At 39.9% G+C, this 144,179-nt stretch overlaps 4 protein-coding genes across 9 annotated transcripts; 3 read left to right on the forward strand and 1 right to left on the reverse strand.

Moving 5' to 3' along the window:
• Window positions 1-1,236: 1,236 nt before the first annotated feature.
• Window positions 1,237-20,227, forward strand: LOC124259829 (SUN domain-containing protein 1-like). 4 transcript variants are annotated; one of them, XM_046694025.1, is made up of 20 exons: window positions 1,557-1,659; window positions 3,795-3,827; window positions 5,744-5,981; window positions 6,320-6,532; window positions 7,057-8,088; window positions 8,128-8,391; window positions 9,989-10,015; window positions 10,179-10,349; window positions 10,767-10,863; window positions 11,192-11,256; window positions 11,523-11,611; window positions 12,907-13,098; window positions 13,434-13,511; window positions 13,627-13,670; window positions 13,916-14,111; window positions 14,546-14,770; window positions 15,153-15,353; window positions 15,525-15,692; window positions 15,951-16,043; window positions 16,442-20,227. In XM_046694025.1, exons 3-20 carry the CDS (start codon window positions 5,915-5,917, stop codon window positions 16,559-16,561), a joined length of 3,342 nt encoding a protein of 1,113 aa, XP_046549981.1. In that variant the 5' UTR covers window positions 1,557-1,659; window positions 3,795-3,827; window positions 5,744-5,914; the 3' UTR covers window positions 16,562-20,227. The 4 variants fall into 4 exon arrangements, with proteins under 4 accessions (XP_046549980.1, XP_046549981.1, XP_046549982.1 ...); XM_046694026.1 differs by having other exon boundaries at window positions 7,057-8,081; window positions 8,121-8,391; XM_046694024.1 differs by having other exon boundaries at window positions 1,237-1,659; window positions 7,057-8,391.
• Window positions 20,228-21,159: 932 nt separating this feature from the next.
• Window positions 21,160-27,716, reverse strand: LOC124259833 (meiotic recombination protein DMC1/LIM15 homolog). 2 transcript variants are annotated; one of them, XM_046694038.1, is made up of 14 exons: window positions 27,641-27,716; window positions 26,904-26,966; window positions 26,176-26,220; window positions 25,490-25,540; window positions 25,251-25,346; window positions 24,895-24,977; window positions 24,705-24,799; window positions 23,974-24,046; window positions 23,762-23,853; window positions 23,316-23,389; window positions 22,672-22,786; window positions 22,305-22,365; window positions 21,766-21,882; window positions 21,160-21,570 (listed from the first exon to the last, which is right to left on the reverse strand). In XM_046694038.1, exons 2-14 carry the CDS (start codon window positions 26,952-26,954, stop codon window positions 21,501-21,503), a joined length of 1,023 nt encoding a protein of 340 aa, XP_046549994.1. In that variant the 5' UTR covers window positions 26,955-26,966; window positions 27,641-27,716; the 3' UTR covers window positions 21,160-21,500. The 2 variants fall into 2 exon arrangements, with proteins under 2 accessions (XP_046549994.1, XP_046549995.1); XM_046694039.1 differs by having other exon boundaries at window positions 27,645-27,697.
• A 204-nt stretch (window positions 27,717-27,920) lies between these two features.
• LOC124259834 (NHP2-like protein 1) lies at window positions 27,921-35,074 on the forward strand. 2 transcript variants are annotated; one of them, XM_046694041.1, is made up of 5 exons: window positions 27,921-28,064; window positions 28,858-28,975; window positions 31,603-31,706; window positions 34,166-34,199; window positions 34,773-35,074. In XM_046694041.1, exons 1-5 carry the CDS (start codon window positions 28,062-28,064, stop codon window positions 34,895-34,897), a joined length of 384 nt encoding a protein of 127 aa, XP_046549997.1. In that variant the 5' UTR covers window positions 27,921-28,061; the 3' UTR covers window positions 34,898-35,074. The 2 variants fall into 2 exon arrangements, with proteins under 2 accessions (XP_046549997.1, XP_046549996.1); XM_046694040.1 differs by lacking the exon at window positions 27,921-28,064 and having other exon boundaries at window positions 28,846-28,975.
• Window positions 35,075-47,671: 12,597 nt separating this feature from the next.
• On the forward strand, window positions 47,672-87,233 carry LOC124259860 (sodium/calcium exchanger 2-like). The gene is made up of 11 exons (XM_046694075.1): window positions 47,672-47,778; window positions 51,949-52,742; window positions 73,584-73,636; window positions 74,601-74,768; window positions 77,948-78,132; window positions 80,052-80,281; window positions 81,077-81,309; window positions 81,974-82,082; window positions 83,673-83,851; window positions 84,855-85,184; window positions 86,814-87,233. Exons 2-11 carry the CDS (start codon window positions 52,055-52,057, stop codon window positions 87,051-87,053), a joined length of 2,415 nt encoding a protein of 804 aa, XP_046550031.1. The 5' UTR covers window positions 47,672-47,778; window positions 51,949-52,054; the 3' UTR covers window positions 87,054-87,233.
• The last annotated feature ends 56,946 nt before the right edge of the window (window positions 87,234-144,179 follow it).

Consider the following 144,179-nt stretch of genomic DNA (forward strand, 5'->3'; position numbering starts at 1 on the left):
TAGTAGAGTCTATAAAGTAGGGATGCCACAATACATAGATACATCGATGCATCAATACTTTTCCTAAGACGATACAATTATCGATACATTCGAAACTGTATCGATATTTAGTTTTGAAAGTATTGGTTTAAATATGTTTATGTATCGTTTACATTTTGAAATTGTATCATGTTTTTTAATGTTATGAGAGTTATAAATGATTATTTTTCATGCACAAAGATGGGAAATTAGAACTTTTTAATCTCTGAGAATAAAAAATGTTGATCTTTTCATGGACAATTATAAAATATGAAATATTAATGTTCAAAATGTAACTAAGTTTACACAATAATGCCGCGAAAATAGGTATCGTGATACGTATCGAATCTTGACATGGGTATCGTGATATGTATAGATTCATGAAACTTATGTATCATGACATCCCTACTATAAAGCCAAGTACATTTGGGCTAGTTTAGCTTGTTTAGTGTCATACAAACATAATTTACCATGAATTTCTGGGAGGACATTCTTCACACTTTTTATAGTCCGTTTGGCTCAAAATCGGACCGATGAATTGCAAACTAACTCGAAAACAACTAAACATAGAATACTCAATAAAACACTGATCATAATCATAACATCAGACCAACTCTGTGATTTTTTTGCAGAATTTATGACCTGAAAATATAAAAGTTGTTTAACAAACTATCATTAAAAATTTGACACAGTTCACTATTTGTTATTTAGAGGAGGACTGCAAAGGGAGGAACAGCCAGGTGTACGGAGCACGAGCACATGTGCACAAGTGCCGACAAAGTCATTGATTGCATTCATTAACCTGTGCTGTTCTCTCTTTGCCATCCTTTTTGCACACCTGGCTGTTTTCTCTTTGCACCCCTCCCTTCGTGAGAACTAATAAATAGTGAACTGTGTCAAGATTTTAATGATAGTTTGTTAAACAACTTTTTATTTTTAGGACATACATTCTGAAAAATCAACATAAGCACAGAGTTGGTCTGATGTTTTGATTATGATCAGTGCTTCATTGAAACCATGTTTTAGTAGTTTTGTTTTGATTATGATCAGTGCTTCATTGAGAACAAATATTTCCTTTTTATTCACATTGTTATTTTTAATCATGAATAAAAGTTGTTATTAAAGCAATTCATAGTGATTTTCTGTGTATTTGCTCTATAAATCAAGCACTATTGTCATAAGTAGTTTTTTGATATAGGTCATTGCAATAACCCACAACATGCAATATTTACATGAAAATATAACCAATATTTTCAGCAATATTTTCAGTGGTACTTTTGGCAGTAAACATTTTAAATGAATCTTCAGTTTTCTTTGATAGGCATTTTAGAAGTTGAGGTGATGAAGAATGATGATAATTTTATGGATATGCAACTTCTTTATTCTGTGAAAAGCGACATTTCGACTTAGATTCTAATGGCGTAGTCTGATACAGTGATACAGTGACATGATACAGTGATACAGTGACATGATTCATTTGTGAGAAGGTTTTCAGTTCTCCTACAATAAATAAGAATGTAATATCAGCATTGACACAGGAACAGAGCTGGATGGAACAATGGGAACAGCTGCTTCAGTTCACAGAGGATCGTGATTCTCCTTGCCTGACTCCATGCTCATGTTATCACTGATCGGCCAAAGGTTAGATGACCATGAGCTGGAAACTTGCTGACTGCAGCTTAAAACAACTTACACCCACTCTGGTTGGGCAACTAATTACATAAACATGATAAAAGTACATATTGTTCCATGGAACAGTCGTGTCTGCTGCTCTCTTCTGACTCCGCCATGGTGATAATGCGACTAATGATTGTAAAGTTTTACGGGGCATTGAGCTTCCGCCTTGCTTATTAACCATGTAAACTGTTATCATGATTATAATAATGAGTATGATCATGATGATGAAAGCCAGCTACTAATCATGCAAATTAATGACTTCCATTATCAGTCAACATTTTCAGAGGTCAGTTTGATCTGGAGCCATGTATGCAGATGAGATAAAGCATTTTGAATATAATTGTTATTGCTTTTGTTGGATAGAACAAAGACCTTACATTTCAGTTCTAGGCCATGCAAGGAAGGTTACATTAACATGGTCAGCTTGACATTGTGGAGGATGTAGAGATTAACCACTGGCTAACGTGTCACTGTGATAACTGACCACTTCCAGTACACATGGTGCTGATTTTTCAAAATTAGTATGGTCTGTTATTACTTATGTCTAAACACAATATGATCTTATGTTCTTGTAATATTAATCCATCTAGATGTACATCGTTGCTGTAAGAATTGTCATGCTGAATCAAATCACTCTCACTCATTATCTAATTATGTTGGTCATGAAATGGTAATCTTTAAAATTTTAAAGTCATATGTAGAATATATAATGCATATGGTATTATGTTTATGAGAATCATGAAGATACCATAACTTTAACAGGAGGAATATTGTTATAGTCCTGTCAGTTGTTTAATGTTTTAAATTAACACAATTCATGTAGTCTTGAACATGACTGTCGTAGACTCTGTGTTAAAATTAACCATTTTAATGGGCTTCAAATCATTTGTACAGATTCAAATACTTTTTGTCTCCTTTGATTTTGAACAATAATCATGATAATTACTGCTTATGCAAACACAATGTTAAGTGTTTAACATCCAGAGTAGAGATGTCACCTACATTAAGAAGAAAGTAAGTGTCCATCGTAGACTATCAATAGGGAAAGTGAACGGCAGTACTGAAGTCACCACACCCTGTTCCTAGTCCTTACCCTCACTGTTGATGTAATATCCTCCCAGTTGACGCCCTGTTCGGTGCTAGATCTGTCACTTGTAGTGTGAATGTTGTCAACTGGTGGTGTACAGTGTGGCCGTGTTTCCTTCCTCTGGTGCTGCACTGGGAGGCTGCTCACCCATCAAGTGTCCGGTTCCTGTTCCCCTGCACTTCATTTGATTCACACAACTACTGTAACACTGTGCCCACTTGGACTATACTCCTTATTCTGCCATGTTGTGCTTTACTGGCTTATAATTCTTTGATCTATCTGGACTGGTCTGTACCAGGTTTATTAGCGATGATCAGGTTGTTTGTTGTAATATTGTGTAATCTGAGAAAATTTAAACGAAATTTGCTCTCACAATTGAAGGTTTTTTAAACATGGCTTCTGTTTGTGATTGAAAATCTCTACATTTGTTTTTTAGGTTTTACAGTTTGAAAATTGATGGATATGGGAAATTTTTATTTCCTTCATTTGTGATTAAAATTCTCCAAATTTGTTTTTTAGCTTTTGAATTTTGAAAATTGAATATGTGAATTTTTACTTCACTCATTATCATGATTATACCATGTCATATTTTTTTTACATCATTCAACATGTTCAATATCCAAGACTTGAGTGTTATTTAAAAGTATTAAACTGCTGTTGGGCAGGAAATATATGGAAACAGGAAATATTATGTTCTTTTTAATTTTATCTTTTGTAATTATGAAAGAGGACCCATGATATGATGGATTACGAAAGAAAGGAAACCACTTCAGGAAGTTTGACCCGAACATGATGAAAGTTGTACAGACCATCCTTCTGGTGCATTGATGTATCTGTACAATGTGTTAGTGTTGTCCAACACTCCTATGAATGTGGTATTCAGAATTCAGAAAGGCGGAATCCACACCGTTCACAAGGGTGTAAACCTGCGCTAGTTGTGTTGTCATAGTAATCATGGTAATACATGGAACACTGCTCTGTGTAGACTATAATGTGTGTGCTTGTTTTCCAGAAACCCGAAGACTGACTACACATATGCTCACAGGTAAGGAACAGCAGGATATTTTGTGACAAGTTGACATTTATTTTGAGGTACTTCGAGATTGAGTTAAAATTTATCATCGCATTATTTCAAAACGACTATTCGAGTACAAATATGATCATGGCAGTGTTGGTAGTCCTGAATGTCTAAATCACAGAAGTTGTTTCCTGCCTCACCGCCAGTAACTGTAGTAATAACACACTGTGAATAATGTTTATGGTTATGATTTATTCATGATATATATATGTATTTGTATTATCATTGAAAAATAAGGTACATTAAATCATCATTAGTGTAGGTTCTTTCACAATAGTGTAGCATGACTTGTTCTCAAATTGTATAAGGCTAGTGATCCAGCGAGGTTGAGGTGTCGGGATCAAGCCCACCTGTGACCGGGTGTAAAAACCTTGGAGTCAACTTTGTGTGCAGACTCTTTCAGTGTTGTCACAACCCCTAGTGTACAGTACACAACCCTGTGCATTTAAAAGAACCCACAAATCCGTTGGTATTTGACCAGATGGTGGCCACATGAATACGTGCAAACACCTAGTTGCGGGCACAGCAACGTGCAGTGAACATGGACAAAGTGCAGTGACTATGTGTCCCAGTCAACCCAGCTGTGAATGGGTACCTCGTTAGGATGAGAAAGCCACAATAACTTGGTGCGTCTAGTGGCTGCAAGAGTTGTATACTCCCCAGGGAGTTGAGATTGATAATGCGATGTGCCGTTGAGATTGACATCCAATGATCGAGGGGAAAAATACCAGCGCCTTGAGCATGCATTAGTGCGTGGATATGTGCGTTATATAAATATCCTATAATAAAATAAAATAATAATAATAATAACAATGATGAAATTGATGAATATTTGTTGACTGCCTTCATCATAAGGGAGGACAACAATATATAGATCAACAGCCTTTTCATTACAGAGAGACTGATGTTCATCCATATATAGTTATCCTTACTTACTGCTCCAGCTTCTAAATTCCTCTCAAAAAGTAATACCTTCATGTTTGTGTCGTTGTTGGTTGGAAGACAGTTGTAAACATGGTAAAGAAAACAATTGTCTTGAACACTTCATCATGCTATGGATTATATGAAAAAGAAAATTGAATCTTCAACTATCCAACTGATGTTGAGACTACTGTTATTAGACTCAATTTAGATTCATAACATGTAATTTTAGGGCCTTAGTATGTCGAAAACAGGATCTGCATATGCAATCAGTGTCACTCACAATCGAACACTGCAGCTCCCAATATATGACAATACTGGTACCTTAATCACAGTATATTTGCCAATACACAGCCCAAGTTATAAATGTAGTTCATTGTCCCCCGACGCAACTTGGAACTGGGGACTATGTATTCAGCGGCGTATGTCTGTACGTACGTACATCCCAATTCTTGAAGTGTTGTATCCAATGTCTTCAAATTTGGTGACAGCCTACATTGGGGGATTACACAGACACCAGTCTATTTAAGTGACCTTGACCTTATTTTAAAGGTCACCACTTTGACCACTTTTCAAACTCTTGTTAACGAGATATCTCATGAACTGTTGTACCCAATGTCTTCAAATTTGGTGACAGCCTACATTGGGGGATTACGCAGACACCAGTTTATTTGGGTGACCTTGACCTTTGACCGCTTTTCAAACTTATGTAAACACAATATCTCATAAAACATTGCACCCAATGTTTACAGTTATGTTGACAGCCTACATTGGGTGATTATGCAGACACCAGTCATTTCAAGCATCTTGTATGTGACCAAGAAATAAAATGTAGTAAATATAGATATTCCGTTCTTTAGCGGCAGGGGACATTGCCTTGTCAGTGGCAAACACTTGTTGTATGTATAATTAACAGAAAAATGTTCAGGATGATAGGTAGATATATTGTTCTTTCTCTTCAGTGGAAGCCATTATCCGAAGTATTTTAGTGAACCGGACATAATCCCCAACATGTCCCGGCAGCGGATCAGCAGCCATGCCAGCGGCTATGTGCTCTCCCAGAGCGGGATGGAGACTCCGCCCCCCTACCATCGACAGGAGAGGAGGGTCAGGAGAGAGATCATCAGGAGGAGATGTCAGGATACCGAGAAGATGTCGCTTACAGTGAAGGAAGAAGTAGATCAAGCTCCTATTCAAGAGGTGAGTTTCTGTGTATTTGTGCACTTCTGTGGAACTTCACCAAAACATTTTGCTGTTTAGTTCTTACTGAATTAATAATGAGATTTTCATTTCTGCCTGCAAAAACAACTTTGTTTCATTCCATAACCCATGGCACAATCGGTTACATGGAGAATAGTATTTTGAAAATGAAATGTCCTGTTCCTTTGTGTCATGTCCTCGCTTTAGGAATAAAGACTTTGATGAAAATCTCATTGTTACTGTATCAAGGTAAATGTTGTGTCTCATACTCAGGATATGGGCTATAATCAATGATGTAGACTCAGGGTTAACAAACAATTCCCGGGTTTTTTGTCAAGTGACCTACACAAGGGACGGAATGGTGTTGAGATCTGGAAGTCGGCTTTCGGGTGTGGATTCCTATCTGGAGCGCAACGACAACCACGCAATATCATCATCAACTTCACAATCATCAGCGCGGTCACTTGCTAGGTCTTTGAATAGTGATTTCAAAGTAACAGAGAGATCAGAACAGCTGCAGCAGCATTCCACACCTCTCAGTCACTTATATGGTAAGACCTGGTAGCCAGTGGTAGTCCGCGGGGTGACATGTATGGTCATTGATTGCATTTAAAAAGAGGAAGAGATATATACCTTGACAACAATCAAATTGATGATGTATATGGTTTGTTGAGTTAATGGAAATAGATGTTGTGTAATTGTGGTTTGGTGTGATGCAGATGATTTAACAATGACCTTATGTTACTAATAATCTTTTAGAAAAATCACAGTATAATTCCTTTTGGATTTTGTTTGTTTTTATCAGATTTCTGATTTTTATTCATTGCACATGTTGCATGCACAGTTTCAGTAATGCTGGACTTCTTCTGACAATTAACAAATAAGTCACAGCTTCTAGCTTTAATCACTTGCAAGGGATCATATGTTTCATCAATAATTTTTGCCTTGTTGCATTTCCTTTGTATTTCCTTTGAAGTTTTGAAATTTGTTTGATTTTTAAGTTTTGAGTTAAATGTTTACATGTTTATTGAATGTTCATTTTCAAACTTTTTTTGTGTTGTTTCTGATCACATAGATAAAAACTCTAGAGAATCAACAGATGACACCTCCCTCAGCCTGTCTGGGATATACAGTCCCAGATGGACAAAAACTGTTGTGACAACAGAGACAATAGAATACATAGATTCTGACGGGAGGAAAAGGGTGAGGCCAGCCAACTCAAGGCAAGATGGGGGAGAGGAGGTGGACTCGGCCAACACTTCAGGGTGGTTTTCTGGAGTGAGGAACTTGATTGGAGGATCTCAAGCTGAGGAAACCATTACAGAAAAGGAAAAGTTAATTGAATCTCAAAGAGAGGAACCAGATGTGACTGACAAGGATCTTGATGAGCAGACAGGCAAAAGGGGTTGGTTTGGGATGTTCCAGTCTAGGACAACAGAGACCACAACAGAGGAAGAAGAACTGAAGAGACAAGCTCTTGCTGAATCTGATTCTGATCTTCAGGGAAACAAGGGCTGGTTTGGGATGTTCCGGTCTTCAGAGACAGTTACAGAGGAAGAAGAATCAAGGAAACAAGCTCCTGTGGAATCTGATTCTGATCTTAAGGGACACAACAAGAAGGGGTGGTTTGGGATGTTTCAGACGTCTGAGACAACAGAAGATGAGGAGCTAAGGAAGCAAGCTCTTGCTGCTGAATCAGATGTTGAGGAATCTGACTCTGAGGAACATCCAAGTTTGAAGAACAGATTCAGGAATCTTCTATCCAAGACCACTAAGGAAAAATGGCAGACTGAATCAGTGAAAGAGAGTGATATGGGTGAGGTAGGGGATGATGGATCTAAGAGAGGGTGGTTTGGTTGGAGGAGAAGAACAGCCCTTTCTGAAAACACAGAAGTGGAAGAATCAGAGCCACATCATCAGGGTTCAAACTCAGGCTGGTTTGGATGGTTTGGGTCAAGGGTGGAAAATACACAGGATAATCAAAATGGAGAAGATGGTGTTGGCCAGCACTCAGGATGGTTTGGATGGAATAGGATATTAGAATCGACCAGTACAACAGAAGTACAGGATAAGACTGAGGACAACAGTGTTGCAGATGATGGCTCAGGATCACGATCAAGCTTGTTTGGTTGGAAATCACAATCAGCTACAACTGACCTTCAACAACCAGGAAATGATGATGTTGACAGCAGTTCAAAATCAAGACTCTTCTCATGGCTGAGCAGATCTGATGAGGAAAAGCTAAAAGAAGACCAAACTGAGAAGGAAAGTGATGAAAGTAAAAGGTCAGGCTGGTTTGGCTGGCTTCGTGGTTCATCTGCAGAAGAGACAGACATTCCTGAAGGCTCAAACAGAAAAGATGGATTGAGAAAAGCCAGGAGAAGATCAAAGGGTCAAAGAGTTACATTTAGTAAGAATCCTAAGCATTTTCTGTAGCTAGAGTCTTCAATTTCCAAGGACCCCGGATCTGCTTCAGCTAGCTGCTTGAGTCTAGAGGGTGTGAATCCTAGAATTCCTGCTTGTAGTACTAATACTTCTGACTCTTCATTAAACTGCTCAGTGGACTTACATTGCTTGAGCATAGACAGCTTCTGTTGGTGTTGGAAATCCTGCTACTATTCTATTGCCTCTTCTAACCTCTTCTTTAGATGGATTCCCCAATAACAGCATGGATCAGGTTCTGACAAGATGGTGAATGTATGGAACCTGAAACTACATGGATCAAAAGACTTCTGTCTTGTGCTGTTCTTATATTGCTGTTTTGTTAAGCATCTGGCTTATGTGTTTATCCTTTTTGCTATTTTCTCTCATTGTATTGACCTTTCTTCCTGCATGTTTGGATGCTTATCATGATTATATTTACTCATCTGCATGTTCCCCAGTTTCTGCTTACTGTGGATTGATGCTATGTGCCACAAAACTGTTATTATAATGTAATCATACTATTACAACTTACAGTACAGTGGAAAACTCATAGCCAGTCCGGACTTTAACCAAAGTAAAATGTTCGATAATGACTTGGCGGCATTGCACATGGCATAGCCCTTGATGGAGCCTTGAAATTACCATTAGTAATAACACTGTCTCAAAGAATGGACACTCAGTTTTGCAGCCTTTCCTTAAATATTAAGTTGTCACTATCATTATCTATTCGAGTCCCAATGGCTCCAAGGAATTGCTACGTGACTGAAACCTTGGTAACCAATAAATGTATGACTTAGTGACAATTTCAAATCATTATTGAAAATTCTGTTTGCATTCAGTGATGGACATTTATTGGAGTATATATGTGATACTTGCTTCAAGGAAACATTGCAAGTTTTAGTCCATGCCATTCATGTATGCATATATTCAGGCCTACCAAAGAGAACGTTCCCACTGCAGAAAAGTGAAATGCCGAAAAGCCCACCTTGTTGAATCATGGAAATAGCAACATAAACATAACCATAATACACTACTGAAACAGTAAAAACAGCAACGAAAGACTATGAATTTTTTTTATATCAGCGAACTTTGACCTTTACTGCGCATGCACGTTACGATCTGAGCTTCTTTAAAATTTCCGAGCAACCGTGAATCGCCTCGCGTAGAGAAAGTATTGAATATGTCGAATTAATTGCTGTCAATCATTTCATACGAATGGAAAGTAAACTCAACAAGTGTGCACACAAGTATGATGATGATAAATGCCAAATAACACAACAGAAATACTTGAAAAAGGGAATGTAACTTTTGTCCAAGCTGGAATATGTCAACATGCGGTGGAGGCTTCCTCTTCCATGTGCGCAGACGCAAATTCGAAGTTGCAGACTCTTCGTTTTATGATCCAGTTTTAGCAATTTAAAGTGCCCTTTTACTGTTTCAGTGGCGAGGTATTATGTTTATGTTGCTATTTCCACGATTAATGTGGACATTTGTTTTCTGCACAGTGGGAAAGTTTTATTTGGTAGGCCTGATATTGTACAGTTCTCAAATAGAAATAATTCTTTATGTTTTTCTAATTTTAGGTCTGGATTCTGAAGAGGATACCGAAGGTATATAAACATTAAGCTGATATGATTAATTCCACTTTTACTCAGACATTTTTTCATAAATAATGTTAATACAATGTGTGTTTTCTCTCATGCTTGTCATCAGTTTGGAATTGTACATTTGCATTGTATGCAGGAACAGTGACTGTGGTGCTGTTATTGCTAGGTGATGTTCCAGTCAAGCCCAAGAGGTCATCCACCTCTACACTGACCAGTGGAAGCTGGTCATCACGAAGCAGTGGAAGCGGTCGCTCCTCTCAACTGTCAGATGGCAAATCACGGACATGGATGCAGCTACTTTTAACAGCAATAACCACAGTTTCATCATTTGTGTCAGGTAAAAATGAATATAGTGCAGTTTAGGTTACCTTGGGTTTCTTAAAACCCAATCTTAAAGTACAATACCGTTTGCGATTGGAAACTACTGAACAATGTGACCCAGTCTTGGAGATTGTTGCTATGTCTACACTACTTTGATCAAGCTAACCATAACCATGACTCTTCTGAAAGTTTTTTGGTTGAGTGAAGAAAATCACACTACTAAAATGTTTAGAAAGTAATGGGTTCAAATGCATCCTCTGGGTCTCAATTTTTATGAAACCATGTGATTATTTAATATAATGAGAAATATTATTTCTGCTATCAGATTATCAATTTGTAGAAGGATATTCCTGGTCAGTTATCTCTTGCGATAACACTGATGGTGTTAATTTGATTTAAGCAGTTGTGAATCTAGTCTTGAATGTATTTTCAGGTTTGTTCAGTCCTGTCACAAACAGTTATGCATATCGTCAAACAAAGATCACAATATGGAGATGGCTCCGGATAGCAGACATGTGGGTGGTATCAAGGTAAAAACAGACCTAAGGGTACATAAAGATTCTAGTGTACTTAATTGTAACTGTCATGTGGTAGAATTAATTTTGTCCACTGCGAAAGTCTGACTTCTCTGTTGTTCCACAAACTGAATATGGTTATATTGCCAGTTCTAGATTTCTTTTTGTTGTTGTGAGGTTCACTCGTCATGCTGAAGATCGTTCACTCGTCATGCTGAAGATCCGGGTTCGATTCCCCACATGGGTACAATGTGTGAAGCCCATTTCTGGTGTCCCCGTCCTGATATTTCCGGAATAATGCTAAAAACTAAAGCCACTAACTCGCTCACACTCTTTGTTGCAGGAGTATTGGAGGTTGCTGCTGCCTCTGTCTACCTCTGTTGTTGTTACTGCCACTGCTATTGGGATGTAAGTAGTGGGGATATGTAATTTATGCTGGTCTATCTGCAGCAATGTAAATAATTGTCATATTTGTTCCGCAAAATTAAAATTTATATTTAATGAAATGACACCCTTTAATGAGAATTAATGATGAATAGCAATGTCAGAATTGTAATGATTACAGACCATTCTATAGTTTTCTTTATCAATATATCTTAAAAATATAGTGTATGTTTCTACTATTAATGTTTTGCCATATTTACATGATGCATGTGAACAATTCCTTGTGGCAGATATGTACGGAGGGGAACTGCTTGAACAAGCCAAATCATCAATCAAGTCTTTCAACCTGCTGCAAGTGAACAATACGTATACACGGCCGGTGAGTACACACTGACAATACAAACAATACATACACATGGCTAGTGTATACACACTGACAATACCAACACATGGCCCCGAGTACACACTGACAATGCCAACAATACATACACATGGCTAGTGAATACACGATGACAATACCAACACATGGCCCCGAGTACACACTGACAATGCCAACAATACATACACATGGCTAGTGATTACACACTGACAATACCAACAATACATACACATGGCTAGTGAATACACACTGACAATACCAACAATACATACACATGGCTAGTGAATACACACTGACAATGCCAACAATACATACACATGGCCCCGAGTACACACTGACAATACCAACACATGGCCCCGAGTACACACTGACAATACCAACACATGGCCCCTAGTACACACTGACAATGCCAACAATACATACACATGGCTAGTGAATACACACTGACAATGCCAACAATACATACACATGGCTAGTGAATACACACTGACAATGCCAACAATACATACACATGGCTAGTGAATACACACTGACAATACCAACAATACATACACATGGCTAGTGAATACACACTGACAATGCCAACAATACATACACATGGCCCCGAGTACACACTGACAATACCAACAATACATACACATGGCTAGTGAATACACACTGACAATACCAACACATGGCCCCGAGTACACACTGACAATACCAACAATACATACACATGGCTAGTGAATACACACTGACAATACCAACACATGGCCCCGAGTACACACTGACAATGCCAACAATACATACACATGGCTAGTGAATACACACTGACAATACCAACAATACATACACATGGCTAGTGAATACACACTGACAATACCAACACATACCCCGGGGTACACACTGACAATGCCAACAATACATACACATGGCTAGTGAATACACACTGACAATACCAACAATACATACACATGGCTAGTGAATACACACTGACAATACCAACACATACCCGGGTACACACTGACAATGCCAACAATACATACACATGGCTAGTGAATACACACTGACAATACCAACAATACATACACATGGCTAGTGAATACACACTGACAATACCAACACATACCCCGAGTACACACTGACAATGCCAACAATACATACACATGGCTAGTGAATACACACTGACAATACCAACACATGGCCCCGAGTACTCACAAACAATACATGAACATGTCTGGTGCATACACATTGACAATATCAGATATGGACAATTGTTAATGTCAGTGTTAAGTGTTAGCATTTCATCGTTTCAGTTGCCTTATGTGGATCCGAGTACAATTAACATCAAAATTCAGCAGTTTTTTGAGGAGCACAGACACAAATATGAGACGAACCAGCTGACGGCAGCTGATGTGGAGAGGATAGCACAGGGTCTGATTGCTAAGGAACTGGAGGAGATGAAGCTGGCTTTGCTGCAGAACATCAACCAAGTAAAGGCTGACCAGGTGAGTGTCATCAAGGCCTGGATACACACACATGTCGTGTTTCTAGAATAACGTGTTGTTAGAACAGTTTGAATAATGTCAGTAGGTGGCTTGTAAACTAGATTCTTGATTTCATACTCTCTCACGTACTCAGAATAATTCCTTATTCATATAAGTTAATGCTTTTAGAATATATATTTTTAATCATGATGATTTATTCATTATTTATATTCAATTATGATTATGTTTTCTTCCACCAATTCTCTTGTATGTGTAGATACACAGAAAGTCATACTGAACCTTGAGAAGCCTGTTCGTTGTGAGTGATAATACATGTATTGATCAATGTATTGCAGGAGTCGTCACAAACTAACCAGCGAACATCATTTTCTGGTATGGATAAGAAACTTGGGGACTTCATGAAGAAGTATGAGGTAAGTTATCAGTTTTGTTTAAGATAGTACCATTCGCCATTTTGGACGGTGGATTTTCTTTCTAGAAGTGGCCTTTTTCTTGGAATATGCTGTATAATGTTATTTCCGTTTTCAGTCTCTGGAGGCCGCCATAGCTGCACTCCAGTCATCAGGGAATGTGTAAGTACATGACGTCATATTAACAATCTCCTTTACAACTGTTCACCAAGATAAAAAGTGCTAACAGAGTACCTAAACTTGCAGTTTCATGTTCTGCCTACATCCAGTTGAAAATCTGTTTCTAAGTCTGTGTTATTGCTTTTACTGGACACCCTATAACTTGAATAATAACAATACAAAGGCTGGAATAATGCTGATTGTGGCTGAACCATAAGCAAATAACAATGTTTCATGTGATCTTACAGGAAGGTAGATGGTCTGAAGCAGGACTATGACGAGCAAATTAGGCTCTTACAGCAGCAGATCAAAGCTCTAGGGGATGACTTCTCCAAACTCCACCTCTCACATCTGGAACTCCTGGCCAGTGTACGCAACTGTTGTCGGAATGACAGCTTTTATGCTCTTGCTGTGAGGCAACATGTGAAGGACATCTTTGCACAGGTGAGACCCTTTCATCTATAAGCATATGAACACTATGTACAATGAGTTGTGGAAGTCTCTTTAGAATGTTTTTGGGTTATATGAAGTAATTATGAAAGTTTTAGAACTGAAGATCATGATTTAATGTTTTGACATTTTTGTGGCATGTGCCACAAAGCAATGTTGACAGACACTAAGAATGGGAGTATCCCTAAAATCAGTTCGTGGAAATAGAACATGCTTTCATCTACTCTAGGTTGGTGGCTTATCAGCATGAGATATTGTCATCAGTCTCCCAACAGTTTTGTGATTAGTACCGGTACTTGACAAATGCAAGTGATTTGATCAATAGATCTGTCATATGGTAGGCATGGAAATTACAACATTGTAGAGCTAAGATGGTTTTGTAGAACAAAGCTAACTCATCTTTTCTGCTGTCTTCTGTGCCTCATTAGATGATGGCTGGAGGAGCAGGAGGGTCTGACAGTGATGATGGCTATGGTGCGTTCCTTCAATGGCTGCAGAGAAACTATGCCAGGAAGGAAGATATGGATATGGAGCTGGCCAAAGTGTCAGAGGATATCACACAGAGGATACTGGCCATTACCAAGGAACAGGCCTCCAATGTGTACATCCAGTCTGGCACACAGCAAGGTCCTGCTGGTGCTATCAGTGAAGATGTAAGTCTCTGAACATGCAGTGCAAGAATTTGACCAGCTTGAATAATTACAACAAATAATAGTATTTAGTATTAGTTAAAATGCTCAGAAGTTATTGTACTTCCAACAGTATACCGGTATGTGAAAGTATGACTGGACAGAACCCAGTCAAGTCATGGCTAATATTGTCTGCAATATGCCCATTTTTTCCAACATGTTTTTGACAACATGGCAGTATGTTTTTTCTTTACTACATCATTCAGTAAAAAACATTTGAGGATGCTTGTATGTGTCAATTGTCTGTTATGTATCATGTTGTTTGACAATATGTGAATGTGTAACATGGAAGTAAATCAAATTATTGGTGTCAGTGAAAGAATATAAATGTTATTGGTATCTTCAGTACATTCGATGGATAGTTGATGATGCATTGCTGAAGTTCAGTGCTGATCAAGTTGGAATGGCTGACTATGCATTGGAGTCAGCTGGTGGGAGTGTTGTCAGTGTCCGGTGCTCGGAGACCTACTACAGGAAGACTGCTCTTGTCAGTGTGTTTGGTATCCCATTGTGGTACACCACAAACTCTGCACGTACAGTTATTCAGGTATGTTAACCACTTTGTCAGGAATGTCGTAAAGGCCAGTTACTCTTCTCGCATCTTGAGAATAGTTGAGAACTCTTTAAACTTACATTTGGATATTGGTTAGTAGATATCATAGTCTTGTCACAGTAATGTATTCTGTTCATTGTGCATTTTCTGTTCTGCTTGTTACAGCCTGATGTTCATCCTGGTCAGTGTTGGGCGTTCAAGGGTGCAAGGGGCTTCTTGGTGATACAGCTGGCATTCCCCATCAAACCTTCGGGTTTCACCCTGGAGCATATCCCCAAGGCTCTCTCTCCCACAGGCAACATTGACAGTGCCCCAAGAGATTTTGCTGTATATGTAAGCATTACTTTTGTATAGATGCTCTTTTTTTCTTTCTGTCTAAAGACCTCCATTGAGAGTATAGGTTTATAAGACACTACACTGAGAATAGCCTGTTTAGTATTATAATTATGATGATGGAGGATCCTTTTCAGTCTTTTAGATGTATCAGGCTTATATCTTTTCAAGGCACATATTAATGATAAATGTTGTGCTTAAGAAAATAGCTGTTTATCAAAAGAGACAGTTGCTAATTTTCATGTATATTCATTCAAGGGTTTGAGCAGTGAGACTGACAAAGTGGGTGTGTCCCTTGGAAACTACACCTACAGTGACAGTGGGAAGCCTATTCAGTACTTTCCTCTTCAGGTATGTTTCAGAAATATAAACTTGAGCACAGATATTGTAGGATTATTTTTGTGGACTAATTTCCCTGTTTTCATGAACTGATCCATGTTGCAGAAATAGAGGGAAAAGGAAATTTAAAGTGTCATATGCTCATCTTTAAGACATTATGGTTGTTCCTCCAAACCATATCCATATATAATGTTGGATCTTAAATGTGTCATTGTATCTGATTGGTCAACTGCTATCAAACATTTCTTCCACTTGATACATTCTGACACTATGCCATGAATGGTCACTGTTGTCTTTAGTAAAATATTATTTAGTCCTCTCTTAGGTATCTTATATAAAAGTTATTTTCTTTCAGTAAGGATGAAGTCAGATGGTTTCTTTCTTGACAGATTTTTTTTCTTCAATTTCAGGCTACCACAGGAGAGTTTTTCTCATTTGTTGAACTGAAAATACTTGGAAACCATGGCAACCCAGAGTATACATGTTTATACAGATTTCGAGTCCATGGATTGCCATACAAAGAATCCTGATTCACCAGGCAGTGTGTTCAATGATATGCAAGTGCTAAGAGGGACAGATCCACATATAAATAGACACTGAAGTTTCCATTAAATATACTGACCGATGGAAGTGAGGCAAAAAAACACACCACAGAACAAGATGGCTTCCTGTTTGTGATGAACTATTTTGACGTGCTATAACAGTGTCATGTAGTGAAAGAACAATTCTGTCCAGTGAACTCATTGACTCCGAGCCTATATTGAAAAATGATATTTACCAACAGTGCATTTATTATATTGTCAAGGGTAACAATTTTAGAACATTTGTCCATATGTACAGTGTTTCTATTTAAATTATATGTTATAATGTATTTTAGAAGGTGCTGGATGTTGTGTAACAGCGTTTGTCAGCACTAACATCATCACATAGTCATCTGTAGTCACTAACTGCCTGGACCAACTTGTACAAAGCAATTTTTGCACTACGACTATTGAAAGCCTATACTTAAGGATTTGAGTTATGATCATTGTAGCGCTAAGATGGTTTTGTGTAAGTGGTCCCTGTATTGTATTGTATTTGATATATATATAATATTGATGTGTACCAAGGCCTACAGTAGAAGCAATACATCAAATCTTGTGCCAATGCTGTGGTACAACACAGATGCTTTACATGCGTGAAAGGTTGTCTAGAGTTATTTATAATAAGAATGAATACAGTTTTGATTTTGTAGTGTACCTATTGTCAAGCATTACTTAACATTTATGTGCAAAATAAGAAAGTTTAATAAGATTACTTCAGGACTAGTATGAAAAAACATTTCCCAAAATTCTGTTTTTACAAAGATTCTCTAAACTGTAGTGAGTATGCCACCTTAATATAGCCTTCAGTGTATTTTACATTTAAGATATATATAACCCCATATATCTTGACTAGAATAATTTCCCTACAGTGTCTTCATTTTGAAAAACTTTCAAACCATGTAGTCAGTACAGTGAGCTGAAATTAAATAAGTCACATTCCTCACCAGTTGGGTAAGAGTAGAAACTTATATGGCAACACTTGAACATGTTTCCAGTGTTTTCACTGAAGGTGATCCATGTTTCCACCTTTTAACATTTATCTTGTCCTTAAACATAGCAATGGCTAACTGTCATAATTATAATAATTCAGTTTCATCATTTTCTTCTCAGATGAGAAGACATTTGAATTTCCAATGTACATAATTGTGCACTGTTAGGTTGTGTGGTAGAATATGTAAGAATGTACTGCAAGAATGAAAGTGTGTCATTGTGAAATGTGTTTCCAGTTTGAGTAATATTCTTACCAATATTTGAGGGTTAAATCTCATCAAACTGTATTGGTGCTATTGACTGGTTGTGAGGAAAATGTAGTCATGACAACAAAATTGTAATCACCTCATTTTATGTTACCAGTTAAAAGTAACATAGGTGCCATTATTCTTCAAGAATCTATTCAGCGCCAAAGGTGCCCTAGGGCAATGTTGCATTATATACAAGACTGGGTACTTCCCTCTCAATGGTAATTTTTGTTTTTCATATTTAACTAGTCTATATATGACAAACTGGATCACAACCACCTCTCTGTAATTGCCATCTGATCTGCCCGTGCCATTTCATGCAAAAAATGAAACTTCAGAGTGGTATCAGGGACACTGATACCAGTATTGTTCTTGCTTTTTTTAGAAAGAATATTCAAAACGTTATAATTTCATCATCAATCATGAATTTGATAATCATAACCTTGTATGAATGAGTTGAGTTTTGTGGATAGATATTTGATATCTTCACCATATTGTAACATCAATATTCAGAAAAGGCAGCAACCAGTGTGTAAATACTTTTCCTGTAAATACATTATATTAGTTAGCTGTTCGCTGATCGTTGTATATATATAAATACGTCAGGTAGATGCCATTAGTTATCTGCTTCAAACAGTAAAGTAGGCCTTTACTTTGTGATCTCTTAACTTTATTCAATTAATTTTATAAAGTTTTATTCAGATTGTGATTCATTTATGTGCTGTTTACTACTTCTTGTCTTTCTTTATCACCTGAGTTGAGTCTTTAACTTTGAGTGGGCATTAACTGATGTAGCTAATCTATTTACAACTACCGGTACTTGGTAGGGATACTGTCAGTAGTTCAATGATTTTCCAAGGGAAGAAATATCTTCTAAACTGCATCAGTTGTTTTAGTTTTTGTTGTTGTTTGGACCTCACAAAGAAAGTATCATTCATGATGCAACCCTGTGTTGATGTAGACACTTTTTAATCAACCATTGTATTATTCCATATAAATACAATGGGCAGCATTTTTAGGACTAATGTGTCTATCCCAAAAATGGCTCTATCCAGTTAAATTGATAAATTTGAAAGTTTTTATCAAAATAGGATTTCAGTACATCCATTATGAATGTTTTAATGGAATATCAAGCGAGTTGTTATACTATTTATGCTGACTATTTATCACTAGCACAGTTAGGTGCCCTATTTACTCTTACCTACAGATAGGCCAAAACCAATATTTGACCGATCTTTGAAAAGCAATCTTGTTATGTTAGTGTCATTCATAAAAAAGACATGTTTTCTTATGTGTATGTCTGTTTTATTTATGTGACTTTTAGCTATATCATTTAATACACAAGGGCTAAGCCCTGCTTAGTTGTTATCATATATATCCATATATTGCTGTCATTATCGGTTGTTAGTTTGTTTAGATTATATATAATTCCATGGCTGTAACAGTTCAATTCAACACAATTGTTATCACTATGGCAAGTGTGGTTGACTTCTTGGCAACAGTTTTCTACAACAATGAAAAGTGGCCCAGTGATTCATTTTCATGCATTTCATGCTTTAAAAGCATGTCCTGAAATATCAGCTGATTTTGATACGAATTGATACAGACTTAGTTTATACACACATCTGGAATTGTATGATGAAACTGACATTTTGAGAAAATCAAAACAATCAAATGTCTGAACTTGGCTATCTGTATCATTTTATTCATTTTGTTCATTATATTGTTATCATATGGACTATTATCAACTGAGCTTACTAGAGCAAACATAATTTTACTAGACTTGAGATTTAGGACTTGTGACTGAAGTCACAGACTGAGACAGTAGATAAGTGATTGCTTCTGCAGGTTTATGGTCATCACAAGGTGACCCTGTAACCTTTGATATTCCATCAATACTCATCAGAAACCCATTTTTATGTGTATACATTATTTTTGTTACTACCAACTGCATTTCATCACTTCTTCAAATGTAATGCAGGATTGATATAAAGAAGACATTTCTAATAGAAAACTTGTGTTTACCAAGATGTCAGAAAGTTTGATAGGGTCATGCCAGGAATGTTACTTGAATACCAACATGTTTATCAGCTAAGAAAAGCACACGTTGCAGTTTTGATACTGTACAAGGTAGATGTCTAAATATATTTGTGTTATTTCCTTTTGCTATTTGCTGTCGGTGAGATCTGTGTGTTTAAATGAAATTGATAAGTTAGAGTTAATATGTCAGATATTTGTACAGTCCAGGTAAGAAAAGTAAGTAGCTAGAGTTACAACACTTTTGAGTAGATGTGAAATTTCCACATAGTAAGTGAGTTTGTCTATTCTCTTGCCATCTGTGTCATTGCAATAAAATCATTTCCATCCTGAAAAATAGAATTGTTTTTATGTCTGAAGCCAAAGGTGTCCAGTTTGTAATATACTTTTCATTTATAAGATTGGTACACAGTTTGTGATCCCAGTGAAATATAAATTCAGGTCTTCAGATTGACTTGTATTTTGGACATTGACAGTAACATGTATCATGAGTCATTTTGTGTTTACCCAACAGTTGACCTCACACATGCACAGTTCAGTGCAACTTTGAAACAGAAAAGTCTGTACCTCCAGCAACGATAATAACAAAGTTATAAGCTGTTTGGGTTTCATTACATCCCTTCCAGTTTTGACAACAACCAGCGCAGTATATTGTTGAAACACTCAGCTCCTTGATATTCAGCCTCAGGAATGAACTGCCAAGGGATCATTTATATAAAGTTACATCCTATTTCAATCAGAAAAGCTCAAGATATTGTGTATACACTTGGTTTTGTATGTCTACTTCCTGAGTGACCTTGACCTCCATCAAATCCCATGACCAGATGAGTAGAACTGGCCTATGTTAATCCTATGTAGATGATTCACAGAACTGACTATAGAAATGACAAAAAGAGCAATATGTGATAAGTCCAATAATTATATGTACATAATTAAACAGTTTATTTGTTGGTTTTAACTAGAGTAACATTCTGTATGTAGAAATTTAAATGAATGATATCCTTTATGGAGCAAAACTGGGAAATACTTAGGGATCATTCATAATTTATGGGGGTGGGGTGGGTTTTTAATGATGATTTTAAGGGGGTCACCCATTTTGTTCTTGGGAGCTGGGGGGGAAGCAATTTCGTACACATACTATAGGGGGGGGGAGCAATTTTGTACATCAAAATATGTTAAAAATTATGCTTAGAAATTATGGGAAGGGGAGTGTGGGTAACTGATTTTGTACATGACATGCAGGGTGGTCACTTATTTGTACATAAATTTTAGGGGGAGTCATTAACATTGTACTTCTCTATATATATCATCATCACCCCCCTAGCCATAAATTATGAACGGTCCCTAAGTATTTCCCAGTATTGTTCCATAAAGGATATCATTCATTAGAACTAGCAGAACAATTGAAACTATTACCCTGGGCCATTTGATTGATGAAGGGCATTTCATAAAACTTTGTCCTTTGGGGAAAAGTTATGAGATTACACATGCTCAGCATGAACATCATGGTAAAATGTGTTTGAGTTCTAACCACAATATTAGCAGTCACATTCATACATACAGGATGTGATGAAGGGATAATGTATTCATTTCACTGTAAAAAGACCAGACTATTCTTTGGAATCAATGATTCCTCCACCACTGATGGCAAATGTTGCTTCATTCTCTGGCAAATCAGGACTGGAAGAAAAACAAGATCGAAGTTTCATCATCAGTCATGTTATGATCCAGAAATTAATTGTGGATGGATGCAGTCAGAATATCACAGCAATTAGTCATTCAACTGGTATAGTGATCCAAACACCTGTGTGACATCAGTAAAGATATTAACAAACTGATGAAAGATAAATAACAGGTAATCCTATATATTTTTACCTGTCATATATTTTGGCTATCCTGTTTTCTGCTCTTCCTTTTCTTAGACTTATCCTGACTGTGGAAGCATGAGCAAGAATGTGGCCACCAATTGGTTTCTTTGGGTCAGCTTGAAACCTGGGGTAGTGTCATGGACAGATTGGCTATTGAAGCTGATGACTGATTGGTTTAATGACTTGACAATAACTGATTGAGTGAAAAATATCATTTGATATTTCATACATTCAATCGGTCATCAAAGCTGTTCACAAATAATCAGCTTTTATGTTTAATTAATCAGTGACTCATTTCAAAATACATGTATATGTCTTTAATAAATCATGGAAGTTTGCAATAGATGTATTTTCTGCAAAGTACCAATCTCAATGTTTGATTGAATTGATCAATTTCAGCATACAAATGATCCATGAAGAAAACTGCAACCAGGTCATAACACCAATGTCTTAATAAACTAAACTGTGGACTTTCTATTGAATTTGTGATTATAAACAAGAATATTTTGATTTCAGTTCAGAGTTTATCTTCTTCTAAGAACTTACGACATGCCAGCTCCAGGATCTGATGTCATTTGATTCGTAACAAAAACTGCCACGTTATACTCTGAAAAGGGAAATTCTATTAAAACATGCTACACCACAGCAAAACATTGAAGCAGGTGTTTTGTAGACAGTTACAATGTTGTAATGTACTTGATAGCATTAAGTGAGTGAGTTTAGTTTTATGCCTCTTTTAGCAATATGTCAGCAATATCATAGCAGGGGACACCAGAAAGATGGCATTATGGAAATTATTACAACTAAAATGTACAATTACCACTCCCTCCTCCTCTTTCTCACTCACTCAAATGCCAAACTGTGTCTAAATATGTCTTTAATTAGATGTCATACTGTAGAAAGCAACTCTCACCTTCTGCTATCTTCTGCAACCGAGACAGGAGTTGAGCCAGCTTCTGCTGTCTGTCAGCTAGTTCTCCTCTACCACTGAAATCTACTCTGAACAGTGCCATTATAGAATCCACTATCTGCAAGTTTCAATAGTAACCAGTAGTTGCAAAAATAAGTAACAACAAAAGAAGATATACTGTTGTGCAACACATGGTATCAGAATCCCCCTATGCTTCACAATGATTGGTCCAAAAACAAAACAAACAGTTGTGAATATCTAATCACTTTTAACAGCATAACAGACTATTTCAACAGTGAACCCTGTTAGTTCTCAAGCTAAGAACTGTTAACAGAAACCAGTCTTTTTGCATCCTTTAAAGTAAATTTTAAAGTCATTATTGATAAGGGTCAGCTAATCTTACCAAACCTAAAAATATTTACTTAACGTAGTAATCAGACTAGTAGATAAAGTTGCAGATGTAAGCTTAAACATTATTTTTAGTAGATGTTTATCACTAGGACTAATAATATAGCTGACAATATTAGTTAAAACTGAAATATATTTTACTAAAAGTCTTTCACACCCAGTATCAAATTGTTCCCATGTCAAAGATATCCTTCAGAAATGTAGAAATGTATGGTTTTCAATAATAACAATTCACCAACCAGCAGTTTGAATACACCAGGCTCTTCATAGAATTTGGCTGCAACAAAGTCCAGGAGCTCATACTGGTGTTCACCTGGAAAAGCAAAGGCATTTTTTCATGAGGAATATTGTTGGACTCAAATATTTGTGCTGGACATTTTATACAACACTTAATGTATTAACATTTAAAGAAGCAAAGTATGAGTTACAAGTCCTGTACATATTCACAATCACATGTGATACCGGTAATATATTCTGATATTGCCTTACCAAATGCAATGTTTATTTCTGAAATTATGTCTTGTGGAAAGATTAATAGGTTTAGTATAATATATTGAAAATTATATTTCAATCCAGTAATGAATTGTGTAGATCTACAAATGTTATCACAATATTCAGATAATGATGATATGTTACTTTATATGAAATAAAAGTTGAACATGTTCACATATTCATTAATACTTACTTGTATATGCTCTTGCATACAACACATTATCCAGCACAGCACTCTGGTCAAGATTAAATCTGTCAGCAATGTCCCGTAATCTGTCAGGTCGACTGTTGTCATAAAGGATTTCAAAATTTCAAACAATTAAACATACTTGATATTGACCAAATTGAAACATTTCTTAAATATACAAGATAACAATTAATAATCGATCGTAAGTGAAAGGATACAAAGTATTTTCTGTGTCAATGAACACAACCTTTCCTCCACAATAACCATTGGCTCCTGGTAGCTGAGATGTCACTGAAAACAAATAAGAATACTGATCAACGCCTGAGACTGAATTGAATCTCATTAAAGAGGAGGAAGGGATCAGAGGGAGAAAGTTTGAAAATACTATACTTTATCAGAATTATTCTGCTTTTGTTAGAAAACAGAGTGCAAGTACAATTTTAGGCATTTAAGTTTGTGACCTTAGCCACTACACATTTTCTGAAGCGAAAGCCTAGTAACAATTTTGTGTGGTCTGGTGAGCACATCTGGTCCATAATCATGATAACACTAAAGTAATGGAAATCATTCTCTGAGCCATCTTCAGGCTAGTAGGGGCGTTGGGGTAGCCTAATGGTTAAAACGTTCGCTCGTCAAACTGAAGACCCGGGTTCGATTCCCCACATGGGTACAATGTGTGAAGCCCATTTCTGGTGTCCCCTGCCGTGATGTTGCTGAAATATTGCTAAAAGCGGTGTAAAACCATACTCACTCACTCACTCACTCAGGCTAGTAGAATCAAAAGTATGTATGTGGTACGCACATTATTAGGGTGTCTTTACATGTTATCACAAGCCAACATTTCAGACTGAGTTATACAGCTGAATAAGGTCTGCCTGATAGAAATAGCAATGAATCAATACTTTGCTGCAGCCCGACATACAAATTTCCCAAACGAAACATCCCTCACCGCACAATGTATGAGAAATCTGTGTCTTCCCTGTTCTGAATTCTCCAAAGGCTTCTGTGATGGCCATACTTTCTACTCCTCCTCCTAGCAGTTTACTGTTCAAAACAAAACCAAAGAGTGATTACTATAAATCTCTACTTCAATAATTCATGTCTGTGAAAAAATTGTAACTAAATATCAGTCAACATACTCTAACTCTTGACTTCCAGTTGAAACCTTGAAAACTTGTTTTCGCTTGTCAGCATACTGTAAAGCTGTGAGAAATCCTGGGTCCTGTAAAATAGAAGATATATACCGGTACCCAGTGGAAAATCCTGCTCGGAATTTCAGAAAACAATTAATTGATTTACAAAACTGTTAATAAAAATACATTCTTGATAACAGTTTTTACAAAATCTGTTAAAACACATTTTTCAGTTTTATTCATCAGTTAATGTAACCTTTCTGCTTGAGATATTTATCAAGACTACAGCTTTAGCCTTCAAAGTAGGTAATCCATACCCCAGCAAAAAAGGCAATACAGTGACACTCAAGAATAATGTTTACCACAAGTTTTGCTGATGCTTCTTTGATCTTTTCCATCTTTGCTTCTGATATACCTTTGATGGTACACAGCTTCTTTCTTGTCGTCATTTGAACTCCCTGAAAAAAAATATGATATATAGGAAAGCAATTAACATAATAATTGGTCAACTGATCTGAGACAGCTTTGTATTCAGAATTCAATATATTGAGTAAAACATTCAAGATTTCATGTTATTGAAGAAAATAATAGTTGTTCTTACCTTGATAGTGCATATCCCTGCTTGTTTCAGTTTCTTGATATCAGCAACATTCTAAAGATGAAACATTACATTTTTTCTTTGAGGTTCACGACAGAAGAGTGAGTTGAGAAATATAATACACATTATCTGTATATCCTGCTAAATGCATTGTCTTTCTATTTATGTCAACAACTACTACATACACATTTGTCAAAACATTTAGGACATTTTTGACAATCAGTAAATGTTCCAAAAAACCTGAAGTGATCTAAAACCATGCAAATGTTCAAAAGCTGTATGAATCCAAACTAATTCAAAACAGTTATTATTCAATATGTAATGTATTCATTACAGTTATACTTAAATATAATTTAGAATATAAACATTAATCAGTTGGTGCCAAAACCTTTTGAGTCCATTTGCCCAAACATGGTTCTTAAGCATCATTTCCAGAAAATGTGTTATCACAAGGAAATTATTTGCTGATGTTACTAGACTAAACATAATTTTACTGAACTTTTACTGGTTAGAGTTGTGCCAAGCAAACTAAGATTTCTTGGCTTTAAAGTTTGTGTTTGCTTAATCAGTCAGGTATCATCAAGTTTGATGAAGGTGCTTCGACCCTGTATAAGTCGATCCTTGCTCCATACTTCATTGTCTGTTTAAACTGAATATATCTGCAAAAGGTAGGAATTTTAAACACTTACAATGCCATGATTCTGCAGCTGATCAATATCAAGAAATATTGATTCCTGAAACAAGATCATCAAGCTTTGAGAGTATGTACATGATCAACTCCATTCATAAAATGGATAATGCCAGCATAATGACGTTACATTGTCAAAAGTGATATCTATGGGTTGAATTACCACGTAAAGAAATTCAAGCAAAAAGCAAGTTTGGCAGAGTGAATGAATAAGGAGCCTGCATCTACTGGTCTTAAAATATGAAAATGTTTACCTTTCCTTTCTGGTTCTGAGGTGGAGTTGATGTACAGGGAACTAACCCATAGATTTGACTGACTGAGTTTTTGTTTTACGCCGCTTTTAGCAATATTCCAGCAACATCACAGCGGGGGACACCAGAAATGGGCTTCACACATTGTACCCATGTGGGGATTCGAACCCGGGTCCTCAGCGTGACGAGCCAACGCTTTAACCACTAGGCTACCCCACCGCCCCACTAACCCATAGAGAAGACTGGAGTCAATTTGCAACTTTGGCATAACATAGCATAAAGATGGCATAATATTGTCTGGAGGATTGATCAAGTTAACTTCTAGTCAATGATATATTGAGACAACTAATAAACTAAAGAAACTAACTGTTTCCACAAGTAGCAAGTTCCCTATCAAATACATTGCTCATACTAAGTGCCAAGAAAAGAAATGTCTTGTATTTGTTACTAAAACAATTTGTTCATCCTAGATACCAACCTCCTCATCTGAGGCAATTTCTTCCTCCACTACTTGATCTTCAGTTTCCATCCTCCGGCAGATCTATAACACAGAAAACATAGAAAGAAAGTCAGTTAGTCTATCAATCATAATCACAGCCTGTGCCCAAAACTGGGAAGCATTAGAGTGAAGCTGGCTCTTTAGCATCATTTTCAGTAGATGTGTTATTATATGGATTATTAGTAGCAGCACTACTAAACTCTGGCTTTGGACTTGTTCCTAATATAGATCTAAAGCTGTAGACTGCAATCAGTAATAATCACCCTTCCAACATTAATGAATTTGTGCAGGAATATGTCAGCAATAGACCATATTCACATTACCAAATGTCCAAGGGAATGACATCCTTTTTTTCACTATTTAACATGCAAGGCTAACAGGCCTGTTGACAGTGTTAGAAAGGACTGGATATGTTAAAACATTGACTACACAATCTCGTTGATTTAGGAAATTAGCATTTAGTTCTGTTTAAAGTTATGATCTGGTCATACGAATTCGAATTAGACCTTGTTCTTGCAAAAGTTACATATTTTGTTTTTATATAAGAAAAGCAAATGAAGATAAGTGACAGAAAAACATAAATGATACTCGGCTCGTCAAATATCTACATATACAATCGATAAGAATAAATGCTAATTATGTGTACTGAATTGCATATTTAACAATGTAATTTTTTCTTTTTCATGTTCTTTCTTATGTTAAATTGTCACACTCACGTTCAAAAGAAATAGTTTTAATACACCGAAAGCAAGTTAGCTCTGCAAGTTCAGGTTGACACTTTCGGAAAACGTCGTCTGCTCTGTTTTGATCACGTGATTGCCTGAAGACAGGTGCGCGTTTACAGATCACCGAAAAACAGCTTTATCAAGAAATTGTCTTCTGGTATAGTTTATATGTTTTATTATGAGAAAAAATCTCTGTTGCAGGGGAAATATTTTTAGAAATCTGTTCTGAATATGTATTCACAAATAAATATCTGCGTAACTACTATTTGTTAGATCCTGTTTTCTTACGCATGCGCAGAAATTGGTGTTTTCAGAAAGCACGTGGTGATCGACAATCCTCCGTGAAGCGAATAACGCCGAGAGGAGTTGATTTTTGTTGTATTTGTTTGAAACGTAATCTATTGTGTTTAAGATGGTAAGTATTGTTCAAGAGCTTAATCATCTGTAAATGACTTCATGGTGTTGCATGATTTTGAAGTCTGCTTGCTTAGAACCTCCGATTTCGCGCAAACAATATCTCGTATTTCGTGCTGAGGGTGTATCGAATAGACGAAGGATTGTACATAGTAACTGTTAATATGAATTTTATCTTCTTGAAATAATGAAAAATTTAACTTATAAGGTCAACAATTTGCCGAGGCATTGTCTAGGAATTCAGATTAACTCGGAGGTTATTATAGTGTCTGTTGTTTGTGCTAAAGGGGTCGTCGGGTACTACAGATATACAGAAACGTACCCTGGCCATAATGAGAATACAGAAACGTACCCTAGGACGATTCCATTCCCATTCTTGATCGGAACTGTCATGCTGTTGTATTAGATACATTTGATTGCGTTATGGAAGTAATGAGAATACACAGTAACGGATATTTCGTGATGCATATGAATACCACTCGCAATCAGTTGAAGAGGAACAACTACATACGGTTTCGGGTTTGGATTGCGGAATATGGACTCGTCCGCCTTTTAGGGTACCGGGTACGTTTCTGTATTTTGACTTTGTTTAGGGTACATATCTGTATTCAGAAACGTACCTGTGGTACGTATCTGTAGTACCTGTGCCGACAATGACCCCTTCAGCGTTGTTTGTCTCTTTGACTACAATGCATATTGTTTGAAACTGGAATATTGGAGTATGGTATTCACAATGACAATAACATTCAATGCATCTAAGGTTTTTTATCCTATGGTGACCAATGGTGTTTCAGGCAGATGAAGTTAACCCCAAGGCGTATCCCCTGGCTGATGCCAAGCTGACTGAGTCTATCTTGGACTTAATCCAACAGGCAGCTAACTACAAGCAGTTGAAGAAGGGGGCCAATGAAGGTATGCTTCTACGATTTACGGGGCGGTGGGGTAGCCTAATGGTTATGCGTCTGCTCGTCAAGCTGAAGACCCGTGTTTGATTCCCTACTTGGGTACAATGCGTGAAGCCCATTTCTGGTGTCCCCTGTCGCGATATTGCTGGAATATTGTAAACAGGTCGGGGAGAACCTGAAAACGAGCTATAATATACTGAACAGCAAAAGAAACGCAAGTTTCCGAAAAATGAAATTTCATGAAGGTAAGCGTTGATGTTTATGGAACGTTCATGGTAAAGTGACGTCATGATCCCCGATGAGATGATGTCATGCAATTTGACGTCCATACGAAACACTGGCACAAACACAACCACAGTGCAGCAAAGCCATAATTTTAGCACGTGCATCGGCGGTTCTGGATGGAAAGCATGCATTGCACTCTGAGGTATCCTTTATAAAGGTTTGTGTCAAAAAACCGTTCAGCATTGACGCTAGGAGGTGTACACGCCACACAAACGATGCCTAGACTAACGACTGAGCAGAGGGGAATGGCCATTGGAAAGTTGCACGGAGGTAGCTCTGCAACCGCTGTAGCTAGACAATTGGGCTGTCATTTTACCACCATTACACGACTTGCTCAACGTCATCGGCAAACCGGGGTTGCTGCTGATAGTCCCTGTACCGGACGGCAACGAGTGACAATTCATACGCAAGATCGGTTCATCCGGGTCACTCATCTAAGGAACGGAACTCAAGCAGCAACAGTAACAGCAGCCTTAGTTCTTGGGTCAAGGGGAGCAGTGTCCAGCGATACGATTAGGCGTCGTCTTCGGGCTGCTGGAATCCACTGCCGAAGGCCATATGTGGGGCCAGTTTTGGCACGTCAACAACGCCAATGACGATTGCAGCCCTCACACAGCAAGGGTGTCGATGGATTGTCTGGCTCAGAACAACATTAACATTTTGCCATGGCCGTCTCTTTCCCGGATATGGTTCCCATTGAACATTCTGGGACGAAAGTGGACGGAGGATTGGGGCAGGTAGACAGCCACTCAGGCCTCAGGCATCCTTTCAGACTCTAGTGAACTCAATGAGGCCACGTTGCATGGCCTGTGTGCAAGCTCAAGGTGGCTATACGCGCTACTAAAGAGACTGTCACTTTTCGCGTCCAGGGGTATCTCCATTAGACGGACTGTGATCAATTTGAACTTATTGCAATTCAATGTCAACAGCAACCTTTAGCTGTTAAATTGACAGTGTTTTCTATAGAATAAATGATTAGACATGATTTTGGTTGTCTTCTATTCAAAACCTTGACAAAAAGCCAGATTTGCGTTTCTTTTGCTGTTCACTATAGTTAGATCGAGCTATAATAGTTCAAACGAGCTTTATGCCTATAGGTCGATCGAGCTATAATAGCACATAGATGGAAGAGGCCCTATAAGAACAACTTTCCGCACCGCGGTCATGGCATTGCTCCACTCGACTGGAATCATCTGACCTATATTTGAAGCTACTTGCACCACAAACCCAAGCGTTTGTGATATATGAGCTGCTAGACTACCTAACCCTATGGACACTTGGGAGACAATATAACACACCTGAAAATATACCCCAAAACTTGGGAGTCCCACTTCGCGAACAGCTGAACTGGACGATTGCATGACTTCCGGTTTGGAAATAGTACTCGTTACACATGTAATTTTTGTTTTCCACTACCGTTAGACGAATAAACAAAAAAACTATGCAAGCCCAGTGTGGGACACATTTATCCGTCGCGCGAATTCTGTATCTGTTGCGTATTTATCAATAAATAAGGTCTATCCTTGTTTTGTATCGCATTTGGATGTGTTGTGAAATTGTTTGTGTATTTAGTCGTATGTTCATTGCAACTCCTCGGAAGTACTTGTCATTGGTCACATTCACTCATTCCATGCAATATGTTACCCTGGATTGGTTATCACCATAATGTGGAATGCACTTACATAAGGGTACATTCTTGCATTTTACCCATTCACAATGGAATCCGAAGCCAAGGCAGTAGTGTTCAACAAATTGAGTTCAGATAGTACTTATATTGAAGGACAACACATTCACAACATGTTCATAAATGTATTGAATGTGTATTCTTTCAATAAGTACTATCTGCACTGTGTGTTATTATTTCAGATTCATTGACTCTTGAAATTTACATTCGCAGACCTGTGAAGATCTGGGTCAGAAATGGTCTTTGGTAACCCATGCTTGTTGTAAGAGGCGACTAACGGGATTGAGTGGTCAGGCTTGATGGCATAGTTGACACATGTCATTGGTTCCCAGTTGTGTAAATCTATGCTCGTGATGTTGAGGGGCGGTGGGGTAGCCTAGTGGTTGAAGCGTTGGCTCGTCGCGCCGAAGACCCGGGTTCGAATCCCCACATGGGTACAATGTGTGAAGCCCATTTCTGGTGTCCCCCGCCGTGATGTTGTTGGAATATTGCTAAAAGCGTCGTAAAACGAAAACTCAGTCAGTCGTGATGTTGATCACTGGATTATCTGGTCCAGACTTGATTATTTACAGACTGACGCCATAGAGCTGGAATATTGCTGAGTGTGGCGTAAAACTTGAAACTTAACTCACTCACTACATTCACAAATTTCGCTTTGTTTCCAGCCACTAAAACACTGAATCGTGGGATATCCGAGTTCATTGTGATGGCTGCCGATGCTGAACCTCTGGAGATTCTCCTCCACCTGCCCCTGCTCTGTGAAGACAAGGTGGGTCAGGTTTTATGTGACATAATAATGCATGTCTACTGTGCACCAACATGGTATAGAGAAAATATCTATTGCATTTTGAGAGGTGCACAGTAAGATTCGTTGTATCAAAGTTTTGACACAAAATTTAAGGTTCCTGACATTAAAATAACTGTAAAATCTTAAGGTTCAATAAACTTCTACATTTCATGACTTTATAGGACCCAACATACTGTAAATCACAATTTTTTTGCATCACAATATTTTTGCAAGTACCGACCAACAGAGGGGTTTTGCGTCATGATATTTTTGCGACTTGCCTAATTCTCAAAACTAGATTGCAACTGAAATTTCTACCTAATGTAAATCCAATCACATATTAAAGGGTGCTGCTAATCTTGAACTGTGCTTCTGTGTGTATGCAGTCAGTGATGTTTTCCTAAAAGCAACACACCCATCATAGGCCAGATGAGCTTAGAACAGTTCAAATGGATTATATTAATTGGAATGCCTCTATTAAATTGTTTAAGAGGTGACTAATGGGATCAAGTGGTCATGTCATCGGTTCCCAAGTGTGTAGATCGATGCTCATGCTGTTGATCACTGGATTGTCTGGTCCAGACTTGATTATTTACAGACCGCCACCATATATGGCTGGAATATTGCTGAGTGCGGCGTAAAACTAAACTCACTCACTATTAAATTGTTGACAATGACATAACCAAAGCTGTTGATCTCAAAACTGGTGAATAATAAACTGCGTCAAATTTTTGCAAGCTCAAGTCATTCACAATTTTTGCAAAAATATAATGCTCACAAACATTTCGTGATTTACAGTACCTCATATATAAGTGGGGCTGGAATATTGCTGAATGTGGCCTAAAGCTAAACTCGCTCACTCACTAATCTGAGGCATTAGGATATTGTTATTCCGTCTAACGGATCCAAGTTTTACATTCCACCACATTGTTTTCCTTTTCTCAAGGTGAGCGAAAGGTCGTGGGTTCGATCCCCGACCGCGTCATACCAAAAGACGTTAAAATATGGTACTTGTTGGTCCCTGTCTGGCGCTCGGCATTAATGGGTACAACAAGGACTGGTCGGCTCGGAGTCAGTATAATGTGTCTGAGTGGGGTATTCATGCTTCACTGCGGCGTGGTATCTCAGTGGGCTAGCACTATAAAACCAGCTTCAGTCTGGGCTAGTACAAGCAGCCGCACATACACATACACACGCATGCACGTCGTCATATGAGCAAAATATTCTCAAGTACGACGTTAAACCCAATTTCACCTCACCTCCTTTTCTCAAGAGGGTGGTCAGTAGCCAAATTGTTAAAATGTTAGCTTGTCTCTCTGGATATGGAGTTTGATTCCCCACATGGGTACAGTGTGTGAACCTATTTCTGATGTCCCCTGCTGTGATGTTGGAATGTTGCTAAAACCTTACTCGCCAGCTCTTTATTCAAGTCTTAAAGCAATGTTCTTCTTAGCCTTTATAAAAAGTGGGCTCATGGGTCGTGTCAAATTGTTAAGATACTTAAAAGTACCTAAAAGTTATTTGTTTGAATTCACCAACGCTTTCTATCCATGCCATTTTCGTTGTGGAATGTTTCTTCAGTGTTGATTCTGCTTTAACAGAAATGATAAACTACAATGAACTGCTGAAAATGCATGGTCATTGCACCGATTTGTAGACTTGGGACGTCACAACTTGGAACTGATATTCAGAGTACTGAATAAATTCCTTGCTTCAGCATGAGAAAGTAAAGCTAAATTTTAAAACTTATCCTATCTCACGACTGCACCTCTCTCTCTGTTGCTTCGAGTCTAAGTGGAACGACTGTAAAAAAATTCCCATAAGTCTCTCTTGTTCAATCGCCCGTGCACTCCAAGCTGCTCTCCCTATATCACAGCTTACCTACTCTACTAACTGTCCACATGACTACCTCTGAATCATCATTCTTTTTCTTGTTGCATGGCAGCGTGGATGTGCTGTTTTATAAGGGACATATTTTGTAACAGTTAAAGCTTACATAGTTCGAGTTTTGCAACATTTGACAAGTGAAAACAAACTCTTAATGCATTTAGAAGGTTTATCTTCATGAGTTGGCCAATCTAACCTGCCTTTACTTAGCTTTCGTGCATAGCCCAGAATGACAACCTTCCCGTTATCATAAAGAGATGCCCTACCTTTCTAATGGGGCCAATTGCGCAGATCGATGCTCATGCTGTTGATCACTGGATTGTCTGGTCCAGACTCGATTATTTACAGACTGCCGCCATATGGCTGGAATATTGCTGAGTGTGTCATAAAACTAAACTCACTCACTCACTCTAATGGGGCATGACATTCATTACATCTTATGATTTCTTTGTAACCTTTCTGAATTCAGTATTGCAATATAAGTGTTCATGTAGTCATATTGTCATATTTCACTCTGCATTACTGGTGGCTTATGATGATCTTTCCCGTTTCAGAATGTGCCATACGTTTTCTGCCGATCTAAGCAGGGTAGGTAGTCTGAGCTGAACATTTATTGCTAGAGTCCAGTGTATTATGTTTATTATGTTTAACCATCAACCATATCGCCTCCATGCACATAACATCACCAGCATTGTCTGTTAGGATTTACTGGACATTCTTCCTCATGTACTGTTAGTCATCACGCAGTGAAAATGCCTCCTCTTAAAGATTCTGGCATAGATCTGTGTTCCTTGCAAACAATAATGTATGTAAGCAAATAAAAGGACATGTTTGATCTGGACTAGATATTTTCTTGAGTGAAATAAACTGCATAATCAGAGATGCCTTTAAATTGCTCTTTGTTGGGTAGCATAGTGGTTAAAGCATTGGCTTGTCATGCCAAAGACCTGGGTTTGATTCCCCACATGGGTACTATGTCTGAAGCAAACTTGTGGTGTCCCCCCACCCTGATATTGCTGGAATAGTGCTAAAAGCCTACTCACTACATTACTTTTGGTGTTTGACTATAAGTAGAATATATATTTCGTTTGTTGATAGAAAGTATGGAACTGAAGATGGTTTGATCTGACTGAACATCTAACCTGTATTTCTGTTTTTCAGCCTTGGGTCGTGCGTGTGGTGTGTCTCGGCCAGTGATAGCATGCTCAGTGGTGGCCAAGGAGAGCTCAATGATCAGCACCCAGATCACCGAGGCCAAGCTTCGCATTGAGAAACTTCTTATCTGAACCCCATATTGCCTCAGGTTTATTTGTGCCAGAATCAGTCTGTGGTCTCTCCAGTGTGGGATACTGAACTGACGAAGGAGCATTTATTTTATACAAGCACTGTATATGGATACCAGTTTGGTTTTATCATTTTCTTGTAGATACTGTCATCATCATAATAAATACTGAAACAGTCAACAGCATTCATCCTTGTTTGTTAAAGGGGCTTTCTCACATTCTTTGAGAGGTTCTTCACTTTTTGTACCTACATTTTTTTATAGTAAAAGATAGATGTACTTGGTAGTCTGATACGGCCAGAAGCACTGCTGTAAGCTTTACATGAATTACTCAAAACAGGTTCAACCATATTAAGAATGACCAAACTGGTGAAAGATTGCATTTCCAGTCTAGTCCATTGAAGATACCTAAAAGAGGACTAAATAATATTTTACTGAAGACAACAGTGACCAATCATGGCACAGTGTCAGAATGTATGAAGCAGAAGAAATGTTTGATAGCAGTTGATCAATCAGATACAATGTCACCTTCAAGATCCAACATTATATATGGATATGGTTTGGAGGAACAACCATAATGTCTTAAAGATGAGCATATGACTCTTATGACTTTCCTTTTCCGTCTCTGATTAGAATTGATCCTCAGTAACCCATGCTTGTCATAGGAGGTGACTAAGGGGTCGGTTGGTCAGGTTTGCTGACTTGAATGACAGGTCATGGTATCCAAATTGCATAGATCGATGCTCATGTTGTTGATCACTGGATTGTCTGGTCCAGGCTTGGTTATTTTCAGACCACCGCCACATAACTGGAATATTGCTGAGTCAGGTGTAAAACTAAACTTACTCATTTTGGGGTTTGGGGTTAAATGTTCATGAATAAAGTTCGCCAGTATGTACCTAGTTGGGCCGGAGGTGGGCACATTTGCGTAGTATCCTTGGACAAGATACTTAGATCCACATTGTCTCAGTTCACCCAGCTGTAAAATGGGTACCAATGTGAGTGTTTACTAGTAGTTCATTGCGCCTAACTGGCACCAAGGCTGTATCATCCCCAGGGAGTTGAAAAAGTATGATAGTGTCCTATGACCAGGGATAGTAATGTACGTAGCGCCGTGAGCAGGCAATGTGCCTGGATATGTGCGCCATATACGCGGACTATTACAGTATGTGACTTTCATTTGCAATGAATCGTCACAAGACTTTTCCTCTATGGTTGGATATAGATATTATCCCCTCGACATCCTCACTTTTTTATCAATTAGTCCGACAGATTTATTCAATAAAGAGGCCTTGGGCCCATGATACATACTTTCCTGGTGACAACATAAAAAAATGAGTGAGAATATAGCTGCAGAGCAGACACAGGTATGCAAATTTGTAACATATCATATGGACAACAGAATGTATTTATAAACCGTTGGTTTCAAATGATGAGCCCTGCAGTGTACCAGTGACAACTGAAGGGCCAAGTGCTTTGGGTTAATAGTATTGGGTCACAATTTCCATACATTATATAAATACAGACATTTACTATGCAGGGTAGAGACATCACTGTGTACCAGCAATAACTGCAAGGCTAAGTGGTTATGGATTAATAGTATTGGGTCACAGTTTCCATACATTATATAAATACAGACATTTACTATGCAGGGTAGAGACATCACAGTGTACCAGCAATAACTGCAAGGCTAAGTGGTTATGGATTAATAGTATTGGGTCACAGTTTCCATACATTATATAAATACAGACATTTACTATGCAGGGTAGAGACATCACAGTGTACCAGCAATAACTGCAAGGCTAAGTGGTTATGGATTAATAGTATTGGGTCACAGTTTCCATACATTATATAAATACAGACATTTACTATGCAGGGTAGAGACATCACAGTGTACCAGCAATAACTGCAAGGCTAAGTGGTTATGGATTAATAGTATTGGGTCACAGTTTCCATACATTATATAAATACAGACATTTACTATGCAGGGTAGAGACATCACAGTGTACCAGCAATATCTGTAAGGCTAAGTACTTGTGGGTTATATAGTAGTGTTCGCTCTCAACTTCCATACTTTATATAAATACAAACATATACTATGCAAGATAGAAACATTGCGTGATGTCAGTAAATTCACCATATCTTGCGGCACATAATGAGATTCAACATAAGGTATAAGTGGGTATATATTTCATAGGTTTCACAGACAAACAGTATGTGAAACTCATCTTCAATAAAATATTTTTTCTTAAATTTACAAAATAAACAAACCCTATCCTTAAATTCTGTCTTATTGTATCTACCAGTTTCTATAGCAAGACCGTAATTTTGGCATCTGAATCTAGCCATTGAAGATCTTAAGTAATAAGGAATATCACCTGACAAATATGATTCTACGTTTAACAATGATTTGAACTGTCTATAGTAGTTACACTTGGAGGAAGTGCTTAAGCTTGAAATCCATAACTGTTGCAAATTATCTGATAATCTTTGTCTGAATAAAGAGATGAAAGATTTTATGCAACCAACCTGCTCGGAAACCCAGACAAAACCAAACCCAAATCTCAATAAGATATCTCGGATGTGTGTGACCCAAGTAGTACGGCCTACATTATCAAGGGACATAAGCATCTGATAACACTGGCTTTGTAACCTGCTAGGAGGTAGAGTAATGAGTAGACACCAGTATTTAACTGCTCTGGTCAGGTATACCAGCTGTAGAGGCAAACGCCCACATTCCCCCAATACCATATTATCTGATGTAGATATACCAACTCTAAGAATCCACTTACAGAATTTCAACTGTGCTCTTTCTACTTCTTTACTATAGTATATACCCTATGATTCTGAGCCATAACACACAATTGGCACGACCATACTATCAAATATCTTTAGTAATTCCTTACATGGCATACCTCCAACCCTCTTAGAATACCCGTAAATTGACATCATAGCTTTGTTTGCTTGTAGCGAAGACAAAATTGCACCTTGCTCCAAGATAATTTTGGTGTGAAAACAAGTCCTAAATATCTATACGAGGAAACAAATAAACACACCTCTCCCAACGCATTCTTGCATTATTTTTTCTAGTTTGTTTATAAAGATTATGAAGATCTGTGGACTCAGAATACAGCCTTGACGGGTGCCGATATTGCAACTAAAATACTCGGAAATACCATCCGACATTCTCATAGATGCACAAAGTTTTGAATACATTGACAAAATTATTTGGATAAACTTGCCACTAATACCAACTTCGGAAAGACTGTTCAGAAGTACATCATGTCTTATTGAATCAAACGCTTTGGAGAAATCAACAAAAAGACAATAAAACCTACAACCTTTCCTTGATGAATATTTCAGACATATAGAATATAAAGCAAACATGTTATCAGTGGTTGAATAATTTTCCCTAAATCCTGCCTGCACTTCACTTATACAGTTTTGGTCATCACACCACTGTTTTAATCTAGAATTAGAATCAGTTAGTTCATACCTAGTAACTAAATCAACAATTATGGCAGTAGGGATACTGTTGAACCCCTTTGTCCTGTCCGCTATTGTGCTTCACTTCTGGCCGTATCTGGTTTACAAATTCCGCTCAAGAACACCCCAAAGAAGTACATGTTAATGTACTTGGCGGGCCAGGCCAATGTCTGTATGCACTCTCGTCGGAGATCTTGTATTTTGCAGTTCAAAATTTCTGTCGATTATACCATCGAATGGAACAAAGATCCAACATTTGGCCATTAACAATAACCAAATACGTTCATCTTTCATGTGAGATAGCACCCCACATTGGGTGATCCAGGTGTGTGCGTGTGTGTGAGTGTGTGTTTCGATGTCTCTGTTTCTAATAATTGCTTGTGATGTAATTAGTTATTGTAAATATCTTTGGAGAGGGGTTTTATAAGTTGAAGGAACTTGTCCCCGATCCTTTTCACATTGTGAATAAAATATGTTTAAACTTTAAATTAATACGCATTACACACCACGCAGTTACGCAGACAATACGTACACATGGAAACCTAGCTGTGGCTGTTCACTGAAGTAACCTCTCGGAGGTAAGTTTTCAGAACTCATTTGCACCAGTTATTTAAGATCCCCTCAACGCGCACACACTTTGGCTTCTGTGTGCCTGAGTGAGTATAGATTTACGCCGCACTCAGCAATATTCCAGCTATATGAATCCAGTCTGGACCAGACAATCCAGTCATCAACAGCATGAACATCGATCTACGCAATTGTGATACGATGGCATGTGTCAATCAATTCAGCGAGCCTGACCACCCGATCCCGATAGTTGCCTCTTACGAAAAGCATGGCTTACTGAAGATCAATTTTAACCCTGATCTTCACGGGTTGGCTTCTGTGAGAACGTGCATTACATGCCGTTCATACATGATATTAAGTTTCGTTGTGATTAGATGTTGCGTTCAGATAAAAAACCCACAGTATTGTAAATTATATGTAAATTCAAATAATAAGTTCCCATATTTTGTTCACTAGTAGTGGTAATCGCGACGCACATCAGATCGCGTGGTTAGTAAGGTACTAATATAACTATTGTGTGGTCCTGGAGATTAAGGGGAGGCGGTGGGGTAGCCTAGTGGTCAAAGCGTTGGCTCGTCACGCCGAAGACCCGGGTTCGAATCCCCACATGGGTACAATGTGTGAAGCCCATTTCTGGTGCCCCCCGCCGTGATGTTGCTGGAATATCGCTAAAAGCGGCGTAAAACTAAACTCAGTCAGTCAGTCCTGGAGATTGATGTCAGATGATTTGTTGAGATTGTCGCTGGCAGCAGATGAATAAAGCGTTCGTAAAATATCAAGTGCTGTAATGGCCAGATTCGGACAAGATGGTTGGTTGGTTTTATAGTTTTAGGGCGACGTGGGCCAATAAGAGGCCTATTTGCGCCCCACACATTGACTTGATTTAATAAACAATCATACGTAATTTCATTGCCAAAAGGAATCGTTTAGCTAAGATAAAAGAAACGACAACACTATTAATTTGGATAGATGTATACATATATGGAATAACCTCTGCTTCGTGTTACGGATTTAAAACCTTAAGTAATCACTTCCATTTCTGAAACATGAAATACTCATTCAATAAAAAAGCAGTAGGTTCAGATGACAGAGTGTTAAAATGATTTAAAACCACAGAACTAAATCTGTCTAAGCCATTCGAGAGCCTGTCTAGATTACATCATATTTTCCAGATGACGAGACAAAATCTAAAACTGCCCGTTGCACAGACCCATACATGATATTGGGGCCCAAAACTGTTTCTAATGAGAATACATCATCAACCTCAAGTACAGCACTTTCTTAGATTTTGTCTTATGTTGTTATGCCCAGGGCATGTAATTAGATAATGTTCGATGTTTTCAGGCGTCTCCAAATTGCAATGGCCACATTTAGAAGAGACCGTCTTATCTATAATACTCCTGTAGGCATTTAGCCCACAGTGTCCAAGTCTTAGACGTGAAAGAATAAGCTCATCACACCTTTACGACGACGAATTTTATGACCAGATTTTAGTGATGGTCTAAGTTTGTACATATGTCGGCCGGTAGTACCTGTATCCCACAACTGTTGCCAACTCCTTGTAACAGATTTCGATAAAACATTTTCATAATCTTTAGGGATTGGTTGAAATTTAAATAAATCAACTTCAGGAAACTGTAACCCGGATTTGGCCAAATTATCTGCAATCTCATTCCCATGTATTCCAACATGTGCTGGGACCCACACAATGTCGCATGCAATGTACTTCATGTTTAAAGATGTATCCAACTTTAATATCTCACGCACAATGTCATCTCTAGATCCATTTGCACCAGCTTCTATAGCTTTGATTGCTGCCATAGAATCTGTAAAGATAATTGCTTCATGGTCATGTTCATCTACCCATCTCAATGCTTGCAAAATGGACAAAAGTTCAGCTGCAAAACAGAAAGATAATCAGGGAATCTGAACACCTTAGCGATCGATAAATTGGGTATACAAAAGCCCCAGCAGTACGATTATTGGATGGTTCTTTCGATGCATCAGTGTATATATGTGTGAAATTAGAATAATTTTCAGACAGAAAGTCTTGAGTTATCACTTTTATTATGTTTTGGTCCATTCTCTTATTCACGATTAAATTCAGTTCAGAATTCAATCCAGGCTTCAGCAGAACCCACGGAGGTGACAAGCGGAGCAGAAGGATCAACTGGGTTACAGTTGTAAATACCATGTTGATCAGCTAATCTCTGAATATTCAAGCCAAAGGGTAATTTGCCATGAGTCCAGTCACACATGACATATTCCACACAGTCATTAACAATCTCAGTGACTGCATGGTGTTTGTTCTTGGTTTTCATTTTCAAAAATATTTCAAAGATACCTGTTGTCTTCGAAGGTGAAGGGCATTTCTGAACACTCAACTTGAAGAGCTGAGGTTGAGTTGTACAATATGCACCAGTGCATATTCTCAAAGCTTTAGACTGAATTCTATCAAGCTTATTAAGATCACATTTAGCCGCCGACATATACACCTGACAACCATAGTCAAGTCTGGACAAGATAAGGGCCTTGTACAGCAATAACATAGTTGACTTATCAGCGCCCCACTTTGTTTTTGAAATACACTTTAATAGATTGATGATCTTGTTACATGTGTTATACAAATGTGTGATGTGATGAGACCATGTTAATCTTTGATCAAAATACACACCAAGAAATTTGAACACTGACACCATTTCCAGTTTATGGTGTCCAAGAGTTAAACTGATATCATGAGGGATCTTACGTCTTGTGATCATCATTGCCACTGATTTTGATTTTGAAATCTTAAACCCCCATTTTGAACACCATGTACTGACTTTACTTAAGCTGTTTTGTATAGATTCTATGACAAACTGAAAATTACCAAAGCGTCTCCAAAACGATCCGTCATCAGCAAACTGTGCTGCATTTATGTTTAGAGGCAGGTCCTCGAAAATGTCATTGATCATAATATTAAATAAAACTGGACTTATTACACTTCCTTGTGGGGTACCATTTTCAGTCCGACACAGATCGTGATTTCTGAGCGGCGGTTACAGTAGCTGCATAAGATGGAGTTAGGAGTGGACTTGACTATACGAGTTGCTTCAGCATAAGACAGTTTACTCTCTACTCGTACCCTTTGCACAGATACTGCCTCCTTTGTATTTCTCACATCCCTTGTAGGCAGCACTGTGGCTACCACCACAATTGCAACACTTCGATACTGTTTCCGAACAATTTTCTACTTTGTGCTCACCACTGCACCTGGGACATACAGGCTTTTACTTTTTACATCGGGTTGAAACATGGCCAAATTTCTGGCAATTGTAGCATCTAATAGCTGGTGGGATATACAGACGCACTCGAAAGGACTGATAATACATCCTAACACGTTCAGGCAAATGTGGGGTTGAGAAAGTAAGAAGAATGGAAGTAGTAAGTTCCTTTCTTTTCCAACGCAAAAGTCTTTGGGCACTTTTAACCTTTTGACTTTTCAATTGCTCAACTATCTCATCCTCATTTACATCTGTGTCAACATTGTAAATAACTCCCTTAGATTCACTAAGACTCTTTGGGACAGAACTCTTGACACGAACGTCACAGACACACGCTACATTCAGTGCAAGGTTAAGTTGCTCAGCAGACCTGCAGTGTATCACTAAATCTCCCTTTTCCAGTTTTTTCATATACTCCACATCGCCAATGTTTTTATGGATATCCCGAGCCAAAGCAATTGGACTCAAGTTTGTCAAACGTAATCTTGGGTCAACAGAAGTAAGAATGACAACAAATTTGATAGGTAATGACGAAGTCGTATCACTTACAACTCGGTCATCCTCATGTTTTCGTTTCAAACGTTTGGAAATCATTGACACGTATTTCTCTGCAAATTCAGCATCTGTCGAGGTTTCCTCAAATGAGGTAACGTAAATATTATCATCCCCATCCCCATCAGTGTCGCTCTCCATACCCAAATAGTCCTATGACCAAGTCGAATTGAAAAATTTCACGCAGACACAATGCGCGAAAACCGAGGCCACGTGGTGCGGTAAGTCACCGCGAGCCAACAAAACACACAATTATGGCAAAATAAGCCAATATTTGACCCTCGATAGCCTACAATCACTTACCTTAATGATAATACAGAAATATAAGCCAAACGTAGAACTGAATATGAAATTATAGACCCAACACAGGCCCTTACAGCGGAGCGGCTGACAAGCACGTCCGACCCTGTCAACAGCCTAAGGCGGTCCGATTCGGACAAGAAGTCTCATATATAGTTACCTACCCCTACCCCCACAACATTGTTCGAGAGGTTTTAGGTTGCGACTTTCAAGAAGGCTGGGTGTACCTACGACACGAGGGTGATTCGCGCACACACAGAGAAAAGAAAAAATATTTAGCGATAATATCATAGATCAGCGGTGAACGATACAGTAAGCTGTGGTTAACTCAAGACGAGCCAGTAGATTTAGGTTACCACCTCCGTGGTGTAGTGGTTAGAGCGTCCGCCCGGAGAGCGGAAGGTCGCGGGTTCGATCCCCGACCGCGTCATACCAAAAGACGTTAAAATATGGTACTTGTTGGGCCCTGCCTGGCGCTCGGCATTAATGGGTACAACAAGGACTGGTCGGCTCGGAGTCAGTATAATGTGTCTGAGTGGGGTATTCATGCTTCATTGCGGCATGGTATCTCAGTGAGCTAGCACTATAAAACCAGCTTAAGTCTGGGCTAGTACAAGCAGCCGCACATACACATACACACGCATGCACGTCGTCATATGAGCGAAATATTCTCCAGCACGACGTTAAACCCAATTTCACCTCACCTCAGTAGATTTAGGTCCGCATAATACACTTCCACTAAAATAAGCAGTAAGTGGTAGGGAAAATAACAACAGGTCGTTAGATACGGAGTGTATGGTATATCGATTTGTAATGGTACTTCTTTGAGCACATATCATATAATGGCTGTGTGCGAAGATAATACCTTTAATAATAATGATAACAAGTACATTTATAATGCGCTGAATTCCATTCACAAGGTGAATGCTCACAGCGCTAACAATCTGGTTATTATTACCCCGGATAACCCAAACAGCCTGTGACGCGCTAGGTTAATATTCACATGTCTTATCCCACCGGGTACCCATTTTCTGCTGGGTAAACAGAGGCAATTTTGAACAAACTCACTTGCCTCAGGCGAGACCACGTGTATCACATGTGCGTCGTTGTGGGGCAGGACTGAAGTCCCAGAATCTCTCAGGAATCAAACTGCCAAACACGGTCACCCATCCAAGGTCTCTCCGTGACCAACGTTGCTTAACTTCAACTGATTTGTGACCTCAGCTCAATGAACATGACTGCACACCACCTTTAGACTGACTGACTGTGTTTAGTTTTACGCCGCTTTTAGCAATATTCCAGCAATATCACGGCGGGGACACCAGAAATGGGCTTAACACATATATTGTGCCCATGAGGGGAATCGAAGAGATTCAGGTCCTCGGCGTGACGAGCCAACGCTTTAACCACTAGGCTGCCCCACCGCCCCCACCTTTAGAGGTCTTTCAATGCACATATATTGACATGTATCTTGGGAAGCTGCACTGGGTCGTGCAGACGGTGTTAATCCTAATTAGCCACAAACAAGAAGTGACCTGTGGAGAATCTACACTTGCTTTCATGATATGACATGGAAGGGAAGATACAATGGTTCAAGGACTGTGAGACAGACTAGCTTTGTGTCGACTAACACATATAATGAGTAAATCGATCTGGTATTAGTCGTATGGAATATAGGCTGGTAACCTGGTGGTTAAAGAGCCCCTCCGTCAAGCTGGTCCCAGGCTTGACTAGCTTCATTTAAAAATATGCTATTACACTAAGTGTGGAGGGAGTGTAAGTGAGTATAGTTTTACGCCGCTTTTAGCAATATTCCGGCAATATCACGGCGGGGGACACCAGAAATGGGCTTCACAGATTGTGGACGCTTGTGGACGCTTTAACCACTAGGCTACCCCACCACCCCAGTGTGGACGGAAGGGAAATTACAATGAACCAGTGGCTGTCAGAGACAGACTAGCTTTGTGTGGACTAACTAGTATAATATATTGGGTAAATCAATCGTTTACTAGTCGTATGGATATACTGTGGTAGCCCCCTGGTTAAAGAGTTACGTTCAAGTCCCGGTTTGACTCTACGCATCATTATGTGGAGCCCTTTACTGGTGTCCGGTCCTCTCTCATGGGTGTAGCATATTACCTGATTTTGATGCTATCTCTACATTTGGCCGTGGAAATAGGCTTTTGGAGACAACAGAAATGTGCTTGTCTCTCATGACGTCAATCACTGGATTGTCTTGTCCAGACTCAAGTATGTACAGATCACAGCCATACTGCTGGAACATTACTCAGTGGGGCGTTGAACAAGAAATAAAAGGTTAAGTGGTCATTTTCGGCACTTACGATATAAATAGTCACCGGTACGATCTTCATTTACTTTAATATGAATTCAAAGCTAAATAACATTAGTTGTTACAAATTTATAATTTAAAAATATTTAGACATTTAAGTCAACCTTTGTCATTCTTCATAATGATCGACTTAAACAACAAACAAAATTAAAACATAGTTACCTGTTTTTCCCCGGCATCTTATAGGTTGTAATATTTAATATGCAACAAGCACAGAAGAAAAGAATGAAAAATCCCCAACTAACAAACACAAAATAACATTACTATTATCAATATTTTTATACCTATGATATTACATCGGAATGCACTGGTACGTCGAATACTATCTGAAAATCCTCGTGCATATGTTTATCTTACTCGGAGTAAATAGAACAACACGCATGGTGATGTTGAATGAGGAATATAAAGAAATCAGTTAATCTTATGGGGCTTTGTGAATTCATCCGAATCAGCATCCAATTAACGATTAATAAATAATGCTAAAGGTTCCTGTGTGTGTGTTCTTATATAAATAGCTTGGGGACAAAGTGTGTGGATTAACGGGTTTATAAAGCCAAACTAGCCACTCGCTTCAATCAGTTATCCTTGGATAGTGAGTTTAGTTTTGAGTCGCTTTAAGAAATATTCCAGTCATATCACGGCGGGGCACGCCAAAAATGGGCTTCACACATTGTGAGGAATCGAACCCGGGTCTTCGGCGTGACGAGCGGACGCATATCCACTATAGAATACCTCACCGCCCATCTCCCGGATAGACTGAGCTTCGATCGAGAGAGATCGAGAGAGAGATCGAGAGAGAGAGAGAGAGAGAGAGAGAGAGAGAGAGAGAGAGAGAGAGAGAGAGAGAGAGAGAGAGAGAGAGAGAGAGAGAGAGAGAGAGAGAGAGAGAGAGAGAGAGAGAGAGCCCTCCAGTAATTATGCGTAGAGTGATTGACGTCGTGAGAGAGAAGCACATTTCTGTTGTCTCCAAAAGCCTATTTCCACGGCCACATGTAGAGATAGCATCAAAATAAGGTAATATGCTACATCCATGAGAGAGGACCGGACACCAGTAAAGGGCTCCACATAATGATGCGTAGAGTCAAACCAGAGACTTGAGCGTAACTCTTTAACCAGGGGGCTACCACAGTATATCCATACCACTAGTAAACGATTGATTTACCCATTATATTACTCCAAGGCCAAATGTAGAGATAACATCAAAGTCATGTAATATGATACACCCGGCCTTATCCCCCTTACTGCACATCTTGACGATGTTGAACACCAGTGCTTGTCACCGTCCATTAGACCATGTGGTTGATACTCATGCAGTTGGTCTATGGACACGTGGACACTGTTTCAACAGTCGGGTAAACCTTGTTTTTTAGTAACCTGATACATTCTGTGGCTAGTTCCATATCAACAAGAATCTCTGGAGGGATGGGAGGTGCCATACTAATTACTGGACACTTTAACTGCTGCTGAGAGATCCTAAAGACTTTTGTAGCATTTGGCCCAGAACTAATATTTCTAAAAGCGGCTTAATTACTCACTTATCATAATCATCCGGGGTAGAATAGGTCTTCAGCAACCCATGCTTGCCATAAAAGGCGACTATGCTTGTCGTAAGAGGCGACTAACGGGATCTGGTGGTCAGTTTCGCTGACTTGGTCGACACATGCCATCGGTTCCCAATTGCGCAGATCGATGCTCATGCTGTTCATCACTGGATTGTCTGGTCCAGACTCGATTATTTACAGACCGCCGCCATATAGCTGGGATATTGCTGAGTGCGGCGTTAAACTAAACTCACTCACTCACTTATCATAATCATCATTTTATTCATAATGTGGTGTTATCTTCATTAGATAACAACCCGAAGTCATCGAATCCCGGATTTGTTTAAACTCGACAAAAAATAGTGAATTCGAAATAAAACCCAAACAAACTTACCCCTAATGTATGTGAATACAAATTGTATCCATATGCAACGCTTTGCACATAATTTCACCCCAAAACGAAAACCATAGCATATGAACCGGTTTCCTTCAAATATTCTTCAGAATAATTCCTGAACATTATACCTCTGAACCATTCAATAAATATTTCATCTCATTCGTCGTACGTCAGCATGTGGAACGATCTAATTATACCCGCATCATGGAAACCGTGTTTGGAAAGCACCAGTTGTCGCCCTTGTAGATTACCTGTACGAATGTCTCGTCCACTGGCGGGTGTTTGCTAGCAACGCGCAAAACACGCTGCACTGGAGAGACAGGTAAAAACAGCCAGGGTAGAATCGCGTTACGTCGGCCCACTTTGCTAGCGACAAACATAAACACACTGGCTTCTGTCCCCAACGCTGGAGAGTGGAGGGTGAAACAGGTGAGTGATGGAATATTAAATCAATAATACAGATGAACACAATGGATAGACGGACGTGCTGCCACGGCAGCGTGATCTTGAGGATTATCTTAATCCCTGAAAAATATGTATCGCCATGGCTATGTATGTTTAAAGGTGTGATGTTGCAACTTCATTGTTAGGGCTACTGTTTTTGTCAGTAGAGAGTCTATTTCACTATACGTGTATATTTTGTTGCCAGGCCTTTTCACGTGGATGATTGTTTTATATATTCCAAAAAATAATATCTGATATGGCTTGAATGTTTATTCTTTTCAACCTTATTAAAAGATCTTACACCTTCAGCAAAATCTGTTTATTGTAGATAAGTACTATGGTATCAATTCAGCAATAGCCTTTCAGCAGCATATTGTACGTATTTGTATTAAATGTATAAATTTGTTATAACTTTGTACAACCTCTTGTACAGCCGTCGGTGGTTTATAAGGAATAAAATATATTTAATTGAATTAGGGATTTAGATTTTTAACGCGTATTTCAATACAGGTAGAGTGGTTTGTCATTCACATACTGATAGCGACTTAGATATTGCACGATATGATTAACACAGATATTTCGGGTTATATTTCCATGAAACTATATGAATATTCTGACGAGTGTCTATTTACTATTCTACAGGTTTACATTTACACAAACCGAAGTATGTTTCCTGCCAGATGTTATTTTTCATCTGCGGTCCTTTTTTATGTTGCATTTACACTACAAATATTTGTTTGAATATACTTGTCGTCGTACAACACTTTATACTTTCTATCTTAACATTTTCGATTGTATTTGATACATCTTTAAAATCCAAAAGTTGAAAACCCAACATGAAACAAAACCATTTAATTAAGATTGTGCATAAGTCCTTTAAATGTTTAAATAGTTATTTTATTTATGTTGCAATACACAATCTTTTGAATAGTTATTGTTAAACGGAAACGCTTACATGAAACTTTTAAGCGACCTTTCGAAACAAAGACATTTTATACGCTGATACCGGTTATCATACAAAAGATATACTCTGCGGCTCCTTAAACGAATATATATGAGTAAGTGGATATTTCTCTCATGATATTAACTTTCAGTCTCACTCCACGAATGTCGCCTGTTCATGAATAATTTTCGAACGGTAGCTTTCTATATTAACTGTGGCACAACGATCGGGTCAAATACAAACAAATTGGCCCCGCCTACGTACACAATATTTTGGTAGTAACGGGGTGGTGTTTTCTGATTTACGGTTAGGTGAGGGTTAGGGTTGGGATGTGTGCTAATGGGTCAACGGGAACAAACAGTATCGACGCATAAAAAAATATACCTGCGTGAACCGTGACGTCACAGCGGTGCTGATAAGAAGTTTTAGCGGTTTGCAACAACGCTTCTAAGTTGAAAATGATTGACTGGTTAAACTAGTGGTTGACAGAATGAACACTGATCCTAACAGAAGGGAAGAATATTAAAGTATGGTTTTAAGTCGCTTTTAGCAATATTCCAGCCATATCACGGCGGGGACACCAGAAATGGGCTTCACACATTGTACCCATGTAGGAAATCGAACCCGGGTCTTTAACGTGACGAGCGAACCCTAAACTACAAGGCTACACCACTGCCCCTGTCTATAATAAGGGATTGATATGCAAATATTCACAGTAGCCCAGATTGTTGCACAGTACTGTAACAAGCTGTACGAAATAAAAGATTCATGATAAAGTAGTATTGTAAATACAGAATAAATAAATAAATGTATGTGTGTGCTTGAGCGCATTAATACTGAATGAATATATAAGTATAAGTATATATGACAAGTTGTATATGAATACACGGAGAATTTTTGTCGTACACCCTGAACCCAACGTTGGCTCCGCCAATGCAAAACATTAACTTCAATGTGGTCTTTTAGTCATTTTCAAAGAGTGTGTGGGGATTGGGGTTCCGAATCCCCTGAACACTCCCAAACAACCCCCACCCCTACCCCCAGCCCCTCCTGGATCCGCCATTGAGACTGAGTCATCCTCAAATATTCATGGTGTCCCCCGTCGTGATATTGCTAGAATATTGCTAAAAGCGGCGTAAATCCAAACTCACTCACTCACTCACTTAAACATCCAGCTTACTAGATATCCACGTACGCTGGATAATCGAGCGTGTTTGAAGTCATGCCAGGACCTAAACGACGGCAAATGGTTGTTTGAGATTATTGCTTAACCCGCACCGTTGTGAGGTGCAGTGACATAGAGCTCTGAATTCATTGGCACGGATTCATTGTCACCCTGTCGTCATAAGCAATGTTTATTTGCCGGAGATCGACTCTATAGCCATAGCCACAGTACAGGTCGGGCGTAGAAGAAATAAATCTTGTAACAGAATTCACCGCTAATGGCGTTCCCTCTCGCCTCGCCTTGTTGCCGGGTCTTTGGTTAAGCGTCGGTGTTGGGTGAAGGTCACATGGCCGTGTTTCTGAACAACACGGTTGAATGACCTAACGTGGGATACTTCTGAATGGCCTGCGCGTCACAAGCCTTAACACTGACCTACATGTGAACAGATGACCTATTCTGTATGTGTCAGTCACAGTTCAGTGAAAGGTGTCTAATCTGTGTGGGGCGGTCTATCGGAAGGTTTCTACTTGGTATTCTGTCTATGTAGGTGTATGTCCGACTGAACAATGATGAACTGGATTTAAGTTTGTAAATATGACTTCATAATATGTCGTGAGTGAGTGAGCTTCACCCATTGTACCCATGTGAGGAATCGAACTCGGGTCTTCGGTGGAACGAGCGAACGCTTTAACCACTAGACTACCCTACCGCCACTATGTCTCCTGTACATGTTTCTTATCTGATCTGGGGCGGTGGGGTAGTCTAGTGGTTAAAGCGTTGGCTCGTTACGCAGAAGACCCAGGTTCGAATCCCCACATGGGTACAATGAGTGAAGCCCATTTCTGGTGTCCCCCGCCGTGATATTGCTGGAATATTGCTAAAAGCGGCGTAAAACCAAACTCAGTCAGTCAGTCAGTCTCATCTGATCTTCAGTAACCCATGCTTCTCGTAAGAGGCGACTCAGGAGATCGGATGGTCAGGTTCGCTGTCATCGTATCTTAATTGCGTAGATCGATGCTCATGCTGTTGATCACTGGATTGTTTGGTCCAGATTTGATTATCCACAGACCGCCGCCATATAGCTCTGATATTGCTGAGTGCGGCGTAAACCTAACCTCACTCACTGTGTGTCTGAATGATGTCAACTGGATATACCGGGTGTATATCTGACTGAAAGAAGTCATCAATTAGCCATGTTAATGATGAAGGCACCTACATTGGTTGTAAACAGATACCGTTCATCTTTATTCATACTTCTAAAAGCCATATTCCCTTGCGTAATGTCCAAATTAAACTAAGTGAGCGAGCGAGTGAGTGAGTATGGTTTTACGCAGTTTTTAGTAATATTCCAGCAACATCACGGCCGAGGACATCAGAAATTTGTACCCATGCGGGGAATCGAACCCGGGCCTTCGGCGTGACGAGCGAACGCTTTAACCACTAGGCTACCCCACCGCCCAAAATTAAACTAAGATTACATGTCTTTGTACCCAGACGTCTTGGGTTGATGCTCATAACATCAACCACTTGTTTATATGGTACATGCAGGATTATTTCCATTTGGTATAATTGCTGAGTGTGTATTGTATGACTTTTAGCTTGTACCATCGTGTCAAGTCCGTAACCGTTACGAAACACAGGCCATGAATTTACCTACTTGTAGGCCTACCTGTCTTTGTGCATGGACGGAACGTGGCATAGTCTCATATTACAAGTATAACGAAGTCTGTAGCAGCTGCTAAATGATACTCCATGTTACATGCATTACAAAATCGTTTATACAGCTGCATCAATAAATTCTCGTATTTCTGCGTACCTGAAGCTTTGAGAAACAGTAGAATCAGGTTGAAACAATATTTTGTTAAAGACAGCCGTTTCACGCCATCTATCCTTGATCAGAGATCATAAATGAAGAATTTCTGGTGTCCCCCGTCGTGATACTGCGAAAATATTGCTTAAAGCGGCGTAAAACTAAACTCACTCACTCATAAATGAAGAAAACAAGTCGAAGTTCCTTGTGTATGCGTGTTGTGTTTGCTTCTTCCAGATGAACACCAAGCAGACGTCATTTGAAAGAAGCAGACGACAGTTATTTGTGAAAGTAGCAGACGACAGTTCCTTGAGGAGGTAGCAGACGACACAACGCGTCCACCATGCCGAACACGACCACATGTAACGTGGAGAACTATCAATGCTCTGATATAGGGCTGTTGATGCCCTTCGTCAGTGAGTACACATGGCCTATAGCCGCACGAGCCACCATTTATTTCATTGGTCTCCTATGGAGCTTCATGGCAGTGTCTATAGTTGCTGACATATTCATGCGTTCTATAGAAACCATCACCAGCCGGACTAGACCGATTCGGATCCATTCTTCTACCTCACCAACTGGGTATATTGATGTCGAGGTTAAAGTATGGAATGACACTGTAGCCAATTTGACGCTGATGGCTCTGGGATCAAGTGCCCCTGAAATCTTACTATCCGTTATTGAAGTCAGCTTCAATGGCTTCAGATCTAAGGATCTTGGACCCAGTACCATCGTTGGATCCGCAGCATTCAATCTGTTTGTTATCACTGCCATGTGTATCGTAGCTGTTCCAGCAGCTGAGAAGAAGCTGATCAAGAACGTGAAGGTATTTGCAGTAACTAGCATTTTCAGCCTCTTTGCATATCTATGGCTATTGGTCATCCTCATAGGAATAACCCCTGATTACGTTGACCTATGGGAGGCCATTGTCACGCTGCTGTTCTTCCCCATCCTCGTGGTCGTCGCATACATCGCCGACAAAGACTACTGCGGTAAACCAGGCAAAGATGAAGAAGCGCCGTTTGGAATTGGTAAGTTCTGCCCAATTATCTCACTGATACCATATACTGGTACTAAATATTCAATTCTCGCACATCTTGTAGCCTTATTAATTATTCATTTCCACAGTATACCATATACATTGTTCCACTCATAAATGTTTAAAAAATATGTTCGTAGCTTCTTTATATATGTCACCTATAGCAGGGTAATGTAAATCCATACCAACCTAAAGAACAGTATATTGATGAATTAGGAGAAGCATATACACTGTGCTAAGTGATTTGAAAATAAATATCTTGTAACCTTGGTTACCGTATATGTGCGAGGAGTCTCTAATGCGTGTCAACAGCAGCAGCAGCAGCAGCAGCACCACCACCACCACCACCAAAACCAATACGACTACAAAACGTTAAGGAAATATTCAAGTTTGAACTGCTCATATTTTTAAAAAATCTTGTGACTTAGATGTACAGAATGAAGTTGAAGTCTATGCGATTATGCAAGATTATATACTCATTCCTTGCATAGTTCCTATTGGCTCAATGGCTATTTAATTCTTTATCAGATTAGTTTGTACTGCCTGGCTTGTCTTGCCTAGGTCGAATCCAGGAATTGGTAAGCACTTTTACATATATGCAAGCCTTAAAGGATCTCTCATGATCATAATACAAGAAGCGAGACACAGACATGGTTAATTTGGCATGTGCATTAAAATACTGAACAAAACAGTTTGAGATCAAAAATATTTTTTGGGAATATTTTTTTCAGTACTTTAAACTAGTACTTTTATAGTGCACGTGACAGCTGGTTTAATAGTTGACACTAGTTGTTAGCGTTTTCAGATCAGTTGATCTTTTGACAAACTATATTTACAAAGTATACATTTTGCATCCAGTTTGCATTACGAGAATTACTTTTATTATCTGATTATTTTTTCTGTTGCAATGTGGAACGATCCTTTCCCAATCTTTTCGATAAGGTTTAACTTTGTAGAACCACATATCATCATGTGTGTGACTGATATCAGAAACCGTATACCGATGGTATGCATGTACATATGCATGGTAACTACTGATACCATTATCATAATATTCAGCATTTTGCTTTGGCCCCCAGTCAGCAACATTCCACGTAACTGAAGGCGACCTGTGAATAATCGGGTCTGTACCAGACAATCCAGTGATTGATGTTAAGGGAAGCGATCCACGCCGTCAGGATACGCCGACACCAACAGGGCCTAGGTCCATAAAGAGGCTTTAGCCCTGTCCTAAGCCTATATTCAAGTATGGGAGTTACGATCGCTTTGTGGCACGGGGCCCTGATTCCTTAATTCGCCTCTTACTACAGGATAGGTTGTTGGGGACAAAGTCTAACTCGTGGTGCCAGCGGGTTCATATGTTAGTCGGACCTTACGACAAACAGTGGTTCATTGTTTGTTTGTTTGTTGTTTCACGCCGCATTCAGCAATATTACAGCTATATGGCGACGGTCGGTAAATAATCCAATCTGGATCAGACAATCCAGTGATCAACAGTATGAGCATCTAGTCTTATCTGACTTGAACCACGTTGTGATTGAAGTACTATAAACGTGCGAAATGATTTATTACGTTAGTTTTGTTTCTTAAATAAACGTTCTAACTGGCCATTGAATTCCTGGCTGGGAATCAACTGCACCAAATATAGCGCAACGTCATCATGGTGGTTTAAAGCAAGCTGTGTCGGTGAAAGCTGGATCTAGATGTTCATACCTTAATTAAATGGACGGACTGGTCAAATACAAATGTGTGTGATGAGCTTATTGGGCATTAAGTCGGGGGTTGATCATGGCCATCTAGTTTCTCCCGTGCTAATTCCGTTGAAATATTGAACATTTCCTCAACATTACAGCGTAATGAGATAATCGTTCATCGTTGGGTGTTTGAAGGTGGTTCTGCTTACTTACTGTATGTGATTGTCTGGTCCAGACTTATGGCGGGAAGATTGATGAGTATGTCGTTAAAGAACAAGTCAAACAGACAAACAAATTTCAAGGCAAAAGGAATAAGCATGGATCATGATATTTGGCTTTACTTGAGTAAGTGAGTGAGTGAGTTTGGTTTTACGCCGCTTTTAGCTATATTCCAGCAATATCACGGCGGGGGACACCAGAAATGAGCTTCACACATTGTACCCATGTGAGGAATCGAACCCGGGTCTTCGGCGTGAAGAGCGAACACTTTAACCATTGGGCTACCCCACTGCCCGGCTTTACTTGAAACCTAGTAAGTAAAAGTAGTAGTGAAACCTAGGTAAGTAAACCTCGGTTAAAAACTTTAAAAAGCACCCGCCACAAAATCTGTTATAATTTACAGGACGTAGAATAACGTACGTAAGTTGACTACATCACGTCAGCAAACAAATGGACAACAAACAAATTAAACTTTAGGAAAAAGGCATAAGGTTAATCCTCAGAGCACCATCAACTAGTCATATATTTTTCAGTCACTGGATAGGTCTGTTTCCGACTGGATTATTTACAGACCACTGAAATACTGATAAGTGATGTTATGGAGTAAACAAACAAACAAACAAACACACAAACATACAGAGACAGACGTTATGTCGTGTCAATTTGAATGACTCCATGGACCCACATATCTATAACAGAAATTCTTGTAATAATCTTCCATGTTGTGAGGCCTAACGAGCCTATTGTAAATGTTAATTCCACACACTGTGAATGCCAGACCGGTCTGGAACTTTGTATGGGAAATGGCCACAGTAATATACTGTTGTACATATTTGCAATCACAACAGGTAACACCGCCTGCAAAGGTAGGACAATCACCTGATGAATAATACAGGTATCTCCGGCTTCATTAACGGCTTCTTGACAATGTAGGCCGTCATTGATTTCTCCTGTCTGTGTGTGACGCCACCTCGGAAATATTTACACACGGTACACCCAAGAGTGCACTTCCCCGACGTTCCACACACTGAATGTACTGTTTGGGAGATAGCTGCAGGCTATTGCTCGTCTAGCACAGTCTGTGCTCATGTTAGTGAAAGGTATATCGAGGTCCTCTATACTGATCTTACTGAAGGACTGACTGACTGAGTTTGGTTTTACGCCGCTTTTAGCAATATTCTAGCAACATCACGGCGGGGGACACCAGAAATGGGCTTCACACATTGTACCCATGTGGGGATTCGAACCCGGGTCTTCGGCGTCTTACTGAAGGATATATTGGGGACTCTCTGCTGATGTTACTGAAGGATATATTGGGGGACTCACTGCTGATGTTACTGAAGGATAGATTGGGGGACTCTCTGCTGATGTTACTGAAGGATATATTGGGGACTCTCTGCTGATGTTACTGAAGGATATATTGGGGGACTCTCTGCTGATGTTACTGAAGGATATATTGGGGGACTCTCTGCTGATGTTACTGAAGGATATATTGGGGGACTCTCTGCTGATGTTACTGAAGGATATATTGGGGACTCTCTGCTGATGTTACTGAAGGATATATTGGGGACTCTCTGCTGATGTTACTGAAGGATATATTGGGGGACTCTCTGCTGATGTTACTGAAGGATATATTGGGGGACTCTCTGCTGATGTTACTGAAAGATATATTGGGGGACTCTCTGCTGATGTTACTGAAGGATATATTGGGGGACTCTCTGCTGATGTTACTGAAGGATATATTGGGGGACTCTCTGCTGATGTTACTGAAGGATATATTGGGGGACTCTCTGCTGATGTTACTGAAGGATATATTGGGGACTCTCTGCTGATGTTACTGAAGGATATATTGGGGGACTCTCTGCTGATGTTACTGAAGGATATATTGGGGACTCTCTGCTGATGTTACTGAAGGATATATTGGGGGACTCTCTGCTGATGTTACTGAAGGATATATTGGGGACTCTCTGCTGATGTTACTGAAGGATATATTGGGGGACTCTCTGCTGATGTTGCTGAAGGATATATTGGGGACTCTCTGCTGATGTTGCTGAAGGATATATTGGGGACTCCCTACTGATGTTACTGAAGGATATATTGGGGACTCTCTATGCTGATGTTACTGAAGGATATATTGGGGACTCTCTGCTGATGTTACTGAAGGATATATTGGGGACTCTCTGCTGATGTTCCTGAAGAATATATTGGGGACTCTCTCTGCTGATGTTGCTGAAGGATATATTGGGGACTCTCTGCTGATGTTACTGAAGGATATATTGGGGACTCTCTGCTGATGTTACTGAAGGATATATTGGGGGACTCTCTGCTGATGTTACTGAAGGATATATTGGGGGACTCTCTGCTGATGTTACTGAAGGATATATTGGGGGACTCTCTGCTGATGTTACTGAAGGATATATTGGGGACTCTGCTGACTTTATTGATGTTAGGATATATTGAGGTCCTCTACACTGACGTTAGTGAAAGATATATGGATGGGTCCTCTACACTGACGTTAGTGAAAGATGTATTGAGGTCCCTCTACACTGACGTTAGTGAAAGATATCTCGAGGTCCTCTACACTGACGTTAGTGAAATATATATGGAGGTGCTCTACACCGACGTTAGTGAAAGATATCCGAGGTCCTCTGTACTGACGTTAGTGAAAGATATATCAAGATTTTCTGTACTGACGTTAGTGAAAGATATATCAAGATCTCTCTGTACTGATGTTAGTGAAAGATATATGGAGGTCCTCTACACTGACGTTAGTGAAAGATATATCGACATCGTCTGTACTGACGTTAGTGAAAGATATATCGAGATCGTCTGTACTGACGTTAGTGAAAGATATATGGAGGTCCTCTACACTGACGTTAGTGAAAGATATATCGACATCGTCTGTACTGACGTTAGTGAAAGATATATCGACATCGTCTGTACTGACGTTAGTGAAAGATATATGGAGGTCCTCTACACTGACGTTAGTGAAAGATATATGGAGGTGCCCTATACTGACGTTAGTGAAAGATATATCGAGATCGCTCTGTACTGACGTTAGTGAAAGATATATCGAGATCGTCTGTACTGGTGTTAGTGAAAGATATATGGAGGTCCCTTTACACTGACGTTAGTGAAAGATATATGGAGGTCCCTCTACACTGACGTTAGTGAAAGATATATCGAGATCTTCTGTACTTTGACGTTAGTGAAGATATATCGAGATCTTCTGTACTGGTCTTAGTGAAAGATATATGGAGGTCCCTCTACACTGACGTTAGTGAAAGATATATGGAGGTGCCTCTACACTGACGTTAGTGAAAGATATATTTCGTTCTTCTGTACTGGTGTTAGTGAAAGATATATGGAGGTGCCCTCTACACTGACGTTAGTGAAAGATATATGGAGGTGCCCTGTACTGACGTTAGTGAAAGATATATGGAAATGCCCTACACTGACGTTAGTGAAAGATATATGGAGATGCCTCTGTACTGACGTTAGTGAAAGATATATGGAGGTGCCCTGTACTGACGTTAGTGAAAGATATATGGAGATGCTCTATACTGACGTTAGTGAAAGATATATGGAGATGCCTCTATACTGACGTTAGTGAAAGATATATGGAGGTGCCTCTACACTGACCGTTAGTGAAAAATATATGGAGGTGCCTCTATACTGACGTTAGTGAAAGATATATGAAGGTGCCCTACACTGACGTTAGTGAAAGATATATGGAGGTGCCTCTATACTGACGTTAGTGAAAGATATATGGAGGTGCCCTGTACTGACGTTAGTGAAAGATATATGGAGGTCCTCTACACTGACGTTAGTGAAAGATATATGGAGGTGCCCTGTACTGACGTTAGTGAAAGATATATGGAGGTCCTCTACACTGACGTTAGTGAAAGATATATGGAGGTCCTCTACACTGACGTTAGTGAAAGATATATGGAGGTGCCCTGTACTGACGTTAGTGAAAGATATATGGAGGTGCCCTGTATTGACGTTAGTGAAAGATATATGGAGATCCTCTATACTAATTGACGTTAGTGAAAGATATATGGAAATGCTCTGTACTGACGTTAGTGAAAGATATATGGAGGTGCCCTACACTGACGTTAGTGAAAGATATATGGAGGTGCTCTGTACTGACGTTAGTGAAAGATATATGGAGATGCTCTGTACTGACGTAGAGTGAAAGATATATGGAGGTGCCCTACACTGACGTTAGTGAAAGATATATGGAGATGCTCTCTGTCCTGACGTTAGTGAAAGATATATGGAAATGCCTCTATACTGACGTTAGTGAAAGATATATGGAGGTGCCCTGTACTCTGACCTTAGTGAAAGATATATGGAGATGCCCTGTACTGACGTTAGTGAAAGATATATGGAGATGCCCTGTACTGACGTTAGTGAAAGATATATGGAAATGCCTCTGTACTGACGTTAGTGAAAGATATATGGAGATGTCTGTACTGACGCTAGTGAAAGATATATTTGAGGTGCCCTACACTGACGTTAGTGAAAAGATATATGGAGGTGCCCTGTACTGACGTTAGTGAAAGATATATGGAGATGCCCTGTACTGACGTTAGTGAAAGATATATGGAGGTGCCCCTGTACTGACGTTAGTGAAAGATATATGGAGGTGCCCTGTACTGACCGTTAGTGAAAGATATATGGAGGTGCCCTGTACTGACGTTAGTGAAAGATATATGGAGGTGCCCTGTACTGACGTTAGTGAAAGATATATGGAGGTGCCCTGTACTGACGTTAGTGAAAGATATATGGAGGTGCCCTATACTGACGTTAGTGAAAGATATATGGAGGTGCCCTGTACTGACGTTAGTGAAAGATATATGGAGGTGCTCTACACTGACGTTAGTGAAAGATATATGGAGGTCCTCTACACTGACGTTAGTGAAAGATATATGGAGGTGCCCTACACTGACGTTAGTGAAAGATATATGGAGGTGCCCTGTACTGACGTTAGTGAAAGATATATGGAGGTGCCCTGTACTGACGTTAGTGAAAGATATATGGAGGTGCCTCTATACTGACGTTAGTGAAAGATATATGGAGGTGCTCTACACTGACGTTAGTGAAAGATATATGGAGGTGCCCCTGTACTGACGTTAGTGAAAGATATATGGAGGTGCTCTATACTGACGTTAGTGAAAGATATATGAAGGTGCCCTGTACTGACGTTAGTGAAAGATATATGGATATGCCCTACACTGACCGTTAGTAAAAAGATATATGGAGGTGCCCCCTACACTGACCGTTAGTGAAAGATATATGGAGATGCTCTATATACTGACGTTAGTGAAAGATATATGGAGGTGCCCTGTACTGACGTTAGTGAAAGATATATGGAGGTCCTCTACACTGACGTTAGTGAAAGATATATGGAGGTGCCCTGTACTGACGTTAGTGAAAGATATATGGAGGTCCTCTATACTGACGTTAGTGAAAGATATATGGAGGTCCTCTACACTGACGTTAGTGAAAGATATATGGAGGTGCCCTGTACTGACGTTAGTGAAAGATATATGGAGGTGCCCTGTACTGACGTTAGTGAAAGATATATGGAGGTGCTCTATACTGACGTTAGTGAAAGATATATGGAAATGCTCTGTACTGACGTTAGTGAAAGATATATGGAGATGCCCTGTACTGACGTTAGTGAAAGATATATGGAGGTGCCCTACACCTGACGTTAGTGAAAGATATATGGAGATGCGCCTGTACTGACGTTAGTGAAAGATATATGGAAATGCTCTATACTGACGTTAGTGAAAGATATATGGAGGTGCCCTACTCTGACCGTTAGTGAAAGATATATGGAGATGCCCTGTACTGACGTTAGTGAAAGATATATGGAGATGCTCTGTACTGACGTTAGTGAAAGATATATGGAGGTGCCTGTACTGACGTTAGTGAAAGATATAAGGAGATGCTCTGTACCTGACGCGTTAGTGAAAGATATATGGAGATGCCCTACACTGACCTTTAGTGAAAGATATATGGAGGTGCCCCTGTACTGACGTTAGTGAAAGATATATGGAGATGCTCTGAAAGTGGAGGTGCCTACACCGACGTTAGTGAAAGATATATGGAGGTGCCCTGTACTGACGTTAGTGAAAGATATATGGAGGTGCCCTGTACTGACGTTAGTGAAAGATATATGGAGGTGCCCTGTACTGACGTTAGTGAAAGATATATGGAGGTGCCCTGTACTGACGTTAGTGAAAGATATATGGAGGTGCCCTGTACTGACGTTAGTGAAAGATATATGGAGGTCCTCTATACTGACGTTAGTGAAAGATATATGGAGGTGCCCTGTACTGACGTTAGTGAAAGATATATGGAGGTGCTCTATACTGACGTTAGTGAAAGATATATGGAGGTGCTCTACACTGACGTTAGTGAAAGATATATGGAGGTGCCCTGTACTGACGTTAGTGAAAGATATATGGAGGTGCCCTGTACTGACGTTAGTGAAAGATATATGGAGGTGCCCTGTACTGACGTTAGTGAAAGATATATGGAGGTGCCTCTACACTGACGTTAGTGAAAGATATATGGAGGTGCTCTATACTGACGTTAGTGAAAGATATATGGAGGTGCTCTATACTGACGTTAGTGAAAGATATATGGAGGTCCTCTACACTGACGTTAGTGAAAGATATATGGAGGTGCCCTGTACTGACGTTAGTGAAAGATATATGGAGGTGCCCTACACTGACGTTAGTGAAAGATATATGGAGGTGCTCTACACTGACGTTAGTGAAAGATATATGGAGGTGCCCTATTACTGACGTTAGTGAAAGATATATGGAGGTGCCCTGTACTGACGTTAGTGAAAGATATATGGAGGTGCCCTGTACTGACGTTAGTGAAAGATATATGGAGGTGCCCTGTACTGACGTTAGTGAAAGATATATGGAGGTGCCCTGTACTGACGTTAGTGAAAGATATATGGAGGTGCCCTGTACTGACGTTAGTGAAAGATATATGGAGGTGCCTCTACACTGACGTTAGTGAAAGATATATGGAGGTGCCCTGTACTGACGTTAGTGAAAGATATATGTAGGTGCCCCCTGTACTGACGTTAGTGAAAGATATATGGAGGTGCCCTGTACTGACGTTAGTGAAAGATATATGGAGGTGCCCTGTACTGACGTTAGTGAAAGATATATGGAGGTGCCCTGTACTGACGTTAGTGAAAGATATATGGAGGTGCCCTGTACTGACGTTAGTGAAAGATATATGGAGGTGCCCTGTACTGACGTTAGTGAAAGATATATTGAGGTGCCCTGTACTGACGTTAGTGAAAGATATATGGAGGTGCCCTGTACTGACGTTAGTGAAAGATATATGGAGGTGCCCTGTACTGACGTTAGTGAAAGATATATGGAGGTGCCTCTATACTGACGTTATATGGAGGTGCCCTGAAAGATATATGGAGGTGCTCTACACTGACGTTAGTGAAAGATATATGGAGGTGCTCTATACTGACGTTAGTGAAAGATATATGGAGGTCCTCTACACTGACGTTAGTGAAAGATATATGGAGGTGCCCTGTACTGACGTTAGTGAAAGATATATGGAGGTCCTCTACACTGACGTTAGTGAAAGATATATGGAGGTGCTCTACACTGACGTTAGTGAAAGATATATGGAGGTCCTCTACACTGACGTTAGTGAAAGATATATGGAGGTGCCCTGTACTGACGTTAGTGAAAGATATATGGAGGTGCCCTGTACTGACGTTAGTGAAAGATATATGGAGGTGCCCTGTACTGACGTTAGTGAAAGATATATGGAGGTGCCCTATACACTGACGTTAGTGAAAGATATATGGAGGTGCCCTGTACTGACGTTAGTGAAAGATATATGGAGGTGCCCTGTACTGACGTTAGTGAAAGATATATGGAGGTCCTCTACACTGACGTTAGTGAAAGATATATGGAGGTCCTCTACACTGACGTTAGTGAAAGATATATCGACATCGTCTGTACTGACGTTAGTGAAAGATATATGGAGATCCTCTATACTGACGTTAGTGAAAGATATATGGAGGTCCTCTACACTGACGTTAGTGAAAGATATATGGAGATGCTCTATACCGACGTTAGTGAAAGATACATGGAGGTGCCCTACACTGACGTTAGTGAAAGATATATGGAGGTGCTCTATACTGACGTTAGTGAAAGATATATGGAGGTGCCCTACACTGACGTTAGTGAAAGATATATGGAAATGCCTCTACACTGACGTTAGTGAAAGATATATGGAGGTGCCCTGTACTGACGTTAGTGAAAGATATATGGAGGTGCCCCTGTACTGACGTTAGTGAAAGATATATGGAGGTGCCCTGTACTGACGTTAGTGAAAGATATATGGAGGTGCCCTACACTGACGTTAGTGAAAGATATATGGAGGTGCTCTATACTGACGTTAGTGAAAGATATATGGAGGTGCCCTGTACTGACGTTAGTGAAAGATATATGGAGGTGCTCTATACCGACGTTAGTGAAAGATATATGGAGGTGCCCTGTACTGACGTTAGTGAAAGATATATGGAGGTGCCCTGTACTGACGTTAGTGAAAGATATATGGAGGTGCCCTGTACTGACGTTAGTGAAAGATATATGGAGGTGCTCTATACTGACGTTAGTGAAAGATATATGGAGGTGCCCTGTACTGACGTTAGTGAAAGATATATGGAGGTGCCCTGTACTGACGTTAGTGAAAGATATATGGAGGTGCCCTACACTGACGTTAGTGAAAGATATATGGAGGTGCTCTGTACTGACGTTAGTGAAAGATATATCGAGATCTTCTGTGTTGACGTCATTGAAAGATATATGAAGGTACTCTATAGTGAGGTCCTCTATATAAGGCGCATATTCCACCATGAGTTATACAAACACATGTCCCTCGTCTTACTCAAGCTATCTGTATTGCAATACACCAAAGTGCTCTCAGTCTTGCGTATGTAAATTATTCACGGGACTTTTCCAATTAACAGGTAACCTTTAAACCTGCTCTGTGACATAAGGGCGTTGTCATGACGCCACGTGAAGTCGATCATTATGAAGACAGGTAGACTTAAATGTCAAAATATTTTTAAATTATAAATTTGTAACAATTAATATCATTTACTTTCCATACATTCGTAGGAATCAATACGCCAAGCGCTGTTCGACCCATACGTATACGATGTTAAGTAAAACGTATGCTTATTGTCACTTATATTAAAAGAAGATCATACCAATGACCATTTAAATCATGAGAGCCGGAAATGACCAGTTAGCCCTTACGGTAGTTGTGTTTGTTGTTTAACGCCTCACTCAGCAATATTCCAGCTATATGGCGGCGGTCTGTAAATAATCGAGTCTGAACAAGTCAATCTAGTGATTGACGTCATGAACATCGATCTACGCAATTGGGATAAGATGACATGTGAAGTCAGCGAGCCTGACAACCCGATCCCGTTAGTCGCCTCTTACGACAAGCATGGATTGATGAAGACCAATTTCAACACGGATCTTCACGGGTTTTTCTTGGGGCGATACCGTTTCTGAACTCGAATCCCCCCGGATGGACCTGTTATGACGTGGTATAAAGTCATAGTCGGTCTCAGTCAGTAAACTAATATCATTTTCAAATTGGGGGCACAGGTAGCGAAGTCGACTCCGCAGTTCCCTGTAACCATGGGCACGGAAAAAGTATATGAACGTGGTTCCAAATCCTGTTCGTCCCGATTTGCACGCCAGAACATTATTTGTATTAATAAAATATTTGTAATATTTCTACAATGATTTGCGATTTAAAATTACAGTGTTTTTCAGGGAAAACGTACATCTTTAACCGCGTATGATTCTACATCCAAACGTCGCCGTATGCAATAAGCCCTTGTCAATGACGTTATGCATGTCATTATTTACTCACCAACTTCCAGAGTGCAAATCAAACAGTTTAACTACTATAATGCAAAACTCTATTATGCATTGTATTTACAAACTCATCCAATACACATAAATTAAACAGCTATCCGTTGCTGTATTAAACCATTGTAGGACATGTATTCTTTAACGTTGACAAATATGCCGGAGTCAGTAACAGATTTCAGTACATGTATCATTCGGATCAACACAGTGCATGCGCATTATGTACCTAGCGGAATAAACCGATGGATCCTGAGTGAGACCTGCAGGTTAACGCGGCGGAGAGTAAACACTTTAAAGCATATATGAAAACCGTACAGCGGTTCTTTGTGAACATACACGGCATATATGGTAACCGTGTTTTGAACCATGGCGACAAACTGTTTGATTTTATTATCTGGGTCTAAGCCTGAATAAATACCCCATTACCGCCCCTAAAGGACAGCAAGGGTGTATAAGCATTGCATCACAAGTAGCCGGATTATGATTGGCTGACGACGGTGAGACAACCAATCAAAACCAACTACAAAGAACAATCAGATATACCATGGTGTGGCTTTATACCCTCAGCGCTTTCACACACGACATTGACGTCTTATTGGAAACCGATAAACACACTGTTATACAATACATGTCGCTTATACGAAACACTAGTTATGCAATTACCTGTTGAAAACATATGTGTATTTTTACTCCAATGACGCATGCCTGGGGTGTATTTTGATTTGTTATTATACCTATGAGATAAACCGTTATACAAACACGTATTGACCCATCGATCTAATCAATCAATCAATCAATCAATCAATGACCATTGCTATATTGTTTGTATTCAGATCATGCTTTTGTGTTATAACTCAATATTTTCACATAGATCAATATCTCATAAAGATACACCAGGCAGTAATGATATGTGTTTTGATGTTGATAATAAACAACTGACTTATTGATAATTAGCCTGTGATACCTGTTTTCTTTGAAAGGATTTGGCGCTGAAGGTAACTCGGTGTTTGTATCCCACCCTGATCATAACCCTTCTAATCCCGACCATCCTCTCTTCTCCAGGGTAATATATTGCGATTCTAAACTGACGGGCAAAAGAAAGTATACTCTTGAAAATTGAATATTTCTCTTGGCTAACCTAAACTAGGATTTTTAACAGGTCCATAAATCAAAATCCGTAAGTGCCCAGACTGTCAATTTTAGAAAATCCTGTCGATGGTGTTGTGATCGACTGAGACGTCATCGAAACTTTACCAGGCTGGAAACAGTCGACGAAGCAGTGCAAAATATGATATGCGTATGAAATACATCATCATCGACGTTTCTTGTTTGGTCCATTTTAAGCCACCTTAAAACATGGATGTATACTTTCTTTTATTCGTCAGTATATAAGAATATGAATACTCTAGTGCCATTCGCTTATACAGCATTGCATTGAGTCGAATTCGGATTGCGCAAAACGCCCTCCAATCTAATTACTCACAGGAGCGTGAGAAATTCTGTGCTAAATTACAGCATGAGACATTAAAATCCTGACTTCACTTCCAAAACGAATCTTTGTGGCGAATTGGCAAAGGGTATTATCGTATTACAATGTCATAGAATACCCTGGACAATCGAAGATGGTCCTTCCTTTCTAACTTTATCGACAGTCATTGATTTAACAGACCTTCTGAGAGTGAGTCACTTCTATGTCGAATGTGTTTACAGCAACTGGTGATCTATGTATACTATGTATACTAATGTATATATACTGATGGAGAGTATTATGAAACATCCCAGCTAAATATGCCACTAGGTGAAACGTCGCTGGAATATGCATTGCATAAGCATTTAATTATTAATCTTAATCTCTCTGCACTGAGTACAGATCTTTATGTCAAATAAATGTGTATTGACGGTTCTTAATCCTCTTTCATCAGTATATATATTTGGTATTATGAAAATGTAGGCTGATGAATTTGTTACTCAAAGCATTTCGTGTTGAAAACAATTTACTACTTAACGCAGTTCGTTTCCAGTGGAGGCCTTACTAATTCCTAGTTTTTATACTAAGACGTTTGCAGCATGTTGTTGAACCTTTGCACATTCGAACATTCGAACACCCAGCGTGTAACAATTCTGGGTGTGTATTTATCATTTGCGATGTCATCCCGAAGTTGCGTGTGGCCTGGGTTTCAAATGGTCGTCACGCTGAAGGCCGTTTTGGAATCCCATGGACTTAGAGGGTGTGACTGTTTTCCCCTTTGTGATACAGCGTAAAACACCACCACCTGACAGCTAGCGGTTTTACAAGTGCACACAACAGTTATACAGATACTCAGAGCAGAGACTGACAAACTTGGCACTGGAACTATACCAAAACATCCTGTCCTCTTTGTTAAAACTGTTATACTGTCTGTTCTAAACGATAGTTATACGGTCTTCTCTGACCAATAGTTCCCTAGTGTCTGCATGTTACAACTGTTATCCTGTTTACTCTGACCAATAGTCCCCTAGTGTCTGCATGTTACAACTGTTATCCTGTTTACTCTGACCAATAGTCCCCTAGTGTCTGCATGTTACAACTGTTATACTGTTTACTCTGACCAATATTCCCCTAGTGTCTGCATGTTACAACTGTTATCCTGTTTACTCTGACCAATAGCCCCCTAGTGTCTGCATGTTACAGCTGTTATAGTGTTTACTCTGGCCAATAGTCCCCTAGTGTCTGCATGTTACAACTGTTATACTGTTTACTCTGACCAATATTCCCCTAGTGTCTGCATGTTACAACTGTTATCCTGTTTACTCTGAATAATAGTCCCCTAGTGTCTGCATGTTACAACTGTTATCCTGTTTACTCTGACCAATAGTCCCCTAGTGTCTGCATGTTACAACTGTTATACTGTTTACTCTGACCAATAGTCCCCTAGTGTCTGCATGTTACAACTGTTATCCTGTTTACTCTGACCAATAGTCCCCTAGTGTCTGCATGTTACAACTGTTATCCTGTTTACTCTGACCAATAGTCCCCTAGTGTCTGCATGTTACAACTGTTATCCTGTTTACTCTGACCAATAGTCCCCTAGTGTCTGCATGTTACAACTGTTATACTGTTTACTCTGACCAATAGTCCCCTAGTGTCTGCATGTTACAACTGTTATCCTGTTTACTCTGACCAATAGTCCCTAGTGTCTGCATGTTACAACTGTTATCCTGTTTACTCTGACTAATAGTCCCCTAGTGTCTGCATGTTACAACTGTTATCCTGTTTACTCTGACCAATAGTCCCCTAGTGTCTGCATGTTATAACTGTTATCCTGTTTACTCTGACCAATAGTCCCCTAGTGTCTGCATGTTACAACTGTTATCCTGTTTACTCTGACCAATAGTCCCTAGTGTCTGCATGTTACAACTGTTATCCTGTTTACTCTGACCAATAGTCCCTAGTGTCTGCATGTTACAACTGTTATCCTGTTTACTCTGACCTAATAGTCCCCTAGTGTCTGCATGTTACAACTGTTATCCTGTTTACTCTGACCAATAGTCCCCTAGTGTCTGCATGTTAGAACTGTTATCCTGTTTACTCTGACCAATAGTCCCCTAGTGTCTGCATGTTACAACTGTTATCCTGTTTACTCTGACCAATAGTCCTTAGTGTCTGCATGTTACATACTGTTTGTTATCCTGTTTACTCTGACCAATAGTCCCCTAGTGTCTGCATGTTACAACTGTTATACTGTTTACTCTGACCAATAGTCCCCTAGTGTCTGCATGTTACAACTGTTATCCTGTTTACTCTGACCAATAGTCCCCTAGTGTCTGCATGTTACAACTGTTATACTGTTTACTCTGACTAATAGTCCCCTAGTGTCTGCATGTTACAACTGTTATACTGTTTACTCTGACCAATAGTCCCTAGTGTCTGCATGTTACAACTGTTATACTGTTTACTCTATATGATGTCTGATCTGCCCAATAGTTCTCAAGTGTAGCATGTTATAACTGTTATATGTCTGCTCTGACTAATAGTCCCCTAGTGCAGTATGTTATAACGTGTATATGATGTCTGCTCTGCCCAATAGTCCCCTAGTGCAGTGCATGTTATAACTGCTATATGTTTACTCTGACCAATAGTCCCCTAGTGTCTGCATGTTACTATATGTCTGCTCTGCCCAATAGTCCTCAAGTGTAGCATGTTATAACTGCTATATGATGTCTGCTCTGCCCAATAGTCCTCTAGTGCAGCATGTTATAACTGCTATATGATGTCTGCTCTGCCCAATAGTCCTCTAGTGCAGTATGTTATAACTGCTATATGATGTCTGCTCTGCCCAATAGTCCTCTAGTGCAGTATGTTATAACTGCTATATGAGTTCTGCTCTGCCCAATAGTCCTCTAGTGCAGTATGTTATAACTGCTATATGATGTCTGCTCTGCCCAATAGTCCCCTCTAGTGCAGCATGTTATAACTGCTATATGATGTCTGCTCTGCCCAATAGTCCTCTAGTGCAGTATGTTATAACTGCTATATGAGTTCTGCTCTGTCCAATAGTCCTCTAGTGCAGTATGTTATAACTGCTATATGAGTTCTGCTCTGCCCAATAGTCCTCTAGTGCAGCATGTTATAACTGCTATATGAGTTCTGCTCTGCCCAATAGTCCTCTAGTGCAGTATGTTATAACTGCTATATGAGTTCTGCTCTGCCCAATAGTCCTCTAGTGCAGTATGTTATAACTGCTATATGAGTTCTGCTCTGCCCAATAGTCCTCTAGTGCAGTATGTTATAACTGCTATATGATGTCTGCTCTGCCCAATAGTCCTCTAGTGCAGTATGTTATAACTGCTATATGATGTCTGCTCTGCCCAATATTCCTCTAGTGCAGTATGTTATAACTGCTATATGATGTCTGCTCTGCCCAATAGTCCTCTAGTGCAGTATGTTATAACTGCTATATGATGTCTGCTCTGCCCAATAGTCCTCTAGTGCAGTATGTTATAACTGCTATATGAGTTCTGCTCTGTCCAATAGTCCTCTAGTGTGCAGTATGTTATAACTGCTATATGATGTCTGCTCTGCCCAATAGTCCTCTAGTGCAGTATGTTATAACTGCTATATGATGTCTGCTCTGCCCAATAGTCCTCTAGTGCAGTATGTTATAACTGCTATATGATGTCTGCTCTGCCCAATAGTCCTCTAGTGCAGTATGTTATAACTGCTATATGAGTTCTGCTCTGCCCAATACTCCTCTAGTGCAGTATGTTATAACTGCTATATGAGTTCTTCTGTCCAATAGTCCTCTAGTGCAGTATGTTATAACTGCTATATGAGTTCTGCTCTGCCCAATAGTCCTCTAGTGCAGTATGTTATAACTGCTATATGATGTCTGCTCTGCCCAATAGTCCTCTAGTGCAGTATGTTATAACTGCTATATGATGTCTGCTCTGCCCAATAGTCCTCTAGTGCAGTATGTTATAACTGCTATATGATGTCTGCTCTGCCCAATAGTCCTCTAGTGTAGCATGTTATAACTGCTATATGATGTCTGCTCTGCCCAATAGTCCTCTAGTGCAGTATGTTATAACTGCTATATGATGTCTGCTCTGCCCAATAGTCCTCTAGTGCAGTATGTTATAACTGCTATATACGATGTCTGCTCTGCCCAATAGTCCTCTAGTGCAGTATGTTATAACTGCTATATGATGTCTGCTCTGCCCAATAGTCCTCTAGTGTAGCATGTATGTTATAACTGCTATATGATGTCTGCTCTGCCCAATAGTCCTCTAGTGCAGTATGTTATAACTGCTATATGATGTCTGCTCTGCCCAATAGTCCTCTAGTGCAGCATGTTATAACTGCTATATGATGGCTGCTCTGCCCAATAGTCCTCTAGTGCAGTATGTTATAACTGTTTACCATATGTTCTCACAATAGCCCAAATGTGCCAAGAGTTACCAGGAGGTGAGTGTTCTCCGACACTGACTCACTCACTCACTCCACCAGGTCACAGATCAGCACAAGGGCACGCGTACTCACATGACTGCATCACATAAATATTTATAGCAGAATATACTTAAAAAATACATATTTACCTGTCCCAAATCAGTATTCAACTACATATCAACCCAATCTGTGCCACTCGACTATATAACTCGCGTTAAAGGAAGTCATCGAATGGAACCCAAAGGTTGGAATACGCTGTAACACGTGACCTAAACAAGTCACAAATCAATCTTTTGCAATCATCACGCCATTAGTGTTATAGCTACCACGTGTTCCTACGTACATCTTGTAGCTTCTTCAGAAGAAAAACCCAGTGATGATGAAAATAGCGGTATAGTGAAAGCCTATTTTTGGAATGAACATTAGATGACTGCTTTAATGCAACAGTTGTGGTAGAAGATTGGCATAAAGGGGAACATGTACAGTTTGTAATCAAACACTTCACAACAAGCACGACACTGACTAAAACAAAATAAACATCTAAACAAGATTGTCACAATGATTGTGGTGACGTGGTGTCAACAAAGGTTCTAACTCGGGTCAAGTTCAGAGTATATTGTGTAATGTATCAAGTCAATCAGACTTAATCCCTTTAAAGATAAGTTCACGTGTGGGGTTAGGGCAACCTTAGCGCTAAAGCCGCTTTGTGCAAGCGGGCCCATCCGTGTTCGGTTAGGCAGAAACTGGACGGGACAGATCCATGGGACACAGTCAGCACTGGTTTCACGCACTGCGTTGCAACACTGATCTAATGCCCTCAAAGTTTGTTTTTTAAAACGATAAAAACAATCAGTTAAAGGCCACAACAAATACGTTATTTGTTTTTCAGAATTTGTCAATTCAAACCACATGAACGAAAACCAGGGGTATAGCTACCACTATAAAAAAAGCCCGGGCTTACACATGATTGTTTCTAAAAAGGTTGGGCAAGCCCTCAATACTATCTAAATTTAAAGCTTTTCAACCATTCGGGCTTCTTACACGAAACAACTGGCTTGCAACGCGCCTGAAAACAGGGCCTTCACCTTATGTAGAAATACACCAGTTCGTGATTTTTTGGTTAGTTTCATCAGTTATATAAATTAAATAACCTGCCTTATTTATTGTCAACATCTATTTGTATTGTACACGAATGACACTCAGATGAAAGGGTTTTACCATCGGTCTTACGCCGACTTATTATTAAATAGAAAAATATTCCAATGAACAAACAATGAATTTTGTTGTGGCCTTTCGACCCTATTCGAACATCTGGGGCTCCTTTCACGAAGCAACCTTTACTAAGGTTAACCTTAACTCCCAGTCTTTAACATTGCACTAGGGTTACCTTAGTGACTTACGATCACCTTAGTGCTTTGTGAAAGGACCCCCAGGTATGTTAGACACCGTAGAGTAGTTGCATGCGATGTAGGTGTTGTGTCATGTCTAGAGTAGTTGACGCCGCAGTAGTTAGTTGATGTTCATGAACTTTTGATAGTCTTAATGTTAGTTGATGTTCATGAACTGAATTAGAAGCATCGTAAGATATTTTGATAGTCATTAACACGAATGTCAGAATTAGAATCCTTGATATTCATGAACTGTAATGTTAGAATAACCATCCTTGAAATACATGAACTGTAATGCCAGGATTAACAGCCTAGATATTCATGAAATGTAATATAAGAATTAGCAACCAAGATATTCATGAATTGTAAAGTCTGAAATATCAGCCTAGATATTCACGAACTGTAATGTTGGAATTGACATCCTTGATATTCATGAACTGTTAGAATTGACAGCCAAGATATTCATGACTGTAATACCAGAGAAAGGATTCCATAATGGTGGATTGTATAATTTCAGAACCAACATATATTCATGAACTGTAATGTGAGAATAACACCACGGTCTAAAGAGACGCAGTGGGTGATGGCATGGGATGCTTAATTGTTAGTTATGTACATACGATATGTACATTGGAACACGGATAGCGTAAATATATATCTTACGAAGATTGTCTAAGGTACATGAGTTTAGTAGTGAATATGGAAAGATTTTATATAGTTGTTTGAAGGGCAGATAACAATAAAATGTTAAACATTTGCTTTGTTGGAAATTCGGAAGATTTGCTTGGTACAATTTCGGCGTTCGGGCCGAAATAATTGCATGTTAGAGAACAAAAGTTTCTTCAATTTAATTATGCTTACATAATTTTCAGATTTGGTTCCATTTCATGACCATTAGATTCGAATGAAATGCGACATTACATTTTATCTGCTTGCTGTTTTGTACGACCAATGACATCCTCGCTAGCCCAGGGTATTTTCTCCAAATTAGCCGCTCAATAAAATTTGGTGGGTTTGTGTTTGTTGTTTAAGTCACACTCAGCAATACTCAAAATCATGTCCGCCTGTAAATATATCTACGTAAATGGATGCAATTACATTCAAGAGGCAGGTGCGCAAATCTGACCACCAGGGTTGCTGAAGACCCGAAATCTTAACTGGACCTAATCCGCTTACACCAAGGCGAAAGCAATGCTGCACGGGAGAGATGAATGATGACGTCACTTCCTGAACGGAGCTGGACCCTTTCAATACCGTACCTTCTCGCAGAACCCCTCCTAATAGATGCCCTTTTAAAGAGCTCTATGTCACGTTCGCTTTCTTGGTTGATGCATGTCATCTTATCCGAATTGCGTAGATCGAAGCTCACCGAATTGCCTGGTTCATCTCGCTGTCATATAGATGGAGGATTGCTGAGTACGGCGTTAAAAACAACAAGCAAACAAACAAAAGACCTCTCGTTAGAGGAAGACATAGGAGAGAGAGGTACTGACGTCACTTTCAAAACGGATTTGGGTGTCGAATGGGTCCAAAGTATGTATATAATTGCAATGTAGAAATAATACCCCTGGTTATCGAGGATGTTTTGTACACATACAGTCAGTTATGTAGATTTTACACACGCTTATGACATTTTTATTTCAGGAGGCCTGGATCCCGAAAAAGCATCCAAAGATTTTGTGGTGGAAGTTCTTAAAGTAGGTGCATGAACACTCGGGTGAATTGCCCCAGGCACTTATCGGCAAACACCTATATCTAATCTAATATACGTAAAGAGACTTATGTTCATAAAAAACTGCAGGTAAAAAAGTACACACCCATGTTTGGGTTATCTAAAATGAAACAAGCAAAAAATGGTTATCTGATACAGGTATCATAGATGACCTTATTGTTTCAAGGTATCTGCGGCTGTTTACACTATCAACAATTTGATATTTTTTCCTATTGTTTTTAAATATTGTCCATGTGTATACTTTATATGGATCCCCATGAAATTTGGGGATGCTACACATTTTTACTTTCGGAAATTTTTATATGTCTAGTTGATATTCGGAAAGTTAATTCAAAACCACCAAAAGCAAACTAATTTTGGTATGTAGTTTCAAAAAGTAATACACCATTGACGATTACCAATTCATTCTCCAGAACTATCCGCTGTCGGATTTAGTTACTATGGCCCCTTTCAGAAAGTAATATTATCACTACGGTCGCTCCATTGCCGTAGGGGCGGTTGGGTAGCCTAGTGGTTAAGGCGTTCGATCGTCACGCCGAAAACCCGGGTTCGATTCCCCACATGGGCACAATGTGTTAAGTCCATTTCTGGTGTCCCCCGCCGTGATATTGCTGGAATATTGCTAAAAGCGGCGTAAAACTAAACTCACTCACTCCATTGCCGTAACTTCCAGGCAACTGTAATAGAGACATGGCAAGGTCCAAACACATACTCTTCTACTATTCTGATGTTTCGTTATCAGCACAACACCCGAGTTGTTGGATTTATGGGACTTTCTACTATTAAAAAAATGATACCCTGATCAAAAAAATAATACTTTTTGAATCGGCGTTAATCAGACGTCATTCACTCATTACACACGTTGTACATATACAATGTATGTATGCCAAGTTTTTATTAATAACGAGACAATTTATATATTTTGACAGAAAATCGGCAAGCAGCCAAATTTGACAGAAGAGGATGAAGCGCGTATTGTCGCGGCCTATGTCTCCAAGAACACGTCTCACCGCCAGGGTTGGTACAGGATGAACGCCATTAGGAACCTCACAGGGGGGCCCCGCCTCGTTCCAACAACCAATGAGAGGCAAGACAAGGTGAGGGAGCGGTCATTGTTCAAATCCCACATACATTATCTCTTGCTCTTTACAAAATGTTGAAATGAGGTAGACGTCATTGTTCAAAGCAGTCACGCAGCCCACGAGAGCGCTAATGCAGGTGAGATACATTTAGCGCACGTCATCTATTGCTAAAGGTTCTGAATATATCATAATCCAATAATGCATTAATGCATCTCCTCATTGTTCATGAGTAAACTGTTTCTGTCAAACCTCATTGTACATGATTAAACCGTTACTAACATACTTCATTGTTCATGAGAACCATTTCTGAAATACGTCATTGGTCATTAGTAACCATTTCTGAAATACGTCATTGGTCATTAGTAACCATTCCTGAAATACATCATTGGTCATTAGTAACCATTCCTGAAATACGTCATTGGTCATTAGTAACCATTTCTGAAATATGTCATTGGTCATAAGTAACCATTTCTGAAATACGTCATTGGTCATTAGTAACCATTCCTGAAATACGTCATTGGTCATTAGTAACCATTCCTGAAATACGTCATTGGTCATTAGTAACCATTTCTGAAATACGTCATTGGTCATTAGTAACCATTTCTGAAATACGTCATTGGTCATTAGTAACCATTCCTGAAATACGTCATTGGTCATTAGTAACCATTTCTGAAATACGTCATTGGTCATTAGTAACCATTTCTGAAATACGTCATTGGTCATTAGTAACCATTTCTGAAATACGTCATTGGTCATTAGTAACCATTTCTGAAATACGTCATTGGTCATTAGTAACCATTCCTGAAATACGTCATTGGTCATTAGTAACCATTTCTGAAATATGTCATTGGTCATAAGTAACCATTTCTGAAATACGTCATTGGTCATTAGTAACCATTCCTGAAATACGTCATTGGTCATTAGTAACCATTCCTGAAATACGTCATTGGTCATTAGTAACCATTTCTGAAATACGTCATTGGTCATTAGTAACCATTCCTGAAATACGTCATTGGTCATTAGTAACCATTCCTGAAATACGTCATTGGTCATTAGTAACCATTTCTGAAATACGTCATTGGTCATTAGTAACCATTTCTGAAATACGTCATTGGTCATTAGTAATCATTTCTGAAATACGTAACTGGTCATTAGTAACCATTTCTGAAATACGTCATTGGACATTAGTAACCATTTCTGAAATACGTCATTGGTCATTAGTAACCATTTCTGAAATACGTCACTGGTCATTAGTAACCATTTCTGAAATACGTAACTGGTCATTAGTAACCATTTCTGAAATACGTCATTGGTCATAAGTAACCAGTTACTATCACACCTCATTGTTCATGAGTAACATATTACTAACATACCTCATGCTCACCATTTTCTGAAGGCCGAACACGTAAGTTTACGCATGCCTCCCATGTCATCCATTAGACGGTAGATGAACTATTAACTATTTATCTCACAATTACATCCGTGGTCCTTCTTCACGGTGAATGAGCTGTATCTACATATGCATGGAAGTAATTTCACATCAACCATACATTCTTAGATTGGGTTTGTTAGCGCATGCGCGACAAACATCAAAATGACTTCAAGCTGACGCAAGGCGACGGCCATGCACTGTTGAGAAGTACGTGTCTGAACTATGGTTATAACGAACTCAAAAGGACCACGAGTTGTAGTTCGTTATGGCCGTAGTTCGTTGTAGGCATATCGACTTAGATAAAGCACAAAAGCCAGTGGCAGTGCCAACTTGGTATTGAGAATGTGCTCACGTATCTCATGGGCGACTAACGGGATCGGGAGGTCAGGCTCGCTGACTTGGTTGACGTCATGGTATCCCAATTGCGTAGATCGATGCTCATGCTGTTGATCACTGGATTGTCTGGTCCAGACTCGATTATTTACAGACCACCGCCATATAGCTGGAATATTGCTGAGTGCGGCGTTAAACAGCAAACAAACAACATCCGTGGGTTGGTGATCAAAGTGGAGTCTAGGGTATATATACTGGGAGATCGAATGTGATAAAATCACCACCATTTCATCACTTTTTGCATGATTACTCTATTTCAAACACGTTGTTCATGCATTCGGTAGTACGTACTATATTCAATCCCAATTTTCGCACTCACATTCAAGTAGTTGATCACCCACGTAGAGATCCAGCATTCATTGTTCTCAGTTAGAGTTACTTCCCTTCACGAAATGATCTTTTTAAAATGGAGCGAGTGAGTGAGTTAAAATTATAAAACGCATCGCCAGTACTGCAGCCATATAGTTTTGACATGGAACAGCACCGCGTAAGGAAAGTGATTTCATAGTCCTTTAGAGTTACTTCCCTTTATGATATGATATGTTTAAAATGGAGACTTAAAATTGTATTTAAGATCGGCAAAACTGCAGCCATATGTCGATGGTTTTGAAAATGGAAAAGTAAGCACTGCTTGAAGATAATGCTATTTTGGCTAAGTCGTTTGGAAAAGATTATCGTTTAGTTTGAAAAAAGATTGTCGTTTACAGTCTGTTTGCAGTTAAAACGTACCGATGAATTTCACTTTAAACAAAAACGTAAATCGAATAAAGTGAAATTATTATTGCGAATCCTCATAGTTTTACCTTGCATTTTAATCAACTTAGGATAAAAGTTGTTTAACAAACGATCATAGTTTCAAATCGCTATTATTGGTTTGTATTACAAGGGGTAATGCACATTAAATGAAACACCGAGGACAAGTAGGGTTGGTCTAAGTCAACGCTCATCACGTACCACACGTGTATTTGTTTCACTGTTCCAACTACTGCGCTTAACCCCCTTGTAATGCAAACCAATAATAGTGATTTGAATCTATGATTGTTTGTCAAACAACTTTTATCCTAAGTTGAATAAACTTCTGAGATTTAAATGTTCAGTTGGCAAGGTAAAATAATGAGGGTTCGCAATCTTAATTTCACTTTATTTGATTTACTTTTCTGTTTAAAGTGAAATTCATCGGTACGTTTTCACCGCAAATAGACTGTAGTTTGCTTCATCGAATGTATTCCAATCAACGATAATGATGGAGATGCCACAGATTTCGCTCTTCTCTCACACATACACTGACACGCAGTGCTGTACCTGAAATACTGTTACGCGGCGTGAAACATAACTCACTCGCTATGATCTTTTCTCCACGTGTCTGAAGATCTTGACCAAGCTGCTGACCGGTGAGGACATTGGGTCAAGTGTGTCCCTTTATGAAGATATCGATGCAGGAGTAACGGCCATAGTGGAGTGGGCTGCATCGTCAACCGCCGTCATGGAGAAAGATGGTCGCGCCAAACTCGCTCTGATGAGGCACGGCAATACTCAAAACAAGGTGTTGATCAGGTGAGTAATTCAATTCAATTCTTTATTGTATGAAAGGCCATAGGCCCATATGCAAAAGAGATACATCTTGACAATGGCATATATAATCAATTTTCTAACTAATCAATTATTTTCTTAACAAAAATGCATTGTAGATAAATAGAGCAACTTTGTGTTGTTTTGGAGGTTCTTTGCAGGAAAGTAAGGAAGACAATAGATTAACGTTGATTTGAGATAAAGACAGTTGCGGTAGATACTTATTTCTTAGATTTTCATATACAGGACAAATAAACATAAAATGGAATTGGTCTTCCATAATGAAACAGAATGGACATAATCTTTGGGTTTTTTCCATAGAAACATATCTTCCACGGTTAATTAATAAATCATTAAAGCCTAATCTAAACCGTTTAAAAGCATTGCGAATATTTCTGTATTGAAGGTGAGCAAGATAACACTCTGTCTCAAGCAACGACTTAAATTGACGATATGAATCATATCTAGAACTTTCATTAATAGTTGAATGCCATTCCTGCTTAAACATATCAATAGCCCGCATACGAAACTGTTTAATAAACATAAAGGACTTAAGATACATCCTTGACGCAGACCGACAGGACAATCGAAAAAAGTCACTTACACCATAGCCACAGCGGACACATGACTTTACATTGGAATACATCGATCTTATGATACCATACATTTTACCTCTCAAACCTATATTTCTTAAGCATTTCTACATTCTACCTCTATCTACAGAATCAAACGCCTTTTTGAAATCTACAAAAGCTACATACAACTTTCGCTTGCTAAAGGATAAATATCTCTCAATAATAGCATACAAGGTAAATATATGATCAAATGTTGAGTAGTCCTTTCTAAATCCAGCTTGAGGTTCCGGTATTAAATCTCTCATATTCGACCATTGTGTTAACCTACTGTTGATAATAGTTGTAAAAGTTTTACCTAGAATACTAGTCAGAGAAATACCCCTATAATTGTCAGGATTTTGTTCATTTCCGTTTTTTATATAACGGGATAATAATAGATTGCGCCCATACGGAAGGAAAACGACCTGTATCAAGTACCAGTGAAGATCTGGGTTAGAATTGATCTTCAGTAACAGCTCACACTGTTGGTCACTGGATTGTCTTGTCCATACTCGATTATTTACAGACCGCCGCCATATAGCTGGAGTATTACTGAGTGTGGCGTAAAACTAAACTCAATCGCGCACTTGATCACGGTGAGCTAAACAGATGCTTCAGCCAAACACATTCATTGTGAGAACGGACCGCCTTCATATAGCTGCAATATCGCCGAGAGTGGCGTTCAGCAACGAACAAACACACATTGTGAGAACGAGTTAAATTCACATGTAAATGAAAGTTTCACAAGAACAAGAAGGTTGTCATTCATTCTGGATCAGAATATTAACCAAGCTTCAGGATAGGGTGTGTCAATGTATTCTTGAAGTCCCGTCGCCTTTGCTGCTCTTGCTATCAGTCACGGGTTTGGTTGACCATGCTTGCTATTTTGACAGGCAATCGAGAGGTTAATCATGCGATATTGCTTTGCCGAATTAAATTGCATGGTAAAAAAAACAATATACCTACTAATGGTCTTCAGCATCTTAGTGAAGTCCATGTCTAGTGCCCCCCAGAGTGGCATTGCTTGAATATTGCTGAAAGCGCCGTAAAACCATACTCACTCACTCACTCACTCAGCATCCTAGTCGTTGATCGTTCAATAATGTCCTCGACGTGCATCTTTCATCGAAATATTGTTCATGTTGCTTAAGACTTAATGGTTCACTAATTGTCCACTCTTTGTCTTGCCTACACCACCAATAGCTGCCACATTGCCGATGCGGCATCATGCAATATTCACTCACTCTGCATTATCTCCCCTGTAGCTGATTCCATGACCCTCTCTTGCAGGGTTGAGACGATTGACGGAACAGCGGAGGCCAATTCCGATTACAAACCGTTCAAGGAGACGATAGTGTTTGAGCCAGGGGTGACCGCAAAACAGATCGACATTGAGATCATCGACGACAACGAGTGGGAGCCGGACGAGGTGTTCTTTGTGAGACTGACGGCAGAGCCCGAGCAACAGGCCCGGATTGGGAAGAGGTCGGTCACGCAGATCACCATCCTGAACGACGACGGTGAGTTCAGCCACGTGTGTGAGTGAGTGAGTTTACTTTTACGCCGCACTCAGCAATATTCCAGCTATATGGCGGCGGTCTGTAAATAATCGAGTCTGGACCAGACAATCCAGTGATCAACAACATTACCCTCGATCTACGCAATTGGCATATGTCTCAACCAAGTCAGCGAGCCTGACCTCCTGATCCCGTTAGTCGCCTCTTACGACAAGCATGGGTTGCTGAAGATCAATTCTAACCCGGATATTGCTGGAATATTGCTAAAAGCGGCGTAAAACCATACTCACTCACTATAATTTCTAGTCGATGTGCTTGTAACGAACTAGGCCATGACGAACTAAAATTAATGGACCATTTGAGTTCATTGACTTGGAATACCTTTTTTTGAAAAATATATTTCTCGCTGAATCTCATCAATTGAAATATTGGCTTTTGTGTCATTCAGCTTGGCTAAATGAATGCCACATTTTTTAATTTACGTTTCGTCTCTAGATAGCAGAAAAACTTCGATAGTCTTGTATATTTTACGATCTGACAAAGTCAGGCGCGTTCTGTTATCAAGGAACTATGTGAGTGTAGCATATTGTTTGAGAGCGGGGTAACCTAGTGGTTAAAGTGTCCTCTCGCCACAGGACTGGGGAGTCGTTGAGTCGATCTAGTGGAAACCAGTTTTGGTGCCCCTCGTCGCGAAACAAGAGGAAGATTATAAAATATTTATTTATTAGCTAACAACGTCCAAAACCTCCAACTCACTTACTCCTATTTTTTTTTCACAAAAGCATGTTTTTAATTTAGATCCGGGCGTATTCGGGTTCGGCAAGCCGAGCTTTGTGTTCAAGGAGAGCGCTGGACGCGCGATGATCCCTGTAGAGAGGTCTAACGGAGCGGACGGGAGGGTGGTTGTTGGATGGAAAACAAAGGACATGACCGCCATCAGCAGCAAAGACTACATCGGTGGCAAGGGAGAGATAGAGTTTCACCATGGGGAGACGACCAAGTATATCGAGATCCAGATCATTGACGATCAGGTGGGTGGAGATATTGCATGAATCATTCATAAAATCTCTCCTCGTTTGCCATGCGTTGTATCAACAAATTTGTCCAACAGCAAGTCCCTACTGCAGTCCTTGAAACCAAAATATAACGAAAAAATACCAATCACTTTGGCAATTTGTTCAGATTCTGGAAATGACGATCATGACTTGGCTTCTATTTTTGACATATTAAGATACATTATAACAATTAAAATGCAAGGCACACCTGAAGGTATGTAAGTTATAGAGACTAAATGTTAGTATAACAAATACATGCAAATGCATTTAAATGAGATAGGTTTAATTTTTAAGGAGTAAAGGCTGGAATTCCATAGAAGCTTAGCATGTTTATTTATCGCATCAACATTAGATCTGTCTGACCAACGGGCCGGTTTCACAAAGCGTTTCAGTAACCCATGCTTGGCGTATGCTCATCGTATCCCAGTTGCGTAGATCGATGCTCATGCTGTTGATCACCGGATTGTCTAGTCCAGACTCTAAAACAAGAAACTAACATTATAGAGAACATTCTGATCAATGTGACTAACATCCTTTGTCTTGATTCACATCGCTAGTAGGTTGTATGTCTGAAATCACATGGACAATGCGATTCAGAAAGAGGGAGCCGTGTATTTATGCCATCAATCTTTCATCTCAGGACTTCGAGAAGGATGAACATTTTGAAATCGAACTGACCGATGTCGTTCCTGACGGCGCTAGAATCGGAAGATTGAAGCGGACTGTTGTGACCATCATGAACGACGATGGTCAGTTCTCTCACATACTGCTTCAGTTCAAAATTAATGACACCAAATAAACAATAAATACCTTTACTGTAATAGAGAATTAGTAGTGTTAAATCCTGTCTTAAGACTAACGGCGCTTCGGTCCGTCCTCTAGATCTATTGTGTCTTTTTGCATTGATAGCAAATATTTAGCCAGGGAATCGTTTGGAGGTTGGCATAGTTCATTACTTGTAACTCTTCTATAGTTAAACTGTTTTACTAGTTTTAAATGTATAACTGTTATAATATAACATATGATATATTTAGGAATACACTTGCTCAGTGAAATACAGATTCTGGGGTGGGGAAGTCCCATTCATTCATGTTACACTTGACCATTGTGTATTCATGATTTGGTCTCAAAGTCCAGACATGTTGAAAAATATACCAATATACGAAACGCCAGAGACAGAGATACATCAGAGACATTATCAGTCGACATCCGTCCGTACCTCATAATACGACTACTTGATCTAAGGGAGATAATTTATAAGATTGATTGGATCACAGGCTAATTGTAGCGCAAATAGGGTTGCGCATCAAAGAGAAAATGACCAGTCTTCCCATATGCGAGCGAATGGAAAGACTGGTAATTTTTCTTTGTTGCGCACCCTATTTGCGCTACAATTTGCCTGTGATTGGATCTTCACTGGTTTCTTTTTAAGAAACACGACTTAATGCAGGTATCTCCTTATATAACGGGGCGGTGGGGTAGCCTAGTGGTTAAAGCGTTCACTCGTCACGCCGAAGACCCAAGTTCGATTCCCCATATGGGTACAATGTGTGAAGCCCATTTCCGGTGTCCCCGCCGTGATATTGCTGGAATATTGCTAAAAGCGGCGTTAAACCATACTCACTCACTCCTTATATAACACCCTCGATTAAACCACTAGGGAAAGTTATGTCCATTGTTCTTGGAAGTGTTTTATCAGCATAACTGAATAACTGCCCTAGGGCAATTATTTCTGTTTAAAAACAATAAAATTGTACTCATTTTGATAATCTTCATCATGCCTATAGTCCGTTTGGCTCAAAAGCGGACCGATGAATTGCAATCTAACTCGAAAACTAATAAACATAACATACTCAATGAAACGCTGATCATAATCAAAACATCATACCCACTCTGGAGGTTTTGCAGAATGTTTGTCCTAAAAATAATAAAGTTGTTTAACAAACTATCATTAAAATATTGACACAGTTCACTGTTTGTTACGAGGGAGGAGTGCAGAGAAAGGGACAGCCAGGTGTTCGAGAAGCACGTTCACAGACAAAGTTATTTATTCATTAACCTGTGCTGTGCCGTCTCCATCCTGGCGCCTTAGTGATAACTCCGGTTTATCTCGTGAAGCTTTGGAAGGGGTTTGAACACGTGTTCAGAAGGGTTATTTTGATTGGGTGGTGATATGAAGCCCGTGAGCGAGAGACCTTCTGTGCTGAGCAATACCTAAAAGAGTCACATTAAGTATCCTCACATCGTTTTCAGATTTGTAGATTAATGTTGGTTATTACATTTCACGATTACACATGTAACCCGACTGGAGTGTAACATTATCCCTTTATTTTAAACAGAGTTCACCGGAGTTGTGTCACGTGTTGTTAACTTGACGAACGCCAACCTGGACTCGCTCAAAGTGTCGACGACGACGTGGGGGCAGCAGTTTGAAGAAGCCATGAATGTCAATGGCGGGGACGTCGAAAACGCCACCATCTTCGACTATGTCATGCATTTCGTAACATTTGGCTTCAAGGTATTATTTATTGAATGGGGAAGGGGTAGGGCAGTGGTCAAAGTGTAAGCTCATCGAGTCGAAGTCCTGGGTTCGATTCACACACGTGTACAATGCGTGAAACCATGTGAGGATACTTTCCTCTAGGTAATACTGCTAGAGGATTGCCAAAAGCAGCGTAAAACCATATTCACTGTTACGTGTCTGGTTTTGTTTTTTTCATCGTTTGTGTCCTATGTTCTGGCAGAGACCATATACTAGTGGTCCGATTAATTGAAATAGTCGATGATTGGTCGCAATGACTACACGACCAAGCAATCGATCATGTTTTCTCATAATCGAACACAAACAATTCTGGAACGCTTATTTGCATTAACAATATTTTTGGTTTTGTCTGTAACATTCATAAGCACTGCAAGCTCATTCCAAGTCATGATTGAATTTGATATTTATCTTAAAGACTCCAGGAAATTATGTTCCTAACATACTAGTCATCCTTTAAAGATTTGAAATTTGCAAATGCATTTTGTGCAATTTGCAGAAAAAAACCTAAAGAACTACATGTTTTTTTTCTAGATTTTTGTGCATTAACAAACACAGTCAGGAAGATTTGATAAATGACGCTACCCAATTATTTTCGATGATTGATCGGTTGTAATGAACCAGTAATCAATTATGAGATTTAAACTAATTCCCAACACTACCATATACCGATATATGGTCTCTGGTTCTGAGTCCCCACGAATGAGTGAGTGAATGATTTCAGCGAAAACACAGTATATCGCGTGATTTCGTAAATAATGTAGTTTCGGCGGACAAACCAGTGAGATGATAGGGGCGTTGGGGTAACCTCGTGCTTAAAACGTTAGCTCGTCACGTCGAAGACCCGGGTTCGATTCCCCACATGGGTTCAATATGTGAAGCCCATTTCTGGTGTCCCCCGCCGTGATATTGCTGGAATATTGCTAAAAGCGGCGTAAAACCATACTCACTCACTCGTCATCCTCGATATGTCGTGTTCCAGGTGATATTCGCCTGCATCCCTCCCCCGTCCATCTGGAGCGGCTGGCTGTGTTTCTTCGTCTCTCTTGGCGCCATCGGTGTTCTGACGGCCATTGTTGGTGACCTTGCCGCCCTGTTCGGCTGCCTGGTAGGGCTGAAGGACACCGTCACTGCCATTACGTTTGTCGCTCTCGGAACAAGCTTGCCGGATCTGTTCGCCAGTAAACAAGCTGCTGTGCAGGAGGAGACTGCCGACAACTCCATTGGGAACGTCACCGGTAGCAACTCCGTCAACGTTTTCCTCGGCCTTGGCCTTTCCTGGCTGATCGCTGCCGTGTATTGGACGTCACAGGTAACGTATTTACAACTGTTACGTTGATTCCCAGCTTGAGGCTAAAAGTTAACTGGAAATCAGTCTGTAAAAAACAAACAGCAAAGAAATATGCTGCAATTAACAATTGTGTTCTGAAATAAACTACAGTCACAAATCATTTTGGCAGGCAGAATAGAGTGGCAGTAAACATGTGAAAAATCAGTCGTTATAGTAATAACGACAGTGGTGGTAATATGCACCTCCCTGTAATGGTGGCCTTGGCTGAGTGTCCAGGATGAACAATGATCTTCACCTAGTCTGTTTGGAGTGAAAACGTACCGATGCTAAACCAAAAAGTAAAACAAATACAGTGAAAATGCGAATCCTCATGATTTTACCTTGCCAATTGAACATTTAAATCTCAGAATTTTATTCGACTTCGGATAAAAGTTGTTTCACAAACGGCATGAGTGTCCAGGGCACATCAAATGAAACACCGAACAGTTATGATCTTCACCTAACTGCTTGTCTTCGTTTGTTTGACGTTGGATGGACTATAACTGCTGGTCTTCTTTGGAATGTGCAATTACTGAGGCCAAATCGAGCTCCTTTTACTCGAACCTTCCACCATAGTCAAGACTAGAATGTGGTGGTCTATAAATCTAAAAACAGCACACTACTGCCCTCAACTCAATGTCAAGACAATCAAAGTTATGCGCCTTGAAACACTGTTACTATACACAATATATAACACTACCACATAACAGATGTATTTAGCCACATAAATATCTGATCAGGACATGAGGATAAACGGGAAAGGATATTCTGAAGTATTGCAGTGTGTTGTCTCCCTTAGTTGTGGCAGAATCAGCTCATGATCTAGTCTCAACATCGCTACTACATGTATTTGACCCTTTACCTGTAAGCACCACACCTTTTCCATAGGTTTCATAAAGATGGTTAACGTCCAAGACACCATTTTGTCTCCTCTACGCAGATCAGTTTCATGTCATTTATATCTCTATAAAAGTCTATTAATTAATGAGGGAGGCGTAGAGTCAACATCCCACAAACGAAATAACAACTCATTATTGGTTCGATCCATTTCAAAACCTTGCAACCTCAAATTGTATTACGTATATCATACAGTCAACAAGGACGACCCTAACTAAACCTATAATTAGAACGCTGATAACAAGCCAGGAACACACCTCTGTGGATCCCAGACCCACATTGGACCCGTATGAATCATGATTCACTTGCAGGGATAGGAATGCAATTCTTTCGAAGGGTACCACAGAGCACCAGACAGACAGTTTAGGTGTGCCCTCGTGAAAATCAGTGATGATGCAATAAAATAATAACAGTAAACATAATGAAATCTGTAGACTTGAGAGCTGGATTTCCTGAACAGCACCATGACTACACATTCAAATGGTCACGCCCATGTTAAGCTGTAAGATTGATAGTACCGGCGATATAAATAGTTTTGATAATTTGAATTGTCAAATATATCGGATTTTCCTTTAAATGGCTTATAGTGTGTATTATTTTTATAATTTTAGGCGTGCCGTCAAGGCACATTGAAAATATTTAAGCACTGTTTCGATCCCTGACGTATCATGGCAACGTGTAACCAAACAAATGACATTATTGTTGATTATTCAGGGCAAGACATTCGAGGTACCAGCAGGTTCTCTGAGCTTCAGCGTCACCTTGTACACCATCTGTGCTGTTCTGGCCCTGGGACTTTTGGTCATCCGTAGGCTTGTCGCCAAATTCGGTAAAGCGGAGCTGGGCGGAAGTAAGATTCCCAAGATTATGTGCGCTGTGTTCCTCGTGTTCCTGTGGGTTTTCTACGTCATCATGTCGTCCCTGCAGGCGTATGGGCACATCCAAGCCTTCTAGAGCACGGGTCGAGAAGCGCCAGGTGCTTTTGGCAAGTCGCAACAAATGGGCATGTTGACACCCAAAGAAGGTTTCCAATACCGAACATATATCTAAAATACTGAGAGAAATGTATACTATTCACAATTTGCTTAGGATCAAATCATTGATTCAACAGAAAACTATGATGTGTCATATTTGGTTTAAATATCTAAGCCTTTTTAAGCATGGATCCTAGGTTTCAGTATGTCATTGCATCTTGTGGATCCCATACCTGCTATTGACAGGTGCTGTGTACTTGTCAATGACTCGTTCCATGATTTGCAAAATGGTTGATTGGTGCCATGAAAACCATTTTTAAGGTTACTCATGTATCGTGTACATACGGTTAGCTTAAAGTAGCTGTTTTCCTAAAGATGTGTTACCATATCATTATTTATCCAGTTTTAAATGGATACAATTTCAAATTATAAATCTACGTTTAAGTAAAGTTGCGAATTTTTGTGATCCTAAGCAAAGTGTGAGTAGTATAAATGTTATGTGTAATCTTGTTGAAGCGGAATGAAAATGCCCTCATCAAGATTCTGATTGTGGTAATTTGGTATGATGTATTTTTTCCACCTTGATTTCAAGTCCAGGAAGTAATGAGTAATGACCTCAACGTCTAACAGTTAAACTATGAACTGGTTCTGTCATTGCGGGCTGTGATTTCATTCTTGCATTTGTTTGGTTTTGTCCTTTATTTATTTCAATGTTATTTTTTTATTAATTATAAACATCCACAGGGTATGGCCGTTTTTAGTTCACAATACAGCACAGTATTTACTAAATCTTGTCAGTATTCAGCTTCATTTTGAATTACAGCAAACAGATTTCTCAGCTGCATGTGATTCGCTAATGTTCATATTGTCAGGTGACAACTCTTCCGATTTGTTGACATTTTGGTTCAAGACCTCAATCAGCACCCATTACTGCAACGCCAAGCACTTGTATATTTCATAGTTTCAGCTATAGAGTTGTTAAGTGGTTCAAAACAGGCGAATTGTAGACATAGTCTTGCTGAAGGGAAGAAAACCCGGCAAAGTCCAGACCTCGGTTATCCGAACACCCGCTTTTCCGGACGCTTACACTGCAGGTAGGTAAACTACAAAATGATTACCTATGTTTAATTACAAACTTAAATAAACAAGAGAGAAATTCTTATTGGATGTAGATGTATTTGATACGGGTAGTATAACTGTATTTTGTGGATCTTAATTTTGGAGTGTTTAGGCTTTGATAACGTTTGTGCTTTGAGGTGCAAATACAATTGTCAAATGAAAACATGAATACGCCCGGACAAAAGATATTTCACTGTGTAAATGAATTAAGGAAAGGACTACGGTCTATATGTTCGTTACCGGTTGGATTTCACAGAAATCGTCCCGCAACACTTATCCCTGATTCCCGCCAAAACATGTGTTTGACATTTGGTTGTGTTGCTTGTATTTCAGTAATAAATCTCAAAAGTAAATAACTCGAAATGTTTTAGTTAATATTTTGAACGTTTTCATAAAATAATGTCTTTGATTTGGATTAATAATCGATTATTTCATAATTTAAAAATAAATCTTGACATTTGATTTGAAGAGTATTTCTGTAGTAGGTAATGATTGTAATAAAAGTGGGCATAACGGTATAATATGTGAGAAAAAAATGTGAGCCAATTGAAATGTTTGGTGTAATTGTTGGACTGTGTGTTTCACTATGGTGAAAGTATATTCGTAAGGTATATTCCTTTTTTATTTTAGGGCTGTGTGCTAGTTTCGTATCTTCACAAGTCGTTGTGTGCTCGTAGTTGAAAGGTTAGATAAATATACTGCTAAATAATGTTACATAATAATCATATTTTCCAGTAAACTGTTATTAATTCTTGGATTTAAAGATGTTTAAACTGCTGATGGCTTCCTGCAACGCTATTTGTGTTAGCGGACCCTTTATCATGTTATATTTGTTACGTTATGTGTTTTGATACCAAAGAATCTCAATATAATTGTTACGAATATCGAGATCAGCTGCTCATGTTAGTTATTTTCGTATTTGCTATATATATATATATTTATATAATGTCGTGCTAGTAATTGCCACATGTTGATGATTATATAATTATATATAACAGACTATTGTATATTGCAGAACTTGTTGCTGTGTTTATCGTCTTACCTCGTCTAATGAGGGCATTAATTTTGGTATTTTCACTTAGACAGTTGTTTTCTTGGAATGCTAAAGGTCAAGGTCAAGGTCAAGGTCAAGGTAAATCAATGTTGGAAGGGCATTGCAGAAAATGGCTATTTTGTTACGAATGACGCATATTGTATATACCACGATGGTTTAAATACATATTCAACTGAGGTGATGTCTTGAATAACGACATTGTGGACATTTTACTTTAGTCTCGTGGAAGTGTAGAACGTAAATGTGTGTGTGTTGTTTAAAGCCGCACTCAACAATATTCCAGGCATATGACGGCGGCTGACCAGACAATCCAGTGATTGATATGCCATATCAATGGACAAACTGTCTGGGTAGGTTGAGTCGCTATCAACATAGCTACCAAGCCTGACTACCCGATCCATAAGTTGTCTCACATTGCTGGAACCAATATCCCCACAATGGAGAGCGTAAATAAATAATGTCGTCTGTTTTGAAATGATCTGAATGGTATATGAATATCCCCTTTTTCAAATGTTATCCTGTCTTCGATCACGGGTCACAAGGGTAGACAAACTGGAACGGCAAACCTCAAACATTCCAAATGCATTCCGGAAATATCAAAGGCCAAGGTCAAGACCTTGACCTCAGCAATTTGACCCTTTATCAATGCATACGCCCGACTCCATTCGTCACCACTCGCCCCTTTCCGTAACCTCCAAGAAGACGGCTTGTCCCGGAATAACACGAGTTGGTCACGAATGCCCCGACTCGAGTGCTACCCGAGGTACTGTAAACGTACTTATTTTCGCGTTGTGCAATTTTCGCGGAATTGACAGTTTAGACTACATCGCGCGGTCAATTATTCGCGCAATCAGTAATTGCCGGAACTGCCAGCTGTCTCTTTGGCCGCCACTAATAGCAGTGAAAACAAACAGAGTGGCTTAACCTGTCAGGCGGCGTTTATTGCTTACTCACAGGAAATCTCTATCTGTGCGATATACTAGTACACAGTAATCCGTTTACTCCCGGATAATAAAACCTGCGCGAAATATAATACGTTTACAGTATTATGCAGTTAGCGGAATAAACCGATTGATTCCGAGCGCTTTAGACCGAAGACACCAGGATATAAAATTCCCCTGGGAAGTTTTCTCAAGACGTGTAGTAAGGTACAAAATTCAATACACACATACGTTATTATAATATATGTAGCCACCCACTCAGTATTTTTCTACTCATTATAATGTATGATATATAATCATGTAAACATTACTTCATGATGCCGTCCTTGCATGCTGTCTGTTGGTGAAGGCAGCATCCCCCTGCCGCTCCTGTCTGTGAGTGCCACTCCTGCCTGTGATATCGGACACCTGTTCCTTGTCCACCTGTCTGCCGACATTCTACCTGTACACTTCTTCACGGAATATACACTCGTGTGTTAAACTTGACATACTGTAAAATAGAATATGTAAATATCAATATAAAGTATCTTCTTCACATATTGTTGTGTTATTTATGTTAGCGTGTTTAAATATTATAGATATACTGACGTACAAAAGAAAGTATGCACCTGGTGCACACTTTATTAACTGGACTGTTATAATCAATGCCCAACAGGTAATAGCCAGGAGATTAGTGGTGCAGTGGACCATAACTCTGTTGTTTTATGCTGTAGAAGTTTTGGGAGGACATCCACTTGGTGCTTTGGGATGTTTACGATGTTTTGATTGTGATTTTGTTGTATCGTTTGTACATGATATGTATCAAAATAGTTTCGTTGTTATTTAAAAAAATAACTCCGGGTGAGTACTCTCTTTAGTACGTCAGTATATTTTTGTTATTTATATGTGACAATTATCAACACTACAAATCACAAAATAGTGATAGTGCAATGCCAGTTTGGGGAATGTCCCTGCAATACCATAGCGGAAAAAAACATGACACATTGCATCCTCGATATTCTCCAGGGTATACGTTCCGATAAATCTTCTCTATAGTGGATGGACACATTGTTCCTACTTGGGAATCGAACCTGTTCGGTGTGACGAGCTTTATGCCGCTTAGCTAACCCACCGCCCCGTTTTCTTGGTAGGCGTGATCACAAAAATTTCGGTGGTGGGTTATTTAAATATAATATCACATTTGTTCATTGACTGAATTGAAATTACCACACAAGCAGTTTTTTCTGCACGTTTTAGGATACCAAATTTTCTGATGATCGTACGACACATATTATGTGACTTATTTGGTGAGTAACTCTATGCCTTTTCTACTGAACAACACAATTATAATTCTCAGTAAATGCCGTTTTGTGTGTTCTTCAAACTTAAAATGAAGATATATTACCAATATAGCTGATGAATGTCATCACCGATTATGTGGCACATACGGTGGAGGAGTTGATATAAAAGGTGCACAAGTTTCCCGAAGTGAGATAGTTCATAGCTGCAGACGAATCATACACTTTAGACAATGTACTGTCTGTTTGAAACTAGTGAATAATTACGTATAAAACATGGTCACAAATGGATATCAAGGTCTGTAATATTCGAGGTTGGGTTATTTGGAAGCGTACGTATAATTCCAAATCCTTTGCCCGTTCCAAAGTCAAGAGAGACATTGAAACCTTTGCGGACACTGGCACTTTAGGTAAACGCCCTCTGGTGGCGAGATCAAACGCGATGATATTATCACGATTGGCGGATCCGTGATCCAATCATAACAAAGGCCATAGACAAAAACAACGTTTTATCTTATCACAATAGGATAAAATGAGGGTTGTGCTTCTAGTGAAACTTCTTTAAGGTAATATTGGGGTGGAAATAGCCGACGTAAATCCTTAAACGACTGGCTGGATTTGTCTGTTGAAAACAGACAGTCATTGATCCTCGTTATGTAATTATAGGTGAAAATAGTACAAACAAAAGTTAAATGTCAACGGATGCTATTTGGAAGTAGACTCAGGCAGGGCTGTGGTACCTCAGGGAATTGTCAGTTATTATTTGGGGATTCCCCCCTATCCCCGTCCCCCAAATAGGGATCTGCTACCCTTTGGGACTGGTCATATGTTGGGAAGAGGTGACCCCTGCTCTCCCACACATATACCACTCATATCCCCCCATTAGACCCTCTCCACTTTGGGGGCGGTGGGGTAGCCTAGTAGTTAAAGCGTTTGCTCGTCACGCCGAAGACCCGGGTTCGAGTCCCCACCTGGGTGCAATGTGTGAAGCCCATTACTGGTGTTCCTCGCCGTGATATTGCTGGAATATTGCTAAAAGTGGCGTAAAACCATACTCACTCACTCACTCCCCACCGTGACCGCCACTGCAACCACCATTTTAATGATGTTAAAATTTAAGGTTTTAAACTTTGAATAAATATAACTATATCTCCATCCCGACCGAGTTATGATTAATTTTGGAAAGCCCCCTGTTTACAACAGTCATTTTAATGGCCCCCTACCTTTAATCTCTCACCTTGATATACGACCAGGCTGCAGCCTCTCTGAAAAGAACGCCGTAAAATATCGCCACGTTTTCAAATATCAAATGTCAATGCGTCAGAGAAACGCTGTCTGTGATTACTGAGATCGGTATCAACAAACACGTTTTTCATATAGTGTGTGTTTTCAATGTTTATTACGATTATTGTCGTTGCTAAGGACGCTGGATCACTATAGACCCATCAATCACTATAGACCCTTTCTCTTTAACCCCTGTGGACTGGACAAACACTAGCTAGCTTTGGGGCCCAAATATATCACTCTGATTAATAAGTGGAAAAGTAATACCCTTTGTAGATATAATGCAAACCATCAGTGGAATACATAAAACTTAGATAATGGCTTTTGACGAGACAGGGTTATGTTATCATACTGACAGTTGAACAGATTGTTTTAATATGAACGTCCCAACCTGGGCATCGAGATACACTACTGATCAAAACTAACAACCCCTCGATCACAATCCGGCACGAAATATATTACTGAATAAGAATATTCAATCGCCTCAACTCAATCGCGTCGGTCATCTCAGTATTCTTGGGATGGAATCGGTATTGAATATTGATTCATGAAAGTCATGAAAGATTCATGGATATCAAATTACTGATCGCAATCCTACAGTCGTGACAGATCACTTGATATAAACTTATGTACCAAAGATTATGAAGCGTTAACATCTTTTGTTAAAATCGGCTTTCAGGTTGCAGAGACGATGGGTGGGGTCGGTTGATAGGGGTTTACACAGCGAACACTATCACTACCCGAAGTATTATGTGGGAAACGGGATATGCCGATTGAAGCCGAATGAAACATAATTACCAAAGGATAACGGCAGAACATGATTGTACTGCAATATGTCCATGCTTTAAAAGGATGTGGCATTCTCACTGCTTATAAACAACAAATCACCCTTTCTTTTTCACATGTATTGTTTTGTTGAGAAACAAACGATAAAATAACACCTTCAATGTATGGTCAAGAAACTATATAAAACTACAATTTCCATTTCTTAGCAACATGGTATATAACGCATGGATAGTGTGAAAAAGTCACTGGTTCGTCGTTATGCAAGAAGAAAAATGAGCATTTTACCCTTTTTGTTTGTTTGTTGTTTAACTCCACACCAGTGATCAAAAGCATGAGCATCGATCTCTGCAATTGGGCTACGATGACATGTGTCAACCAAGTCAGCAAGCCTGACCACCCGATCCCGTTAGTCGCCTCTTACGACAAGCATGGGTTACTGAAGATCAATTCTAACCCGGATCTCAACGCGTACATTTATCCTCTACTGGTTGTCTTGACACATCAACGATAATTCTATTTGGCTGGAGTATATTTTGACGACAGATATATAAAGGTTCACATTTAAATTTTGTCCCACAAGTAAAGAGTTATCTTTTTATGCAATTGCTAAAAAATGGTTTCCTTAAATATATTTTCACATTAACATAGATACGCAACCACTGTCCTTAAATTAAAAGGTTAATTTGAAACATTAATAAGAAACTTTTGGTGAGTGAGTGAGTTACATTTCAACGTGACATCGACATATTGTGGCATTTTCATTGACAGGAATAGTAACAGCAACCCATGATTCTGCAGCCTCACTTTCCTGTTTGCCTGGTCGTTTAAGGTGTTGCAATTCGCTGTGCAGAATACCGCGTTCATTAGTTTGAGATCATCATGGGTTCGAATCCCGGTTCGACATGACCTGTGGTTCTAGTTCGTCCTGAACATTTAATACCAGCCCCACATCCTCTACCAGGTTGCCAAAAACCTGGGATCATGGGTTCGAATCCCATTCCGACCTGAATATGTTTCTAGGTTAACGTAAACGTATATCACGAGTACCACTTCGTGTTTTCCTCTCACGTCAAACTCACAGGGGCGGATACAGCTTTTTTTGTGAAAGGTGTGTGTGTGCGTGCGTTCGCGCACACTTCATTTTCACCCGTTTTCACGAGAGTTTCAGTGGTCATTTAATAAACATTTAGGGCACACCCCACCCATCCCACCCCTGGATCCGCCTATAACTCAACACCGACTTCCAAAACCATTACCACACACATACGCTTCACGTTTTACAGAATGAAAACATCCTAAAGGGGATTTTACCAAGCAAATTGAAAAACATTCCAACATCACTCGTCTCGGGGGTTCTACCAAAACACTTCGGAATTCACTTTCCACATGTAGGTCGTGTTGAACCGGGATTCCACAGGCAGAACGTCAGTCACAGACTGTCTCTCCCTCTTTGTCGGTTTCTCCCTCTCCAGCATATTGACCAAAGCCGGAAACAGACCAGACCATTAAATCATGCACTTCTCTAACCTCATCACAAAGCATAACCCTCATCAGGTCACGTTTGACGTAATACGGGTGACTCCAGTCCAAACACGGGCCGCCCCAAGAGGCCCAGACAGTTGTACGACCATCGATCACCAAACTGAAATTATCAGACAATGTTCAACGTCTGAACTAATTGTCGTGTTCATGAAGAGCTGAGTAAATACTACGACAAATACCGACCCATGCTGAAGAAACTCCGAGAGGGAGTCAAATATTTGGTCTTTATCTATTCATTTATTGGAGCTCACTCGGCCATACTAATTACACGGAGGCAACAATGCATTGGAGTACAGAAACACTGATCGCAAACAGTCAGCGGTAACTAGCCATAAAACCTTCACAGCCAAACATTCACCAACTGTTTGTATTCATTAGTGCAAACGTTGTGTACATGTACGTAAAGTTCAGAACATTAATTACTGTTGTCAAAAATGTAATACATACATACATACATACATACATACATACATACATACATACATACATACATACATACATACACACACATACATACAGACATACATACACACATACATACACACGCATACATACACACATACATACACACGCGTACATACATACACACACATACATACACACGCATACATACACACGCATACATACACATACATACATACACACATACATACACACATACACGCATACATACACACACATACATACACGCATACATACACACATACATACACGCATACATACACACATACATACACACGCATACATGCACATACATACATACATACATAGAGATATACACACGCATACATACACACACATGCATACATACAGAGATACATACATAGATACATACATACACACACATTCATACATACATACACACACATACATACGCACATACATACACACATACATACATACACACATACATACACACACATACATACATACATACATACATACATACATACATACATACATACATACATACATACATACATACATACATACATACATACATACACATACATACATACACACATACATACATACACACATACATACACACATACACACACACATACACACATACACGCATACATACACACACACACACACATACATACACACATACATACACGCATACATACACACATACATACATACACACATACATACACACACATACATACATACATACATACATACATAGAGATATACACACGCATACATACACACACATGCATACATACATAGATACATACATACACACACATTCATACATACATACATACATACATACACACACATACACACGCATACACATACACACACACACACATACATACATACATACATACATACATACATACATACATACATACATACATACATACATACATACATACATACATACATACATACATACATACATACATACATACATACATACATACATACATACATACATACATACATACATACATACATATATACACCATGTGTGCCTCCATGATGCTGTCACTGTAGTACTGCCCATCGACACATGTGAAGGTGTCCTGCCAGTCACAGTGATCCACCCACACATCACTTAACCATGAACAGCATCAAAACACTCATACCGTTTGCGCCATACTCTGTTATGCCTGTCCAGGAAGTCCAATGTAAACCTGAATTCATCCGGAAACATAACTTATGCTCAACGATGATTGCTCCAGCGCTGTCGCTCTTGCTGCAAACGACGTCTCTACATTCTGTCAATCGTGGGATAACAGATTCCATCTGTGTAACCGGTTACGAATCGCCAGTCCACTCACGCTAACACTTGTACCTCTGTGAATCTCATCTTCAGTTTGAGAAGCTTTCTGACCACGGTGTCGTAACACAACTGTTCTGACGAAACGGCCCTGTACGCCGGTGGTCAACCAGATCGACGTCTGTCATCAAAGTGATTTGTCTGTCGATACCGTGATTATAATCTGCTAATCACTGACTGTGAAACGTCAAGACCTCGTGCCACACCGTTTGTCCTGGTCCAACTTCCAACATGTCAATTTACGACGTAGCTGTTCCTGACGTTCCTGACGCCGCATGTCCAGAAAGGTTTCCTGGTTTTTATAACTGAACAAACTGCAACACACTGACACGGCTCAATGTAAATTTCGAATTTTAGCCCACCATGTTCATGTGCACATAATAGATAAAACGCTTCCACGAAATCGGCGTGTTTGTACGAAATTCTTACACTATGAGCATGGAATAACCATTTTCTAAAGACCCGTGAAGATCAGAATTGGTCTTCAGCAACCCATGCTTGTCGTAAGAGGCGACAAACGGGACCGAGTGGCCAGGCTCGCTGACTTGGTTGACACATGTCATCGTATGCTCATGCTGTTGATCACTGGATTGTGTGGTGCAGACTCGATTATTTACAGACCGCCGCCATATAGCTGGGATATTGCTGAGTGCGGCGTAAAACAACAAACCAAACAAATCAAACCATTTTCTATATCCCTATAGCCTCATACAACCTAATTTTATGACAACCCAAAGGGAATATCCCCTATTATCTCGGAATAGTCTATAATCAGTATACTTATTGATATTTTTTTGTATGTTCGAAAACAAAAATCAACTTGACACCTTTTATCACAACAGTACTTGTATTGCTAAAATATTTTATCATTGTTTCAGATACCGTAGTAAAGTCAATAAATTAATGTGTTTTACAATCTTCACGCATTTACTGTTTGAAAATGTAGTTTTTACTACTCTAGCAAAAGAAATATACGAATATGTCAAAATCATTACCACAATATAAATTTCCACATTAGAAACACCATCTTGCATCAACGTTAAAGTCAAAACCCCTTTAAAACATATATTGTGCATTGAACCTGCAATGAAATAGACGATGATACGTATTCCGATGGGCTTCAGTTCCTCAGTCTACCAGACATAACCATGATACTGCCTCCCTAACGACTGAAGACATCCCCCTTAATGAGTAAGTCCATCTATTAGTAGTTCTACCTTAAGCAACACTATCACACACAACGGAGTCGTTGGGAGGTCGTCACTCATGCTTATTGTCGTTACTGTTGCGGTTTCGAGGGCGGAATGGTTTAAGAGGCCTCAGGTCCTGTATAGACCCGGGGCAAGCTTTTCACGATAATTAGCTCGTGTCAGCCAACGATACATTTGTACGGACCTCAAAATGTATGATACAGTTGCCGCCATATCGGTTTGGATATGTTAGATGAAGTGAAATGGGGTTTGGGCTATATTTTTTCTGGTTTATTTCGTCGTGTGGCTAGTCCGGACCTCCTAGTCTATACTACGTGGGTTATAGTTCTAGCCCGCTGATATATCGTGCAACGGTTTAACATGGATGCACAACTCAGACGTGTTATACTTACACCGAGCCGTTTTTGTTTTATCAGCTCAATGTCGAGCGCCCGGGGGGTAACGTCATCTTTTGTGTCTTTTAGTTTCGTCATATGAGTGAGTGAGTTTAGTTTTACGCCGCACTCAGCAATATTCCAGCTATATGGCGGTGGGCTGTAAATAATCGAGTCTGGACCACACAATTCAGTGATTAACAGCATGAGCATCGATGTACACATTTGGGATACGATGACATGTGTCAACCAAGTCAGTGAGCCTGACCACCCGATCCCGTTAGTCGCCTCTAACAACACGCATTGGTTACTGAAGGCCATTTCTAACCCGGATCTTCACGGGTCTTTTGTGATAAGACACGACTTGGGATCGAACAACCGATCCTCCACTCTCTGGGCAAAACGCTCTGTCCGCTGCACCATAGAGGTGATTAAGTGTAGATGTGTATTATCATACTGACTGATGTAGAGTTTTACGCCGTGTAATACCTACACTGACATGCCCATGTGGGGAAGCAACGTGTGTATCATACACTCACGTTGGAATATACTAAGAGGCAATAGAAAGTATACACTAATGTTTGATAGCACTCAAGTTGCTACAGTAATAAAGTTTGATTTTGGCCTTAATGTTGCAGATATTTGTGTTTTCAGCCTTAAATGTTTAATGAGGTTTGTAATAGGTTAGTTAAATCCATTTAAAGTGCATACCTTTTCATCGCATACTTTTCCAGTATTATTAAGATACCCACAGGGTAATCCAAAATGCAAATTTAACATAATACAGGAAACTAAGGTTATAACTGACTCAAAGGGACTCTAATGTTAGCTCGTTTCGATATTCATACGCATTTCGACTAAAATATACAGCAAGATAGACTGAAAGAAACCCACTTGGTTATATCAGTCGGTTCTTGATAAGCGTAGTTTACTGTTTCTAGGTGAAATGTCGTAGTTCGGAATAACCGCAGTGAAATGTAGGCTCTTTGACGTACCTACTTTCACAAATCTTAGACTCGTTATGAGTTTCACATTACAATTTTTCGCTGGAGAACACACATCTAGGTTCTAAGGTCTCGTTACGATAAAGACACAAAGGGACTGTTTCCGTCATTAATATGAACAAACGAAGATACATCAGTCATTTACAACAACGACGACTGTTGACGTCGTCCGACTGGATTGTTGTTGATGTTACACTGTTTATGTTGATAGTGATGGCAATTTGTTCGTGTCACTACATCCTACTTCAATGAAGCACCGAGTGACATGTTCTAGGTGCACATACTAAAAGGAGCTTCATGTTTGTTCTTCTAAAACATTTACTTCAAACAAGACTTTTATGGTTGTGGATGGTCTGTTGTTCTTTGGCATATGTACGGTGGCTGCGAGGGGACATCACTTTCAATTACACCCGCGAGAAAGCCATGTCCCCTCTCGGCCACCATACATTATAAGTTGTTCACTGGTCTCGAGGGGGACATGGGTTGGAGTACCCTCTGTGTTTGTTTATATATTGAGGGTACATCAACCCATGGGCATCGTGGGACCAGTGAACAACGTGTTTATCTTACCGAACATTCAATGTTAATTTGGAACTGTTCGAAGCACTGGTATCGGATCATGATAAGGGGTACCAGTGTTAACCCAAACTCTCAACTTTTCTTTTTCTAGAAAAAACAAATTTAGACTTATCTTCCTTCCATCAATTTGCATTCGCAAAACATCGGTAATTTCCGTTCATCATTCGTGACTCAATTATTCGAGATAAAGAATTACTAACACGAAGTACCAAATGAATTCCCACAGTTCGGCATTTCCAGCGGGTAACATAGCAAATTTTACTCGCTTGAAAAGAATAGAAGAGCGCTCAGCCAATCAGAAAACGACATTTACGTGTGCGGTTAGACAATGTGGTTGATCCCATAAGTAACAATATACGTTAAAGGTATTTTTTGTGTTACCAGCCCCTGTGTTCTTGGGGTCCAAAAACCGATAAAACTATTTGAAGAATGAAGTTCCCTTGGCCATTCTACGCAAAGCCACATCGCCATGAACGATATAAAGTTAAAGGGATAAGTTTTTAAGATACTTTGCTGTAAATATATTGAACTTGAATTTATAGCCCTCGATAACAATTTTATACATATCTATATATGTGAAAGTGTACAATCAGGCGTTGTATATAAATATAGCGTGACTGCCTAATCTGTTAATCTGTTACATCAGTAGGCGTATTCATAGTAAATATAAATGCAGTGATCAGCAGCATGAGCAAGTATTTTAGTAACCACCCACACAACATGTTACCAATAACCTTGGAGATCCGGGTTAGAATCGATCTTCAGCAACCCATGCTTGTCTTACGAGGCGACTGACGGGATCGGGTGGTCAGGCTCACTGACTTGGTTGACACATGTCATCGTATTCCAGTTGCGTAGATTGATGCTCATGTTGCTGATCACTGGATTGCCTGGTCCAGACTCGATTATTTACACACCACCGCCATATAGCTGGGCCTAGATTTTCGAAACTCTCTTAGTGCTAAGATAGTCGTAAGTGCCACACATTAACATTAACTCACGACTATCTTAGCGCTAAGAGAGCTTCGAAAATCTAGGCCCTGGAATTTAGTTGAGTGCGGCGTTTTACAAGAAAAGAAACCAACAACCTTGACATTAATGTTGTCATCAAATACCTTTGTTTAATATCTCAGATGTATACACTACACAAAGGTTATAGAGTGATAAAAAAAACCTAAAATAGCATAAGAAGCTATTAATGACACAAAAACACCAAATGCGATAGTATGAAATAATAATGCCGTATTCAAGGGGAACCTACCCACCTCCAATACTAGATTTCCCCTTATCTCTCTCTCTCTGTGTGTGTGTGTGTGTGTGTGTGTGTGTGTGTGTGTGTGTGTGTGTATTGAACTTTTGTTGAGTGTTGTAATGAATGCCATAAGGATTGTGATCCGGAAGCCCCTGTGGCACATAATTTAAAATGTCATCGGGTGGAATTCCTGATTCTTTCTGTGAGAAAATAGCAGTTGATGCCCATCAACTTCCGGTTTGGCGTGGACAGCACTCACCTCGTATGACCTTTACGTGACTGCAGTTTCCCAAATGGGTTGTACATCATCATCATCATCATCATCATCATCATCATCATCATCATCATCATCATCATCATCTCGACTCAGAGAGTACATTCTGATGAACAATGCAACCCACTGAGGGAACTGCAGGTTGAACAACAGGACCGGCGACAATTGCCCGACATTAATTGACGGTGACGGGTGCATCTCCTCTGTTATTGTATATTCCGTATTTACAAACCATATTAATTATTAGTGAAGCACAAAGCTGTGGTGCGTGGGAAAGCGGCTTTCAGGATTATATTATAGCATTAAATCGGGGAACGCTAAGGGTGGCCTTCACAAATTACCAATGTGTTTCCGGTTGTTTCGTGCCAAAGTCAGCAATATGACAGTAACCTGTAAATAATCGAGTCATACAGTGAGTGAGTGAGTGAGTATGGTTTTACGCCGCTTTGAGCAATATTCCGTCAATATCATGGCGGGGGACACCAGAAATGGGCTTCACACGTTATACCCATGTGGGGAATGGAACCCGGGTCTTTGGCGTGACGGCGGACGCTTTAACCACTAGGCTACCCAACCGCCCCTCGAGGCAGACAGACCAGTTTTTGGCATCACCAGGAACGTGCCAATAATTACGATAGAAATTTGACAAGTCATCGAGTTTGACCACCCGATCCCGTATATTTGCCTCATATGACAAACAACTGGGTACTTTTACCGATTCCTGGTTTCTACATGTATGTAGAAAACGAACTCTGGTCTTTGCCCCATCGAACCACTTGCCCAACTAACCACAACCATACAGTTTAAGAAAACAGGATCAAAACGCATTGTTTCGGATCTCAAGTGAGTAAATGAGTTTAGTTTTACGCCGCTTTTAGGAATATTCCAGCAATATCACGGAGGGGGGACACTAGAAATGGACTTCACACTTTGTAACCATGTGGGGAATCGAACCCGGGTCTTTTGCGTGACGAGCGAAAACTTTTACCACTACTCTACCCTACCGCCACGCGATCTTAAGGACGCGAGTTCTTGTATAACTAATCCATATTTCACAGAAACACCTTGCTGTTCAGACTTCTTAAAAAAAAAAATACACCTGAAAAAAACTTCAATTAACGTTTATATCAGCGATAATTACGTTTTTGAGATAAGCGCCACAAATGTAATATCCGGTTTTCTGAAGTGTCGTCTACTCAATCGAGAACGCGTACAAGCATTTCAATTGATCCCTGCTATTATGCCATCAATTTTTAATTGCGGCACACAGCTTCTTCTCTGGCGGTTTATAGCAACAGTCTCGGTAGCCATTTCCAGTACAACGCCATTTATCGTCTTTGCCTTGAATAACTCAAAGCGAGAAGCGGCACTCGGCACGAACAGACGACATCGCCCGCAGACGACAAGATCAGTGAGCCGTCTGCCCCGTCTGATTCATTTCAACCGGTTTATTCTGGACAAGTAGATTAAGTACCCCAGTGATAATTCGACATAGGTGAGTGTTAAATTTCGCCTTGTTACTGAAAGCAGATAATCAATAGTTTTACAGGACTGTGTTTAAATCACCCTTTCTTTGATGCCCTTGTTTTAGCTTTAAACATGATTTCTTCACTTTGGGGTTATTTAATTCCAAGGTCTAATGTGCGCTCACGTGTCTTTGGGGCACTTGAGTAGTTGACAGCTCAATGTCGTCGTATCAAGTGTTTCAACGGCATCAACATTTTGGTACTTAAACCCATCGCTGCGACACCAGTAGAACGAACCGGGAAGCAACTTGTCATCCAGTTCAGGTACAAAATAATGGCAGTTTTTTTTCGGTATCGATGTTGGATCAATATACAGATGCATAAAATTTGTGTCCTATCTGTTCAAGTCTTCATGACTTCAATAGCAATGGCATCAAGTTGATATGGTTACTGAGCAGTAGAATGGCCCAATCTTGTCTTAACACCATTAAATCTCACGAGGGACGGCGGGGTAGCCTAGTGGTTAAAGCGTCCGCTTGTCACGCTTAAGACCCGGGTTCGATTCCCCACATGGATACAATGTGTGAAGCCCATTTCTGGTGTCCCCCGCTGGAATTGCTGGAATATTGCTAAAAACGGCGTAAAACCATACTCACTCACGCACTTAAACCCCCACGTTACAGCTGAAACAAATAACAAATAGATCTTTAAATGAAATATACTCATAAAAAGACAATGTCATATTGTCGATCATTACTTACTTATTAATATTGATAATAATTATTACAGAATGGAATACAGAGATTCGCAGTTTTATCAGGCGTCTAAGAATCAGTCATCACGGACTAGGTAGTTTTTAATGCTTATCTTGGCCAATGGAACGTCTCATTTCAATGTAATCTCAGAAATAGGAATAAAAAACAAGCTGAAATTTCTCCATGATTTGTGTATGGATCTAGAGGGTTCTGATTAATTGAAATAACCGCCATCCTCTTTCTCAACCCTAGAACCCATGGTCTCTAGTATGGTGATCTATCTTCACTGGCAATCTATAGACTGTTTTTATGTTGTACTGTCTTATATTGTTAACATATTTTAGACTTACATACACGTTTTATATTAATAACTGTGATATTCTAGTTGTTTTTATTGTCCTTCGTCGACAGGCTTTTTATAATTTACATGTATTTATGGTGAATTTAAATCCTAACTCACTCACTCAACCCTAGAAAGTTTTGTTCCTTGAGGATTATTCACTGCTTGATTGAGTAGTGAAACCAGGCCAAAAACACTGCTGAAGTAAATATGCCTGTTTGTTTTTCGGTGCGATCCGGCGTTTGTGAACTTAACGTTCAAAGCCAACAAAATGGCGCTCACCGACAAATTTCGATCGGTCTGTTACGATGATCACAGCATATGTCTGGATCGAACAATTCCCAGCGATATATAGAACACAGTATCTGATGTGGTCATGTTTATATTTGTATAACGTTTGTATACGAAGTTAGTAATGCTTAGAAAGCATCTTGCCTTCGCTAGTCGATTAAACATCCAGACAATTAAAGTTGCGTGTTTAGCAATGTGCGTGATACACATATCAATATTTTAGTATACATCTACAGACCATAAATCCGTGAAGATCAGGCTAGCTATTCTCGAAACGTTCGTAGCCCTACGAATTTCTTAAGCCCATTCTTAACACATTGGCTTCGATCAAAGTTAAGAATTCTTAGGGGTACGACGTTTCGAGAATAAGGCCCCAGGGTTAGAATTGGTCTTCAGTAACCCATTCTTGTCGAAAGAGGCGACTTACGGGATCGGGTGGTCAGGCTCGCTGACTTAGTTGATGCATGTAGCGTAGATCGATGCTCATGCTGTTGATCACCGTATTGTCTGGTCCATACTTCAATATACACAAATCGCCGCCGTTTAGCTGGAAAATTGCTGAGTGTGAAGTTAAAGAACAGGCTAACAACCAACCTTTACAGTACATGTTTCAGTCTGATCACACACACACGCACACAAGCACGCACACACATGCACGCACGCACACACACACACCGAGCTGCAGTTTTCCATTCTTCTGTGTCATACTTTGAAAACAGAATAATTTTAACCGAGAAAACGCCCTTCACTGAGTACTGAAATGAGCATAGAACACTACATAACGCTTATCATCAAATGTCAAGAAAGGTTATCTGAGAAATACACATTTGAACGTATGGACAAAAAGCATGTTACATTACGCAATCAACGTGTAGAAGCTTATGTCAGTTACTTTTTATTAGATAAATGCTGTGCATTTTGTTTGTTCAGAAAATGTTATGGAAGCATTAAGATTTTTTTAAATTTAAATTTTGAATAAACTCGTGTACGGACAAAATGTCAGTTTATCAATATGAATAATGCATCTATAATTGCCATTGCGTGGCGCACAGCAGTAAAGAACGACGTCGTCATCGAGCCTTGATCAGTGACGTACGCGACTATAACGACGACGTCGTGACGACGTCGTGACGTCGCAGAAATACGACAAAATGATCTACGACAAAATACAAAATCGACGTCGTCACGACGCGATGGCGACGTCACCCACGACGTCGAGGCCGACGTCGCCTACGACGTCGTGTTTAGAAGTTGTTATATTGGAAAATCGGGGAATAACCTTTTGTGATGCAGTTGTACTGCTATTGATCTCTAATCACTGATTTCATGTTCAACATTACTACTTATTTAAATAAACCAATCGAGGGGTTAGTGCCAGAACACCTTAAGTAAAAATTCTGTCAAATTTAGTTGATGTTTGATGTGGTGAAAACGGTGTTGTTTTAAGGGATCAATACACTGGTTTTCTACAAAATGTAAAATGTCTCCACTCAGGAAACGAAATATGACATTTGTACCAGCGGGTTGACATGTGAACCAGCGGGTTTAGTGAGTGAGTTTAGTTCACTCAGTTCATTAGTAGTGAGTTATTCAATTTCTTACATAAACTTGCAAGCTATAAGAATGTTGGAATTGACAGTTTTCATCATCATTTCCACAAATTCAGTTATGGAAAATGCACAATTGGTTTGTTCCTACTTCTCCTGGTGGAACATACATATATGTAAATGGTTATATGTTTATTGTGAACAAGAAGAAAAGGGGAAAATGGATCAGTCTTAACAGTGAACGACATAATTTCCCAACTACCTGGAGACCACAACCACGGACCTGTACACAGCGAAGTCAAAGTGAATCTTTTCGACTGTACCAAAAATACTGACGGTCCCCACACAAACAACAACCTCCGGGGTTGCAATTGGCATGGCCGTTTCAAGAAAGTTGTGGAAAAAACAACATCCCAACCTATTCGAGATGGCCAAGTTCTTGGCAGATGAACAAGGACTGAACGAGTCAAAGATGCTTCAGTACGATGCCGGCCAAAGACTGTCCCCTAAAAGAAGTACAGAGATTTGGAGGAACGACTAGATACCTTGAAGTTCAGGCTTGCAAATAACCACCCGACATTGATGGAGTACCTGGACAATGACAGACAGACAGACAGACAGACAGTCACACAGGTTTTATTCAGTAGTTAAGGCCCAGTGGCCCAGAGTACAATTGAAGTTGCTTAATTACAACTATTGGTCGCGTGACATGAAATTATGTTTTTACATGTGATTTACGGATGGACATCAAATGTTTTATGAAAATGGCAACAGATCTAATAATATCAGCATTATTAGAATTACGTACATTATATATCGTTTGTGGGGCATCATTAGAGCATTTTAAATACTTCTTTCGGCAGGCAGAGAAAGTCTTACAGGCTAATAATAAGTGACGTTCGTCTTCAGTTTTACCAGAAGAACAATAAGAACATGATCAATCTTCCAATGTATTATTATCGTTTCTAAAACGTTGTATTTTTAAGGCATGTAGAGAGATTCTAAATTTACAAAAAATTCTTAAATGGGACTTATCATTAAGAACACTGATATAATTTTCAGGTATGAACATCGAGTTACATTGTGAATAATGACTAAGAAAACTGGATGAATTGACTGATGCATACCAATTCTGAATATATATATATATTTTATTCGTTGTTTAAATGTTGACAAAAACATTTTTATATCACCAACATCTTGCTTAAACCAAACATAAGAATACCCGCTTGAAAATCACATATTTTTCACATCTGAAGCCCATGACTCACTGACTGACTGAGTTTGGTTTTACGCCGCTTTAAGCAATATTCCAGCAACATAACGGCGGGGGACACCAGAAATGGGCTTAACACATTGTGCCCTTGTGGGGATTCGAACCCGGGTCTTCGGCGTGACGAGCCAACGATTTAACCATTAGTCTACCCCACCGCCCCTGAAGCCCATGAATACTTTCCACATTTATCTAGTGATAACAATAATTGATAACTTTGATTGGGGTAGCGATAATCAGGCATTCTTATAAGTTTAATCTAGTTTCTAATAACTCTCATTTGACTCTCAATATGCATGTTATAACGTCCTGTTTCGCCAAGTATGGCTTTATTGGAAGCAAATTTACCTAATGAATGAAATCTTTTAAAATATGATGCATGGACACTTTCAATTTTCTTCGAAATAATTTGCTCCCCAAATTTCTGATCCGTATAACAAAATTGGTGCTATTTTGGGGTCAAAAAGTAAGCAAGTAGAATCAAATGAAACAAACTTATTAGCCTTAAAAAGTTTGAAAATGGAAAATAATGCCTTCTTAGCTTGCGCTGCGAGAGTTTTACATGCCATGGACCAATTTAATCGGCTGGAAAGTAAAAGACCCAAATATTTATAATATGAAACAACATTCATATTTTTGCCACGGAATGACCATTTTTCAGAATGTGCCACTATACCCCCGTTTCTAAAACAACTATACTAGATTTATCCATATTCAACTCTAATCCCCATGTGTCACAAAATGTTTGAAGAATATTCAACTGTCTCTGCAAACCGTTTACCATAAATGAAAACGTAACAATATTGTCTGCAAACAGAAGTAAAAGTAAATCCTTGATTGTGGGAGTAACAAATATTCCATTATGACATGATTTATACATATTATCTACAAGTTCATTAATAAAAGATGAAGAGTAAGGGGCTTCGTACACAGCCTTGTCTCACACCAGCGGAAGTGTTTAACGTTTCAGTGTTGCCAGAATTAGTTCCAACACAGGCTGCAACAGAGTCATACATGCTTCTTAAAATATCATACATTTTGCCATGGCATCCTTTGGTATGTAACATGAATAGCAATTTCTTACGGTCAACAAAATCAAAGTCGATGAAAGCGCAATAGAATCATCCTTTAGGCCTGCATAGGTATTTTGTATATAATGATTGTAATATAAATAAGTTATCAGATGTACTATAATCGGGTATAAAACCAGCTTGAGCCTCGTCGTTTAGATCAACCCAGGCACGTAAACGTGATGATTCGGCATAAAGGTCCATAAATACACTCTCTCAAAAAAGAAACGCAACCCCTGTTTTTTTTGGTAATGTTTATATCAATTTTAACTGGTTATTACATTTGTATTTTTAAAGATAATGCCATGAAATTTGACATGGTGAACCTTAGGTCAGCACGGTATAAGGTAACAGTTAATGCAGGTCAGTATCGAACTCTCAATTTACGCTAGGGGGCGTTGTCTTCAGTATCTCGTTGTAGAGCCACGAGCTCTAATCACAGCAGTGCACCTCCTCGGAACAGAACGAATCAGACGGCGGATGTTTTCCTGGGGGATTGCTCTCCACTCTTCCTGGAGTGCTGCGGCCAGTTCAACCAACGTGTGCGGTTGTGGTGTACGTGCACGAACACGACGATCCAGCTGGTCCCACAGATGTTCGATAGGATTGATGTCTGGCGATCTGGAGGGCCACGGCATCACGTTGACGTTTTGAATTCTGTAGGAATGCCACTGTTGCCGAGCTGTATGAGGGCGGGCATTGTCATGTTGAAACAACTCCCTCTGTTGGTCGATTATCGGCAGAAGATGTGGCTGTAAGACGTCATCAATGTACCGTTGTGCCGTCAAATTGCCACGAATGATGACCAAGTCTGACAGTTGGTTGTAAGACATGGCTCCCCATACCATGATGCTTCTCCTCCAAATCTGTCGACCTGTCGAACGCAGTTCGGTGCAAAACGTTCATTTGCTCGTCTATAGACACGTTGTCTACCGTCACGTCGTTGAAGAAAGCGAGACTCGTCACTAAACCAGACTCTTCTCCAGTTTCTTAGGGTCCATCTCCTTACGTTAGTACACCACCTGAGACGTTGGCGTCGATGTTGGCGTTCAAGACGGGCCCAACAACTGGTCTTCTTGCACGTAAATTTGCCTCATGTAAACGGTTCCTGATGGTTTGGGCCGATACTCTCCTCAAAGCTGGCACCTGTGTTGCAGTGATGGTGGGTGTGGCATGCCGATTACGTAGGTGGCTGAGTCGAATAAAGCGATCCTGAGCCGGTGTGGTGATCCTAGGGCTACCGCTCCTGGGACGATCTTCAATTGCATGGAACTGTGTGTAACGATTCCAAAGTCGTGAGATTGTTGTTTTGTGTACGTTTAGATGACGGGCAACTGTTCCAAAGCTTTCCCCGGCCTCAATGCGACCAATGGCAATATTTCGATTTGCTGTACTCAAACGGGGCATTTTCGAACTTGATTTGCAGAGCAAATTATGAGAGAAAAATTACAAACTACGCGTGCTTTTAAAACCCTCTACATGAACTGTGTTTTCAACGATTTGCACGTGCAACAGGCTTTTAGCATTTTGTACATGACAATTTCGCACTTTCTCAAATAACACGGATACAAAGGTCATCATGTGTGACAATGGTTCCGTTTGGGAGCTTATACTGATCAGATGGGAACGTATTAACAGTATTTTGAAGAAAATTCTAATTTACATTCACCATCTTTATTCTAGAAATGATGTCAGATATTTAGATAGGGGTTGCGTTTCTTTTTTGAGAGAGTGTATAAGTAATGGTAACTCAATGTTATAGAAAGCCAAGGTGAGAATAAACCATCATGCTTTAAGTATAGATGTAACGTTAATGTTGATCACACTTAGAGCAATTGAAGCAAGAATACATTCTTAAACTAACTGCCAACTAGTGTGGAAAAACAGCTTTCAAGTTTGATTTTCCCCTTCTAAGCAATGCATTTTTCAAAGTTAGTCTTCCTGTGCCTCTAACTAAGTAATAAATGTTAAATATTTTAAATATTTTAGTTATTCCTGATAGAAAGCAGTTATTAGAATGTAATTTGTGAAAAAAGCAAAAACTAATTTTTCCAAATTTTTCCCACCCTGCCCCCTGGGGGCATGGTCACCTATATCAGCCCATTGACTATATGGATTTAATCAAAATTCAGATACATATGTGAGGTGTAGGTTGAGGTGAGGTGCTTTTGAGAGCCCAGGCCAAGCCAGGCGGAAGGCTTTCGATATAGCAACTCTACATCTGTTGAAAAGCGGGCTTCACTTTGAGCAACGTGTTTGCTTCAAATACTACGTTTTGGAACTTTATACAGTGACATGTAGGTAAATATAATGCTAATCTATACATCTGGACACATTTCATGATACATGTGTGAGGTTTAAGTTGCTTTTGACAGCCCGGACCCAGAGGGGCCAACGGAGACTTTAACACTTTTGATTGAGGCTATGTTGAAAATGTAGAGAGAAAAGGGCTGGAGAAGTGATATATAGGTAGATATAATACTAATCTGTGAATTAAAACACAATTCAAGAGACATGTGTGAGGATTAAGCTGCTTTTGACGGCCCTAGGTATGCCGGACCGAACAATAGTGGCAGTGATTATGTTGAGAGTGTGGGGAAGAGATCGTTTCATTTGCAGATGGGTATGCCTTACATACAATGAACAGTGGCCTTCTAGGGTGGTATTTGATTAGATACAGGTGTAAAAACATTTTTTTGGGCCGACAGAAATGTTTATCGGGAGTGACTGAAGCATTTTTGCGTTTTAAATCCTGTTTCGTTTAACGATTTTTCTTTTAGACGTAACCTTGGTCAGCCACGTTTAGAGGCCGATAACCACTCGATATAGTCAGACGTCGCCCACGACGTCGCTCACGACGTAGCCCATGACGTTATTTTTGTAGCCAAAAACTATTTTACAAAGCGACGTCACGCAAGACGTCGTCATTTTTATGCGACGTAGTTCTTTTTTTAGGCGCCACTCGATAGCAATTATAGGACAACATACAATTGGGATACGATGACATGTTTCAACCAAGTTGAGCCCTACCTCCCGATCCGGATAGTCGCCTCTTATACGACAAGCCTGGGTTGCTGAACACCAATTCTTACAGGGATGTTCACGGAGTTGAAGGGACCTGCGTAATTATTAAACACTCCGAGTTATCCAAGATTCGACGTGGCATAGCCGAAAGAGGAATTTATTTAGGAATACGCAATGACAACGTTTTACTTTGGGACAACTGTAAATTCGATTGTGTTTGGCTGTACATAATATTATTCGATCATTCTGAGAACGTATTTAACGTGTTTTTATGAAATATGGAAAACACACTAATTATGGTAATGATGATACGAAAACACGCTCTGGTAACAATTTCCCTTTTATAATGGTATTCTTGAATCAAAACAAATCCTTGACGTCGTTTATAACATATTTGTTACCTCAGTGTTTGCAGCCGCGGTTACGTACAAGACATGGTACATAGCTCCCTCGAATGTTTAGTCCACGTGTAAAGGTACGGATTTGTTTAGATACGGTAATATCCCAGACAGACCCCGCATTCTTAAAATAGAATGTCTTTCGGCTCCATTAATTAAAGATTGGAGAGTTGCTAAAAGATCCCCCTTTGCGTAAAAACAACTTAATACACATCAATCACTATAGTCTTTTGAAACCTCGTAGGAATACAAATTCTGAGTGAACCGCCCCATATTTGATATAGCTCCCATTGAGTTGCAGTCGTATGTGATTTTTTATTAGAGATCACACATGGCTAAACCCCCATCACATAATTAAATAACATTATGACATCACAGGATTTAGTGAATGCAGTGTCTGGCAGGCGACCTCATTAGCATACTTACAGGATCCTGGTCTATTGAATTGGTTCATCGTACCTATGTAACAATATCGTTTATGTATGCAACACGCGACGGAGTGGATGTTGAACATCTTGAATTACTTGTGTTATTACTATATATACTGCAGTATATTGCAATTAGCACTTCAGACAAAACGACACTAACAAGTCTATAATGCATGTAAGTAACAATGGGTGGTAATTATAGGGAACTGCGTGGTTCGGTAATCGGTTCTCACGATTAATCCATATATCGCGAGGAAATATAACATACCAACCCGTGCATCTTCTTTCATAATGAGACCCGTGAAGGTCCGGGTTAGAATATTGACCTTCGGTAACCCACGCTTGTCGTAAGAGGCGACTAACGGGATCGGGTGGTCAGGTTCGCTGACTTGGTTGACACATGTCATCGTATACCAATTGCGCAGATCGATGCTCATGCTGTTGGTCACTGGATAGCCTCGTCGTGGTTCGATTATTTACAGACCGTCGCCATATATCAGGAATATTGCTGAGTGCGGCGTAAAACTAAACTCACTCACTCTTTCATAATGAGCTTGGGAGACCTTGAAAAGAATTTGAACAATATTTGACAGGTATTACATATTCGTGACTTAGGCAGTATATACTTTCGACTTGACCGATCATCGATACATCCGTAATCATCCGTGTATGCTGCCTAAATCGAATGTCCAAGATGATTAGTAAGTACGTCAGCTTAGAGTTCGAGGTAAGCCAAATTGATTCAGGTCTCGGATGTCACATCTTTGGTACTGACAAACCCAGATACATAACCGGAGCGAAACCCGGACAGCAAACCACATCATTCTGGCGTGCCCAAGGGACGTAACTCTCATCAGACGATTGGGTAACCCGCGCCCCGTGTATTTGATATCCTAATGTACACGTTAACAGGAGGACGTGCTTCGCTGGACTGGTTTTAAACAAAAGGACGTTATAGTGATGAATTATAGATAAGAAGGAGTGACACAAGGGACGTGAACTCCCCTGGCACCAGTGGTACATTGTCAAGGACGTCTTTGTTACATTCATGTCACGGATCATGCCACACAGCACAAAGACCTCACTGGTGACGAGAACGTATAGAAGTATATTGTACATACTCAATGATCCCAAGAAGATGGCAGCACTGTCAAGCATATCAAGAAATTGCACGTGGGCGTTTCAAAGCGTTTTAACGAGAAAGCATTGACCTTTTGTTTGATTAACACATGAAGTAATATATGTATCTAGTTACACATTCATTTGAGGGAAAATATATTGGAGGACGAATTAATTCTTCATACCGAATGATATTGGAACCATTTCGTTTTTTGTAGTGCGTTCGTAATTTTTCTCAGGCTCCCAAGCCATTTGTTTTTGTGGTGCGTTATCCATCTTTCGCACACCCTCAAGCATGCAGTTTCCTTGTTGAATGATCTTACGTTAGAAATAAACCATTCCCCGATATTATGTTTTTTAAGCGACAGACGGAAATTTCCTTTGAAGACAGGCCTTTCTCCAAAGTGTTTCTTGACCCAGACTCTTTTAAAAAGCATACAGAGCATATTAAGTGACTGTTGGCGCTATATATATGTTGTTATTGTTGTTTTTATCATCATCATCATCATCATCATCATCATCATCATCATCATCATCATCATCATCATCATCATCATCATCATATCATCATTTTAACAATGGAATTAAACTTGAACTTGAGAGAGGCCCACCGCTGACATTCGGCGTGCTATAACGAGTCGGGTTGCGTCACGCAGACATTATAAATACCCGGATGTGTTTGTGCATTCGTAACTACTCGCCTTTTTCCGTGACCTCCAAAAAGACGCGTACCCCTATCGCACGCCATCATTGTCAAGAATCGCAAACCAATCAAATTGCGCGTAGTAAAATGCATTTTGAAGAATGAAAATGGCGGCAGCGTTGAAGTTTGAAACTTCGCTAAACTATGCAAGGCACAATTTAAACATACACTTTGAGTTAAAGGATCAGCAACTTTAAACACTGAGACATATTTACAAATGGAATGACCGTATTGGTGTTTTGCCCACGGGAAATATAGGATATTCTACGGAGCCATGTTTGGAAATTCACACTTATATTTCCTTTGTAATAGTACTACCGTTTGCGCTTAGACAGGGCCCAGTCGTAAACATGGCCACGAGTAGGGTACGACACGGCATCCGGCTTGCCGGAATGACACGAGTAGTTACGAATGGTGTTTATGTTAAATAAGTAATACCCGGATGTGTTTGCGTTTAATAAGTCAGAGGCATCTTGCAATTGTTATTGCGATAATCGAGAATGTATATTGAGAATGTCCTTAAGCGTCCGAAACCCATATCACAAAGATATTGTTATGAAGAACGAATATATTTCCCATACGTTCTTCCGTCAGGGGTCTGCATATATGAGCAGGTTCGATTTCCAAGTTTGTTTTAAGTGAAATGTATTGCTATTTACACAGTACTTTGGTGCTGAGCAGGGGATATTTGAGTACGATAGGCGAAGGAGCGTTTCAATCAACGGTGATATTTGAAAGACGATTGTCGAACTACAGCTTGTGATTCACCATTCAGATATGTGAATGACAAAAACCCCAGAACATCGGAATTCGTCATTTAGTAATTCGAACAGGGATGACGAACTCGTATTTTTTTCATGTTACGAATCTTAAATGACGAATACAGTAACTTCAGGCTTCTCTGAATACACGGGTGTCTGAATCGCCGTTGGTTTCGACCGTATTCTAATCAGCATCATCGACGCAAGAACTAGCGGCCATCAAATGGAAATGTACAAATTAAGATACGTTTCAGTGAAATTGAGTGAATGGGTATGTTTGTCCGTGGATGCATGTAAGCCCTTTGCATATGCATACTACTACTACTTCTACTACTACAACTACTACTGCAATTGCGTAAATAGATGTTAATGCTGTTGATCACTGGGTTGTCTGGTCCAGACTCGATTATTTACAGACCGCTGCCATATCTAGGTGGATTATTGCTGAGTGTTAAAACAAACAAACTACTACTACTACTACTACTACTACTGCTATTGCTACTACTACTACCGTTGCTACTACTACGCTGCTACTACTACTACTACTACTACTACTACGACCTACTGCTGCTGCTTGCCCTGCTGCCACTACTACTGCTGCTGCTACAACTACTACTGCTGCTGCTCACCACTACCGCTGCTACTACCACACTGCTACTGCTACTACTACTACCAACGCTGCTGCTACTACTACTGCTGCTGCCACTACTACTGCTGCTGCTACTGCCACTGCTGCTACTACTACTGCTGCTACTACCGCTGCTACTGCTACCACTACTACTGCCACTACCACTACTGCTGCCACTACTACTTCACTGCTGCTACTACCACTACTACTGCTACTACCACTGCTACCACTACTACTGCTGCCACCACTCACCACTATTGCTGCTACTACTACCACTACTGCTGCTGCCACTACCACTCACTACCGCTGCTGCCACTTTCTTCACACCACCAGCTGCTGCTGCTACCACTACCACTACTGCCACTACTGCTACTACTACCACTACTGCTGCTACTACTACCACTACTACTACTACCACTGCTGCTACTACTACCACTACTACTACTCACCGCTACTACTCACTACCACTGCTGCTACCACTACTACCACTGCTGCTGCTACTACTACTCACTCGCTGCTACTGCTGCTACTCACTGCTAGCTGCTGCTGCTACTACTTACCACTACTACTACTCACTACTCACTACCGCTACTGCTACTACTACTACTGCTACTACTACTCACTACTACTACTCACTACTACACTGCTACTACTACTACTACTGCTACTACTGCTGCTACTACCACTACTGCTGCCTTACTACTACTACTACTACTACTACTACTACTACTACTACTACTACTACTACTACTGCTGCTACTACTACTACTACTACTGCTACTACTACCACTATTACTACTACTACTACTACTACTGCTGCTACTACTACTACTACCGCTGCCGCACTACTCACTGCTACTACTGCTGCTACTACTACTACTACTGCTACTGCTACTACTACTACTAACTACTACTACTACTGCTGCTACTACTACTACTACTACTGCTACTACTACTACTACTGCTGCTACTACTACTGCTACTACTACTACTGCTACTACTACTACTACTGCTACTACTACTACTGCTACTACTACTACTACTACTACTACTACTACTACTGCTGCTGCTACTGCTGCCCCACATGGGTACAATGTGTGAAGCCCATGCCTGGTTTTCGCCGCCGTGATATTGCTGGAATATTGCTAAAGGAGTCGTAAAACCATACTCACACTCGCACTACTACCACTACTACTACTACTACTACTACTACTACTACTACTACTACTACTACTACTACTTCTACTACAGTGACCTCCGGCATTGATAACAGATTGTGATCATAGCATTTCCTCTGTGGTGCGGTTTAAAACCAGAATGTGATGTTTTCTGGTTGCCACGTCAGGCCTCCTGCAAGGATACCGACAGTACATGAGGGTTTGCCTAAGCATACACCTCGACAGTCAATAAACTGTATCCCTTTCGTCAACATGCTTTCAATCAGAGTGTTGAAACAAGGAACCAGCTCAGGGCCAAGTGAAAACCTACACCGGTTGAAGTCATGCATGTTTAATAGCGCTATATATGTACCTGATTAGCGTTGTATCTATCAAAGAAGCGGATCTTCCAGGTCGCTGATCAAATATCCGGAAATACAGATTGATGTATGTTGTGTTTACGTGGAAGATGGTAACACGTAGCCTTCCACGCAGTATAATTAAATGGTTGAGCTTGGGGTCTACCTGGTCCATCTATGAGAGAAACAGGTGCTTGCACCTATCGCTAAATAATTATCATTAAGTTTGCTTGTCATGATCTTAGACACTAAGATAGTGTAATTGTCACTGGTGTGTTTTTTGTCAGATATCTCGTCAGCATATATACAACTCCTCGGCAGTATATATGCTGCTATATTGTCAGCATAAATGTTGGTCTTTGTCAGAATGTACAGCTTTTTGTCAAAACATATGAGTGAATGAGTTTAGTTTTACGCCGCACTCAGCAATACTCCAGTTATATGGTGGCGGCCTGTCAATAATAGTCATGACCAAACAATCCAGTGATCAACATCATGAGCATCGATCTACGCAGTTGGGATCCGATGACGTGTCAACCAAGTCAGCGAGCCTGACCATCCGATCCCGCTGGTCGCCTCTTAAGACAAGCATGGGTTGCTGAAGACCAATTCTAATCCGGATCTTCACGGATTGTCAGAACATGTACAGCTATCTCGCTAGTGTACAGGCAGTTGACACAATTAGTGTCTGAATCGTAAGCAAGCGGTTTAGAGAACACAACATGCACTACATCGTCAGTTTTGGGTGGAAGAGTCCAGACACCTCTCCTTAAGAAAACATGGAATGAGGTGATTCGACGCCTACGACAGGATCAGGTAACGCTGACTCAGGTTTACCAATTTTTGACATTTTGAACAGCATCCCCCAGGATGTTTCAATAATGTTAAGCGCTTAGTGCGTTGCCGCTACCCACGCAAATGGTGATCAAACAGGACATAAACATAGTCAGTTGAGTACAATTACCTTTTCCCGGTAGTATAGGAAGTTCTTTTTCATGCAGCTATATTGTCATTACATGTACACATACAGTCAATCCCGATGAGTCGAATGCCGGTGTCTCGAATATTATGCATAACTCGAAGTACCTGTCGGTCCCGACCAGTCCCTGTTATAGTTGTCATCATTTGAATACCGGTTACACGAATTCGTCTCATAAATACACACGATAACTCGAGAAGGAAATTTGGTCCCATGAGATTCAAACAACAGCAATCATGTATACATAAGCCGAAGTCAGTCAATGAGAAGTTGATTGGTGTAGCAAACTGATCCAAAAAGTTCAAAAGGCAGATTAGTGATTTTACGGAAATCACTGTCTGTGCTAATCAGACTGGAACTGATAAGGTGTCCCTATTAGTGATATGGAAATCATTAGATTAACAAATGCTTAGGAGGAGGAATTAGGACTGGATCATCTTTTTTTCTACCCTCATAGACATACCTATGTCTCGAATACATCGATAAGTCGAATATATTACCTGGTCCCCATCGATTCGACTCATCGGGATTTGACTGTATATATTGTTATTAAACACGCAGCTGCATTGTCACTGTGTCTGCAGCTCTTGCAGTATATTTACATCAGGTGAGTGGTCGTGTGCACTTTGTGTGAATGATGTCGTTCAGTTCCAGTGGATCTAATTTCCCTTGTGGAACAGTGACACCACGAGGCCACCCGATATGTATGGAATCCCAGAAGCGACATTGTCGCGTTGTCGCACCTCGCTTAATTTGGCCACTTGGTTTTCTGAGGGCGACAACGCGACAATGCGACAATGTCCCTCCCAGGCTTCCATAGATATGTGTGAACAGTTAATAATCACAGACTGAGCTATGGCATTCAACTCGAGTAGAGCTCCCAAAACTCCTCCCAAGATTATGTAGCCCACGGTGATGATGTGACACTGTTTGATCAGGGTTATAATGTTCAAGGTTTCAGTGAAAGGTTTCATTGTAGGCTTGATTGGTTGGTTTTACGCCGCACTCAGCAATACTCCAGCTATATATGGCGGCGGTCTGTAAATTATCCAGTCATGACCAGACAATCCAGTGATCAACAGCATGACCATCGATCTACGCAATTGGGACACAATGTCAACCAAGTCAGCGTGTCTGACCACCCGATCCCGTTAGTCGCCTCTTACGACTAAGGTTACTGAAGATCAATTCTAACCCAGTACTTCACAGGTCATTTTAGACTTGGAGTTCATTCCCAAATCTGACGCATCAGTGACCAACATTATGTCCGATCTGATTCCCTATTTGGACTTATACCGTATGTTCCAGTGTTTTTGATATGATTGACTTGCCTTTGAATGTGTTTGTGATGGGCGTTATCGAGGGCATGATAAACTCATTGTTTCGTGGACACCTATTGTCATTGCTATTTGATAGGGATTCATAAACACTTGCTCATGCTACAATCCAAATCATCCAATGTACTTTTAGCAAAGATTTCTTGAAATTATAAAAAGGATTTTGTCGCTTTCACTTCTGTAAACGCGGAACCCAAGCTAATCTATAAATAGAATTAATGCCTGGAGGACATGCAGGCCAATCCATCATGTGTACGCCCTGTCGCTATATTTCCAGCAGTAGTGTTGACATTACCAGATTATCGAACTGTCTGATTATGCTTTCCATTACCGACCAAAATCATTTGATTGTTAAAATGACAGGTCATCATGGTCCTGACAAATTGTTTTATGTAATATTTTTTAATAGGGTGTGGGTAGGTGGGGTTGGGGTTTGGGAGGGATTTGGGAGGGAGGGGGGGAGGACAACACATTTCGGATAAACATACCAATGCAGTACCAATATCGGTTTGTGAGCATATGTTACTAAATAATACCACAGCAATCTTCGACAAAGACAGGCCCTTGTCCAGGAATACAGGGTTAAGCATTATTTCACGACCATGTCAGGTTTCATTCTCTAAACATAAATAGAGACCCAGACTATTGTAGTATACATGTATCAAGACTTGTTTTCATGTTAGGTGTCATATAAGGAACAAGTATGTTAGTTATATTTACAAGTATTATATATGGTGGTTTAAAAAGCCATAGGCCCAGGTTACACTTTGAGAATTACAGAGTGAGAAAATATGTTATAATGAAGACTGTCTCAGTAACATAGCTTGACATATATATGCTGATAAATGTTTTAAGATGCTTGAATTTGATGATTGCAGAGGCGTATTCAATTTTTGGATTGTTGGATATTCATAAAAGTGTAAAGGTATATACAGTCGCCGCAATGCTTGATATTTATTACAAATAAGTAAGAAGTGATATTCATCTTCTATATATGGCAATTTACAGATATTACAAAAATATGTCATTTCTAGCCAATATACCTGCCAGTTTCTATTCGTAGTTTATGAGACCCCGATCTAAACTGAGCAAGAGCACGTATTGAAAATATCATGATTTAAAAACAAAGAGAGACCAAGACCATTGTTATATATATTTAATGATTCTTGTTTTCAACCACGTTCATTTTAGGAACCAGACGGTTTTAAAGCCACATTGCCGTGCTAGATATCCGTTTTGAAAAATAGATAGAGACGCTAGTATTGACATATGTACTTGACATATGTACTTGACACGGCTTGTTTTCCCTCCAATTCACTTCACATCTGAGCTACGTATATATATAATGAACACGCTTATAACGAACTGACGGATATATCGAACTTATTTCTGGTCCTGGGGACTTTCTGTTTCAGCATATTTTAGTCGAAATCGGTAAAACGAACTATGGATAAGACAAACTAAAATTAGAGGTCCCTTTAAGTTCGAGTTAACCGTAGTTTACTGTACTTTGCAGTATTATCGACCTTGAATAATCATCACAATCATCATCCATGTGTTAACGATACTATGCACCTATTTACCTGATTACCGTCGGTCGTAAAACATTCCAATAGGTTTTATGTTTCCAAATGTTTTGACGTCGTAAATGTCTTTGTTAACTGATTGTTATTTATCATTATTATTATTATTATTAGATATTTATATAGCGCACATATCCACGCACTAGTGCATGCTCAAGGTGCTGGTATTTTCCCCCTCGATCATTGGATGCCAATCTCAACGGCACATCGTATTATCAATCTCAGCTCCCTAGGGATCATGCAACTCTTGCTGCCACAAGGCTCACCGAGTTATGGCGGCTTTCCCATCCTTACGAGGTACTCATTCACAGCTGGGTGGACTGGGACACATAGTCACAGTACTTTGTCTAAGTTTACTGCACGTTGCTGTACCCGCAACTAGGTGTTTGCACGTATTCATGTGGCCACCATCTGGTCATATACCAACGGATTCGTGGGTTCTTTAAGTGCACAGGGTTGTGTACTGTACACTAGGGGTTGTGACAACACTGAAAGAGTCTGCACACAAAGTTCACTCTAAGGTTTTTACACAGGTGGCATTATTTCCGCTCGATCCCGGCACCTCACGCCCGCTGGATCACTAGCCTGGCGCCTTGGTCAGCTCGCCCACCGTGCCCCCCCAAGTATGATTGTGTGAAATGACTTGCATCTACGTTAATAGTTAATAATGTATTTTAGCTAAGGAATGTTGAAGTGCGACTATATGTCGATATCTATATATACAAATATTAATAAACAAGCACTGTTTTATATATTAAATCTTAATTAGTACATGGGTATTGGGTTTTATTGCATTATTTCCTTTTACACTTGAGATATGAGATTATCCTGAAGCAGTCTCTCTCCACATCCGGAACAGTCTAAATCCACCACCCGGTACTCCCTCTCTCTTACACCCCCACTGATCCCCCTCCCCTACCCTTGTCTCCTCCCTCCTCTAAGTTACCCTGCCTGACCCCTCTACATCCGCATCCCTCCCTTGATTCTCCCTCTGGACCCGTGAAGTCCGGGTTAGAATGAACCTTCAGTAACCCATGCTTGTCGTAAGAGGCGACTAACGGGATCGGGTGGTCAGGCTCACTGACTTGGTTGACACATGTCATCGGTTTCTAATTGCGCAGGTCGATGCTCATGCTGTTGATCACTGGATTGTCTGGTCATGATCGATTATTTACAGACCGCCGCCATATAGCTGGAATAATTCTGAGTGCGGCGTAAAACTACACTTACTCACTATTCTGTCTCTGATACCTCTCCCTCAAACACCCTAATTCACCAACATCAATCACCGACCATCGTCCCAGCTCCTCCATCACGCGAGTCACCCCCTCCTACCTTTCCAACCTCTTCCACTGACCCCATTCTTCACCCAATCCTCCCTTGCATAACACCTCTCTTCCCTCCCTCTCAGTGTCCCCACCTTCCTTCACCTACACATCCTCTTCTCCATACCTCCATTTCATCCCTCTCCTATCTTCCTTCTCCGCTCTACCCCACTGCCATCTGTCCACCCATCTCATCCATCCATCCCGCTATTTGTCCTTCCCCTTCTGACCTCACAGTCCCACATATCTCTACCATCCCTCACCATACATCCCTCGTCTTGATTTCCCATCCTCTCCTATCTTACCCACCCTTCCCTTCACGGGCCCTTCCCCAACCCATCTCTCCGTCTCATCCATCCTCCCAACTATCTCTCTCCCTCTGCCTTCACCGTCCGACATATCTCCACCCTCCCTTAACATACACCCCTTCCTGATCTCCCATCCTCTCCTATCTTACCCACCCTTCCCTTCACAGCCCCTCCCAACTTCCATCTCCGTCTCATCCATCCTCCCACTATCTCTACTCCCCCCTGCCTTCCCCGGTCCGACATATCTCCACCATCCCTCACCATACACCCCTTCCTGATCCCCCATCCCACCCACCCTCCCTTCATCCCCCCTCTCCACCCGTCTCATTCATCCACCCCACTATCTCTCTCCCTCCCCTCTCACCGTCCGACATATTTCCCCACCACACACCCCTCCTGATTCCCTCCCTCCTACCTACCCACCCGTCCCTTCATGGCCCCTCCCAACTCCCCCATCTCTCCGCCTCATCCACCCACCCCACTATTTCTCTCCCCTCACCCTCTGCATTCTGACATATCTCCACCACACACACCCCTTCCTGATTCCCCTCCCTCCTATCCTACCCACCCTTCCCTTCATGGCCTCTCCCAACTCCCATCTCTCCGTCTCATCCATCCACCCCACTGTCTCTCTCCCTCTGCCTTCACCATCCGACATATCTCCACCACACATCCCTTCCTGATCCCCCACCCTCCTACCCACCCTTCCCTTCATGACCCCACCTCACTCTCATCTCACCACCCGTCTCACCCATCCACCCCACTATCTCTCTCCCCATCCCTCTCTCTCCCCATTCCTCCCTACCTTCACCGTCCCTCACCCGTCCAGCCTCCCTCACCCCATACATCTGGTGCAGGTCACTTAACACCATGCAGCACCTGGAATGTCGAGTGCTCTCCAAACATGCAGCCTCGGCGTTATGAAGTCCGCTGCCACACAGACTTGTCTTTGTTTACAATAGACATTTCACAGCTGTATCCCCTCACCTGGCACCACACAGCCAACACTTGCTCTCGTTGTCACTGCACATGAACTTCGATTTATCCGTCAACCTTCAAAACAACTGATTGATAACACCCATCTAAATTACACCGACGGTATCAGATTAAAACCACGTGGTTGTATCGCTAAGCTCAAACGGCCCCATTTAGCCGTGTTAATTCAGATTCCAATAAAAAGGATGTGAAAGAGTATTGCGTTGCAGAGAAATTCATCCCTAAACGATCATTACATTCGATTTTTCGATCGACGGTTCTCAGTGAATTATATTGAAAATGAATGTTTAAATATTAATAGGTTTCGTGCCTCCATTACAATATAAAACATTATTGCCTGCACTATCGTGATGGTATAAATCCAGCTTGCGCAAGACAATTAGCAGTTAACAACATATTTGAATTGATCGATAACACTGAACTACAAAAGGAAATTATTGTTAGAGTGAAACTATATCAGGTTTCTCGGAATGGCTATCGGTTATATCGCGTGTATATATGTCATTTGAACGCGTTTACTTACGTGTGTATGTTTACACCAGGAGCCAATTTACAAGTGGTTTGGAGTAGGTGCAAATGTAAATTTACACATGTGCAATATTTGCACTGTTTGTAAATGTAATGTGAAAGCTTAGCAAAAAGTGTGCAACGATCGCAATCTTAGTGAGTGAGTGAGTTTAGTTTTACGCCGCACTCAGCAATATTCCAGCTATATGGCGGCGGTCTGTAAATAATCGAGTCTGGACCAGACAATCCAGTGATCAACAACATGAGCATCGATCTGCGCAATTGGGAACCGATGACATGTGTCAACCAAATCAGCGAGCCTGACCACCCAATCCCGTTAGTCGCCTCTTACGACAAGCATAGTCGCCTTTTGTGGCAAGCATGATTTGCTGAAGACCTATCCTACCCCGGATCTTCACGGGTCATCGCAATCTTAAACACAATGCAAACAAACAGTCACACCACAATTGTTACATTTCACATGTAATGGACTAGCCATGCATTTCATCATGTCATCTTTCGTTTGACTGACCAATAAGTGAAGATGTACTCAATTTATAAGGTATTTCTCTTCACACGTCTCCGACAAGCAATCAGTATTTCCACGGTGAAGCTCATCATCACAAATTTCAAAATATGGTCTTGGCTCGCTAAACATGCCCTCGTTACACGTCCTACTTAATTTCATGTGAACTCGAAGTAAACTTTACAAATACACACGTATGTATATTTGTATATGAGTAAACGTACTCACGTGAACTAATTTTGTCCATGTGAATGGGAGCTTTAATATACTCATGGAAACGAATATACATGAAAGTACAAGTGTTCCTTTATTTATTTCCAGAATTTCACCCACAGTGCAAGACATACCTTGTGAAGAACCCTGGAAAAGAATAAAGGGACACTTGTACTTTCATGTCTTTCCTTATTCGTTTACTTGAGTATATATCATGGTTGAATGGGGAAAGTAAGAGCCTCATAGAGAAGAAATTGTATATTTTACAATGAAGTCGAAGTGGTTTTCTTCAGTCATCTGAGTAAATTGTCCAGCTGTGACAACTCAGTAAAAAATACTCAGCATTCTGTGACCTTAAGACAAACCTAAGACACATGCAGTGACCATTTGGGTGATTTTATTCTTAACTTACTTTTTCTTAATGCGTGTTATTTTTATAAAACATTATACACATTTTGGAAACATATATAAACCATTGTACACATTTTGGAAACACATAAAACATTGTACACATTTTGGAAACACATAAAACATTGTACACATTTTGGAAACACATATAAAACATTATACACATTTTGGAAACACATATAAAACATTGTACACATTTTGGAAACACATATAAAACATTATACACATTTTGGAAACACATATAAAACATTATACACATTTTGGAAACATATATAAAACATTGGAAACACATATAAAACATTGTACACATTTTGGAAACACATATAAAACATTGTACACATTTTGGAAACGTGTATAAAACATTATACACATTTTGAAAGCATATATAAAATATTATACACATTTTGGAAACATATATAAAACATTACACACATTTTGGAAACATATATAAAACATTATACACATTTTGGAAACATATATAAAACATTATACACATTTTGGAAACACATATAAAACAGTATACACATTTTGGAAACACATATAAAACATTATACACATTTTGAAAACATATGATATTGCATATATAAAACATTATACACATTTTGAAAACATATGATATTGCATAAAAGCTCCCGCACGCGCAGCACACACTCACACTCAGTCACATACATTCGACAGGTACGCGTTTAGACCGGAGCAGCTCGGTGAGTTTGTCGATATAATGTGCAGTTTCATTGACACTTTCACACAGAACTTTGATAACAATATCCATAATGACATTAATAAAACCGTAACCTGCTTGCTTGTCCTTTTCAGACACTGTTTTTCTCTGATACCCAACACTCCCATACAGGCAAGACTCACAGACCAAAGCACGAACAGACACGACCTAAATGGTTTGACAAAGAATGTGAAATTTTAAAACGCCGAAAGTATACACTTCTCGATAGATTCAGAGAGACAGCCGATCTTGTGCATTGTACCGAGTATCTCGATGCAAAACGAGACTTTAAAAAGCTATGCAACCACAAAAAGCGGTATATAAGAAAGATATTGAAAATGAAATTTTAGATGCAGCAAAGAGCAATATATGTAAAGACTTTTGGAAGGCCATTAAGAAACACAGCGAATCGAAACGCAGTTGTTGTAATATATCAGCTGATAACTGGTTTGAATATTTCAGTTCACTGCTCAACCCACATGACGACCATAAATCCCACTTTGATGATGATGTAAAACACTTTATCGATAACCATGATGTTACAAATTGCGACCAGTGTAAAGACTGTGACCATATGTTGTGTGATGAAATTACGGAAGAACAAATTAGAAAATCAGTTCATAACTTGAAAAACGGTAAATCCCCTGGGCAGATGGTATCCCGGCGGAGGCTTTCAAAGCTACGTGTCATGTATTGTCACCTTTCTATAAACGTCTTTTCAATGAAAGTCTTAGTACGGGGAAACTGCCAGAAGCTTGGTATTTAGGCATTATTGTCCCATTGCACAAGACAGGAAATAGAGATGATCCTAATAATTACAGGGGAATAGCGCTTCTAGACATTATCAGTAAAGTTTTCACATCAATACTTGACACGCGTATAAAGTTCTGGATATCAACCCAAGAACTACTCTCTGAGTCACAAACTGGCTTTCGAAACAATTACAGTACAATTGACCAGATATTCATACTTAACTCAATAATTCATATTAAGAAAAAAACGTGGCAAATTCTACTGTATATTTGTAGACTTAAAAAAAGCCTTCGACTCTGTTGATAGGAATAAATTACTGTATGTTCTTTTGAATAATGGTTTACATTTACATGGCAAAACAACCTCTCTGCTTCGCAATATGTATTCGAATGTGAGAGCAGCTGTGAGATGCAGTAAGCAGACTATGACTGATGTATTTAAGTCGACAGCCGGAGTCCGACAGGGTTGTATACTGTCTCCCGTTTTATTTATTCTATATATAGAGGAACTCGTAAACGATATTGTGAATAGCGAATATAGTGGTGCATTCATTTATGAAACTATAGATGCATTATCTATCTTATTATTTGCGGACGACGTCGCCATATTTGGAGATAGCGTCATAAACTTGCAGAAGAAAATAGATATTCTTGAGTCATATTGCAAAAAAATGGGGACTGTCGATTAATACCGAAAAGACTAAGATTGTTGTATTTAAAAAAGGTGGTGGACTTTCAAAAAATGAAACATGGTTTATTGGCTCTGAAAGACTGGAATCTGTTTCCTGTTACAAATATTTCGGAATAGTGTTTTCATGCCGGAACCTGTTTTCAAGAGCTTGTGAGGTTCTGTGTAAACAAGCCGAGAAGGCGTTATATCCTATCCAAAAATTATATGTCGATGTAAATCTCTTCCCCCAGATACATGCCTTAAGATTTTTTATGGCAAAATTCAATCAATCTTGCTCTACGGCTCAGAAATTGGAGGAACAATGTATCGTCATAACATTGAACAAGTCCAATCTCAGTTTTGCAAATTTGTCCTAGAAGCTGTTTTAGCGGAATGTGGAAGACATCCACTTCAAGTCAATTATAAAACAAGAGTAATATCATACTGGTTACGACGACTTAGCCAGCCAGCCACAAGACATTCTAAACGTGGCTATAATATGATGAAAAATCTAGATGATAATGGAGATACTAACTGGACCTCCTCAGTTAGAACATTGTTATTTCAATACGGTTATGCACATGTATGGATCCACCAAACAGTTGGAGATCCTAATATGTTCTTAAAGCTATTCAAACAACGCTGTAGAGATATATATTACCAAGAATGGTCATCCGATATTGCAAGCTCCAAATATTTGTATGCATATTCATTATTTAAACATGACATTGTCCATGAAACATATTTAAAAGTATTATCCTCTATGCAACTCCGCAGATCTCTTACAAAATTTAGACGTGGCATCAGTAAACTGAATGTACAAACTTATAGAAGATCCAAAGATGATGATATCAGTTCTGCCATGCGCGCTCATTGCGTCAATATTGTCCAGGACGAGTACCATGTTCCATTACAATGTCCTGTTTATTTTGATTTACGCATCAGGTATATACCACAATATTATTGTGTAAATCCCAACATAAAGAAGTTTGAAAGTTTACTTAATACCCAAAATGCAAATGTTATTTTACGCCTAGCCATATTTGTAAACGAAATCCATAACGTTTTATGATACTTATAATGCCAGTGTACTTCTCATGCCAGCGCTCCAAAGAACATGATGTAAAAATGTCACTGTACTTTTGGCCTCATGGCCACTCTACGAAATAAATCTGTCTGTCTGTCTGCATAAAAGATCCATGATGGTATGACGACCTTTTTCTCTTTCACAAAGTCAGTATCGATCTTGGATAGTGCATTCCGTTGTACGTACCATGCACAGTCACATATAACAATATATTGACATTTATTCATAAGATTATTACGAGCCTGCTGGATATTCAACGAGTTAAAAAAGTAGAACAAATCGAATCCTTGTACACGAGATCGTAAAGGAGATCGAACTTGGCTTTTCTATTTGACTTCAGGCTAGAAAATATATCGACAAACTTGTAAGCTATGCACATGGTTTCTTCGTTATTCAATCACTCTTCATGGCCTGGTGCACGATCGAATTGTGAAGAAGAGCTCAATCGTCAGCAGCCCACCACCAAATCCCTACTTCTCCACCCAAACGGCTGCAAACATTGCTTCATTAGCAACCAACCCCATAACCAACGTTCCATGCAAACATTGCTTGCAAACATGCTTCATTAGCAACGAACTGCCCATAACCACCACGTTCCATCCGCTTTTCATCTTCTCTACCCAAACATCGAACTGCTTCATTTCAATGAGATGCCCATCTCCACCACACTCCATCCGCTTTCCAAACGTCTCATTTCAGACACCACGCTCCATGCTTCATTCTACCCAAACGTCTTCAGACACTGCTTCATTTCAATGAGATGCTCATAACCACCACGCTCCATCCGCTTTCCAAACATCTTCTCTGCCCAAACGTCTTCAGACACTGCTTCATTTCAATGAGATGCCCATCTCCACCACGCTCCATCCGCTTTCCAAACATCTTCTCTACCCAAACGTCTTCAATCGTCTTAAAAATATTACTGCTTTATTTCATATCTATCTATCTATCTATCTATCTATCTATCTATCTATCTATCTATCTATCTATCTATCTATCTATCTATCTATCTATCTATCTATCTATCTGTCTGTCTGTCTGTCTGTCTGTCTGTCTGTCTATTTATTTATATGTCTGTTTGTCTATCTATCTATCTGTTTGTCTGTCTGTCTGTCTGTCTGTCTAATATATTCACGTGTTCTAAAGATGCCTTGTTAGGGAAAGGTAATGAAATGGTAAATTTGTAATGTGTATGGATTTGTATATTGCCGTGTTTCAGAACGTAACAGGAAAGGGTATAAAGTTCAACTGCAATCAATATTCTGTCGATTTAGCGTTAAACAAAATCCGGTTGGGAAGAGTATCTGGGTCCGTAGCTGCTTTTGTTTGGTTCCAGCAGCGTCTAGAATCGCATAAGCAGAAAAAAACCGAAGAACATCATAGGGTCCCCTTAGGCGTGTGTTTGTAAGTTGATCGTCAGACCATACTTGAAGTAAGGTGGACACTTGGGAGACAGATGCCTGCTCACTGTAACTGATCAGATTATCAAAACACTCTCAAGACACTTCTGACGCGAATATTTTCCATCTTAAAATCGTATTTTTTCTGTTGTATTTTCTCGTGGCGTGCATGTGATGTTAGCAGTAAGTAATATCGACGTTTGGAACAATTTTTTCGTATAAGTGGTTTTCATCCGCCTGGTAAACTGTCACTTCATTTGGTTCTGAGTGAGTGTCCACTGTAATTGTCAACAAACCCAGCGTTTGATATCGAGCGATTTTGCTTTTTAAGCACCATTATGGTCAGGTTTCCGATTTTAGGAAATGTTGTCTTAATCTCCAAGTGGGAATCTTGGGGTTGGGAAGGATGCTGGAAAATAATGTCTAATCTTGTTCATACAGACTGGCCAAACATCGATAAGGCAGGCTCTGTGAAGGGTTGACGCCAGAAATATGTCAAATATAACTTGTGTTTAACCAAAAGCACTAGATGACTAAGTGCAAATAACCTATGCATGATCGGCTATTTTGGTTTTATCGCCACGCGAGATATCGTGGACTTCCGGCAGTGGAACGCCAGGTACAAACAACAAAACGATCATGCTCTGAACTAACACGAGTGTAAAATGGTTGGTCACGTGCATTTGATGCGCGGACGTGAGAGAAAGCAGGTTAATGTTGAATTTAAGATTGTTATTGGCCGTTTGGAGTCTCAAATAAGCAAACATCAAACACGATATCATCACTTTTATTGAAATAAATACATACATTCATCAGATTTCTCTACTACTACTACTACTACTTCTGTTGTTACTAACCCGTGAAGGTCCGGGTTAGAATGAGCCTTCGGTAACCCATGCTTGTTGTAAGAGGCGACTAACGGGATCGGGTGGTCAGGCTCGCTGACTTGGTTAACACATCATCGGTTCCCAATTGCGCAGATCGATGCTCATGCTGCTGACCACAGGATTATTTACAGACCGCCGCCATATAGCTGGAATATTGCTGAGTGCGGCGTAAAACTAAACTCACTCACTCTGCTGCTACTGCTACTGCTACTGCTACTGCTGCTGCTGCCGCTGCTGCTACTGCTACCACTACTACTACTACTACTACTACTACTACTACTACTACTACTACTACTACTACTGCCCTGGTAATGGACCAGGTAAGGGTAGAACACAGATGTAGACTTATATTTGAATATATGGAGTTCAGAGCTGATCCACAAACACTTATGCTGTGCCTGCCATTTGTTACATTGCATGTTTTGTTGATTGGACAAGACAAGAAGTTCAGAATATTAACCCCTCACACAAGGAATCATACAGGCAATAGAGCCCCATTCTTTGTCTCTTTTAACCATAATGAAAAAGATTCAGGACAAAAATGGCCCATATGCGGATTTCGCTTACGAAATGTCACGCTGACACCCGAAGTACCAAGTTGTCCCATTGTTGTTGGTGCCTCAGGTTTGATCCCTCCCACTATCGTGCTGACATGGAAGAGTACCCAGGTTCACAGTTAGGAACAAAGCAACGCTTCTTCCATTCAAATATTCTAAGATGCGCGTGGAGGCGGCAAGAACCCCTAGCCGATCATGAGTCTTACCAGCCTCACTGTGATCAGGTGTTTTATGTATAAAAATGAAAAAGTGAAAGTTGTACCCGTCTCCCAAACAATAAGCAAAGGCAGGTGACTTGTTCACCTGTAAATAATCGAGTCTGGACCAGACACCCCAGTAATCAACAGCATGAGCATCGATCTACGCAATTGGGAGATACGATGACATGTGCGAACCAAGTCAGCGAGCCTGACCGCCCGATCCCGTTAGTCGACAAGCATGGGTTGCTGAAATCAATTGTAACCCGGATCGTCACGAAAACTTTTGATTTTTAAAGTAAAAACGAGCATTATTCACCGTACATCACTTTTGTGCCAATTTTTGCCTTTTTAAGCTGTTTTAGGATTAGTATTAACATATTACGGGGGCGAGAATCGAAACACCGAATTTCCCCTCTCCGAGACGCCCAGACACTCCACCCACCAGACCACGTAGACGGGCAGCCCCAGAACAGACACGACATTGTCTCGCCTGGGTTTGGTTTCTCGATTCTCAGCCACCAAAATCGATGCAGCATGATAGACAAATAGTGACACTGCATTATTCAGAACCAAGTGTTGATACTACACAAAGAATAGCAACTCTGATTACAGTCCCAACAGTACAACAAATATACGCCTATCACAGCCACTGGAGTACATGTGATATGCCTGGAGTAAGGTCTGACGTATCTGGAGCGGACGTTCCGGTAGCATGATGAACTAATATTTAGAGAAACATTAGTAAATATCACTAAAATCTTATTCCGGATTTAACCGTAAGCTAAAATCAACGAGGTTTGTTTGATATGACAATAAATTGCATATGCTTCTTTGATGACAGATTGGCTTACAAGAACTTTGTGTTGTTTACATTTCCATAAAACCCCAAATAGGCCGGTCTCTAGAGGAAAGGCCTTTTAGAGTTGGTCTTCAGCAAACCATACTCTTCGTAAGAGGCGACTTACGGGATCGGAAGGTCAGGCTCGCTGACTTGCTAGACACACGTCATCGAATCCCATTTGCGTAGATGTATGCTCATGCTGTTGATCACTGGTCCAGACTCGATTTTTTATAGATCTCCGCCATATAGCTGGAGTATTGCTGAGCGCGGCGTTAAACCACAAACCAACCCAAACCAAAATCTCTAGGACAATTCCCCACATGGGTACAGTGTGTTAAACTTGTCTTGATATTGCTGCTATATTGCTAAAAGCGGCGTAAAACCATACTCACTTACTCACTCAGGCATCGAACATGGGTTAAGTGTTTCAAGGCAATGTGTTGGCCACTATGCCAGCAGAGACGTTAAGAAACACATAACACACCGTCAAACATCTGGAGGGGCGGTGGGGTAGCCTAGTGGTTAAAGCATTGGCTCGTCACGCCGAAGACCCGGGTTCCAATCCCCACATGGGTACAATGTGTGAAGCCCATTTCTGGTGTCCCCCGCCGTGATTTTGCTGGAATATTGCTAAAAGCGGCGTAAAACCAAACTCAGTCAGTCAGTCAGTCAAACATCTGGATTCATCAAACAACACACAAAACATATGTTCAAACAGTATTTGTTATAACACTGTTATGAAAGGCTTTATTGAGTGAGTGAGTATGGTTTTACACCGCTTTTAGCAATATTCCAGCAATATCACGGCGGGGGACATCAGAAGAGGGCTTCACATATTGTGCCCATGTGGAGAATCGAACCCGGGTCTTCGGCATGACGATGGAACACTTTAACCACTAGGCTACCCGACCGCCCCCTAGGGGTGTGTGTTTTAGACCTGAGACAGGACCACCAGTAGCTATTCACATTGAACTGACTGGATAGTCCACATTGGCGATTGGTGCTTTAACGACATATATCGACATCTTGTCCGACTCTTGTCCATGGGGAACCGTATCGACTTACTACTTAGTGCGAGGGAATTCGAGTGTCAGTATTATCAAATATGTCGAATTCTGTCCGCACTATACTCAGAAAACCTTTCAGCCTTAACTTTCTATGAAAAAAGTGTGAGTGGCGATTGTTTTAGGTGGGGCAGGACACCGTTACTGTTTTAATGAAGACCTGGAATCTGTCAATATAATAAAATATGTTGAATTCTGCCTGGACTATGCTCAGAATTCGAAAACACATAAACAATAACTTTCTATAAATAATGTGTGAGTAGCGATTGGTTTAGGTAGGGCAGGACACCGTTACTGTTTGAATGAAGCCTGTCAATATAATTAGATATGTTGAATTCTGCCTGGACTATGCTCAGAAATCACATAAATGCTAACTTTCTATGAATAATGTGTGAGTGGCGATTGTTTTAGGTAGGGCAGAACACCGTTACTGTTTTAATGAACACCTGGTGTCCTTACTATTTTGTCGTTTACGTCCAATTGAATTAGTTTCGTCAGATAATCGAGACTGGTTATTATCATGCGTTGACGATTTTTATTAAACAAATACATATACTACTCACACTTTGCCAAGGATCACAAAGATCCACATCACTTAAACGTAGAGTTATGATTTGAAATTGTATTCATTTCAAAATGGATACATATTAATATGGTAACACCTCTTTAGGCAAACAGCCACTGTAAACTGACCTTATGCACCTGATACATGAGTAACCATAAAAATGGTTTTCATGGCACCAATCAACCATTTTGCAAATCAAGGAACGAGTCATTGACAAGTACACAACACGGTATGGGATCCACAAGATGAAATGACATACTGAAACCTAGGATCCATGCTTACAATAAGCTTAGATATTTAAACCAAATTTGACCCCACATCATAGCTTTTTTGATGAATCCATGATTTGATCCTTAGCATAGTGTGAATAGTATAATTGGTAAAGATAACAAGCATTAGGACTTCAAGCACCCTTGTTGTCATCGCTGTTCTAAAGTGACCTGTTCATATAACTTTCTCCGCTATGTTGCTTTTTGTGCCCAATAGAATCTGTTTAGAATAACAACGATCGATTATTCTCTGGCGCTAAAGTTGTACATTCTACCATATGAAATGGACGTGCATTCATATGATCAGATATGATATGGATTTGTTTTGGCAACTGGAAACAATTATTTGAAAGATTGTTATAAACATTATCGGGTATATTCACATGCCTATAGAATATGTGTAATTGATCATTTACAGGTTTTAGATGTATATAGATCAGGTACATAAATATGCCTAAACGACAGAGACATGTAAATTACTTAAAAGTCCATGCTTAGCCCTCGTTCATCTTAATCTTAGTCTCGTATTTTGTTAAATTCGACATATTTCCATGACCAAAAATATAGAACAAACTTTATGGATAACAACTTCTTTTATTCGTGAGTGCGACGTTTCGGTACAGATCATATTGTACTTCACAACTTCTAAAATGCCTCTCAAAGAAGTCATGACCAAAAACTACCCGTGAAGGTCCGAGTTAGAATATTGATCTTCAGTCGTAAGAGGCGACTAACGGGATCGGGTGGTCAGGCTCGGTGACTTGGTTGATACATGTCATCGGTTGCCAATCGTGCAGATCGATGCTCATGCTGTTGATCACTGGTTTGTCTGGTCCAGACTCGATTATTTACAGACCGCCTGTATAGCTGGAATATTGCTGAGTGCGGCGTAAAACTAAACTCACTCACTCATGACCAAAAATATTTTATGATATAGGAGGATATAGTCAATCCGGATAGCTCACCTACAAACTATTTATCTAAGTTATTTATTTATCAAGATATTTCAGTGGCTTTGGTACAGGGTGGCTTTAAACAGTAATTCTGCTATATCACCTTGCTTTGGGAGGAAAACCCGAAATATTGCAAGTCTTACATTACGAGCAATGGTATGGCACTGACAAATATAGAAATTTAACCAGAATAAGGCGGGATTCGAACCAAGGTATCAAGAGTGTGGCCACAACTATGCGCACACCACCGAGCCAAACTTTTACTTCTATTAAGTGTGTATCAAAACGTTGTGGAGATGCCGATTGCCTGAGATTGCCCTGAATGATCCAAGTATTGTTATAGAACAATTCACGTCCTTCTCGAACCTTTTGAAAATGAACCTACACGGAAATAAAAACTCCTTGTGAAGTTTAGTACCTTGACTGCAAACATGAATGATTTGCACCGTACGTTTCAAAGCAATTTAAAATAGACTTCAGTTTGCGAAAAAAAATATTCACTTGAAACGCGACATACTTTTAATTGATTATTGATTACTTGCAGAAAGAACTTTCAAACTCTAAAGGGCAAAGAGATACTGAAGGAGGTTTCCCAGTGCAACACCACGTAAAGTAATTCTTAAATGTTACTGAAATTATAATGATTCTAAAATACGTCTTAATGAATTGCAGAAATTGGCACCCTTTCCTAATACTCATGGGGCGGTGGGGTAGCCCAGTGGTTAAAGCGTTCGCTTGTCACACTGAAGACCCGGGTTTAATTCTCCAAATAATTACAAATTGTGTGAAGCCCATTTTTGGTGTCCCCCGTGATATTTGGTTGAATATTGCTAAAATCACTCACACTCACTCCTATTATTCCTGACATAGACGTTTGCTTTCCCTTCCAAAATTGGCAAATGTTTTTCGATATTTTGCTTTATGCATCCGATGTAATATGTTTCATATGATAATCGAGACTGGTTAATCTCTAGTTCCGTCTTTTTAGTGAGTGAGTGAGTGAGTGAGTGAGTGAGTATGGCTTTACGTCGCTTTTAGCAATATTTCAGCAATATCACGGCGGGGAACAACAGAAATGGACTTCACACATTTTACACAGGTGTGGGAATCAAACCCGGGTCTTCGGTGTGACGAGCGAACGCTTTAACCACTGTGCTACCCCACCGCCCCTGACCTTTTTATATTTGGTATAGAAGTACAAGTAACAAGTACAACGCTAAGAGCTGTACGTACACTCACATGTCACAATATCATGTCACGATAGCATGTCACAAAGACATATTCAAGTTACGTCTCGTAAACTTACGTAAACTGTCACGTAGGGTTATATTTCCCAGAATCAAACCTAAAACCATACCAATTTCAGCTATGATTCCATTGCATCCAAGACATTGAGGCGTATGCCGTGACGTCACTGTAGTCTTGTATCCTTCGGAAAAGTCTTTGTCAGGTTGATTCGTATTTCCTTATATATTGTCACAACAAACACTACAATTCACGTGACGTGGCAACAGTATCCAGGCTATGAGTGTACATAGGAGGATTAGACGAAATTGATTAATTGTATTGATCTTTGTCGTTGTTGCTGGAGATGGCTTTTGTTCGAATAACGATTGCAGTGGCAATGTAGATGAAGCGTGAATCAGGAATCGGCTGAAAAGCAGTCCGATTGTCCCTTGGGTCAGTTTTAGGTCAGCTTTGGAAGATAACCAAGGCTATTTGTATGTAGATCTGTTTGATAACCACTACTTGACATCTTGTAGATCTTAAAGTGTTATGCATGTGTTCATTAACTATTACTGGTGTTCTTGAAGGTGTGTTTGCTGGACACGTTGGTCTTAAATGACTGTTAGACCTCCATGCATATATTAAGTGACCATCCCGAGGGTCATGTAGGTCAACTATGCACAGTTGAACGGCCATGCATATGTTTATAAACGCTGCTAGGTGTTCATGTTAAATGCGTGAAGATCCGGGTTAGAATTGATCTTCAGTAACCCATGCTTGTCGGAAGAGACGTCTAACGGGATCGGGTGGTCAGGCTCGATAACTTAGCTGACACATGTCATCGTGTCGCAATTGTGTTGATCGATACTCATGAATATTGCAGCATTAAACAAAACCAAAACCAACCCAAAACATGAATGTAGATATTTAATAACCACTCTTATAGGTCCATGCGATATATTCAGTAACCATTGGTAGTATAGATCTGAAATAACCAACAATAGGCGTTTATGAAGATATTTAGTAATGCTGGATGTGAGTGTAATATTTAGTTTTTCACCGTTAGACATCAGGGAAATCATGCAGATCTCATATAACTACGTGTATTACGAAGCGATCCTGTATACACATAGACAAAATATCGCAACACCCCATATGTGTAAAAGTATCAATATGTAACCATTAATCATAGCATGGGGAATTCGATTTAACACACTATCTGGATATAATGACGCTCAAGGTATAATTGAATGGTAAATCTAAACGCAACCCCCGAAAAAAACGAAGTTGACTAATTTTGTAGTGCTGAAAACTATGGCCGTATGACATTAACAAGTTTGGCCATTTTCTTGATTCTGTCAAACAGTCCTCAAGAAGTCACATAAGTGTCAATAATCAAGAACAGTGTCAATATCCTCCGCCAGCTGCAATAACACCCCTGGCTATCCTCCTCCCTGACTGTTTTCCTCCCTGACTGTGACTTTACGGTATTGCGTTCTGTTGTTGATGGTGGGCTTGTTTCAATACATAATGGAACTCTCTGGCGTATTCTGCGACCCATGGTGTCCCAAACATGCTCTATGGGGTTGAGATCTGGACTCCAGGCGGGCCAATGGCACGTGTACAATGTGGAGTAGCGTTGTCGCTCATGGCCTTGTGTTCAGAGAATGGTCATCTAAATCTGGAACGACAACCCTGTCTGGGATGACAGTGATGTACCGTTGTTCATTCAGATTTTGTCTGATCGTCACAAAGTCAAATTTACACCCATGTGGATCAAATAGTTACTGTTGGAAACCAATGTAGGTCTCAAATAGTCAGTTATGGACACCCATGTAGGTCTCAAATAGTCAGTTATGGACACCCATGTAGATCTCAAATAGTCAGTTATGGACACCCATGTAGGTCTCAAATAGTCAGTTATGGACACCCATGTAGGTTTCAAATAGTCAGTTATGGACACCCATGTAGGTCTCAAATAGTCAGTTATGGACACCCATGTAGATCTCAAATAGTCAGTTATGGACACCCATATAGGTCTCAAATAGTCAGTTATGGACACCCATGTAGGTCTCAAATAGTCAGTTATGGACACCCATATAGGTCTCAAATAGTCAGTTATGGACACCATGTAGGTCTCAAATAGTCAGTTATGGACACGATATAGGTCTCAAATAGTCAGTTATGGACACCCATGTAGATCTCAAATAGTCAGTTATGGACACCATGTAGGTCTCAAATAGTCAGTTATGGACACCCATATAGGTCTCAAATAGTTAGTTATGGACACCCATGTAGGTTTCAAATAGCAGTGGACACCCACGTGGGTTTAAATAGTTAGTAGTGGACACCCATGTATATTTATTTGTTAGGCAATAACCTAGATCTTACAAAAACTCCATTAAGATATTTAGTAACCATGTACATGTACATATATATTAAATATAATATATGATATTTCCAATAACATAAAGGCCATAGCGACTAGTGATGAACACATCCCCATACATATTCAGTATCCCTTCTCTGATGTTCCTGCACAATCCTCCCCTTTATGTCTTTGAGAAGAAATGTACAAATCGATAAATATTCAAAGTTTCTTAAGGTCATTTCAATATCTATTTAGTGCGTGTCTGTCAATCATACTGAAACAAAAAACTGTTTTCAAAAGGATGGTTTACCTTTTTTACTGGTTCCAATACAAAACGTCTAACCTGCCTAGCATTGATCGGCACATTACTGCAGCAGCGAGGGTCAGCTGGCAAACATCAGCAGTCCCGGATAACCACGATAGAAAGCCTTTCAGTGTTGCAGCCAGAAGGAGGCAGGGCGACCACCTCCATGTGAAAATATGTCGTCGGAGTGACAGCTTGTCAGTTTGGATAGAATTGTGAAAAATGTCAGTTTCCCCTTAGCAAAATTCGGGCGCATCGATAGTGATATCGACACATGCTGAGATGGGTGTCGTAACGATATGGCTGAGATATTGCCGATGTGACGATTAATATAAACTCATTCACTGAAATGGGTGATTGCTTATGTCTCGTTTGGACTGGTCAGTTTCAGGTCTCGGAGTATACGACCACGATTGTGAACCATGAAATCGAGTATGGATCACACAATCCAGTGATTGATGATAGGAGAAACTATCCATGCTGTCAGGATTCGCTGACACGCATCAAGCCAGTCACAGTGACCTCTCGATCGATCCAGTCATCGCTTACGGTCAGCAGCTGATATGGACAAATTGTCACACGTAATCCACGCGGGTTTCATATTTAATAGAATCTCAGTTAAGAAAGGGTGTTGCAGACACATTCACCTATGGGGACGAAAAACCAAAGAAGATCATAGATCAAATTACAACGTGGAATCATATATCAAACATCCAAGGAAAAATCATATTCTCTAAACTTGAACAAGTAATGATACAACATGAAATCCATGTTGGTCTTACAAGCCACTGCATGACGCCCATACAGGTCTTACATAGTCACTGTATGACGTGCATATTGTTTTAAGTAGCCACTGCTTGACGTGCATATTGTTTTAAGTAGCCACTGCTTGACGTGCATATTGTTTTAAGTAGCCACTGCTTGACGTGCATATTGTTTTAAGTAGCCACTGCTTGACGTGCATATTGTTTTAAGTAGCCACTGCTTGACGTCCATATTGTTTTAAGTAGCCACCGCTTGACGCATATTGTTTTAAGTAGCCACTGCTTGACGTGCATATTGTTTTAAGTAGCCACTGCTTGACGTGCATATTGTTTTAAGTAGCCACTGCTTGACGTGCATATTGTTTTAAGTAGCCACTGCTTGACGTGCATATTGTTTTAAGTAGCCACTGCTTGACGTGCATATTGTTTTAAGTAGCCACTGCTTGACGTGCATATTGCTTTAAGTAGCCACTGCTTGACGTCCATATTGTTTTAAATAGCCACTGCTTGACGTGCATATTGTTTTAAGTAGTCACTGCTTGACGTCCATATTGTTTTAAGTAGTCTCTGCTTGACGTCCATATTGTTTTAAGTAGCTACTGCTTGACGTCCATATTGTTTTAAGTAGTCACTGCTTGACGTCCATATTGTTTTAAGTAGCCACTGCTTGACGTCCATATTGTTTTAAGTAGCCACTGCTTGACGTGCGTACAGGCCTTAAATAGCCAATGCTTGACGGGCGCACAGGTCTTAAATAGCCACTGCTTGACGTGCGAACAGGTCTTAAATAGCCACTGATTGACGTGCGTACAGGTCTTAAATAGCCACTGCTTGATGTGCGTACATGTCTTAAATAGCCACTGTTTGATGTGCGTACATGTCTTAAATAGCCACTGTTTGATGTGTGTACATGTCTTAAATAGCCACTGTTTGATGTGTGTACATGTCTTAAATAGCCACTGCTTGATGTGGATACATGTCTTAAATAGCTACTGCTTGATGTGCGTACAGGTCTTAAATAGCCACTGCTTGATGTGCGTACAGGTCTTAAATAGCCACTGCTTGATGTGCGTACAGGTCTTAAATAGCCACTGCTTGATGTGCGTACAGGTCTTAAATAGCCACTGCTTGACGTGCGTACAGGTCTTAAATAGCCACTGCTTGATGTGCGTACAGGCCTTAAATGTCTTAAATAGCTACTGCTTGATGTGCGTACAGGTCTTAAATAGCCACTGCTTGATGTGCGTACAGGTCTTAAATAGCCACTGCTTGATGTGCGTACAGGTCTTAAATAGCCACTGCTTGATGTGCGTACAGGCCTTAAAAAGCCACTGCTTGACGTGCGTACAGGCCTTAAATAGCCACTGCATGATGTGCGTACATGTCTTATATAGCCACTGCTTGACGTGCGAACAGGTCTTAAATAGCCACTGCTTGATGTCCAAATTGTTTAAATAGCTAGTGCGAGACATCCATATAGGTCTTAAATAGGCATTGCTTGATTTCCAAATTGGTCTTCAATAGCTTGTGCGAGACGCCAATGTAAGTCTTAAATAACCGGTGCTTGACGTCCACATGAGCTTGAAAGCGTCATAAAACTCGACCCATTCACTCAATAGGTACACCTCAATCTGGCTTCTGTTGAATTCAACAAATTTGAAGATGACGGCAAAATGGCTGAACGGCTCACACAATCCCGCCACCAAACACATGTATTTATCAAAGGAGTAGCACTAGGACATTTTGGACAACTACTGTCACCATCTTTTTTAATTGAATAATTGACTCCCTGATCCTGCAATTGCTGTTGAAATCACCAACCTTTTATTAAACAAATCTTCATTCCCACATGAATCCGGGCTTGATGCTCTGAATCTAGTAGATCAGAAAAAACAATGCATCAATTATACAAAGCAGTATTATTTATCCTGAAAAAATGTTTTAATTTAATTTTTCTGAAATTTACATGAGCACAGTTGATCGATGTTCATTTGATATCTTATCATACTTTCCAACTTTTTTGGCATTTCCCTTTTTATAAAATTCTTATTCATATTTCAGAGATGGGAGTTAATGTTTAAATCTTATCAAGTCGCAGACATTTTAAATTTTGTATTTTGTATCTCATTATTTTTCACTTATGATAAGCAGTAATATCAAATTTCAGTTTAATACCTTAAAAAATGAATGTCTGTTTGGAATATTGGAGTCGTTGTGAATCTTGTAAAGCAGGCTTCACTTACTCACGTACTTATGGAATCGTAGAAGGGACATTGTCGCCCTAAAAACAACAACAACAACACCAACAAAATCATAAAAAAAAAATAAAAAAATAAAAAGTGGCAAAATTAACCAAAGTGCGACAACGCAACATTTTGTCCTTTTGTCGCATTATCGTGCTTTGAATAATATTTTTTTATTGATCCATAGGGCGACATAGCGCCAATTTTCAAGGTGAAAATATGTCGTGTTGTCGCATTGCCGCCCCATCTAAGATGTGTAAAAAAGCCTTAAAATTCGCGACAATGCCCCTTCTAGGATTCCATACGTAGTCAAAAACGTACGCAAGTAGGTAGGCAGGGATGCACACTGGCGGACTCACACTAACGGGATCAGAAATTCCGGAATAAAATATTCGAGCGTTGTGAAATATCTCTGATTCACCTACCGAGACAGATTCGATCGCTGTTGATGATCTCAGCCACTGATTCGTGTGGTCCAGGCGTATTTACAGACAGCCATCCCGTGAATACAGCACTAATTTGGCAATTCAGTATTCCTATGATGAATAATTTTCAATAGATACGTCATTCTTTGTACGTTGATTTCTGCATAAAATAAAATAAATAATATTCTAATAATATTTCTATTGGTGAAATAGGTAGATGAAAAAAAGCTGAATCTATTCAACATTTGTACAATTTTGGTTCTACGGATCAAATTAAATAATAACAAAAATAATGAAATGATACATTTAGAACGTCATGCTGTACTGCACGAAAAATAGCTCACACCCTATCACGGCTTAGGTCTTATGTCATCGTGACCCTCATCTACAAATAGCATCATTGCAATGATTGAGACACCTGGATCCTGTTGGTCTCACTGACAGATTGGTTTGCCTTCTTGCACTGCCTGATGGTTCCATGTCACGAAGGAAATAATTCAAAATGTCTCCCAAGCCTCAGCGTCTGTTGATCAGAGCCAGGTATGAGGGTGTTATCTGCTATGGGACTGGTGAGAGTAAATGCTGCTGTTAACGACTTGTGCTCATGCGATTAGGGAGCGAAAAGCAGAGATATCGTCACTTGTTGGTAAACCGATAACATTGTCAGAGCTGTAATAACAATGGTGGTGATGATGATGACGACGATGACGACGATGATGATGATGACCACGGTGGTTCCATGAGGATGATGGTGATGATGAGATTTCGGGGTTGAATGGTACACAGCCTCCCAAGATAAGACCTGACAATGGCGATGATGATGACGACGACAGGACGATGACAACGACGGCTGTGGTGATGACGACGACGACGACAACGCTGACGACGCTGACGACGACGACGACGACGACGACGATGATGATGATGATGATGATGATGATGATGATGATGATGATGATGATGATGATGATGATGATGATGACCTGGTACACAGCTTCCCAAGATAAGACCCACCAAGAGTGACCAAGACGATACCTGACCTAAGCATTGTTAACTGCCATGGCGGTACTTGACATCAGATCAGATAAGATCGTCATTGCAGGGATCTGGTAGGTCTGAGATACGGATAAACATATAGCGTTTAACTTAATGGAAGGTTAACCTTAAATATCATGTGTGTGAGGTTCGCCGCATTTTTTCAACACGCTGTCAGAGGCAGAATAAGGGGTTTAACGTCGTACTTGAGAATATTTCGCTCATATGACGACGTGCATGCGTGTGTATGTATGTATGTGTGGCTGCTTGTACTAGCCCAGACTGAAGCTGGTTTTATAGTGCTAGCCCACTGAGATACCATGCCGCAGTGAAGCATGAATACCCTACTCAGACACATTATACTGACTCCGAGCCGACCAGTCCTTGTTGTACCCATTAATGCCGAGCGCCAGGTAGGGACCAACAGGTACCATATTTTAACGTCTTTTGGTTTGACGATGAAAAAAATCCATTCACATAATCAAAGGAAATGTACTAGAACCAAGGTCCAGTTTACGATTTCGACTGTCTTAAACATGTGTTCACAAATCTGTGTCAAACAGTGATGCTACTTAATTTATGCGAAAGCAACCCTTAACGAAAGCCTCAAAATCACACAGGCACTAGTGTGGTGGCTGTTACTGAGGCAAGTATGCTTTTACGTTATTGCAAAACCTAGTTAAGCACTCCCTGACATATCTTACGATTGAATGAGCCCTGGGCCCTAATTCTCGAAACGTTCGTAGCCCTAAGAATTCTTGTTGTTTTTTAAATG

The sequence above is a fragment of the Haliotis rubra genome, unplaced genomic scaffold (genome assembly GCF_003918875.1).
Source record: "Haliotis rubra isolate DU_JTF1 unplaced genomic scaffold, ASM391887v1 Scf74, whole genome shotgun sequence".
Classification (NCBI taxonomy): Eukaryota; Metazoa; Mollusca; class Gastropoda; order Lepetellida; family Haliotidae; genus Haliotis; species Haliotis rubra.

Coding starts and splice junctions, on each gene's coding strand:
- LOC124259860 (XM_046694075.1), top strand. CDS start 52,055: ATGCCGAACACGACCACATGTAACGTGGAGAACTATCAATGCTCTGAT. Junction 73,637..74,600: donor TTGTGGTGGAAGTTCTTAAA/GTAGGTGCATGA, acceptor ATATTTTGACAG/AAAATCGGCAAGCAGCCAAA. Junction 78,133..80,051: donor CAAAACAAGGTGTTGATCAG/GTGAGTAATTCA, acceptor CCTCTCTTGCAG/GGTTGAGACGATTGACGGAA.
- LOC124259829 (XM_046694024.1), top strand. CDS start 5,915: ATGTCAGGATACCGAGAAGATGTCGCTTACAGTGAAGGAAGAAGTAGA. Junction 13,099..13,433: donor ACCAAGTAAAGGCTGACCAG/GTGAGTGTCATC, acceptor AATGTATTGCAG/GAGTCGTCACAAACTAACCA. Junction 13,671..13,915: donor CTCCAGTCATCAGGGAATGT/GTAAGTACATGA, acceptor GTGATCTTACAG/GAAGGTAGATGGTCTGAAGC.
- LOC124259834 (XM_046694040.1), top strand. CDS start 28,846: ATGGTGTTTCAGGCAGATGAAGTTAACCCCAAGGCGTATCCCCTGGCT. Junction 28,976..31,602: donor GAAGAAGGGGGCCAATGAAG/GTATGCTTCTAC, acceptor CTTTGTTTCCAG/CCACTAAAACACTGAATCGT. Junction 31,707..34,165: donor CCCTGCTCTGTGAAGACAAG/GTGGGTCAGGTT, acceptor TTCCCGTTTCAG/AATGTGCCATACGTTTTCTG.
- LOC124259833 (XM_046694038.1), bottom strand. CDS start 26,954: ATGGAAACTGAAGATCAAGTAGTGGAGGAAGAAATTGCCTCAGATGAG. Junction 26,221..26,903: donor AAATTGCCTCAGATGAGGAG/GTTGGTATCTAG, acceptor ATCTTGTTTCAG/GAATCAATATTTCTTGATAT. Junction 21,883..22,304: donor GATCCTGGAGCTGGCATGTC/GTAAGTTCTTAG, acceptor ACACTACCCCAG/GTTTCAAGCTGACCCAAAGA.